This window comes from Giraffa tippelskirchi, chromosome 10, assembly GCF_054371585.1.
Source record: "Giraffa tippelskirchi isolate mGirTip1 chromosome 10, T2T-mGirTip1v1.2.pri, whole genome shotgun sequence".
Lineage (NCBI taxonomy): Eukaryota > Metazoa > Chordata > Mammalia > Artiodactyla > Giraffidae > Giraffa > Giraffa tippelskirchi.
The window spans coordinates 55439441-55550261 of NC_137284.1; the positions used below are offsets into that span (position 1 = coordinate 55439441).

The window sequence follows — 110821 nt, forward strand, 5'->3', positions numbered from 1 at the left end:
TCTGTATTTTCTATCTTTTGGCAAAAGCCCTTTGCTTCAAAATAATTGGATGGAATGTGCAAAACTTCTGTTTTCATAAAGTCTGTTATTACCAAGCAGAAAGTTAACTGCAGGGTTGTTTTTCACCAGTAACAGACACCAGAGACCCTGCATGGAACCAAGATCTGGTCACAGGTCCCTGCCCCAAACTCTGTCCTCTCCCTAAACCACAGGTTTCTCTACTCTAACACCCTCAAAAGAGAATTAAGTAGTCATAAGCTACTGTACGGGGCTTACCTGGTGGCTCAGACGGTAAAGAGTCTGCCTGCAATGCAGGATACCTGGGTTCAATCCCTGGATGGGGAAGATCCCCTGGAGAAGGGAATGGCAACCCACTCCAGTATTCCTGCCTGGAGAATCCCCATGGAGCCTGGTGAGCAGTGTCCATTGGGTCACAAAGAGTTGGACACGACTGAGCAACTAATACTAACTAAGCTACTGTATGTGTTCCTGATGATTTTTTCTTGGGGAGGGAAGGGTGAGGATGGGGTAGGTTTTAAAGAAGAGGAAGGAAAAGGTGACAAAGGAAAGAAAGTTGGCACCTTCCCCTAAAGCAAACTCTCTCTGTTCAGTGCACACACCACTCACAATCTCCCTATGGCTGATTCAAGGATACAGATCCATGTGCTCAACTCAGTATCTTTAAGTGAAGAATTAACTGAAAACTTCAATTTGAGGTGAGCAAGTACATAATAAGTTTATTCTGGGAAAGAAGCTAAAATATCTCTGATTCTACTTGGCTGTCTGAAAATCTTCCAGCAGAACATTATTATTTTATTAATGAATTAAATGTACAAAATATAAAACTACATTTTATGCTAATTACTTACATTTAAATGGAAATGAAATTTATAAAATGAGAGAACTGTCTCTGTATTAAAACGTTTTTGTTAAGCTACTAAATTAAGTATTTAAACATTTTTACTTAATGCAAAACAATAAATGTTTGCTATTATGAATTTGTTTATGCAAGAAATTTTATCAAACATTTAAAACTAGAAAATGCTGCATTGTTTTTATATTAAATGTTTAAAACTTCAAGGTATAACAAATCAATCTTTTCCTTAATATAAACTGTATCACAATATTCTGGAATTAAATGCTGTTTTGTAACAGAAAAATTATTTCTACAAAAATTTCAGGACCAAACAGTGAAAAAGCTTTTGGGTGAGTTTTTTCCAGTTAAGCACCTAAACCAGCGATTTCAGTAGAAGTGGTGCCCACAGAAGCTCACACAGCAGGAAGTGACGTGATATCTGCTGAGGCCGAGGCGGAAGTGGCCCTGCGACATCCCAGGCCAGCAAGGCGCAGCGGACCAAAGGCTACTTGCCCACCATCCCAGAGACATGCAAGAAGCAAAACCCAACACCAGCACCCCCATGCAGCAGGGAGTTCAAATCTGTTCTAAGACGGATCACTCGGCAAAAATCTGTGTTAATAAACTGTAACGGGGACTGGTAACTGTAGCCATAACATAGATCCAGGACGCCCTTTATATCCATGTTTATTTGAGCTCCACGGGCGTTGAGTCAGGCGGAGGTGGTGCTGAACCTGCAATGTAAAACAAAGAGTTGATGAGTAAAGGTATTAAGATGGGCTGTTTCGTAAATTTAAACATCTAACCTATTTTTTTTTTTGCAAGGTAATTTTTTTTAATGTGTACCATCTTTTTTTTTGATAGGTACTGCTGCTGCTGCTGCTAAGTCGCTTCAGTCGTGTCCGACTCTGTGCGACCCCATAGACGGCAGCCCACCAGGCTCCGCCGTCTCTGGGATTCTCCAGGCAAGAATAATGGAGTGGGTTGCCATTTCCTTCTCCAGTGCATGAAAGGGAAAAGTAAAAGTGAAGTTGCTCAGTCGTGTCCAACTCTTAGCGACCTCATGGACTGTAGCCTACCAGGCTCCTCCGTCCATGGGATTTTCCAGGCAAGAGTACTGGAGTGGGGTGCCATTGCCTTCTCCATTTGATAGGTAAGAAGTGGGTTTATTTAGAGAGAAACAGGCTCCCCAGACAGAGTGTGGGCCATCTCAGAAGGTTGAGAGGCCCATGTGTACCATTTTTAAAGTCTTTACTGAATTTGTTACAATATTCTGTTTTGGTTTTTTTTGGCCAGGAGGCATGTGTGATCTTAGCTCCCTGATGAGAGATCAAACTTGCAACCCCTGCATTGGAAGGGGAAGTCGACCACTGGACTGTCAGGGAAGTCCCTAACCTATTAATTTATTTTAAATAAAAGAAAAGAAATGTCTCTGTACTGATTTACTAAAGTAGTAATCCTATTTACTGGATTATAACTGTAGTCTACACAAAATTCTAGTGTACTATCCTACCCACAAGGCACTAATCACATGTCAGAGACAACAGCTTCCAACTCGCAGGCAGCTGGTGGTCCCCGAGTCAGTCCCGCATGTGCTGAGAACACTCTGCTGACCAAAAAATGCTGAACACAGTGCCACTCATCTAAAGGCAGCTGTCTGGCAGTGTCGGAAACACCTAGAGTGGCTGCAAAAATTGCCGTGAAAAACAATAATTCTGTGTCTAGTTGAAGGAAAACACATTCAGGAAGCCTTGATAAGGTCTAGGCTTGCAGCAGCTGGCTGGGGTGGAGGGCCGGTGGTGCTTTCCATGGGAAGAAAAGGCATGCTCTGGGTGGGCAATTGCTGTTTATCAAGTGAAAAGCCGGGATGGACAGGAGGAGAACCAGGAGACCCTGGGCAGAGTGTGGCCGAGGTCAGCCACAGCACCTGGCAGATCAGAAGCCTCGGTGAGGGAGGGTCGAAACCAGGTAGGGACACTCAGCGACCCAGAAAATGCGCAGAGGCCGGTTGGCACAACTGCATGGTGATTCTGCCAAGTTACAGGGACTTGCCTGCCTACGTGGTCTTCCACTAATTTTGAACTGTGAAAAATTTCCTCTGAGGTTCAGAGGGTCTTGCTGCAAATTCAAACACATGGATATTATATAACACGTGCAATGATTTATTTCCCAGTAGAAAGTATATAACCTTAGACTAATGTCCAGTAATAGTTCTTTAACCAGATAAGATATTTTGGTGGTGGTGAAGTAAATTGTATCTACTTAAGACCATGCAGAAAAACAATGCTAAAACCCCTTGGAGACCCTCTGTAGGTGGGCCTTGGTGCCTGCCACATCTGTATTTAAATTGGGGTCCTCTTGTGGCCTTTCATTCTTTGTGCTCAGTTGCTAAGTCGTATCTGACTCTTTTGCAACCCCATGGACTGTAGCCTGCCAGGCTCCTCTGTCCATGGGATTTTCCAGACAAGAATACTGGAGTGGGTTGCCATTCCCTTCTCTAGGGGATCTTCCTGACCCAGAGGTTGAATCTGTGTCTCCCAACTGGCAGGAGGATTCTTTACCACTGAGTCATCTTGGAAGCCCCTTTCACTTCTTTACCATTATTTAAACCCACATCTCTCACACGGTGCCTAATAAAATGTACGTCTCTAAAGTGAACTGAAATATGCTCTATCTTGTCTGATATGCATAAAAGATTAATCTTATTGTAGTAATGTAAGTGGCCCTTCTTTTGCTGTCCCCAGACTGTGTTGCTAGAACTCGACTTTTTAAAGGGGTCAATGTCACCAGCTTTTGTAGTTAGGACAGCAGCAGTTTGGAAAGGGATCTCACGGCTTCTGAGATATGTCAGCTTCAGGTTCAAGAACCATGTCCATCAACTATTTTGCGTGTCTGAGACACGTTTTATATTTGGACGCAGGTCAGTTTCTCTAAAAATACTCACTCGGAGGAGAAGACTCTGGAATAAAGAAAAAGTACATAGTTTTTCAATTCAATAAAACAGGCTAATTTTAAAAGAATTACTTTTAATAATTACTTAAAAATTAGTAAAAGGTTGTATGAGTTAAGACGGCATCATGGTGACAGAGGGGAAAGGGTCATTAAGACAGTGGCTGGGGCAGCGAGGTGCTCACTGGATGGGAAGGTACACAGAGATCACACTTGTAAAACATCACATAAAACACTTGAGATGCTTGAAGGGACACAACACAGTTCCTTCCTCCTCAATCAGAGAACTGAAGCCTCAGGGTGAACATAAGTTTCCTAGAGGTAAAGGGTCAATAATTCCTAGAGCTACATACTCTGGGAGAGAGTGAAGGACAGGCCAGCCTCGCCTGCTGCAGTCCATGGAGTCGCAGAGTTGGATGTGACTTGGCGCCGGAGCAACAAACTAAACTACTCGATAGACTTGATGACGGACGTGGCCAAAAATAAGACCGATTGTCCCTGTGACTGTGATTGTTAAACATCAAATAGAGTTTCTGAATAGCAAATTTCAGGGCAAGGACTAAACTATTAATATTTGAAGTTTAATGACAAAGCTTAAGAAGTGCTGACAATGGCACAACTTCAACTTGAACTTTGCTTTTCAGAAACTGTGGCTCTTTCTGAAGCTGCCTCAGAGAAGACCAGTCACTGCATGGGTCAGAATCTTTTGGATCCAGGAGACTAAAATCGATATTCTGTGTGTGGTACAACACAAGAAGCATCGGAATTTTCAACAACTAAAAGAAAATGTAAAGCTACAGAAATAATGACTTTTGCTATTCATCCAAATAAAGAGGGAAAAAACAAAATACATATTATCTTCATGTGTATCTGTAACCTCAGTACTTCTGTAGGTTTTTCATGTGGCTTTTGGATCTCTCATTATGACACAGCTAATGAGACAAGGGGTCTGGGTGGCCGTGCTCCTCACCTGGGTCTTCCTTGGCGCCTCCGGGAGCCTCTGGGTCTGGGGGCGGCTCGGCGTCCAGTGGGGACGGAGATGAGACAGAGCACCGAGGGGTCTGCGGGGTCCTCTTGTCTGAGTCCTCCTGCTGCTGTAACCACTCATCCTTATATCCATTGCTAATAAGTTTGGAAAAGTTTGTAGGTGAACTGGGCCTTTGACCAGGTCTCAAAAAGAGAAAAATTAAGTACTTAAGTACAAAGGTGAATGAAAATTCAGAAGCAAACATATTCATGGTAAATTACATGTGTTATTGTTCCTAAAGACATAATAGAGATGGTTCTCTTCTCTCCCTGCCTCTCTCTACCTCTTTCTCAATCTCTCTCCACTTTTAAGCATAAAGAAGTGACCACCAAGCATCACCTGGACACTAATACTTAGTTCAGCTTCCAAAAGCCTTTCTTCAGAACAGCCAATGAGAAGAAGCCGAATTCCAGCATTCTCCAGAGAGCTTTCTCCTGAAAGCACTGCCCTGTCCCTGGGGAGGGATGAATGACTCAGACTCTACCACTTAGCAACAAATTATTATTTTCTTATGAGTTCTTCCCAGTTCACATTACAGATTATCTCCTGCTTCTTTGCACAGCTTTGCCTTCTCTCCATTTACCTCTCTGGCTGTATCTTTACAGACCTTATCACAACCTACGTTTGGAGAGGCAAGGAGCTCGACATGGCCAAAGCAACACGTACTTGGGTGTCAAACAGGGTACGTACATCACCTGTTCCCTCTGAGCCTCAGGTTTCTTACTTGTGAATCACTCTATTGTTATTAGGGATCTTCCTAATGGCTGTGAATGGCTCTCCCTGTTTGTGTGTATAGACAGAGAGATAGACATAGAAATATAGATATAGATAGATGATAGACAGATAGATGGGGGTATGGATGGGTAGAGAGGACAGAGAGATGGATGATAGATAGGGGGATAGACAGAAGGACGAATGGATAGACAGATGAATAGTTAGGCAGATGACAGAATTTTTTTGCCCTCATAGGCTGAGTGCAGTGCTCTCATGACATTTGTCACACATAATATAACTGATTGATTACTCCCCTTCCCCTCCACCCACTAGGGAAGAAGCAATTTGAAGAATCAGTCAGACAATTAACGGCATTAGTTCTAGCACTAAAATGGGGTTCTGGGAAAGTGAAGAGAAACAGAAGGCATCAGGGGCCCTCTCTCCAGCTGGGCAACCACCCAAATGTCAGGGCAGCTGATGGATGCTCCAGCGGAATGCAGAGTCAGGTGCTCACTTGGCACAGACCCCGGGGCCAGGGACAGAAGATGGCAGGACTGAGCAGCACACACACACATTAGGACGAGTGGGCGCAGGCTGACAGGGTGAGCCTGGGTGAGGGGATCCCGAGAAGGGGAAGGCAGGACTCAGGCTGACGGAGGAGAGAACTCAGCCCGGCGCTCACAGGCACATGAGACGAGAAGGGGAGAGGTGGGGCCACAGGGCCAGGGAGCGTCAGGAGGGAAGGAGAGATGGGAGGAGAGGCCAGCAGACAGGCCAGCCCGCAGGAGGTTGTGCAACTGCAGTGACACCACTGAAGCCTGCTGCTGGGAGGAGAATATCCCAGGCGGCATCCGCCTCGGGTGTGGGAGCACAGCTGTCACCTGGACCAAAGACCAAACCCACACCGAATCCAGACTGCTCTGCCCGGCACCTGCACTTACATGGGTGGAAAGGACAGTGTGCTTCCTGCAGGGTCTCTGTGGCCAAGAGGGGTCCCCACTGTGCTTGGATACTTGGACTTGATGGCTGGCAGCCTCACCTGTGGAGAAGGACATGGCAAACCACTTCAGTATTCTTGCCTTGAGAACCCCATGAACAGTATGAAAAGGCAAAAAGATAGGACAGTGAAAGATGAACGCCCCAGGTGGGTAGGTGCCCAATATGCTACGGGGGAAGAGTGGAGAAATAACTCCTGAAAGAATGAAGAGATGGAGCCAAAGCAAAAACAACGCCCAGCTGAGGATGTGACTGGTGAATTAGAAGGTGGTTAAACAAGAGAGGGCAAGAGTGAACATTGACATTTTAGGAATCAGTGAACTAAAATAGACTGGAATGGGCGAATTTAATTCAGATGACCGTTATATTTACTACTGTGGGCAAGTAATCCTTAGAAGAAATGGAGTAGCCAGCATAGCCAGAAAAGAATCCAAAATGCAGTACTTGGATGCAATCTCAAAAATGACAGAATGATCTCTGTTTGTTTCCAAGGCAAACCAATATCACAGTAATCAAAGTCTATGCCCCCAACCAGTAATGCTGAAGAAGCTGAAGTTGAATGGTTCTAAGAAGACCTACAAGACATTCTAGAACTAACACCCAAAAAAGATGTCCTTTTCATCATAAGGGGACTGGAATGCAAAACTAGGAAGTCAAGAGATACCTGGAGTAACAGGCAAATTTGGCCTTGGAGTATAGAATAAAGCAGGTCATAGGCTAACAGAGTTTTGCCAAGAGAACACACTAGTCATAGCAAACACCCTCTTCCAACAACACAAGAGAAGACTCTACACATGGACGTTCACCAGATGGTCAATACCGAAATCAGATTGATTATATTCTTTGCAGCCAAAGATGGAGAAGCTATACAGTCTACAAAAACAAGACTGGGAACTGACTGTGGCTCAGATCATGAAATCCGTATTGCCAAATTCAGACTTAAATTGAAGAAAGTAGGGAAAACCACTAGACCACTCAGGTATGACCTAAATCAAATCTTTTGTGATTGTACAGTGGAAGTGACAAATAGACTCAAGAGATTAGATCTGATAGGCAGGGTGCCTGAAGATCTATGGACAGAGGTTTGTGACATTGTACAGGAGGCAGGGATCAAGACCATCCCCAAGAAAAAGAAATGGAAAAGGGCAAAAAGGTTGTCTGAGGAGGCCTTAGAATAGCTGAGAAAAAAAGAGAAGCTAAAGGCAAAGGAGAAAAGGAAAGTTATACCTATTTGAATGCAGAGTTCCAAAGTATAGCAAGGAGAAACAAGAAAGCCTTCCTCAGTGATCCATGCAAAAAAAAAAAAAATAGAGGAAAACAATACAATGGGAAAGACTAGAGATCTTTTCCAGAGCATCAGATATACCAAGAGAACATTTCATACAAAGATGGGCACAATAAAGGACAGAAATGGTATGGAACTAACTAAAGAAGAGTATATTAAGAAGAGGTGGCAAGGATACACAGAAGAACTGTACAAAAAAGATCTTCACAACCCAGATAATCACGATGGTATAATCACTCATCTAGAGCCACACATCCTGGAACGCAAAGTCAAGTGGGCCTTAGAAGCATCACTACGAACAAAGCTAGTGGAGGTGATGGAATTCCAGTTGAGCTATTTCAAATCCTGCAAGATGATGCTGTGAAAGTGCTGCACTCAATATGCCAGCAAATTTGGAAAACTCAGCAGTGGCCACAGGACTGGAAAAGGTCAGTTTTCATTCCAATTCCAAGGAAGGGCAATGCCAAAGAATGCTCAACTACCGCACAATTGCACTCAATTCACATGCCAGTAATGCTCAAAATTCTCCAAGTGAGGCTTCAACAGTATGTGAACCGTGAACTTCCAGATGTTCGAGCTGGATTTAGAAAAAGCACAGGAAACAGAGATCAAATTGCCAACATCTGTTGGATCATAGAAAAAGCAAAAGAGTTCCAGAAAAACATCTACTTCTGACTTATTAACTATACCAAGGCCTTTGACTGTGTAGATCACCATAAACTGGAAAATTCTTAAAGAGATGGGAATACCAGACCACCTGACCTGCCTCCTAAGAAACCTGTATGCAGGTCAAGAAGCAACAGTTAGAACTGGACATGGAACAACAGCCCAGTTCCAAATTGGGAAAGGAGTACATCAAGGCTGTATGTTGTCACCCTGCTTATTTAACTTATATGCAGAGTACATCCTGTGAAATGCTGGGCTGGATGAAGCACAAGCTGGAATCAAGATTGCAGGAAGAAATATCAATAATCTCAGATACGAAGATGACACCATCCTATGGCAAAAAGTGAAGAGGAACGAAAGAGCCTCCTGATGAAAGTGAAAGAGGATTGAAAAAGCTGACTTAAAACTCAACATTCAGAAAACTAAGATCATGGGATCCAGTCCCATCACTCCATGGCAAACGGAGAAACAATGGAAACAGTCAGAGACTTTGTTTTCTTGGGCTCCAAAACCACTACAGATAGTGACTGAAGCCATGAAATTAAAAGACACTTGCTCCTTGGAAGAAAAGCTATGACCAACCTAGACAGCATATCAAAAAGCAGAGACATTACTTTGCCGACAAAGGTACGTCCAGTCAAAGCCATCATTTTTCCAGTGGTCATGTATGGATGTTGGACTATAAAGAAAGCTGAGCGCCAAAGAATTGATGCTTTTGAACTGTAGTGTTGGTGAAGACTCTTGAGAGTCCCTTGGACTGCAAGGAGATCAAACCAGTCAGTCCTAAAGGAAATCAACCCTGAATATTCATCGGAAGGACTGATGCTGAAGCTGAAACTCCAATACTTTAGCCACCTGATGTGAAGAACTGACTCATTGGAAAAGACCCTGATGCTGGGAAAGATTGAAGGCAAGAGGAGAAGGGGACGACAGAAGATGAGATGGTTGGATGACATCATCGAGGGACATGAGTTTGAGCAAGCTTCAGGAGTTGGTGATGGACATGGAAGCCTGGTGTGCTGTAGTCCATGGGGTCGCAAAGAGCTGGACATGACTGAGCAGCTGAACTGAACTGAGTCTCACCTGTGCAGAGAGACACAGGATAGAACGGGCTTGCTCCCCACACTTTCTCAGCCCCTGCATGACTGTCCATGGTTTGGGGGCAATGCAGTGTTTCAGCCTTTAACAGGGCATGTGCACCAACTCTGATTACCATCTGAAAGCTCTGGGTATTGCTGGGAGGTGTTGCCAGGAACATGCGTGTTTCTGAGAGCAGCTCATTCAGTGATGGTGCAAACGCCAAGACCCAGGTTCAGGGCTGGGATGGGGTGTCCTGAGGGCAAACATTCAGAAAACTAAATTGCCAGCTAAATACAGGCAGCTAACCCTGAACATGGGGCTCAATTTTCCGAGCCCCAAAATAAACTTCCAAGGTTTCTCCTCCAACTAGACACTGGGAAGTGAGCCTCAAGGCTACTCCCTGACAAGGCAGGGTTAGTGTGTGTGTGTGTGTGTGTGTGTGTGTGTGTGTGTGTGTGTGTGTGTGTGTGTGTGTGTGTGTGTGTGTGTGTGTGTGTGTGTGTGTGTGTGTGTGTGTGTGTGTGTGTGTGTGTGAGTGTGAGGGGGGCAAGGCTTGCTTATCGCCCCAACTCGGCTGCTAATTTTAACATGAACATCACCAGCTCACCCACAGATCCCCACGTCTCAGGAGCCACGCCAGCCGTGACCAATGGCCTCTGCACTGAGACACCACCATAAAGCCACCAAGCAGAGATGGCCTTCCAGGGCTCCCTTGAAACAGAAATGCCTTGAAAGTGTGTCACTCTGGAGGCAGCACTCCTTTAAGGTCAAATACACCTGCGAGGTTTGTGCAGGAGCGAAGCACTGTCTCCTCTTCCCTTCCTGTCCACACAGAGTATTCTAGGGAGTTTTACCTTAAACCCTCCAACAGAATGGGCTCATTCAGAAACTGGATAATGTCCTTCCTATCTGGGCAGATGAGAAGTGGTGGCCAACTTTCCCAGGGTCAGCTCCTTGAACAAAAGGCAGTCTCACCTCACAGGTTTGATATTCATAAGGAGAAAAGGAAGCTAATTTATTTTGGCCCCTGGCCTTTGGATTTTCCAATACTTTGGCCATCTGATGCGAAGAGCCAACTCATTGGAAAAGACTCTGATGCTGGGAAAGCTTGAAGGCAAGAGGAGAAGGGGGCAACAGAGGATCAGATGGTTGGATGGCATCACTGACTCAATGGACATGAGTTTGAGCAAACTCAGGGAGATTGTGAAGGACAGGGAAGATTGGCGCACTGCAGTGGGACATGACTGAGCAACTGAACAACAACTGGCCTTTGAAAAAATCAAACTTAAAAGGCAGAATCTGGGGCCACGAAACACACACAGCTGACAAGCAACTCCATGCTATCTATCTGCTGCTCCTGTCACCTTTTTTTTCTCCTTTTCAAGTTCCTCAGCATCTCTTTGCCAAACGGTCTTCATGTCAAAGTCGAAGGGGCCCATTCTGGACTCGAAGTTGCCAGTGGCCTGATCGGGGTTAAACTCTTCATAAACCATGTAATCGGGTATGGACACAGCAGGGACCCTGCAGAAACAGAGGGAAGGGCCCCGGTCAGCCGCTTAGGGCCACTTCCGGATTCCCCCCTCCCCCGCCCGAGCACCTGGTACTGACCTTCTCCAGGCCCCGCCCCCCGCCCCTCCCACCCCGCCCTCATTTTCTTGGCTCCTCATTCAGCCAGGATAAAGTTCCAACTCTTAGCTGGGGGAAAGGAGGAAGGGGAGGGGAAGAGTTGAGAAGGGGAGGGAAGGGAAGGAAGAAGGGAGGGAAAAGAGAGCAGGGGACAGGGGAAGCCTCTGGGATGCAGGGCCCAGGAGAAGCTGGGCAGTCAGCCGAGCGTCAGGAAGAGTGGGAGAGAAAAGGGATCCAGGGGGCTGCAAGGAGGCTGCAGGCGGAGCGGGGGAGCGAAATCAGAGGCTGGGGGTGCCGGGCTGGGCGGTGGCTACAACGCGGGGGTCAGGACACTCACTGTCTCTGGTCTGCCGTCGGCGGCTTGCTGTGGTGGATGTACCAGTCTGGCAAGGAGTAGGCCACCGGGGAGCCCTTCGTGGTCCCGGGGGCAAAGTGCTTCAGCAGATCTCCAAGGCAAAGAGACGCGGCTGTGAGCGTCACTGCCCCCATCGAGCCTGAGCATCACCAGCCAGCAGGTCGCTGCTGACACGGGAACTGGGCTTCCTCCGCGGCTCTTTGACTGGGCTCGGAGGAGTTGGGGGTAGGGGGGGGACGTCGGGGTGTCCCTGGTTCTCACCTGCCAGTGCCCGTGCTGCCTGGTGCCCAGAGAACACCCCCTCCCTCTGCCCCCCGACCTCCTCCTCCCATCCAAGCATCCCTGGAAGGGGGGGGGGGCGTTGCTCCAGGCCAACGAGGAGACAAAACTCATCGGGCCGGGGGCGGCGAGCGGCTCTCCGCTCTCAGCCCAGGAGGGTCTGTTCTCTGTCCCTTCACACCCGGGGCATTTCTGGGGTAAGCCTCCAGGTTTCCGGTGGGAAGCGGGCACCGGCTCCTCTAAATCATGAGTAGGGATCCTGTTAACCGGCGTCCCCTTCAGAGCCAAGCTGAGAGGCACAGAGACTCACTCCAGCTCCCGACCCACCCACTTGCTGCCGGGTCTTCGTCCCCCTCCCCCAGGCTGGCGGCTTTTCACGGGGGGGGGGGGGGGGGGCGGCTCAGGCAGGGGGTCGACAGGCCCCGAGCTGGGAGTGACAGGTTTTGCCTGCCAAGCGGGACAGCGGCCAATACTATTAGCAGACATGTTAAACCTTTTTATTTTTCAAACTTCATTTTTTAAATATTTCACATGTAGACAAAAGTTCCCTCAAATGGTATGAATTCCGCTATACCCTTCACCCGGATTCCCCAACCACCATGCCTCATTTCCCATTCGCTCGTTCTTTCTCTCTCTCTCCCATTAGTATTGTCACTGTCTGTTGCTGTTTGGGGGACCACGTGGGGTTCTTCCAGTGACAGTTATGACATAATCACAGCGCAGTGATCAAAATCAGGAAGTCAGTGTGATGCAATCCTTTTATCCAGTTACAGATCTTATTCAGGTTTTGCCAGCTATCCCACTGATGTTCTTTTAGCTCCTGGCTCAGAGTGAGGAGGGGACCCTGTTTCTGAGCATCACATGCAATGAATCACAGTCTGTTCTGAGCTTTTTAGCATCAAAGCCCAGATGCCACCATCTGCCATGTAGCCCACCTTCTCCGTGACAACCTTCACGGAAGGAATGGCGGCCAGAAAGAGAAAGGTCAGCGTTTCTCAGGGTCGCTCTCCACAAAGGCCTGGCAGAAGGTGTTCTAGACGTGACTCCTAACCTGAGCAGCAACTTGAATTAGCACAGCTGAGCAAGACTTTCTCAGTGAAATCACGGATAAAAGTTGGATGTCTGTCAGCATCACCACTGACACTCATCCCGGACTCTATCATGCAGAAGACACTAATATACACCTGAGGGATGAGGAGACTGAGCAACAGGAAACAAAGATGCTTCACGGGCAAGTGCAGAAGGGGTAATCCCTTCTTACCCCCCAGAAAGATGACTGCAATGCAGAGGCAGCGACTCTGCAGTTAGACAGTGAGGCTGGCGTGGGAGTCACCCCAGGGTGTTGCTCAGGAGAAATCCAAATAAAATCCCAATCTGGTGAATGCACAGTCTAGTCGATCTTTCCCATAAATGGCAGCACGTCCCTGAAGAGTCTGCACCCTGGACTGTATCAGGCAACCTGGACGTCCTATGACCTTGGGCAAAATTCCTACACTTGACAGTAACATGTGTCCAGATCCCAGATGGCATCTGAACGTCCAGATGACAAGGTCTCACCCCCCCCCAAAAGCACTGCTCACCAGGGCGGCCACCTTGCTTGGCCAGCTTCACGTACTCCGAGTCCGTTTCCTTCACCCAGTACCTCCGCACCCCGAGCGTGTGCCTGCTGGGGGCTTCCCTCGGGTCGCTGAGGCCAGGAATCTGCGATGCTGGTGGGGCATCCACGGCCTTCTCTGACTGCTTCACAGGAAGGTGGTAATACCAGTCTAGGGAAGAGGAGGCCCAGGGTCGGGATGTTACTCATCTGAGTAACATCAGCCTCGTCTGAGCCCAGGCTGGCTTGGTCCCCTGCCCAGGAGATAGCAAGGAGGGCGTCGCACCCTCCACAGGACACCAGCAAAGCAGAAACTGCCCTATTCTGAACACCTGCCACCTGAAGCGTCTCCCTGCCAGTCGTGTAGTCGGCAGTTCCTGAAGGCCAGCAGCAGCAGCCACAGTGCCCAGCAGGAGAACACCCTCAAGGAGGCTGGCTGGCCTCTGCGCCCAGCTCCTCGCTGTCCCCAGGCAGTGAGACCAGACCCTTCCCCGGGGGTCTTAGCCTCCCAGTGAGGTTTCCAAATTCCCTACACGTCTATCTCTCTTCTCCTTCAATCTTCTCTGAATTGGGACTTGACTGCATTTCTGGATATGTCGGGGAGTACACATTCCTGATGGAGCAAGAAATGACAGCCCACTACAGTATTCTCGCCTGTAAATCCCATGGACCAGAGGAGCCTGGCGGGCTATACAGTCTATGGGATCACAAAGAGTCAGACATGACTGAGCATGCATCGTGCACCCACACATTCCTGAAAGATCCAAAATCACTTAAAACATGGGCAAGTCTCTGGACTATGTGGCCAAAAGTTGGCCAAGATTTGATCGACTTAGACTTTTACAACACTGAGATTTCATGATAAAAACTCTCACCAAAGTGGGCATAGAGGGACCTATTTCAACGTAATAAAAAGCTACCATGACAAACCCCCAGCCAGCATAATACTCAATGGAAAAAAGCTGAAAGCCTCCCCACTAAACTCTGCAACAAGACAGTGATGTCCATTCTTACCCTTCTATTCAACATAGTATTGGAATCCTAGGAAGAGCAGTCAAAAAAGAAAAGTAAATAAAAAGTATTCAAATTGGAATAGGGAAAGAGGTAAAATTGTTATTATACACAGGTGGCATGATACTATATATAGAAAACCCCAAAGACTCCACACAAAAACTACTAAAAATGATAAATGAATTTAACCACATAGCAAGATACAATATTAACATACAGAAATCTGTTGCATTTCTTTATACTAATAATGAAATATCACAAAGGAAAAGTAAAAAAAAAAATCCCTTTTAAAATAGCATCAAAATAAATAAATAAAATAAAATACTTAGGAATAAATCTGATTGAGGAGGCAAAAGACACATATGCTGCTAACTGTAAGGGAAATTGAAGATGATTTGAAGAAATGGAAAGATATCCCATGCTCCTAGGTTGGAAGAATTAATATTGTTAAAAAGACCATACTACCCAAAGCAATTTACAGCTGTAACATGATCCCTATCAAATTACCCATGACATTTTTCACAAATTACCCATGACATTTTTCACAGAACTAGAACAAATAATCCTAAAATTTATATGGAATATTGAAAGATCCAGAATTTTCAACCAATCTTGAGGAAAAAGAAAAAGTTGGAGACGTAATTCTTCCAGACTTCACACAATACTACAAATCTACAGTAATCAAAACAGTGTGGTACCGGCACAAAAACAGACAAACCAATCAATGGGCTAGAATAAAGAGCCCTGAAATAAACCCACACACCTGTGGTCAACTAACCTTTGACAAAGGAGACAAGACTATACAATGGGGAAAAGACAATCTCTTCAGTCACATTTAAATCAATGAAGCTAGAACATACTTTCTTACCATACACAAAAATAAACTTAGAATGGCTGAAAGAAAAATATGACATGATGCCATAAAGCTCCTAGAAGACGGCTCAGGCAAAACATTCTCTGACATAAATCATAACAATGTTTTCTTAGGTCAGTTTCCAAGGGCAATAGAAAGAAAAAGAAAAAGAAACAAAGGGGGCTAATCAAACTTACAAGCTTCTGCACAGCAAAGGAAACCTAAGCAAAATGAAAAGACAAACTATGGACTGGGAGAAAATATTTGCAAACTATGTGATGGACAAAGGTTTATGCCCAAAATACACAAACAGCTCATATAATGCAATAACAACAAAAAAACCCCCAAACAACCCAATCAAAAAATGGTCAGAAAAGCTAGATAGACATTTCTTCAAAGGAGATATAGATGGCCAATAGGCATATGAAAATATGCTCAACATCACTAATTATTATTGTTGTTATTGTTCAGTCACTAAGCCATGTCCAACTCTTTGCGACCCCATGGACTGCAGCATGTCATGCTCCCCTGTCCTTCACTGTCTCCCAGAGTTTGCTCAATTTCATGTTCATTGAGTTGGTGATGCCATCCAACCACCTCATCCTCTGTTACCCCCTTCTCCTCCTGCCTTCAATCTTTCCCAGCATCAGCGTCTTTTCCAGTGAGTCAGCTCTTTGAATCAAGTAGCCAAAGTATTGAAGCTTTAGCTTCAGCACTAGTCCTTCCAATAAATACCTAGGGTTGATTTCCTTTAGGACTGACTGGTTTGATCTCCTTGCTGTCCAAGGGACTCTCAAGAGTCTCCTCCAGCACCAGTTTGAAAGCATCAATTCTTTGGTGTTCAGCCTTCTTTATGGCCCAGCTCTCACATCTGTACATGACTCCTGGAAACACCATAGCTTTGACTATTTTGGACTTTGTCACCAAAGTAATGTCTCTGCTTTTGAATATGCTCTCTAGGTCTGTCATAGCTTTCTTTCCAAGCATCAAGCATCTTTGAATTTCATGGCTGCAGTCACTATCTGCAGTGATTTTGGAGCCCAAGAAAATAAAACCTGTCACTACTTCCACTTTTTCTCCTTCTCTTGCCATGAAGTGATGGGACTGGATCCCAGGATTTTAGTTTTTTGAATGTTGAGTTTTAAGCCAGCTTTTTCACCTTCATCAAGAGGCTCTTTAGTTCCTCTTCACTTTCTGCCATTACAGTGGTGTTATCTGAGGTTATTGATATTTCTTCCGGCAATCTTGATTCCAGCTTGAGCTTCATCCAGCCTGGCAATTCACATGATGTACTCTGCACATAAATTAAATAAGCAGAGTGACAATATACAGCCTGACGTACTCCTTTCTCAACTTTGAACCAGTCTGCTGTTCAATGTCCAGTTCCAACTGTTGCTTCTGGACCTGAATACAGGTTTCTCAGGAGGCAGGTCAGGTGGTCTGGTATTCCCATCTCTTTAAGAATTTTCCAGTTTGTTGTGATCCACACAGTCAAAGCCGTTAACGTAGTCAATGAAGCAGAAGTAGATGTTTTTTTGAATTCTCTTGCTTTTTCTATGATCCAATGAATCATTTGATATCTGGATCTTTTGCCTTTTCTAAATCCAGCTTGTGCATCTGGAAGTTCATGTATTGCTGAAGCCTAGCTTGAAGGATTTTCAGCATAACCTTTCTAGCAGGTAAAATGAGCACAACTGTACCGCAGTTTGAACATTCTTTGGCATTGCCTTTCTTTGGGATTGGAATGAAAATTGACCTTTTCCAGTTTTGTGGCCACTGCTGAGTTTTCCAAATTTGCTGACATATTGAGTGCAGCATACAGATGTACATCAAAACTACAATGAGGTCATTGTAGTTTTTGTAGAATGGTCATCATCAAAAAGTCTACAAACAAAAAATGTTGTGGGTGGGGAGGAAAGGGAACCCTCCTACACTACTGGTGGGAATGTAAATTGGCACAACCATTATGGAGAACACTATGGTGCTTTCTTATGAAACTAAAATAGAACTACCATCAGTTCAGTTCAGTCACTCAGTCGTGCCCGACTCTTTGTGGCCCCATGAATTGCAGCACGCCAGGCCACCATGTCCATCACCAACTCCCGGAGTTTACCCAAATCCATGTCCATCGAGTTTACCCAAACCCATGTCCATCGAGTCAGTGATGCCATCCAACCATCTCATCCTCTGTCGTCCCCTTCTCCTCCTGCCCCCATCCTACCAAGCATTAGGGTCTTTTCCAATGAGTCAACTCTTCGCATGAGGTGCCCAAAGTATTGGAGTTTCAGCTTCAACATCAGACCTTCCAATGAACACCCAGGATTGATCTCCTTTAGGATGGATTGATTGGATCTCCTTGCAGTCCAAGGGACTCTCAAGAGTCTTCTCCAACACCACAGTTCAAAAGCATCAATTCTTCGGCGCTCAGCTTTCTTCACCGTCCAACTCTCACATCCATACATGACCACTGGAAAAACCATAGCCTTGACCAGACGGACTTTCGTTGGCAAAGTAATGTCTCTGCTTTTAAACATGCTATCTAGGTTGGCCATAACCTTCCTTCCAAGGAGTAAGCGTCTTTTAATTTCATGGCTGCAGTCAACATCAGCAGTAATTCTGGAGCCCAAAAAAATTACGTCTGACACTGTTTCCACTGTTTCCCCATCTATTTCCCATGGAGTGATGGGACCAGATGCCATGATCTTAGTTTTCTGAACGTTGAGCTTTAAGCCAACTTTTTCACTCTCCTCTTTCACCTTCATCAAGAGGCTCTTTAGTTCTTCTTCACTTTCTGCCATAAGGGTGGTGTCATCCGCATATCTGAGGTTATTGATATTTCTCTCGGCAATCTTGATTCCAGCTTGTGTTTCTTCCAGCCCAGCATTTCTCATGATGTACTCTGCATATAAGTTAAATAAGCAGGGTGACAATATACAGCCTTGATGTACTCCTTTTCCTATTTGGAACCAGTCTGTTGTTCCATGTCCAGTTCTAACTGTTGCTTCCTGACCTGCATACAGGTTTCTCAAGAGACAGGTCAGATGGTCTGGTATTCCCATCTCTTTCAGAATTTCCCACAGTTTATTGTGATCCACACAGTCAAAGGCTTTGGCATAGTCAATAAAGCAGAAATAGATGTTTTTCTGGAACTCTCTTGCTTTTTCGATGATCCAACAGATATTGGCAATTTGATCTCTGGTTCCTTTGCCTTTTCTAAAACCAGCTTGAACATCTGGAAGTTCATGGTTCATGTATTGCTGAAGCCTGGCTTGGAGAATGTTGAGCATTACTTTACTAGCATGTGAGATGAGTGCAATTGTGCGGTAGTTTGAGCATTCTTTGGCATTGCCTTTCTTTGGGATTGGAATGAAAACTGACCTTTTCCAGTCCTGTGGCCACTGCTGAGTTTTCCAAATTTGCTGGCATATCGAGTGCAGCACTTTCACAGCATCGCCTTTGAGGATTTGAAATAGCTCAACTGGAATTCCATCACCTCCACTAGCTTTGTTCGTAGTGATGCTTTCTAAGGCCCACTTGACTTCACATTCCAGGATGTCTGGCTCTAGGTGAGTGATCACACCATCGTGATTATCTGGGTCGTGAAGATCTTTTTTGTACAGTTCTTCTGTGTATTCTTGCCACCTCTTCTTAATATCTTCTGCTTCTGTTAGGTCCATACCATTTCTGTCCTTTATCGAGCCTATTTTTGCATGAAATGTTCCTTTGGTATCTCTAATTTTCTTGAAGAGATCTCTAGTCTTTCCCAATCTGTTGTTTTCCTCTATTTCTTTGCACTGATCGCAAGGAAGGCTTTCTTATCTCTCCTTGCTATTCTTTGGAACTCTGCATTCAGATGGGAATATCTTTCCTTTTCTCCTTTGCTTTTCGCTTCTCTTCTCTTCCCAGCTATCTGTAAGGCCTCCTCAGACAGCCATTTTGCTTTTTTGCATTTCTTTTCCATGGGGATTTTCTTGATCCCTGTCTCCTGTACAATGTCATGAACCTCTGTCCATAGTTCATCAGGCACTCTGTCTATCAGATCTAGTCCCTTAAATCTATTTGTCACTTCCACTGTATACTCATAAGGGATTTGATCTAGGTCATACATTTAGTATCTTGTAATAACCTATAATGGGAAGAATTTGAAAAAGAATGTGTATATATGTATGTGTAACTGAATAACTTTGCTGTACATCTGAAACTAACACAAACCACACTGTAAATCACCTATACACTCTAAGTAAAACAAACATACTGAGACAGAAGTAACAGCTCTAGTGAACAGGTTTGCTAATTTGACAGGAGCAGAACCGAGTGCCACTTCAGGAAGGCTGGATGGTGAACAACCTGACACCCACCCCTCGGGGGGGCATCCTGGCTCCTCCCAGATGCTGGCTGCACCCTCTCCACACAAGCCCCTCAGCTTTCCTTTTGTTGGAGGCGGGAAGCAGGACATCCCGAGAGGTCAGACGGGAAAGGGGAGAAGCACCCTGAAGGGTTGCTGAACAGAGGCAGGGGCTTTGGCCTGGGCAACCTCGTGCTCTGGCAACCCTGTCAGGCTGCAGACTGGTTGGGGGCTGAATGTGGCTCCCTTGGAAACATCCAGTTGGGTCCCACAAAACTGAAATGTGGTGAATATAGATAAAGGGTGTGCCCAGTGGTTAAACATCCATCTGCCAATGCAGGGGACATGAGTTTGATCCCTGGTCTGGAAAGATCCCTCATGCAGTCTTGGAGCAACTAAGACCATGTGCCACACTACTTGGGCCACATGCTGCGACTCCTGAAGCCCATGTGCCCTAGAGCCTGCGCTCTGCCAACAAGAGAAGCCACGGCAGTGAGACGCCTGCACGCCACAACAAGGAGTAGCCCCTGCTCACCACAACTGGGGAAAGTCCGTGCAAGCAGCGAAGAGACGATGCAGTCAAAATAAATAAATACATTTTAAACAGTGTATGAGATTTCTAGGAGATGAAATCTGATAAAGAGGAGGGCGGGAGGGCAAAGGGGGATAAGTGAAGGCCAGCTTACTCTCTCACCTCCCTCCCCATTGATCTGTTGACCCCTACCTCCCCCAGAGAGTGGTCATGGGTGGTGAGCTGAATGGGCCTTGGCAGAGCCCTGAGGCCCCTCAGTGGGAACCCAGGACAGAGCCCTGCAGGCGGCTTTGGTGACCACCTGTGAGGGTCCCTGCCAGGAGCAAGAGGTGTCAGCAGAAGCCCAGGGACCTGTAGTTATCAGGTCTACTCATAATCCCACAGAGAGAAGACATGTGGGCTGTTGGTGTTCCGGTGACACTTTGCATCTGAAACTGATGAACCCACATGTCCAAATATAAGAACAGACATCACAGCTGACTGAGAACTATGGGAACAAAATCTAGGAGGGATGTGAAATAAAAAAGATGCCACTATCATGGCACAAGTGTCTCTAGAATTTAAGAGCTTACTGGAACCAGCTGTCCAAAATGCATGGCAGTCAGGGACTAACACAGGACCAGCTCCTGGCAGGTACGATGGGTGATTTCCTGCGTCCACTTGGCTAGGCCACAGTTTCCAGACTGAGTTCTTCTGAGAAGGAAGGAATTCTGCCCCCAGATGGCCTTCCAACTCAGGACTGTAGCACCAGCTCTTTCCCGGCCTGCTCCACAACTGTGTGAGCCAGTTCCTTAAAATAAATCGAGGTCTCAGTCAATCTGTCTACACACACACACACACATACACACACACACAAGCACAAATGTTGTTGGGCTCTGGAGAATTCTGAGTGATACAGCAGGATCACAGGAAAACAGTGCTGCCAGGAGCCAGCCCACGAGATCCCACCCATGACAGAGTCATGAGGAGAAGATCTGACGAGCAGAGCTACTCAGGCCTCAGGGATTCTCAGAAGGCTGCCTCAGCGCTCACCTTAAAGACGATATCTGTCTTTCTGATGTTTGCTATAATAAACCTCTTCTTATTTTCTGTGACTTAGGCCAAAGGCTTTTCCTGATTCTCTTCTAAAATAGATCATTCTGAAACCTCAATCGATAAGACCCCTGAACGGTAGCACCTTAATAAAATTATCTAGGATATAGAGTATGCTAATCTAAATTCCTCTTGCTAGCATATTGGTTTGTTTAATAAATGTACCTGTGCCTTTGGAGCTAATGTGCATGGCTGCTCCTTAACAACAAAACAGCGTTGAGAGCTTCCACACAAAAAGCCCCAATGGGTACAGAGCCCTTCGTAAGAAAAAGGGCTCATTAAAAAATATAAAAAGCATTACTTTAAAAAACTGTTACTTAGTCTACATTTACTCACTGTGTTTTTGCTCTTAACATATTTAGCCTATATAATGAAAGCATAATAGTTAGGGGTTTATATAAATAAAAGTTTAGCTTTAATACAAATAATAAGACGATTGTTAATTCAGCTGGTGATTTTGCTAAGCACTGACCTTGGTGCTTTCAGCTTGCTGTGCCATGACTTTATGGGATCACATTCTTCTCTGTTAGGCTCAAGACATAAGATAGAGTACAGAAAACAGGTTTTACCTTGAAACTCTGAGTTTGTGAATTCTTTCTTTGTCATAATCTGCTGTGCCTGTATTCTTTAAAAAATTGTAACCCTGGTGCTTTCTGTGCCTGATGCAAAAATGTCCTGGCTGATCAACCCTTATCAATAAAGGAGTCACTGAATGTTAGCAGGCCTCCAGGCCAGAAGATGATGTAAATAACTTTAAACTTTTTGTAACTAAAAAACACAAACAGTGTCCTGGTTCCGATAAAGGTCAAAAACTGCTGACCCATTGATCTGGTTTGGCATGACTCTACACTTTACATTTGTTTCTATGTACTACTAAAAATATAAAAAGCTGTCTTGAAAGCAATAAAGTCAGAAGACACTTGGAAACACTAGGACTCGCTGTGTCTTCTCATTCTTATCGCCGACGCCGTCCATCCTGAGGGAACCCTGACCAGCTGGAGCAGGTCTCCGGCACAGTGCTGAATAGATGGCTTTACACAAACACACACGGATCCCAGGAACAAGAAGTCACCTTCCTCCACAGCTAAAAGTTAGCCACGCAATTTCTACTTAGAACTAAAGCTGAGTTCACTGTGTAAAAAATGAATGTTCATGGAAAAATCTTTAAAATATCTAAACAACAGTAATGAGATAACAATATAGTGAAAACACAATAGAGGGAAAAGGAGAAAAGAAAAAGAGGAGTGGGAGGAAAACCCTACAGGAAAGCTTTAAAGAAGTTTGCCTGAGCTCAGAAAGAGTTAATTTTAGAACCAGGAGGAAGGGCTTAGGAGCATCATATCTGATCATCTTCAGCTCAAATATTTTCTTTCAGAGGGAAGGCATTCGGTTCTTGCTTTATTTTTCCTCTCTGTGTTTTGGTTACTAATTAATCCACAGAGAACAAAGCAGTTTGTACATCTCATTACTGGAAGCTTCGGGCAGGAACTGAGCTCTAAACTGGTTGGCTGTTTATGATGGCATGCCCTGCTCAGAGAGTCAGCACATGAGTTACTGTGAGCAACCTGTCTCACAGACACACGCACGCGCACGCCTGTGTGCGCACGCACACATACACACACACAAACACACACACTCACACATGGTTGAAGGGGTGAGAATTATCTTGTCCTCAACCATGATTAGTACTTGTCTGGCACAAGATCACTCACGACCATGTAGATTTCTTTACTCGCTCCCCTGTCTCCTCCTGGCTTGCTTTATCTACAAGGAGCCCAGCTCAGAGATGACTGTAGGGTAACTCAAATCCTGCAGTTCTCTGGTCTTTGAGCCATGAGAGGCAACCCAAAGGCAGGATCCTGGCAACCAGCCTCAGCCTTGGAGAGCAGGGCAGCTTTCTGAAACTCTAAGCCTCAGCTTTCTCATCTGCAAACCAGGGCTAACAACCCCTCAGCAGGTTGTCCTGAAGTTCAATGTTAGTGTGACAGTGTTTGGCACACACAGGGGAGGCTACGCAGTAGGGCACCGAGAGACGCCAGAAAACCAGGCAGAGAGCCCACAGTGGAGACTGGGACCCAGGCCTCCTGTGCCCCCTCCCCTCCATTCCAGCACAGCCACAGTCTCATCAATAGCGGTCACAGCAGAGCTCTGGGCAAGAAGCACGGGGAGACCGTGAAGGCCACACTCAGTCCCACTAACGGCAGTCCACTTGCCAACCCCTACCCTGCCTCTTCCAACAGAGCTTCAGGACCCTCTTCTCCATCCTCCTACTCCAGCCCTTCACGAGATGGTGAAGAATAAAAACAAAGTCAAAATCAGACCCGCAGCTAGGTCTTCTTCTTTCCCTTCTTCCAACTTCACAATGAGAAGCCCACTGCAGTGCCTATACCAGAGGCTTACATCCTGTGTTCAGCCGCTTAAAGCAGGAGACACAGTTACCCTGGTTGGAATCTAAATTAGGAGCAAGCGATAGGTGATCAATGAAATACACAAAGATACAGCTGAAAATCAAAGTGTCCAAGTCAACACAGGGTTACTGTTACAGAGAAATTTTCAGAGATGCTATTGTTCCAAGAACTGAGTAGCTCTAACAGCAGTGGGGTAGCCTGACTTTCTTTTGTTGAAAATAGGGAAACAAACAAATGAAAAAATCCCAGAAGCCAAGTTCCTCTCTACCCCTAGTTCCTCACCTTACTTTTAAGCCTTACTTCCACCTTGGGGCACAGGGGTAGTGTGTAGCATTCTTTGATGGTACGCCGTGTTAGTCCTGTCCCCTCCCCACCGCCTTCTCCACACACGCATGCAGGATACAGGTGAGCCTGTCCAGTAGCAGAGCAAAGGCAGATCTCCTCTCCTCTGGTCACTCACCGCAGGGAGCGTAGCGGCTCGCGGCCCCATGCAGCTCCTTGCTGGTATTCCTCATGCCCCGAGACACGCTAGGCCGGATGTTCAAGGGCGAGCCAAGAACCGTTGCAGGAGCTGAGCTGCAGAGGCTGCGTCCGCACCCCGACTCGGTCCGTCCTCCTCCACCTGACAGGTATGCAGGAGTCTCACCATTCAGGTAGTGCGTGCACGCCCAGGCAAGGCATCAGCAGGGGCGCGTCCAGCCAGGGTATATGCATCAGGGGCACACACGCAGAGTAGCCAGCAGGAGACAGCAGGTTCCCAAGTCCCGCCCCGGCCCGGTGCTCCTCCGTTTCAGGAGACCGGGGTCCCTCCCGCTCCCGACCCCACTGGCCGTCCGACCCCGCTCACCTGCCGACCTAGGGTCTGGGTGGGCGCCACCTGCAGCGTCCGAGACCAGTCTGTTCCCGCTGGCGGCTGAGATCAATCCCAAACTCCCAGAGAGGCGCGGAACTACAGCAACCTGCGTCGCCAGGGCAACGGCTTGGCCCACCGGTGGCGGCGGAAGGAGCACAGGCAGCCAATCGGAGCAGCGTGCGGGCAGCCGGCTAATCGGGTCAGGGGGCGTGGCTTGGGCTCCTACAGTCAACTCCCCGGGGCTTGGGCGTGGTCTAGGTGGTGGCGCCGGGGTGGCTGCGCGGCTGCTGGGGCGTGCCCAGCCTCAGAGTTCTCCTGGTGAGACCTCTGCCCTCCTGACGTCCTGGAAAACTCAACAGGTTTTCTTGTCCATCTCCGGTTTATTTAATACATTTTTAAGAAGAGGACTAATAAGTACCCGGGAAAACTCAAAACAGCCATTTCTGCCAGTTGTGTATTAGTAGTAAAATTACTACGTACACGTCTTTCCTCATACATTATTTTTTCAGTATTTCTGGTTTGGAAACGTGATTTGTAGTCATCCTGTGATTCCACCAGCCCAGGCAGCAGTTGGAGCTAAGGTTGTCTTTTGCTAAAAAAGAAAACTCACGATGTCTTAACGGTGGCCATTTGGCAACTTTTAACAAAGCGTTGCTTTTGCTACTACACAAGTTCAGTTCAGTTCAGCCGCTCAGTCGTGTCCGACTCTTTGCAACCCCATGAACCGCAGCACGCCAGGCCTCCCTGTCCATCACCAACTCCCGGAGTCCACCCAAACCCATGTCCATCGATTCGGTGACGCCATCCAGCCATCTCATCCTCTGTCGACCCCTTCTCCTCCCGCCCCTAATCCTTCCCAGCATCAGGGTCTTTTCCAATGAGCTAACTCTTCGCATCAGGTGGCCAAAGTATTGGAGCTTCAGCTTCAACATCAGTCCTTCCATTGAACACCCAGGACTGATCTCCTTTAGGATGGATTGCTTGGATCTCCTTGCAGTCCAAGGGACTCTCAAGAGTCTTCTCCAACACCACAGTTCAAAAGCATCAATTCTTCTGCACTCAGCTTTCTTCCCAGTCCAACTCTCCCATCCATACATGACCACTGGAAAAACCATAGCCTTGACTAGACAGACCTTTGGCAAAGTAATATCTCTGCTTTTTAATATGCTGTCTAGGTTGGTCATCACTTTCCTTTCAAGGAGTAAGCATCTTTTAATTTCATGGCTAGGCCACCATCTGCAGTGATTTTGGAGCCCCCCAAAATAAAGTCTCACTGTTTCCACTGTTTCCCCATCTATTGGCCATGAAGTGATGGAACCGGATGCCATGATCTTAGTTTTCTGAATGTTGAGCTTTAAGCCAACTTTTTCACTCTCCTCTTTCACTTTCATCAAGAGACTTTTTAGTTCTTCTTCATTTTCTGCCATAAGGGTAGTGTCATCTGCATATCTGCGGTTATTGATATTTCTCCCAGCAATCTTGATTCCAGCTTGTGCTTCTTCCAGCCCAGTGTTTCTCATGATGTACTCTGCATATAAGTTAAATAAGCAGGGTGACAATATACAGCCTTGATGGACTCCTTTTCCTATTTGGAACCAGTCCTTTTTTCCATGTCCAGTTCTAACTGTTACTTCCTGACCTGCATCCAGATTTCTCAAGAGGCAGGTCAAGTGGGCTGGTATTCCCATCCTTTCAGAATTTTCCACAGTTTATTGTGATCCACACAGTCAAAGGCTTTGGCATAGTCGATAAAGCAGAAATAGATGTTTTTCTGGAACTCTCTTGCTTTTTTGATGATCCAGAGGATGTTGGCAATTTGATCTCTGGTTCCTCTGCCTTTTCTAAAACCAGCTTGAAAGCATTAGAAATCTAGCAGAAGAGAGGTGATGTAACCATTTGGTAGGGAGAAGAGAATTCTTGTGATGGGAATTTACTCTCACTATGGGTTATCCAGCTCTCATATAATATTGTCAGGATCCTCAGCTGACCCAGTTTTGAAAGTAATCAAGACGTCACTTTTCAATGTCAAATGTTTATCCCATCGCAGGTAGGCACGTAGACTCTCACTAAGTATAACAAGATTTCCTGTTGCATAAGTCAGGGCATTGTTTGCCCAGGGGACTGTATGCCAAGAGAAGGTGATTTTTTAAAATAGTGTATCCTACTGATTGAAGCCATCCTGACTAAAGAATATCTTTCTCTATTTCTGAGCTTGGTTAACAGAAGAGAAGAGAACTTACTCAAGTTGACAACCCTCTTTACTAGTTGAAATCATCATTTGAGTTATAATGAAGAGTGATCATTCTTCAGAATAAAGTTCTGACTTTTGGAATGTGACTGAAATCACAAGTATTTGCAGATGCCAAATCAAATAAGAACGTGAGTGAGATGCTATACAAATGAAAACATGGCACAAGAAAAATCTATCATGAAGATTTCTCAGTGTTTACTTCCTATACTTTAACACATATGATCTTTCTTTCATATAATAGCCCGGAGTTTTTAGAAAGATCCAGCCTTTCCCCATATACAATCTCACTTCATGTAAAGATTAGTCAGCAGTTTATGGAAAGAAAATGAATTATTCAATTATTTGTAGGTGTTTGTTTAAAGTATATCTGTATTTTATATGTGGATTAATTCTTAGAGATTTATATCTTATATAGATATTGTATATGATTATCTCCTGTTTATGAGTTTTGGGGGAAGAGGAAAACATGTATTTGAGTATAAATTCCGATTTTTTAAAGCCCTCAGACCCTTCCTTCTTGCCTGATATCTCTTGGTTTGCTCATGTTGTTGACTGAAGCTAATATTTCTAAACTCCTGAGACATATTTTCAAGCTCAAGCCCATCCTTGTTTCATCTTCCAACCCAGTAGATACATTCCTTTCCCTAAACATCACTCCCAGGAGACTCAATCCTCCGTAATATGCAGCATATTCCTTAGACTAGGGTTTCATAAAATGGGGGGATTTCCAAATTTGTTGTTTTCTGTTTGATGATAATCTAATCATTTCAAGACAAATCCTTCCTTTTCGACACATTTATGTATATCAGTATTACGTAGCAGTTTGGGTTTTCAGTCCAGTTGAAAAACAAGATTATCATCTGTGGTTGGCACAGAATGAGACAGGATTTCTTTGTGTCCTTACCAGCATCTGCCCTCCATTATATGTTAAAGTGATAATGAGCTTTCTCTTCGGTAGAAAAACTTCACATTTTACAATAAATTTAAACAGATTACCTTTCTTAAGATGTAACAGTGAAAAGTTTTGGAAAAGTGACAGAGTAAAAACAAATATACATAAGTAACAGAGCAGTTTAAATCATTTTAATTTAAATTCCTAGAATGCAACAATTTATATATAATGCTAAGGTAATTGTATTAGCTTTGAAGAAATACAAAATAAATACTTGGTATTTGAAAAATAATAAAACCATCTATCGTGTATGATTTATTATTTAAAAAGCTAAGTTGTTACAGGCTATCAGAAACCAATGTTTTTTTAATTTGTTTGGCCATACCACTAGGCTTTCAGGGGGAACTCCCCGACCAGGGGTCGAACCCACAGCCCGTGCAGTGAAAGTGCAGAGTCTTAATCACTGGACCATTAGGGAAGTCCTGGACATCTATCTCTGTGTGCTGCCTGCATTCACTGCCAGCCCTGCTGTATGAGACAACTCCCAATTTTTTCTGCCAGTCACAATGGGTTTGATCACCCCGAGGTGGGGGAACTAAGATCACAAGTGGAGCAACTGAGCCTGCATGCTGCAACTGCTGAGCCTGTAGACCTGCACGATGTGATGAGGGTCCTGCATGCTGTGACCAAGATCAGCCAAATAGATAAGTAAATAAATATATATATATATATTTTTTAATGGAACGCTTCACGAATTTGCGTATCATCCTTGCACAGGGGCCATGCTAATCTTCTCTGTATCGTTCCAATTTTAGTATATGTGCTGCCAAAGCGAGCACATAAATATTTTTAAAGATAAATAATTACAAATAGGTTGGGGTCTTCTGCCAAATATAAGCTTTGGGGTTGTGGTCTCAAGTACCTCCTATTTCCAAACTTATAATGGCAGTAGATGAAATGCAAATAGAAAATAATTTACAACTCTGGAAGTCATGGGATGCCAATAAACACAGAGGATCAGAGATGAACAAGAATGAAAATAGGAAACTCTTCACTCAAAATAAGTCTGCCGTGCACAACCCTAAGTCACCGTGGAAACAGGCCATGGAAAGATGGTGACTCTTCAGGAAATAAGTAGTCTCCAGACAGATTTTATTTTTAATTCAGTTGCTTGAAAAGGGTTTTTAAAATAAGTACATACTTAAAGAAATAAGTATGCACTTAAAGACATAAATGAGGCTTTGCCTGGTGGTTCAGTGGTTGGGCGACCACCTACCAACGCAGGAGACATGGGTTTGACCCCTCGTCTGGGAGTATCCCACATGTAGCGAAGCAACTGAACTTGTGCGCCACAACTGCTGATCCTGAGTGCCACAGCTGCTGGGGTCCATGAGCCTTGCAGCCCATGTTCTGCAGCAGGAGAAGCCACCACAATGAGAGTCCCACACACTGCACCTGGAGAGTGGCCACCCCCACCTCGGCTCCTGGCAATGAGAGAAAGCCCACGCACACCAACGAAGACCCAGCACAGCCAAAAATAAAATAAATAAAAATTAAAAAAATAAAGACCTAAATGAAAGAATGATAATGATTTTAAAAATAAATTTCCAAGCAAAAGAAACAAAGCAAAAACAGGTAAACAAGAAAAGCAGAACCCAGGAGAATGTGGGTCTTAACCATGTGGAGAAAAAAAAAGCTCAAATGCATTCATCAGAATGAAAAAAGAAACTCTCCTGAGGTACAGTTTTTAAAAAGCTATTCAATTGGCAAAGATTAAAAGGTTGATAATACACCATGTTGGTGAATAGGAGGAAAATATCATAAATTCCGGTGGAAACTTAGCTGGTAGAGTCTCTGGAGAGGACAAAGGCAGCATTTATCAAAATGACAGACACAAAGAGATGTGGACCCAGCAGTTCTTCCTCTGGCTGTGCATCCTTACAGATATACTCAAACACTCAGAATAACTTTAGCATGTGGCTATTATTGCACACTGTTCTCAATATAAAAAAAGCTCATCAGGGTAAACAGATTGGTGCACATTCGTACAATGAAACCCTAGGCAGCCATGAAAGAATGAAAAAGATCAACTCAAAGTGAGTCAGAAAAACTTCCAAGGAACTTGTTTGGGGGCCCAGTAGCTAGGGCTCCATGCTTCCAATGCAGGGGACCCAGGTTCGCTCCTTGGTCAGGGAACTAGATTCCACTTGCTGAAACTAAAGATCCGTGTCTATGCCACAACAAAGACCTAGTACAGCCAAACAAAGCAGAAAAAAACCCAAGATATATTTTTTCCGAGTATGAATTAATTTATTATGCTTGGCAGATTTTACAATATATTTTTAAAAGATTAAAAACTCTTTGGAACTTTCATAAAACATTTACTGAGAGAGAAAAGTTACTACCCTAAAATCAAAGCTAAATAGCTTTGATAATCAAATTATTTAAAATTTCTTTTTTTCATCACCACCACCACCATCTTGGTCACCAAGATATATTTCTACCTGAAAAAAGCAAGGTATGGAACATGGTTTCTAGCAAGTTAACTTTTACTTTCAACAAAGTGAAGAGATGGATATATAAAGATAGATAGATGCACACATATATTTGTACGTAAGTATATGTATTTTACATAAATATATATATATATGTATGTATTTGTACATATGTGTCTGTATAGTCAAAGCTATGGTTTTTTCTAGTAGTCATGTATGGATGTGAAAGTTGGACCATAAAGAAGGCTGAGCACTGAAGAATTGATTCTTTTGAATTATGGAGCTGGAGAAGACTCTTGAGAGTCCCTTGGACTACAAGGAGATGAAACCAGTCAATCCTAAAGGAAATCAACCCTGAATAGTCAATGGAAGAACCGATGATGAAGCTGAAGCTCCAATACTTTGGCCACCTGATGTGAAGAGCCGACTCATTGGAAAAGACCCTGATGTGGGGAAAGATTGAGAGCAAGAGGAGAAGGGGGCTACAGAGGGTGAAATGATTGGATGACATCATCCTCTTAATGAACTTCACTTTGAGCACACTCTGGGAGGCAGTGAAGGACAGGGAAGCCTGCAGTCCAAAGAATCAGACACAACTTAGCAACTATACAACAAAAATGACAAATCATATCTTTGAAAGAAAATAAAAGAAAATGGTACCATGGATGCAAGGAGAGTGGAGAAGTGATAGCTACCAGGCAGAAGTGGGTAAGTACTTTGCTATGTATCACTTTGCATCTTTTGGATTTTGGATAATTAGGTAAAAAATCAGAAATCTCAGGATTTCTTGGGATAATCTAGACTTCACCAAGTTAAAAAGAAAATTAGTGTATTATAAAAATAGCTCCTACAAATTTACCCTGAAATCAGCATTAAAAAAAAAAAAGAAAGAAAAACACCAAAAACAAATTCAAAGGGGCAGTTTAGCACTGTCTTACAAATGTCAACAGGTGGGCCATCGTGTGAAAAGAATGACAGTGGCAGAGAAACAGCATTTAAACAACTGATGGCCAAAATAAAAATCCCAGAATTGAAGAAATATACGAGCATGAAATATCTTATGCTTTTCTTCCTCCAAAAAAGAGAAAAGATTAAAAACCATGGTCACGAGGTACATTGCTAAAACTAAAGAACATCAAAGATGAACAGAAACCCTTGAAAATGACCAAAGGGAAAAGGAAAACCAAGTTGCCACACAGGCTGTCACACAAGAAAAGAATAAGGAGAAATGAAGATTAGGCAGAATTTTTACCCCCAACAGCCAAGTCCAAGACTATGGAATAGCATCTCCAAAGGAATCAGAGGAAAATAACTGTCAGCCTGCAATTTTATGCCCCAAATAAGCATGCTCATCATTCCCAGCAGTTCCCTTCCGGAGGTTCACCCAGGGAAGCCCTTGTGGTGTGCATGAGACAAACGCAGGCACTGAACTTTCACCGTGTTGCTAAAAAACCAGAAGCAACTGAACCTTACACTCATAAAAGAATGGGAGACTGAATTGTGATGTGTTGCCTGCCATTCCAATAAAGAAGGAATGTTGCCCCACCATCGGGCCATCGGTCACTGCCGACAGGACTCACAATGGAGAAAAGCAGGATGCTAGCCCTAGAGAGTTTAAGTCTATATCAAAGGCATGATTTCAATGAGACCAGACTCTTGCATCTTCCCATTAATGGAAAAGCATTAATCCATTAATTCAGATGTGTGATTAGCAGTCATCTTTTGATGTTCTACTACATGTTAGTATGTTTGGTTTTCAGCAAAATCCCCTATATATCCTAGCTCCTCCCTTACCTCTTTAGGACAGTTCCTCAGAGCTATTTCCTCAGAGAAATTTTGTGCTGGTCTAGTCCTCAGGGCATTTGTGCTCAGTTGCTTCAGTCGTGTGTGATTCTTTGCAGTCCTATGGACTGTAGCCTGCCAGCCTCTTCTGTCCATGGCATCCTCCAGGCAAGAATCCTAGAGCAGGTTGCCATTCCCTCCTCCAGGGGAACTCCCAGACCCAGAGATTAAACCCATTTCTCCTGTGTCTCCAGCACTTCAGGCTGATTCTTTACCACTGAGCCACTGGGAAAACCCAGTCCTCAATAAGGCCACCAAAAAACCTTAATTTTCAGGTTGTGCATTTGTCTGTCATCGACAGATGTATATGTAATAAAATACTATACAGCAGTTAAAATGAGTAAGCTGAAGTCAGTATTTCTCAAGACCAATAATCTAAGAAAGCTGAGAGTGGCTTATCATTTGAATTCACAGCATGAAAACATTTATGGATACATATTTATGTGGTAAAATATCAAAAAAGTTATGAGAATTTTGTATATCAATTTTCAATTTTCTGTGGGAAAGAAAGGAGGGGAGTGGTGTTCTGCGGTCTTCCATTATGTTCGTGATATTTAAGTTTTTGAAAAAGTACTGAAGCAAGCACAGTGAACGAGAGACTTCTTGTGGCAGAAGAGCGGGGTCTGGGGGACCCTGGCGTTTTGCAGTGTGTCTGGGAGCTCTGCCATGAAGCCTTGGGTTACACGCTCGGGCTGTGTGCTGGCTGAGGAGGGGGCCTCATGCACCGCTGACTGGGCGTTCGGCCATTGTGATGTGTCACAGAAGGTGATGCAACAGAAGAGCTGGGGTGCCTCCTCCAGATTTAGTTCACTCACTGTTTCCCCCTTGAAGGAGAAACACCCGAGAAGGAAGAAGGCAGAACCCCAAGCCGATCCCAAACCACCTCATGTTTTCCATCAAGTAGCAAAGAGGCCGCCAGCAATCAGCTACTCGGCTGGGGGAGATGAATGGGAGACCCAAGTCGAGGGGGAGCACCAGATTCTTCAGGGCTCCCTCTGAGGACGCCAGTAGCAGCTCTAGTGGGAGTGCTGTGCTCCCACAGCAGGAAAACCCCGACACCAGCGGGTACGTAACTGCAGGGTGATCTCCTTAAGATTTGATAGTGTGCATGTCATGTATCATATGTGCTCTGTCCCCTGGAAAATAACCTTCCCTGGAGGCTCAGACAGTAAAGCGTCTGCCTACAATGCAGGAGACCCAGGTTCAATCCCTGGGTTGGGAAGATCTCCTGGAGAAGGAAATGGCAATCCACTCCAGTATTCTTGCCTGGAAAATCCCATGGACGGAGGAAACCTGGTAGGCTACAGTCCATGGGGTCACAAAGAGTCGGACACGACTGAGTGACTTCACTTCACTTCACTTATAGAGAGAACCTCTGAAGATTTCTCTGGATCCCAGTACTTTCTGATCTGTTGTCCCCTTTCTATGGTAGGAGTTAAGGTTAATTACAGAAAGTGGGATGGGAAGATCCCCTGGAGGAGGGCATGGCAACCCATTCTAGTATTCTTGCCTGGAAAATCCCATGGACAGAGGAGCCTGGCGGGCTACAGTCCACGGGATCGCCAAGAGTCGGACATGACTGAGCAACTAAGCACAGCACACACAGCAGTGGGGGACAGGTTTATGAAAGAGAAGACGTTCTTTTTTAAGGAAGGCGTTTCATCAGCAGTGTGAAGTTATGATTGCAACCTGCAGCCTCACAGGTCGATCATTTGTCAGTGGCCTCTTGCTCAGTCTCTGCCATGTGCGGGGTCCAGCACCATGCTTTATGAGTCTGTACACAGAGGGTGCTTGTTACATCCCTGGCTGAGAACTGATTACAGGGGCTGTTAGTGGGTGTACATTTTGAGCTAATAACTGTGTCTCCTCTGATTGGAAGAAGTGGGGAGACAGCAGGAAATCTTGGACCACTTGGATGGCCCAAAAACCCAAGCCTCATCAACTGTGCCCTTGGCACTGCCTGCTGGTAAAACAAAACAGAGAATAGTGAAATAACCACCCCATGGATAACAGCTAAGGTTTAACAACAAAGCTTAGTTAACCTTTGGTTAATGTTCATTTAAGCCAGCCCTTGGGAGGGTCTTATGACCTTTGAGTAACCCTCTTTAGACAGTGGATCTCTCACGTGACCAGTGAGATGTAAAGGATGGTGGTTTCAAGATTTCATGCCCCTTCAGAGGAGACTTTTGGGAAGACCTTCTTCTCTGTTGCTTTTAGCACATTTCTATGACAAACCGAGACAGTGGATTAAAAAGCAGAGCTATCATTTTACCGACGAAGTCCATATAGTCAAAGCTATGTGTTGAAGCAGTCCGAGCTGGAATTGGAAAAGGACTTCCAGACAGAGTATTGCAGAAAGGAGAGTTTATTAAGAACAAAGGACAGAACTAGAGTGGGCCCTGCAAGCACAGCGGCCCTCCTGACAGACCAGGGAAAGTAGACAGTATTGTGGGTTAATAGCCAATTTTTATAGCCTCAAGGCAAAGAAAATTCCTGCAGGAAGGCTGATGCTAGTTGATTGGTTGGGCATCTTCGCCTAATTGTGAATCAGGAAGCTTCTTAGTGATTATTAGGGGGCTTTTGACAACGGTTACAAAGGGGCTCGTTCACCCTCAGAGGTGACCTTGATTCTGGACTCTGCTTCTGTGGTCTTGGTGCAAAGCCTCCCACCTGTGGCCTGGGGGACAGGACTCAACACTATGGTTTTTCCAGTAGTCATGTACAGATGTGAGAGTTGGACCATAAAAAGGCCAAGTACCGAAGAATTGGTGCTTTCGAACTGTGGTGTTGCAGAAGACTCTTTAGAGCCCCTTGGACTGCAAGGAGATCAAACTAGTCGATCCTAAAGGAAATCAACCTTGAATATTCATTGGAGGGACTGATGCTGAAGCTGAAGCTCCAATACCTTGCCCACCTGATATGAAGAGCCAACTCATTGGAAAAGATCCTGATGTTGGGAAAGATTGAAGGCAGGAGAAGAAGGGGACGACAGAGGATGAGATGGTTGGATGGCATCACTGACTCAATGGACATGAATTTGAGCAAACTCAGGGAGATGGAGAAGGATAGGAAATCCTGGGGTGCTGCAGTTCATGGGGTCACAAAGAGTCAGACACGACTTAGTGACTGAACAACAATAACACCTTGGACAGACAATGGACACTATTGCTTTTTGTAGGTGGATGAGCTACTTAAAGATTCTGTACTGGGTGGATTTAGGTGGCTCATGCTGCAGAGGAACAAAATTTGCCCCCCACCATGTGTCTCTTTGGCCTGAGGGTTAATTTAGGCTGATATTTTTTTTCTGGTTTTTGGCCACACCTCATGGCATGCGGGATCTTAGTTCTCAAGGGATAGAAAGCTAGCCCCCTGCAGTGGAAGTTCAGAGTCCTAGTCACTGGACTACCCAGGAAGCCCTTAGGCTGATAATTTTGAAAAAATGGAAGATTCAGGAGGTCCTCTTTTTTTCTCCCTCTTAGCTGCCTAAAGAACTGGGATAAAGGGATTGTCTCTGGATCTGAGTGGAGTGGGGGAACCAGCAGGGCCCAGATATCAGAGTCCACTCTGTGTCCCTCTGTCTTTACTTTTATTTACCACGCACTTGATTTCCATCCCCATGTGAATTACCTTCCTCCCCTTTGAAGTCCCAACTCCTGCACCCTCTCTTGTCTTTAGCTGAAGATGGTACTTGAAGTGAGGGTTTCGGCCATCTTGGAGAGTGACTTAGTTTTTCCTGGCCTGTCTCATCATACCTCATAAAACTTGTGTTTGGTTAAGCTGTGTCCTGTCGCTTAAATTCTTAGACCAGCCAGAGGAACCAAGAAGGAGAGAGAAAAACACTTTCCACCCAACAGTCCTGAGTTGGTCTCTACTTCCAGGGTGTTGAGCCACTTCCCAGCTGCGGGGTTAAAAGCCAGTTTGACAGCACAGCTCAAGAGCAGGTCACTGAGGGAGTCATCTGTCCATTTGCTCAACCAACTCAAACAAATCGATGCAGGAAATGTTTCTTGTCACATGCACATAATGTTACACAGCAAAATATAAAGAAACACACATATGTAAACATGATTGAAGCAGCTTCCAGACCTGAGGTCACTTTCTTAGCCATTCTGCATGTACCTGGAGCAGGGACTTCTGCCTTCCCACTGATGGACACTAGTTCATAAACAACAGGTCAAAACTCCAAACTCAAATTGATCAAGTGACTTACTGAAACTGTGTTTTTCAGTTGATCAGTCATGTCTGATTCTCTGCAACTGCATGGACTGCAGCACCCCATGGACTGCAGGAAGCCAGGCTTCCCTGTCCTTCACCATCTCCTGGAGCTTGCTCAAACTCATGTCCGTTGAGTTGGTGATGCCATCCAACCATCTCGTCCTCTGTCGTCCCCTTCTCCTCCTGCCTTCAATCTGTTAGGTAGTTAGAATAGGAAACAGGAGTCCAAAATGGCGGTGGCTAAAAGACAAGGAAGGGAAAAGCCCGCAAAAATAGAACAAAGGAAGGTCAAAGGAAGGTCTGAGGACCTGAGTGAGAACTTCAGGTAGAACAGCACTCCTGGCTAAGCCCAGTTTGCATAGGGCAGGCCCAGGGGAAGGAAAAAAACGTAGAGGAGCCAAAGCGTTCTCTCTCTCTCTCTCTACCCTCCGTGCACTGGGACGATCTTCTCTTCGTGTCTTTGGGTCGACAGTCGGCATGCCTTCATGCTTCAAGGATGGATTTTCCTGCTATTATCTAAATAAAAGAGCTGTAACACTGAGCTGTAACACTGATTCGTCTAAGAGCTATAACACGGTCTGTTCAAGACCTGAGAGCTATAATATGGTCTGTCCAAGACCTGAGAACTGTGACTCGCCTAGGGCTCTAATGTCCGTCACTCCAAATCTTTGTTGTGATGAGACAGAACCGAGGAGCATACACTCGCCTGACAAATCTTTCCCAGCTTCAGGGTCTTTTCTAATAAGTCAGTTCTTCAAATCAGGTGTCTGAAGTACTGGAGCTTCAGCTTGGCCCAGCTTTGTCATAGGCAGGCTCAAGGCCATTATCACAAGACTATGAGTGTGAGTCTCCAAGAGACTGACCCCTGTTTGTGTGGCCTTGTGGAGCCTGAGGGCCAGTTGGGTGTTGGACATCTAGCTCCTTCAGTGATGACAGCTTTGCATGGTCTGGGTACCTGGCCCTGAGGGTATCACCAGCTGAGATCTTCCTCCTCAACCTGTCCTGGGCACTGGCCAGAGGTCCCAGACTGGTGCTGGATGATAGATCCTGGGCAGGGTGACAGGCCTGCACAGGAACCCCATCCCCTTGTTAGCCAGGGCCTGGACCTCAGAGTACAAAAGTCAAGCCTTGGGATCTTGAATAAATAACACGAGAGGTGACATCGTTTTGCTTATAGATTTGTTAAAAGCCGCAAGTAGGCTTGGAGACAGAATTTAATGCCTCCCCTTCCCTTTCTTGTCCATGACCTTTAAGAGTATTATACCTTTATATAAAAAGTTGCAGGACAGAGAATAACGTTTGTTTTGATGGAGGTTTAAAGGAACTTGTGACTTGACTATTCTGACCCTTGTGGAGAGCTGCACAAAGGACCCAACACCAAGAAGTTTGTAACAACTATCCATGCCCCTCCTCCCCTTTGCCATGAAAAGGCTTTGCTGAAAGCCTTAGAAAAGCTCAGAGTTTTTTAAAGATATAAGCCACCTGTCTCCTTGCATGACCCTGCAATAAAACTTTCTCTGCTCCAAACTCCACATTTCTGTATTGTCTGGCCTCTCTGTGTGACCAGCACAGTTGGTGACAGCTTCACCCCCTTTTCTGAGATGTGACCCAGTGCTTCTGCTGCTACATCAAGGTGCCTTCTGCAATTAATGAGTGATTCGTCATCACCTGGTTTTTGTATGTTTTAAATAGAAATTTCAATTTGCATCTTAGAGTACTTTGTCCCAAAGCTCCTAGCCTTCTGTTTCTGTGAGATTAGTCTATTTTAGCCATTTCTTTTTTTTTCCTTCTTTAAAAAAAAAAATCCTGAAAGTTGGATGTGGAAAAGTCACTGTGCTCACTTTATAAAACTCTTTGAAAAGATCTGCTGAGACCGGGTATGCACAAGCCCAGCAATTTCTCTCCTGGTGAAACAGAGCAGGACCGCATGATGCTTGTCCCAGTGCCTCTTGTCCTCTGCCTGCCTTTTGTCTGTGGAAAACCTTAGTCAAAGAATAGGTTTAATCAGGGAAACGAGAAATACAGAAACAAGGGAAAACGAAGGAGACCAAATAATAATAATGTAGTCATTAAGCATAGTCAAGGACCTTTTAGTTCCTAATATTCTGAGCCATATCCTGTGAGCTGTCTTATAGATAATGAAACCTCAGATAGAAGAAGTTAACTGCATAATGACCAGGCTGACTTTCCAAGGTGAATCCACAACTTAAACTTCAGAAATTCTGAGAACTGACCTCAAAGATGTGGGAAAAAATGGACGCTGAAACTGAAGATTAACTGTACCTAAAACAATCAAGATGATGCTGGTCAGACACCCATGATCAATTTGAAGACAACGGTCAGAGCTGACTGTGCTGTTTCTGCATGGAGCTGCCTCCTTCCGTCTACAAAAGCTCTTGTCCCACTGGTTGCCAGTGGGAGGGTGGAGTAGGCCTTTGGATCCACTGAGCTGTGCAATGATCTGTGCTTTTTTCTTTATGTATGTTGTATTTCAATAAAAAGTGAGGGAAAGGGTTAGGATTGCTTTAGAGAATTTTATCAGATAGTTGTTCATTGTCGTAGTTCTTTGGACTTCCCAGATGGCTCAGCAGTAAAGAATCAACCTGCCAAAGCAGGAGACACAGGTTTGATCCCTGGGTGGGGAAGATCCCCTGGAGTAGGAAATAGCAACCTATTTCAGTATTCTGGCCTGGAGAATTCCATAGACAGAGGAGCCTGGTGGGCTCAGTCCAGACTCTGACTTTTTTCTTTTTTCTTCCGGGCTGATGATGATACATGCAGACCTCTAGGATAACCTCTTTTGCTTTCTTCTTCATAAGCATTTATAGGCATAAAAACATGCAGCAGTAATGTGTGTGAAAGAGAGGGGTGTGTATGGTGTATGTATGTGTGAATACGTATATATATCACTCTGAATACTGTTTTCCCTCAGTTTCACAGATCGTGGATTAGGAACTAAATTAACTTACATGCTCAGCCTAGTCATGTCTGTAGACTTGGCTGTAGAGGTTAAAGTTCAAATTGAAGGTTAAGAGTGGTGTATTGTTAAATTCTTTTTGCTGTTATTTTTCTTCTTTTTAGGTTAACTCGATCATGGAAGACTGCCATGGGTATGGTGTTTATACTGACTTTTCTTCTTCTAGGTGAGTCTTACTAAGTAATGATCCTTTAAGCCATTTCACAGGGTGTGTGTATGATGAGAGAGATGGCAGGGGAATGACTCACATTTGCAATAAATGCCCCAGAAACCTGGAAGTGACTGTATGTTCTTGAACCATTCCTTCCCCCCCCCAATCAATATTTATTTATTAATTTGTTTGGCTGCATCAGATCTTAGTTGCAGCACGAGGAATCTTTGTTGCATCATGCAGGATCTTCCTTGTGGCTTGTGAGCTCAGTAGTTGCAGCACTCAGGTTCTCTTGTAAAAGTAATATGGCTTTCTTTGTTGAAAACTCAGTGAGAACTTTATTGCTCTTAGAATTATTACCAGGTCTAAGCTCGTTCTGTTTGACACAGGACAGGTCAATAAATCGGGAGGCAAGGTGTCAAGGCAAGAAATAGACAATTTATTCAGAAAGCTGGGCATCCGAGAAGACGGTGGATGAAAGTCCTGGAGTACTATATTATGGGGTCTGGATGCCAGTTTCTTTTACAGAACAGAGAGGAGGAGGAGGAAAGAAAGTAAAGTAAAAAGACCATGAAGGGAAAGTGTTAGTCACTCGGTTAGTCAGTCCTGCAATGCCGGAGTAGTAACAGTGGTAGTGTTAGTCGCTCAGTCGTGTTCGACTCTTTGAGACCCCATGGACCCTCCAGGCTCCTCTGTCCATAGAATTCTCCAGGCAAGAATACTGGAATGGACTGCCATTCCCTTCTTTCTCCAGGTGATCTTCCCAACCCAGGGACTGAACCCAGGTCTCCTGCATTGCGATCTACTCCAGTGTTCTTGCCTGGAGAATCCCATGGACAGAGGAGCCTGGCGGGCCACAGTCCATGGGGTCACAAAGAGTCGAACACGACTGAGCGACTACCACTACCACTACTACTACTCCTGCACTGCAGGCAAACTCTTTACCGTTTGAGCCATCTGGGAAATCAAAAGGCCATAAGTGTTGCAAAATATCTCCTGGTTTGGCCATCCTCAGGGAAGGGATGCACTCATTTCTTTTTCCTGCTGTCATTCACAAGTGGGCAGGGTCAGAATGTCTCCCAGTGAGCTGAACAAAGACACTTTAGTTTAACATTCATGCAGAAGGGAAGGGTTCCCCAAGGCAAGCCATTATGTATAGACTGTATCTTTTTAATGGACAAAAGCCATGGGGAGCAATGATTAAAGTAAAAGAAACAGATCCAATATGGAGTCAGATTTTTTTCTTCCCTGTTACAGAATCACGGTTCAAAATGAGAGAAGTTGCTTTGAAGTTAGGAATCCTTTATGTTTTTATTGCAAACACATACAATTGATCTTTTCTATATCTGGGTGACTCATCTTGAAGGATTTTGACAACTAGAGACTGACTCATCATGGGATTCTTGAAGAAATGCTGGTACACATGGTTTGCCATTTTCTGGCTGTAAATATCACACACCATGAATCCTAGTACAATGGGAAATTGTTCTATAGTATGTGGACACCTTGAATTGCAGAGTGTACAGGGAAGTCAGAGTTTCACCCAGTTATCGCCACAAAATGCCATTTTACACAACAACGGGGGCTGTTTAGTTGGGCTTGCCCATGAATACCTGGACTGACAGCTCTCTGAAGTCTGTACCAGCCTTCCTTCAGCTGCTTCTTAGTGCCCTGAGCACCCATCCCATCCCAGCAGACCTCTAAAACTTCATCTTGAAGATTCCAGTTCTACTGAGAACTACACGCTGTCTGGCTCTGTTGCTTCCAGCTGTCTGGTCTTCACCTCTGCTGATTTCAGCTTGTGAACCTCAGCAGCCCTCCCCCGACCCCCTCGCTGCTGCCCACTCCTGACTCATGAGCCCTCTGCCCTTGAGATTTCCCGCAGCTCTACCCCAACCCTGTGTCTGGTGATCCATGCCTGGTCTTCTTTTTTTTTTTTTTTTTGGTCAGTTAATAGTTTTATTCATCAAAATGAACTAAAACCAAACTCACCTAAGCAGCAAGGAATAGCAGCTCTATGGATGCAGGCAAGGTTTCCTCAGGCTTTCCGTCTAGTCTGCCAACTCCTTTTTTTTTTATTTTTTTATTTTTTTAATTTTTTTAATTTTTTTTATTTTTTATAAATTTATTTATTTTAGTTGGGGGCCAATCACTTCACAACATTGCAATAGTTTTTGCCATACATTGACATGAATCAGCCATGGGTTTACATGTGTTCCCCCTCCTGGACCCCCCACCCACCTCCCTCCCCATCCCATCCTTCTGGATCATCCCATTGCCCCGGCCCTGAGCCCTTGTCTCATGCATCGAACATGGAATGGTGTTCTGTTTCACATATGATAATATACATGTTTCAATGCTATTCTCCCAGAACGTCCCACCCTCACCTTCTCCCTCAGAGTCCATAAAATTGTTCCATGCATCTGTGTCTCTTATTCTGTCTCGCATATAGGGTTATCGTTACCATCTTTCAAATTCCATATATATGCATTAGTATACTGTATTGTTGTTTTTCTTTCTGGCTTACTTCACTCTGTATAATGGGCTCCAGTTTCATCCATCTCAGTAGAACCGATTCAAATGTATTTTTTTTAATGGCTGAGTAATATTCCATTGTGTATATGTACCACAGCTTCCTTATCCATTCGTCTGCTGATGGACATCTAGGTTGCTTCCATGTCCTGGCTATTGTAAACAGTGCTGCGATGAACATTGGGGTACACGCGTCTCTTTCAATTCTGGTTTCCTCGGTGTATATGCCCAGCAGTGGGATTGCTGGGTCATATGGCAGTTCTATTCCCAGTTTTTTAAGGAATCTCCACACTGTTCTCCATAGTGGCTGTACTAGTTTGCATTCCCACCAACAGTGTAAGAGGGTTCCCTTTTCTCCACACCCTCTCCAGCATTTATTGCTTGTAGACTTCTGGATAGCAGCCATTCTGACTGGTGTGAAATGATACCTCATTGTGGTTTTGATTTGCATTTCTCTAATAATGAGTGATGTTGAGCATCTTTTCATGTATTTGTTAGCCATCTGTATGTCTTCTTTGGAGAAATGTCTGTTTAGTTCTTTGGCCCATTTTTTGATTGGGTCGTTTATTTTTCGGGAATTCAGCTGCAGAAGTTGCTTGTATATTTTTGATATTGTTTGTCTGTTGCTTCATTTGCTATTATTTTCTCCCATTCTGAAGGCTGTCTTTTCACCTTGTTTATAGTTTCCTTTGTTGTGCAAAAGCTTTTAATTTTAATTAGGTCCCATTTGTTTATTTTTGCTTTTATTTCCAATATTCTAGGAGGTGGGTCATGGAGGATCCTGCTGTGATTTATGTCGGAGAGTGTTTTGCCTATGTTTTCCTCTAGGAGTTTTATTGTTTCTGGTCTTACATTTAGATCTTTAATCCATTTTGAGTTTATTTTTGTGTACGGTGTTAGGAAATGTTCTAGTTTCATTCTTTTACAAGTGGTTGACCAGTTTTCCCAGCACCACTTGTTAAAGAGATTGTCTTTTCTCCATTGAATATTCTTGCCTCCTTTGTCGAAGATAAGGTGTCCATAGGTGCGTGGGTTTATCTCTGGGCTTTCTATTTTGTTCCATTGATCTATATTTCTATCTTTGTGCCAGTACCATACTGTCTTGATGACTGTGGCTTTGTAGTAGAGCCTGAAGTCAGGCAGGTTGATTCCTCCAGTTCCATTCTTCTTCCTCAAGATTGCTTTGGCTATTCGAGGTTTCTTATATTTCCATACAAATTGTGAGATGATTTGTTCTAGTTCTGTGAAAAATACCATTGGTAGCTTGATAGGGATTGCATTGAATCTATAGATTGCTTTGGGTAGTATACTCATTTTCACTATATTAATTCTTCCAATCCATGAACACGGTATATTTCTCCATCTGTTTGTGTCCTCTTTGATTTCTTTCATCAGTGTTTTATAGTTTTCTATATATAAGTCTTTTGTTTCTTTAGGTAGATATATTCCTAAGTATTTTATTCTTTTTGATGCAATGGTGAATGGTATTGTTTCCTTAATTTCTCTTTCTGTTTTCTCAATATTGGAGTATAGGAATGCAAGGGATTTCTGTGTGTTAATTTTATATCCTGCAACTTTACTATATTCATTGATCAACTCTAGTAATTTTCTAGTAGAGTCTTTAGGGTTTTCTATGTAGAGGATCATGTCGTCTGCAAACAGTGAGAGTTTTACTTCTTTTCCTATCTGTATTCCTTTTATTTCTTTTTCAGCTCTGATTGCTGTGGCCAAAACTTCCAAAACTATGTTGAATAGTAGTGGTGAAAGTGGGCATCCTTGCCTTGTTCCTGACTTTAGGGGAAATGCTTTCAATTTTTCACCATTGAGGATAATGTTTGCTGTGGGTTTGTCATGTATAGCTTTTATTATGTTGAGATATGTTCCTTCTATTCCTGCTTTCTGGAGGGTTTTAATCATAAATGGATGCTGAATTTTGTCAAAGGCTTTTTCTGCATCTATTGAGATAACCATATGGTTTTTTTCTTTCAATTTGTTAATGTGGTGTATTACATTGATTGATTTGCGGATGTTAAAAAAACCTTGTTTTCCTGGGATAAAGCGCACTTGGTCATGATGTATGATCTTTTTAATATGATGTTGGATTCTGTTTGCTAGAATTTTATTAAGGATTTTTGCATCTATGTTCATCAGTGATATTGGCCTGTAGTTTTCCTTTTTTGTGACATCTTTGTCTGGTTTTGGAATTAGGGTGATGGTGGCCTCATAGAATGAGTTTGGAAGTTTACGATCTTCTGCAATTTTCTGGAAGAGTTTGAGTAGGATAGGTGTTAGCTCTTCTCTAAATTTTTGGTAGAATTCCGCTGTGAAGCCGTCTGGTCCTGGGCTTTTGTTTGCTGGAAGATTTCTGATTACAGTTTCGATTTCCGTGCTTGTGGTGGGTCTGTTAAGATCTTCTATTTCTTCCTGGTTCAGTTTTGGAAAGTTATACTTTTCTAAGAATTTGTCCATTTCTTCCAAGTTGTCCATTTTATTGGCATATAGCTGTTGGTAGTAGTCTCTTATGATCCTTTGTATTTCTGTGGAGTCTGTTGTGATCTCTCCATTTTCATTTCTAATTTTGTTGATCTGATTCTTCTCCCTTTGTTTCTTGATGAGTCTGGCTAATGGCTTATCAATTTTATTTATCTTCTCGAAAAACCAGCTTTTAGTTTTGTTGATTTTTGCTATGGTCTCTTTTGTTTCTTTTGCATTTATTTCTGCCTTAATTTTTAAGATTTCTTTCCTTCTACTGACCCTGGGGTTTTTCATTTCTTCCTTCTCTAGTTGCTTTAGGTGTAGAGTTAGTTGATTTATTTGATTTTTTTCTTGTTTCTTGAGGTACGCCTGTATTGCTATGAACCTTCCCCTTAGTATTGCTTTTACAGTGTCCCATAGGTTTTGGGTTGTTGTGTTTTCATTTTCATTCGTTTCCATGCATAATTTTATTTCTTTTTTGATTTCTTCTGTGATTTGTTGGTTATTCAGAAGCGTGTTGTTTAGCCTCCATATGTTGGAATTTTTAATAGTTTTTTTCCTGTAATTGAGGTCTAGTCTTACTGCATTGTGGTCAGAGAAGATGGCTGGGATGATTTCAATTTTTTTGAATTTACCAAGGCTAGATTTATGGCCCAGGATGTGATCTATCCTGGAGAAAGTTCCATGTGCACTTGAGAAAAAGGTAAAATTGATTGTTTTGGGGTGGAAACTCCTGTAAATATCAATTAAATCTAATTTGTCTATTGTATCATTTAAAGTTTGTGTTTCCTTGTTAATTTTCTGTTTAGTTGATCTATCCATATGCGTGAGTGGAGTATTAAAGTCTCCCACTATTATTGTGTTATTGTTAATTTCCCCTTTCATACTTGTTAGTATTTGCCTTATATATTGTGGTGCTCCTATGTTGGGTGCATATATATTTATGATTGTTACGTCTTCTTCTTGAATTGATCCTTTGATCTTTATGTAGTGTCCTTCTTTGTCCCTTTTCACATCCTTTATTTTAAAGTCTATTTTATCTGAAATGAGTATTGCGACTCCTGCTTTCTTTTGGTCTCCGTTTGCATGGAATATGTTTTTCCATCCTTTCACTTTCAGCCTGTGTGTGTCTCTAGTTTTGAGGTGGGTCTCTTGTAGACAGCATATATAGGGGTCTTGTTTTTGTATCCATTCAGCAACCCTTTGTCTTTTGGTTGGGGCATTCAACCCATTTACATTTAAGGTAATTATTGATAAGTATGATCCCGTTGCCATTTACTTTGTTGTTTTGAGTTCGTGTTGAAACATCCTTTCTGTGTTTCCTGTTTAGAGAAGATCCTTTAGCATTTGCTGGAGAGCTGGTTTGGTGGTGCTGAATTCCCTCAGCTCTTGCTTGTCTGTAAAGCTTTTGAATTCTCCTTCATATCTGAATGAAATCCTTGCTGGGTACAGTAATCTGGGTTGTAGATTATTCTCTTTCATTACTTTAAGTATGTCCTGCCATTCCCTTCTAGCCTGAAGGGTTTCTATTGAAAGATCAGCTGTTATCCTTATGGGGATCCCCTTGTGTGTTATTTGTTGTTTTTCCCTTGCTGCTTTTAATATTTGTTCTTTGTGTTTGATCTTTGTTAATTTGATTAATATGTGTCTTGGGGTGTTTCGCCTTGGGTTTATCCTGTTTGGAACTCTCTGGGTTTCTTGGACTTCTGTGACTATTTCTTTCCTCAATTTAGGGAAATTCTCAACTATTATGTCCTCGAGTATTTTTTCATGGCCTTTCCTTTTATCTTCTTCTTCTGGGACTCCTATGATTCGAATGTTGGGGCGTTTCATATTGTCCCAGAGGTCCCGGAGGTTTTCCTCATTTCTTTTTATTCTTTTTTCTTTTTTCCTCTCTGCTTCGTTTATTTCCATCATTCTATCTTCTACCTCACTTATCCTATCTTCTGCCTCTGTTATTCTACTGTTGGTTCCCTCTAGAGTGTCTTTTATCTCCTTTATTTCATTATTCATTATATGTTGACTCCTTTTTATTTCTTCTAAGTCTTTGATAAGCATTTCTTGCATCTTCTCAATCCTTGTCTCCAGGCTATTTATCTGTAACTCCATTTTGCTTTCAAGATTTTGGATCATTTTTATTATCCTTATTCTAAATTCTTTTTCAGATAGATTCCCTATCTCCTCCTCTTTTGTTTGGCTTTGTGGGCATTTCTCATTGTCCTTTACTTGCTGAGTATTTCTCTGTCTTTTCATCTTGTTTAGATTGCTGTGTTAGGCGTGGCCCTTCTGTATTCTGGTAGTATGAAGTTCCTCTTTGTTGTGGAGGTTCCTCACTGCGGTTGGGGTTGGACAGGTGGCTTGTCAAGGCTTCCTGGTTGGGGGAGCTTGTGTTGGTGTTCTGGTGGGTGGAGCTGGATTTCTGCTCTCTAGAGTGTAATGGAGTGACCAGTATTAATTTTTGAGATGTCTATGGATTTGGTGTGCCTCTGGGCAACCTGTATATTGATGCTCAGGTCTATGTTCCTGCGTTGCTGGAGAATTTGCGTGGTATGTCTTGCTCTGGAACTTATTGTCTCTTGGGTGGAGCTTGGTTTCAGTGAATTTATGGAGGCTATTGGATGGTCTCTTATTAATTAATGTTTCCCCTGGCTTTCAGTCTTATTCTTGCAGTAGCCTCAAGACTTCTCCTTCCATACAGCCTCAATAATAAAACTTTTAGGTTAATGGTGAAAAGATTCTCCACAGTGAGGGATACCCAGAAAGGTTCACTGAGTTACATGGAGAGATGAGGTGGGGGGGGGGGGTTGAGGTGACCAGGAGGGGAAGAGGGGAATTCAAATGTGGAGAGAGCAATCTAGCCAGTAAGCACTTCCCTCTGTGCTTTCCACAGTTTGGAACCCTCAGAGTGATTCACAGAGATACATAGAGAGGGGGGAGGAAGGTAACAGAGGTGAGCATGAGTAGAAAGGGAGGAATTAAGAGGGGAGAGAGAGATCTGGGCAGTATCCTGTTCCTGAAGTGTTCTCCGGTACCCAGAACACCCTCAGAGATTCACAGAATTGGGTTGAGAAGAGAAGGAGGAGGGTGGGAGATAGAGGTTCCCTGAGGGAGAAGAAAGAGCATCAATAGGGGGAGAGAGTGATCAGGCCAGTGATCACACTCCTGAGTAAAAGTGGGTCCTAAAGATTGGGTTCTTAAATGTACAAAGTTGATATCAAATATGTAAAACAAAGATTAAAAATCTAGAGTAGAGGTTAGACTCTTATAAAACTTACAATCTAAAAAAAAAAAAAAAAGAAAAAAGGAAACAGTGTAAAAAGAAAAAAAACAGTAAAACAGTAAAAAAAGAAACAGTAAAAAAATGTAGAACAGGAAAAAAACATTAAAAAAAGAAAACACAAAAGGTATAAGATATATGTATGTAGTTTGCTTCAAAAATAGGTGTTTTTTTTTTTTGCAAGTTAATAGTAGGTTATGAAAATGAAAGTTAAAGGTGTAATAGAGGACTTGAAGAAAAAGGAAAGAAGAGAAAAAAAAAATTTTTTTTTTAATTAAAAAAAAATTTAAAAAAAAAAAAAAAAAGTAAAAAATATATATATCCCGGACTTTCTCTGGAGCTGTTGTGAGCAGTGTGGGATCTGCTCAGTTTTAGATAGATCCTTATTCCTGCTTATACTTTTCAAGATCTATAGGTCCTTTTCAATGCAGTCGGTATTAACTACAGGGATCTTAATCTGTTGGCCTGTCCCTTCCAAAGCGCTTCCCTCTGTTTATTTGGCTTCTGTTTGGAGATCTCTTCAGTATCTAATTTCCGCCCTGCAACAAAGCGGTGGAGGTGATCTCTTTAGGTTCGCTTGTTCAATCGTGCTGTGGGGAGGAAGGAACACTGCAATTCTGGCGTGCGTGTGGTAAGCTCGCAGTGTCTCGGCCGCACTGGGTTCGCCTGCGCTCACGGCGTGTGTGCTTTCCTCGTCTACCCTGCTCAGGCTTCAGGTTACTCGGCCGGGGAGCGGGCCCTGAGCTGCGTGCACTTCCCAGGTCTAAGCCGCTCAGGTTCAGGCTCCCGGTTACTCCACAAAGGCGCAGACTCGGTTTCGCCCGCGGCTTGTGCCGTTCCCGTTCGGAGCTGCCCAGGCGGCCAGGAGTTTGGCGAGGGCGCTCTCCCCTGTTGGGGCGGTGCGGCTTATCACCTCCCTGGTCCCCGCCTCGGTTTACGGGCGCGCCCGGCTCCGGTGTGCTTTGTGTCGGTTCTGGGGAGCTGGTCTCTGGCTGCGACCCTCCCGGCGGTTGTCGACCCTCCGGGATCTCAGGCAGTCTTTGCTTAGAAACTGGGAGCCTGTTTGCAGTTTGGTAGGGGGTGCCCTCTCTGGAGCCGAGTTTGCCCCTTTCCGGCTCTGGCGGGCCCCGCCTGCCCGCTGTGTCCGGCGGGGGATGGGGCGGTCCGCAGCCGGCTAGCTCTCCTCTGGTATCGCTCAGTCCTTTGTTCTGTGAGCGGGCCGGCAGTGCCTTAGAGTTGGGCTTTTCGCGGGATAGTTCTTTCTCTCTAGCTGTCCCACAGTTTAGGTTACTATCTCACGTTAGCTCCCTCAGATTGCCCTCGGGGCACTCGGGCCCGGTCCTTACCCTAGGCAATGCCGCCCGCTCCTCTCCGTTCAGCCCCCACTTGCTGGTGGCGGATGATGCGAGCGTCTGGGGTTCTTTGCTGGGAGTTGCTTTAGGCACGTAATCTGTGGATTTTATTTATTTTTTCCTCCCAGTTACGTTGCCCTCCGAGATAAAAAATCCTCCCCCACACCCGCCGGTGAGAGGGTTTCCTGGTGCTTGGAAATTCCTCCTCTTTTACGACTCCCTCCCCGGGACGGGTCTCCGTCCCTAACTCTTTTGTCTCTCTTTTTATCTTTTATAATTTCTCCTACCTCTTTTGAAGATAATGCGCAGTTTTTGTGGAAGCCTGAAGTCCTCAGCCAGCCTTCAGAAGTAGTTTTGTGAAGTTTGGTCAGCGTTTAGATGTTCTTTCGATACATTTGTGGAGGAGAGAGTGGTCTCCCCGTCCTATTCCTCCGCCATCTTATCCCCGCTCCATGCCTGGTCTTCTTAAGCTCCGCCTCCCTGCCTGTGTCAGGAACATGCGGTGTGAACAGTAAAACTGTGTGTGCTCAGAATTTTCCTTGTTTTGGAAATGAATGCCCTATATTCCTTAGACATTTTTTAATGATTTTTTTTTAATGTGGACCATTTTGAAAGTCTTTATTGAATTTGTTGCAATATTGCTTCTGTTTTACTTTTTTTTTTTTTGGTTGAGAGACATGTGGGATCTTCTTTTCCAACCAGGGACTGAACCTGCAATCCCTTCATTGGAAGGGGAAGTTTTAACCACTGGACTGCCAGCGAAGTCTCTCCTTTGACATCTTTTAAGATTGAATATATACATCTTCTTAGTGCGTGCAAACTGCTCTTTGTCTTTCCCCACTGTAAGGTTACCCATTTGCCCACAAAAGCGCCAGATCCTTTTTAGCCACCACTGATGTGTTAATGATTTCAATGGAATTAAACTGAACTTGGATCCATTTTTATTTGCTAGGGTGAAATCCACATAATGTAAAACTAACCATTTTGACATGAACAACTCAGTGGCATTTAGTGCATTCACAATGTTGTGCAACTACTACTTCTATTTCCAAAATATTGTCATCAACCCCAAAAGAAACCCCACACTCCTTAGTCACTCCCCAGTCCCCCCTCCCTCACCCTCTGGCAACAGCCACCAGTATGCTTTCTAAGGACACACATGTTCTGAATGTGTCATATAAATGGAATCATACAATGTATGGCCACTTTCGCCCAGCTTCTTTCACTAAGCTCATGTTTTTGAGGCTCATCCCTCTTGTAGATGAATCATTCCTTTTTGCAGATGAATAATATTGCAACGTATGGATAGACTACAGTTTGTTTATCCATTCAGCTATGGGTGAACATCCACTGTGTCCACCCTTTGGGTGTTGTGGATAGTGCTGCTATGAACATGTGTATACATGTATTTGTTTGAATACCTGTTTTCAGTTCTGTGGGTTATACACCTACACTTGTGAATTGCCACTGTTTTCCAGAGAAACTGCACCATGTCATTTTCCCACTAGCAGTGTGTGATGGTCCCAGTTTTCCCACATCCTCACCAACACTTGCTATTCTTTTTTTTACAACTGTAGCCATCCTGGTGGATATGAAGTGCTGTCTCACTGTGACTTTGATTTGTATTTCCCTAGTGACTGGTATCTCGAGAAGGACATAGCAACCCACTCTAGTATTCTTGCCAGGGAAATTCCGTGGACAGAGGAGCCTGGCAGGCTGCAGTCCATGGGGTTGCAAGAGTCGGACACGAGTTAGTGACTAAACCACCACCACCACCACCAATGAATGATATCAACTAATATTGAGCAAATTTTTATGTACTTGTTTCCCATTTATACCTCTTCTTTGGAGAAAATTTCTTCTAGTTCTTTGTCCATTTAATTGGGTTTTTGTCTTTTTGTTGTTGACTTGTAAGAGTTTTTTTTAAATATATTCTGGATACTAGACTCTTCTCAGATATATAATATTTCCTTTAATTCATTAGATTGTCCTTTCACTTTTTAAGTAATGTCCTTTGATGCATAAAAGGTTTTAATTTTAATGATATCATATCTAAGAAACCATTACTAAATTCTAGGTCATGACAGCTCACCTCTGTGTTTTTTCTGAGAACTTTATGATTTTCACTCTTATGTTTAGCTAATTGATCCATTTTGAGTTATTTTTTATATATAATATGAATTTTTAAATTTCATATTCATTTTTTAGCAAATGAATTAAAAATGAACTCAATTCATTTTTTAGCAAATGGATATCTTGTCTCAGCATCATTTGTTGAAAATATATTTTTCCCCATTGAATGGTCTTGTTACCCTTGTCAAAAAATTCAGTCAGCCGTAGATGTATAGGCTTAGTTCTGGATTTGCAATTCTCCTCTTTCTCATCACACTTGATAATCTCAGTTGTTCTATTTTTAAGTTCACTGAATCTCTCCTTAGCCCACTAACATCTGCTGCTGAGCCCATTTAGTGAATTTTTTCATTTCAGCTATTGTACTTTACATCTCCAGAATTTGTACTTATTTCCTTTTATAATTTCTCAACTGATATTCTCATTTCATTCATACTTCATTTCTTTAGTTTTATTTAGTCTTTGTCTATGGTTTCCTTTAGTTTTTGAGCCTATCTAAGACAGTTGATTTGTAAAGTTTTTGTCCAGTCAGTTCAAAGTTTGAGCTTCCTCAGAGATGTCAGTCAAATTTTTTTCCCTTTAATGAGCTGTACTTTCCTGTTTCTTTGTATGCTGTGTAATTTTGTGTCGTAAACCAGACATTTCAGTTTTATAATGCAGTAACTCTGGGAATTGGCTTTTCCCCTTTTCCAAAGGTTGCTTTATTGCTTGTTGAGGGCTGTAGTCATTGTTTGTTTAGTGATGGTCACTTTTCTGATATCACAGTAGTCACCAGTGACCTGACAGATTTCCTAGAATCAGTGAATAAGAAAGAGAGAGCAAGGATGTGAGAACCGCTCTCCCAGTGCAGGCTGTCTGGCTCTAAGCTGGGACACTATTTCAAGGCCAAACTGGGCCACCCACAACTCTGTCATAGTCTTCACCTCTTGTTTGCGTGCAGCCCACAGATCCACCCAAGGCACAAGCCTGGGGTCTTCTCTGGGATCTTTCTTGAGCATGCGTCCAGCCCTGGACACTCATACCACACTCTCCCTTCCCTTCCAAGCCCTTGTTCCTGCATGAGCCTTCATCCTCTGCCTTCTCTCTGCTATGGTGTCAGATCTGTCTGCCACTTTCTCCATTCACAGTCCCTTGCCCAGGTGATCATGGCCAGTTTATGTCTTTGATTCTTTCAACAGTCATTATACCCTCCCAGAAAATTTTTCTAGTGCATGGGAGTGGATAGAAACAAAGATTGGCCTCTGCACTAGATGATCAGGGCAATACCAGGCAGATGAACACATAGAGTCAAAGTGGGTGAAGAACAAGGTCTGTGTTAGATCCCTGGCACAAGCAAGCTGTGCCAGCAATATTGGCTGCCACCCACACAGCCACTGCCTCCATTCTGGGAGACAGCGTGAAAGTGAGTGATAATGCCACACTGCTCTCTTGCCAAAAATTATCTGCCCTTTCCTTCAGCCCTCTGGTTGATGCAAGGTTGTGATTAGATTTTGGAATTCCAATAAAATTGATCTTGTTAGTCTTTGCCATCTGATGATTGTTTCAATGGAGGAACAATTTTTTGAGCACCTTTTGCTGTCATTGAAAATTATTGTCACTCAAGAACCTGATATAGGACTTCCCTGATGGTTCAGTGATAAACAGTCTGCCTGCCCATGCAGGGGACATGGGTTTGATCCCTGGTCCAGGAAGATCCCACATGCCGAGGAGCAACTAAGCCTGTGAGCCTCAACTACTGAAGTGTGTGCACCGTAGAGCCTGTGCTCTGCAGCAACAGAAGTCACTGCAGTGAGAAGCCTGAGTGCTGCAGCTGGAGAGGAGCCCCCCTCCGTCTCAACTAGAGAAAATCCCACACAGCACCAAAGACCCAACACAATGAAAAATTAAAATAAAAAAAAAAAAGTAACTTGCTATAGCTTCCCTGCTTAGAGAAATTTCTATTAATATATGTTGTCAACAAAAATTCAATTAACAATCAAGTTAAGAAGAAAAAAGAGGAATTTTATTCAAGCTAAACTGAGGATTATATCCCACGAGACAGACTCTCAGAAGCTCTGAGAACTGTTCCATGTGTTAGAAGTTGAAGGCACAGTCATATACATTTTTGAGATAAAGGCTCATATATCAAAATGACGTACTGATATTTATATGAAGTTCATCCTCATCTTTGAGGAGCTCTGGTTAATGTGTAATGTGCATGCACACCACACATCAAGGAGGCCCAAATGGACACAGAGAAAGAACTTTTATTTTTTCTTGTGCTGTCTGAAAACATAAATTGTTTCATCAATGTAAAATATAAGTATTTCCAGATAAACTCTTTAATCAAAGTTGATCTTTTCTTTAACAGGATTTATAAATCACATGAAGCTTAAAGAGAAAGAGTTTCCTCAGAAGTCCAGACAAAGTTATGCTCTAATTGCAGAATATGGCTCACGGCTTTACAATTACCAGGTGATGTTTCCTTAAATCATTTTGTCAGTTACTTATTTAAAATCTAATGTGCTACAAAGAAAGTCCAACTAGACATGTATTATATTGGTTTTGCATGTGAATATCTAATAGAACATCAAATAGGTGTTCAAGCTGGATTTAGAAAAGGCAGAGGAACCAGAGATCAACTTGCCAACATCCACTGGATCATCAAAAAAGCAAGAGAGTTCCAGAAAAACATCTACTTCTGCTTTATTGACTATGCCAAAGCCTTTGACTGTATGGATCACAACAAACTAGAAAATTCTTCAATTGATGGGAATACCAGACCACCTCCTGAGAAACCTGTATGCAGGTCAAGAAGCAACAGTTAGAACTGGACATGGAACAACAGACTGGTTCCAAATCAGGAAACGAGTACATCAAGGCTGTATATTGTCACCCAGCTTATATGCAGAGGACATCATGAGAAATGTTGGGCTGGAGGAAGCACAAGCTGGAATCAAGATTGCCAGGAGAAATATCAATAACCTTAGATATGCATATGATACCACCCTTATGGTAGAAAGCAAAGAACTAAGGAGCCTCTTGATGAAAGTGAAAGAGGAGAGTGAAAAAGTTGACTTAAAACCCAACATTCAGAAAACTAAGATCATGCATCTGGTTCCATGACTTCATGGCAAATTCATGGGGAAACAATGGAAACAGTGAGAGACTTTATTTTTTTGGGCTCTAAAATCACTGCAGATGGTGACTGCAGCCATGAAATTAAAAGACGTTTGCTCCTTGGAAGAAAGTTATGACCAACTTAGACAGCATATTACAAAACAGAGACGTTGCTTTCCCAAGGAAGTTCCATCTAGTCAAAGCTATGGTTTTTCCAGTAGTCATGTATGGATCTGAGAGTTGGACTATAAAGAAAGCTGAGTTCCGAAGAACTGATGCTTTTGAACTGTGGTGTTGGAGAAGACTCTTGAGAGTCCCTTGGACTGTAAGGAAATCCAACCAGTCCATCCTAAATGAATCAGTCCTGAATATTCATTGGAAGAACTGATGCTGAAGCTGAAACTCCAAAACTTTGGCCCCCTGATGTGAAGAACTGACTCATTGGAAAAGACCCTGATGCTGGGAAAGCTTGAAGGCAGGAGGAGAAGGGGACGACAGGATGAGATTGTTGGATGGTATCACCGACTTGATGGACATGAGTTTGAGCCCACTCTGTAAGTTGGTGATGGACAGGGAAGGCTGGCGTGCTGCAGTCCACGGGGTTGCAAAGAGTCATACACAACTGAGCGACTGAACTGACTGAGTGGTAAAGAACCCACCTGCCAATGCAGGAGGTGTAAGAGATGCCGGTTCGATCCCTGGGTTGGGACGATCCCCTGGAGGAGGACATGGCAAACCACTCCAGTATTCTTGCCTGGAGAATCCTATGGACAGAAGAGCCTGGCAGGCTACAGTCCATAGGGTCTCAAGGAGTTCGCCACAACTGAAGTGACTTAGCACGCATGGGTGTGTATAACTGCTTCACTTTGCTGTACTCCAGAAACTAACACAGCATTGTAAATCATCTGTACTCCAATAATTTTTTTAAAAAAAGAAATAATGTTGGGACCGGAGATCTATTAAGTGGTTTTGTGACTAAGAGACCCTAAAAATTCTCCATAGTCTGCAATCCCTGCAGACTCCTGCCATGGACTGGACGTTTCTGATTCATCAAATTTTTCTTCTTCCCAGTTTCTCCCTTTTGCGATGGGAATGTCGATGGTATGCTGGTCCCACTACTGTATTTTGAAAGTGCACAATTTGTTTGATTTCACAGCATCTTAGCTGGAGGGGAGGTTGCTTTGGATGGATTATACCTGGGGTCTCATCTGTATCTGACTTGGATGATATTTAGTTGAGGCATTGAACTTTAGACATAAGTTGATGCTGGGATGAATGAAGGCTTTGTGATCTGTTGGGATAAAAGGATGTATTTTGCATGCAAGACCATTAATTTGGGGGGCCAGACTTAGAATGTCGTAGACTGATTGCTGTTCAGTTCAGTTCAGTTCAGTCGCTCAGTCGTGTCTGACTCTCTGCGACCCCATGAATTGCAGCACGCCAGGCCTCTCTGTCCATCACTGACTCCCGGAGTCTACCCAAACCCATGTCCATCGAGTTGGTGATGTCATCCAACCATCTCATCCTCTGTCGTCCCCTTCTCCTCCCACCCCCAATCCTACCCAGCATTAGGGTCTTCTCCAATGAGTCAACCCTTTGCATGAGGTGCCCAAAGTATTGGAGTTTCAGCTTCAACATCAGACCTTCCAATGTACACCCAGGATTGATCTCTTTTAGGATGGATTGATTGGATCTCCTTGCAGTCCAAGGGACTCTCAAGAGTCTTCTCCAACACCACAGTTCGAAAGCATCAATTCTTCGGCGCTCAGCCTTCTTCACCGTCCAACTCTCACATCCATACATGACCACTGGAAAAACCATAGTCTTGACTAGACGGACTTTTGTTGGCAAAGTAATGTCTCTGCTTTTAAATATGCTATCCAGGTTGGTCATAACCTTCCTTCCAAGGAGTAAGCGTCTTTTAATTTCATGGCTGCAGTCACCATCAGCAGTGATTCTGGAGCTCAAAAAAATTACGTCTGACACTATTTCCACTGTTTCCCCATCTATCTCCCAAGAAGTGATGGGACCAGATGCCTTGATCTTAGTTTTCTGAATGTTGAGCTTTAAGCCAACTTTTTCACTCTCCTCTTTCACCTTCATCAAGAGGCTCTTTAGTTCTTCTTCACTTTCTGCCATAAGGGTGGTGTCATCTGCATATCTGAGGTTATTGATATTTCTCCTGGCAATGTTGAGTCCAGCTTGTGTTTCTTCCAGCCCAGTGTTTTTCATGATGTACTCTGCATATAAGTTAAATAAGCAGGGTGACAATAGACAGCCTTGATGTACTCCTTTTCCTATTTGGAACCAGTCTGTTGTTCCATGTCCAGTTCTAACTGTTGCTTCCTGACTTGAATACGGGTTTCTCAAGAGACAGGTCAGATGGTCTGGTATTCCCATCTCTTTCAGAATTTTCCACAGTTTATTGTGATCCACACAGTCAAAGGCTTTGGTATAGTCAATAAACTGATTGCTGTGTCCCCTCCCAAATTCATGTGTTGAAACCTAATCCCAAGTATTGGGGCTTCCCTATTGGCTCAGTGGTAAAGAGTTCGCCTGCCAATGCAGGAGACTCAGGTTCAATCTTTGGGTCAGGAAGATCCCCTGAAAAGGAAGTGGCAACCCACTCTAGTCTAGTATTCTTGCCTGGAGAATTTCATGGACAGAGGAGCCTGGTGGGCTACAGTCTGTGGGGGTCAAAAAAGAGTTGGACACGACTTAGCAGGTAAACACCAACAACAAACCGCAGGTGTTAGGAGGTGGGTCCTTTGGGAAGTGACTAGGTCATGAGGGTGGAGCCCCCTGACTGGGATTAGTACTATTAAGAAAGAGACCCCAGGACTTCCCTGGTGGTCTGGTGGTTAAAAATCCACCTGCCAATGCAGGGGACAGGGGTTTGATCCCTGGTCTGGGAGGATTCCCCATGCCGAGGAGCAACTAAGCCCATGCCCCACAACTACTGAAGCCCGTGAGCCTAGGGCCTGTACTCCGAAACAAGAGAAGCCAGCGCAGTAAGAAGCCCACACACCACCATGCAGAGCAGCTCCCCTTCGCCACAACTAAGGAAGACCTGTGCGCAGTGCAGTCAAAATGAATGAATGAATGAATCAATCAATCAATAAAACTTAAAAAAGAGAGAGACCCTCGGGTCTCTCTCTGCCAGGTGAGGACACAGTGAGGAGACGCTGTGGACCAGGAAGTAGTTCTCATCAGACACCAACTCTGCTGGTGTCTTGATCATGAACTTGCAGCTCCAGAACTGTGAGAAATTAACTGTTCTTTACAAGCTGACCACTCTCTGGTGTTCTGGTGCAACCCAAACAAACTAAGCCGGCACCCCATGGAAGCTCCGGCAGACAAAACTTCAGTTAACCCCTGCCCGGAGCTCTGGACGGAATGGCTTCCCGTTGGCCCTGGAGCTGGTTACAGGAGAATGGACTAGACACTGGTGTTCTGTCTCTGGTGCATGCCCCTGGCTCTCCAGCGCTCCAGGTGGAGCCTTGTCCATCCCACACTTCGGCCTCTGAAGACGAGAGAGGGGAAGAATGACAGAGCTTCAATCAAGTCAATCACTGCTCTGTGGGAGGAAGGGACAGATTAACGAATTCATCCAGTCAGCGAACTTGACCTGAATTTGTGCCCTTTTCCCTCAGGGCTTCTGAAATCCTCTATTTCCCAGTTCATCCAGCAACTTCTGAATTTCAGTGTGCTTGTCATGAGGAGCCCCTAAAGGGGAAGATGGAGCTCGTGTGGTCCCTGCAGCTTTCCAGCCTACTGAGGATTGTTACACAAGGAGTTCACAGGTCACACAGGAATCACCCATAGGCTCAAGGATGCTGCTTATTTTGCCCACACTGAGAATCTGTGAGAATCAGGTCCCAGATGAAAGGGCATCCCTTTGTGGGTTTGTGAAAACCCAAGATAACTCCTATACCACGAGGTCCCCACATCAAAGCCCAGGACCTAGGCCCACAGGAGAGAGAGATCATCACCAGAAAAACAGATGCGAAGTGGACAACGGCGACCACCAATTATTGCCAAATTGTGATCAACTCTATTGTGATTCCTAATTTTATGGGCCACTTTTGCTAGGCTATGGTGCTCAGATGTTTGGTCAAACACTAGTCTAGATGTGACTCCAAAGGTATATTTAAAGTAAGTTTAACATTCAAACTAGTAGATTTTTGAGTAAAACAAATTATCTTCCATATAGTGGGTGGGCCTCGTCTAATCAGTCGAAGGTTTTAGGAGAAAAAGACCAAATTCTCCTAAAAAGGAGAACATTCCACCTCCAGATGCCTTCAGACTTGAGCTGCAACATCAGCTCTCCTCTGAGTCATGGGCCTGCTTGGCTGCCCCACGGATTTTAGACTCCCAGCCTCCACAATCACATGAGCCACTTCCTTAAAATAAATCTTTCTGTGTAAATACACACATCCTACCCTGTTTTTCTGAAGAACCCTGACTAATATACTCCCTCTGCCTATGATATTCTGCCCCAGATCTTTGCAGCAGTAACTCCTCTCTGACATTTCAGCCCAGCTCAAATGTCACCTGGGAGAGGCTTCTGTGACCAGCCACCCTCTGATGACAATCCCCGTACATCCAGGTGTTGCCTCTACTTCATCGTGGACTTGTTGAAATGAGCAGAGAGCTTGTCCAAGCCTAACACAGTTCCCAGAACACGGAGGCTCCACAGATACTGACATGAATGAATGAAGGAATGAATGAGAGTGTTGTCATTTTGAAAAGGCCTCCTTCCTCTCCACTTCTCAGCACACTCAACAGTGCCTTCTCCTTAAAAATTTCTAAGGCTGAGCATCTGAAGCCAGTATTTTTCACGTGGGTAGCGTTTTACTGGGTCTCCCTGGTGGCTCAATGGTATAGAATCCGCCTTCCAATACAGAAGACACAGGTTCCATCCTCTGCTGGGGAAGATCCCCTGGAGAAGGAAATGGCAACCCACTTCAGTATTCTTGCCTGGAAAATCCCATGGACAGAGGATACCTGACAGGCTTGGGGTTGCAAAACAGGCAGACTCGACTTTGCAACTAAACAACATCAGCATTTTACTATGATCAGTGACCAATGGTTAACCTATGTTTCACACAGAAGAGAGTTCTGTTAGAAACCATATGAATCTGTGACTTATTTCTATGTGACTTCTTTATAGATCCCAAGCTACATGCAATAGAAGCTGTTTCTTGGCCTTTTTAAAAATTCAACTAACAATAGATTTTTAAGATGTTCCCTTGTCTTTAGACATTATTATTATTTTAAAAAATATTTGTTTATTTATTTGGTTGTGCTGGGTCTTAGTTGTAGCATGCAAGATCTAGTTCCCTGACCAGAGATAGAACCAGGGCTCCCTCATTGGGAGCATTGAGTCTTGGCCACTAAGCCACCAGGGGAGTCCTTAGATATTTTTAACAGCATTTGATTGCTGACTAATATTTCAATGATTATATAGATAATGTATTCAACAAATACTTATTTCTCAACAATCGAATTGTTTTCAACTTTTCAATATTATAGACATCATTGTTGCTGAATCTTTTCAGTCATTCTTGATTTTTTACTTAGGATAAACTAAAAGAAGGATACAGGAAGGATATTCACAATTTTTAGATGACCTTTTAATAGTGAATCTTAATTAATCAATACTGCTTTTTTTTTTTTTTGGCCACAAGGCATATAGTATTTTAGTTCCCTGACAAGGGATCAAACGCATGGCCCCTGCAGTGGAAGCATGGAGTCCTAACCACTGAAGCCCCAGGAAAGTCCCAATATTGCTTTTCAGAAAGTTAGATGTGCCCCAACCCTCAGCCTCCCACTATGGAGAACGGGAGGATAATGCACCAGAAGTTATCGTAAGTACATTAAGTACATGTATCACTTTATCCTCCAATGGGAGCAAATCTATTTATAGATCAGGATGCAGGATCAGAACAATTAAGGGAATTTCTGTGTGTGCCTAAAGCAACACCACTATAAATTCCGGAGATGAAATACAAACTCCAGCTTTGCTGCGCATGGTCATTGGCCTTTCCTGTTTACTTACGCTAAGGACACAGTTCAGCTGTCACACACGGTACAGTCCCAGTGACCATATACTCACCATCACAATGAAGGGCTTAAGAACAATGATTGCAAATTACTTGCTCCAAATATTTAATTGGTTTAGATCTAAAACTCTGTGTAAAGCAGCAAGCGTAACGACCTAACCACAGGTGCAATCTGCAATCATTGTATTGGGTTAGCCAAAAAGTTCCTTTGATTTTTTAGGTAAGAATAAAAGACACGTTTTTCATTTTCACCAAGAACTTTATTGAACGTATTCATCGTTTTGTTCTACTATCTTTTTCCATTTTTCAGGCAACTTCATAATTCCATCTTCCCAAAATGTTTTATCTTTTTGAGCAAAGAACTGTTCCATGTACCTTTTACAGTTTTACAGGGAATTGAAATTTTTCCATTAAGAGAATTTTATAAAGACTGAAATAAATGGAAATCCAAAGATGCAATGTTTGGTGAATAGAGCAGATGAATCAGAACTTCCCAGCCAAGCTGCAAGTTTTTGCCTGGTTATCAAAGAAACATGCAGTCTTGCATTATCATGATGGAAGATTATGCGTTTTCTGTTGACTAATTCAGGACACTATTTATTGAGTACTAACTTCAGTTGGTCTAATTGAGAGCCGTACATATTCACTCGGTGTGACTGGTGGTGGGTCATTTCACTTGCCCCACAGTCTCAACTTTTCATTGCTCATCACAACTTGTTTTAAAAAGACCATTTTCATTATGTTTCAGTAGAGAATCACAGGTGGAAATACGGTCAAGAAGGCTTTTTGTCGCTTAAATTATGTGGAACCCAAACATCAAAGTGATTAACGTAACCAAGCTGGTGCAAATGATTTTCAACACTTGATTCGGATATTTTGAGCATGGTGGCTATCTCCCACGTGGTTTAACATCGAGTGATCTCACTTCTTGTCTCGATTTGTTCCCTATCAACTGCTCTACCTGAACATGCAGCATCATTCAGCCAGAAATCTCCAGCACAAAACTTCACAAACCACTTTTGACATGTTCGATCACTCACAGCAGCTTCTCCGCAAATCTTTGTGTTTCAGTTGCATTTTTATCTTTTTTGATATATTAAATATGCCAAAAATGGTATATGCATATTATGCCAAATATAATATGCCAGAAATTTCCTTTTTTCTTCTGTCTTCAATATTAAAATGGCTACACAAAAATTCACCAATTTGATAAGTTTTTTAAAAATGCACACTGCTAAGTCAGCAGTCACAATACAATCTAACAAAATTGTTTCAAACAAAGTTAAAGACAGCTAAGTGCTACTAGAGCCATTTTATAGGAAAAAAACTGAACGAAATTTTGGCCAATCAGATAGCTTCCAGGATTCATCTGGAAGTTACAGGGTTTAAAATTAGATAACTTGCATGCATGCTAAGTTGTTCAGTCCTGTCTGACTCTGCGACGTAAGGACTGTAGCCTGCCAGGCTTCTCGGTACATGGGATTCTCCAGAGAAGAATATTAGAGCGGGCTGCCATGTCCTCCTCCAGAGTATCTTCCCGATTCAGGGATCCAATCCGCGTCTCTTCTGTCTTCTGCATTGGCAGGTGGATTCACTGGCTGGCGAACTCTTTACCACTAGCGCCCCATGGGAAGCCCTAACTTGTGACAGTTTTGCTTAAAAAAAAGAAAGAAGAAAAGTACTGGCCACATGAGGCATTTGTGAACTCTTGTATCCAATCTGTCCCAGCTCGAAATATCGGAGCCACACTCTAAGACATAAAGCTTTGGATCTCAGTCAACCTTACCTGAAAAAACAGAACAGCGGTCACCTTGGCAGCACATATACAAAAACTGGAACAATGCAGAGATCAGCACAGCCCCCATACAAGGACGACTTGCAGATTTGTGAAGGCTTCCATATTTTTAAAAATATTTATTTATTTTTAATTGATAAGTTTTCCGTGTTTTTAAGGGTAAAACAATGAAACAACAAGAAGCGAGGCTGTGGCCCTGCCCACAGCTGTTTCTTTGCTTTCCCTCCTTCACCCTGCCATTTCTCAGGAGGCTGCCAATTCTATACCCATTCAACTGACTGCAGATGCCCACCAGTCCTCCTTTAATGGACATGTTTAGGGTTGGGCGGCAGGTGCCTTGTTGGAGTTGCTGCGAAGTCTTAATGAAGGCTTTGGACGGCTGTCCTAACCTTCCATGGGGCTCTGCCCACCTGCCAGGAAGGAAGCCCTGGGAAAGTTCTTAGGAGACCCAGCACGTTCTTATCACAGGAGCCTCATGGAAGGGATGGATTACCAGCCATATGCAAAGCAGCCTCTGCCACATCTTTGAGGTTTTCTTTTTTCCCTGTGGACCGCTGTCAATTCTTGTCTTCCCCATTCCCTCCCACCCACACCCAATTCCGCTGTTACAATGTTAGGAACAAATGTAGGGCCACAGCTCAGAACTCCAGGAATTGAAGTCACATCCATCTTTCACATGTTTTCGTCCTTTTCCAGTCCTTGTTTTCTATTCACTTTCATTGCCTCACTTTTTTGTTGAATGACTTTTTATACTATGTTTGTTCCTAAAGTGGAAGCCACCTGAAGTCTTTTGGGAATGAGGCAAATGCTTTTAAAAATTAGGAAAATGTTAGCTTTCAAAGAACTCTCAAATTCATTTATCAGCAAATTAGTGAAGGCATATTTTCTATATGTTCTTTTAAGAGTAAAAGAAAAAAGTAGCAGAAATGCAAAACACTACTTCTAGTGAGAGGAAACCTATTTAAATAGCGACTGAAACAATGGAAATAACAATTTCTCCCTACCAAAAAAAAGCTCCGGACTCCACATCTCTACAAAGAAAAATATTGAGGAGAGCTGTAATAAATTGCTCACTAATGAGAACCTACTGTGTAGAACAGGGAAGTCCACTTAATGCTCTGTGGGGACCTAAATGGGAAGGAAATCCAAAAAAGAGGAGATGCGTGTATACAGGTAGCTGATTCACTTTGCTGTACAGCAGAAACTAACACAACATCATAAAGCAACGATAGTCCAATAAAAATTTTAAAAATGAAATTAAAATGCTCAGCAGAAAAAAAAAAGTGAGGTAGTTGTCTTCTGCGTGGTGCAGAGTGGCGTGGATAAGATGCCCCTTGTGCTTTTGACCCATTTTGGCAGCAAACTGATGGGAAGCCAGAGTCTCTGAAACATGAAAGCAGACTTGTCGGCTGAGAGGATGGGCCTTGTTTGTCAGATAACACATGGATGGTCCCTGTGGGGAAAGTGACCCCCCAGAAGCTATTTCATGGCCCGACCCCCAGAACCTGCCCGTGGGACCTATATTTGGAGAAAGAGTCTCTGCAGACGTAACTGGGGATCCTGAGATGAAGTCTTCTGGCGTCTCCCAGACAGGCTCTCAACCGCACTGACATGTGTTCTCATGAGAGACACACAGAGGAAAAGCACCAAGGGAGAAGGAACTGCGGGGACGAGGCAGAGGCCTGGGTGGTGCGGCCCCAGCCAGGAAGCCCAGGGCCGCCAGAAGGTGGAAGGAGCAAGAAACAGACTCTCTCTGGAGCCTCAGAGGAAAGTACGGCCCTGCCGACACCCTGCCTTTGGACTTTCGGCCTTCAGGCCTGTGAGATAATTCACTTCTGTCAGTTTAAACTGCTAGCTTTTCAGCCATTTCTGGGGGATCCAGGAACCCAAGTGGTAGGTGGAGCCTCCCACACAGAGGAGCTGGTGGGAGGAACCGGGGTGAGGGCGGGGCGCCGCAGCCTGAGCAGACCCTCGGTCCAGTGTCCCTGTGTGGACCTCCTCCACCGAGGCCGTGCACATTCTTGACATCAGTAGCATCATCAGCCTGGCTGGGGCACCACTTGTTCAAACACAAGGTGGTCCTTCTAAGACACCCTATCAGGGTTAGATAAGCATCAGTCATCCTCCTGATGTCATGGCTAATGGAATCCAGCAATCAGCTTCCTCAAGTAGAAAGGGGATGCTCCTCACTGTTTACAGGGACAAGCCTCAGGGCTGGATGCTTCTGCATCTCCTCTAAATATAACTCTTTGCAGGAAGATGCAGGTGTCTTAGAGACTGTCAGTCCTACTGGCCAGGTGTGTCTATCAAGGGTGGTCATGTGATTTCCTTCCCCTCTACAAATTGGAAAAATAACTCCACCTGAGTAGGCAGGATTTGGAATGATTTGGCTTTGCTTTATTTTTCAGGCCAGGCTTCGAATGCCAAAAGAGCAACTGGAACTTTTAAAGTGAGTGAGATGTTCTCATGTGTGTGACTTTCTGGCGTGTGTCCGAACACTGAAATGCTTTTGTAAAATTATAAAACTAATTTCTACGTCTGTGGATCCTTCTTGAAGGGAGCATACACTGGGAGGTGCTTTCAGTATTATTTATTATTTTTTTTAAATGGGATAAAATTAGAAAAATAGACCAGGGTTTATAAATACTTGGAATGGAGAATTATGAAGCCATTAAAATAATTTAAAAATATATTTGGTTATCTGAGAGGTGTAGTGGGACACAAAATTATTTTGTTATTTAATACAACTTTTTTGCATGGAATAAAAACTTTTACAAAAACTATTAACAGTTTTTATTTCTTCAGCAGTTTTGCATTTTCCAAATTGTGAACATAGATTGATTCATAAGTTTTTGTTTTTTTGTTTGTTGTTTTTAGTCACTCAGTCGTGTCTGACTCTGTGCAACCCCAGGGACTATAGCCCGTCAGGCTCCTCTGTCCATGGGATTTCCCAGGTAAGAATGCTAGGAACGAGTTGTCTCTTCCTTCTCCAGGGGATCTTCCCGACCTAAGGATTGAATCTGCATCCCCTGCATTGGCAGGCAGATTCTTTACCACTGAGCCATGAGGGAAGTCCATTTCATAAACTGGGGGGAAAGAAGTGGCTTCCCTGGTAAAGGGAAAGCCGGCAGTAAAGAATCTGCCTGCTAACGCAGGAGACACGAGTTCAATCCCTGGATGGAGAAGATCCCCTGGAGGAGGAAAGGATAACCCACTCTAGTATTCTTGCCTGGAAACTCCCATGGACAGAAGAGCCTAGCGGGCTACAGTCCATGGTCATAAAGAGTCAGGCACGACTTAGTGACTAAACACACACACACATACAATAAGTATTAATAGTACTTACATTTTTTCAACATAAAGAAATACCCATTGGTTTGACATTTTTTTATTCTCTCTACCGGTAACTTTCAAACTGTACGAGTAGCAGAGCCAATTCTTGGGAAGTAAAATCTTGCACCCTTGAGCTGGTGAAAGGCAGCTTCCCCACCCCCACCCCACTCCCCTAAGCCCCCACCCCTGGCCCCCTGAATCTTTCAGTCACTCGTCTCTAAAGCCTGACTCACAGAATTTCAGGGCTTGGTTGGATCCCCCTGCTCCGTACCCCACTCAAAGTGCAAGGTGTCCCGACCCTAAGCCAGTGAGAGGGGGATTTAGGGCACTGTGAAGTTGCCCAGCTCAAGTCAGCATGGCCTCGATCCCCGAGGGAGGAATTGGATGAGTGAAGTCCTTTGAGCCCCTCTTCCCTGCACAGAGCACAGCTCACGCCTGCGATGCCCTCAGGAGTGCTTCCCGAAATGTCTTTGTTCTTCTACACAGCAAAGTGCAGTTCTCTAGAAAAGGGGGCATCGCCTGGGCACCCCTCACTCAGGGTTCTCTCTTCTGCAGTGTTAAGCACCCCTTGGTTTTGCTGGCCCTGAAGCCCAGCATGGGGCTGGCAGGGAGTCCACTGCTTCCTCCTTTCACAGTGAAGGTCTCCATTCACAGGAAGGAGAGCCAGACTTTGGAAAACAACTTCCGGGAAATTCTCTTTTTAATTGAACAAATAGATATTCTGAAGGCATTACTTAGAGACATGCGGGATGGTCTGCACAATTACAGCTGGAATGCCGACGTAGACCCGGCTGAAGGCTGGAACCACACCGAGGTCATTGACGAGGTAAGTGAGCCTGGGAGGGAGGCAGGGGCGTGTCCACTTCCAGAAGGTGGACAACTTATGTGATGAGGAAATGTAATGATGACTGGGATGTATGGTCTGTCTTCTTTCTTCTTGAAAATTCGTTTTCTACATTAGCTTATAAAGTGAAGTGTTAGGTGTTCAGTCATGTCTGACTCTTGCGACCCCTTGGACTGCAACCCGCCAAACTCCTCTGTCCTTGGAATTCTCCAGGCAAGAATACTGGAGTGGGTTGCCGTTCCCCTCACCACAGGATCTTCCCGACCCAGGGATCGAACCTGGGTCTCCTACATTGCAGGCAAACTCTTTACCATCTGAGCCACCAGGGAAGCCCCTACTTTACTTTTACTAAAGCTCCCCCATAGAAGCACACTTTTTCATAATTGCTGTGTCACAGGGAAGATTTTGCATTGCAGTAAGATTGACTTTCCACCCAAATAAGTAACTGACTCTGTTTTATTTTGCAGTGAAAAAAAAAAAGACTGCTTATTCACAAATGGCAGTCTCTGAAAGTTTATACACAAATACTTTAATAGTAAAATATTTTTATTCAGGGACCTAACGCTAGTGTATCTGACCTAATGAGCACCAGATCAGGCAATATTGTGATGAAAACCAAGAGCTTGGTTTTACTTCTTCTCCTTCTGTTAGCACTTGCTTCGTTTCTTTTTCCTGAGATTCTGTTTTTTGAAACACACATAATGCTGACACTGACCATCACTGCCTCCAAGACCCCATCCTCATGGCCCTGGGACAAAGTGCTTTATCATTTAGAACTCAAGCCGTTACATTCTCTCAGGATGCTTGCTTTCTTAGACTCAGAACATCCTTTATAACCCAATATTGATTTAAAAGATGAATAATTTCTAACACAAGCAATCGAATGCTCTGTGTAAACTGCCTCAATTCCCAAACACCCACAGAATGTTCTAGTCTTTATTACTAAGCAGGACGCTGAAAGGGGGACCCAGCAGGTTTCACACACAACCTCACTGGACTATTCCACTGTGTGAGCATTTTGGGGTGCTCGTCAGGCGACTGACATCCAGCCTTCCTCCATGACCTTGGAGAATGGCCCAACACCTCTCAGCTTCCTGATACCTCAGCTGCCTGTGAAACACGGATCCCACTGATCTGCGGAGGTGAGAGGAAGAACCTGTGTGTGTTTGGCAGGTTATCAAACGTAGGTCTGAATCAATATAGTAAATTGTCAAGACTCAAGAAGTTGATGGAGATTGTTAACAGGAAACTCTGTTTACAATTTGTATAGGAAATGTCCAACTTGGTGAATTACATACTGAAAAAGCTGAGAGAAGATCAAGTCCAGATGGCTGATTATGCCCTTAAGTCAGCAGGTGAGTAAAGAAATGTTAAGCTTGGTGTAAAAAGTCAGGACTTCAGAACTATTTCTGTTCACTAGCGTCTGTGAAGAGGACCACAGAGAAAGCCTGCCTGCCACAGCAAGTTTGGGTATGCATCACAAACTTCGTTACAGTTTGTCTTCTATATACAAAAATGACTACTGATGACTAGTCTCAATGCACCATTAGTGATTAAGTGATAGTGTCTCAAGACTGTATGTAATGTCCTTTTTTAAAAAAAAAATTTATTTTTTTGGTCTGCCTGGGTCTTTGCTGCTGTGCCAAGTTTTCTCTAATTGCGGTGAGCGGGGACTACTCTGTTGCGGTGTGTGGGCTTCTCATTCCGATGGCTTCTCTTGTTGAGGAGCACAGGCTCCAGGCCTGTGGGCTTCCGTAGTTGCAGCACGTGGGCTCAGTGATTGCAGCACGTGCACTTCTGTAGTTGCAGCAGGTGCGCTTCCGTAGTTGCAGCACATGCACTTCAGTGATTGCAGTACGTGGGCTCAGTAGTTGTGGGGTACAGGCTTAGTTGCTCCATGACTTGCTAACCTGGACCCCTGCCTTAGGAGTGCCACTGGACTGCCAGGGAAGTCCCCGATGGGGTTTTAATACATGTAGATGTGACAAGTCTTGAGGGAAGGTCAATAGGTGAGGTTAAAGTGACCTCTATGGTTATAAAATTTTGAATTTTACACAAATTGGTCAGATATTAACTGTAAATTGACTTTGAAAAGTTAGTTATGTGTATTAATATTGCCAGAGCAATCACTAAAAAGAACACAAAGTATCTATAGAGGGAACCTACCTCAAGATTATAGAGGCATCTATGACAAGCCCATAGCTAACAAAGTACTCAGTGTGAAAAGCTGAACGCTTTTCCTCTAAGATTGCAATCTGGACAAGGATGCCCACTCTCACCACTTTTGTTCAGCATCGTACTGGAAATCCCAGCCATAGCAATCAGAGAGCAAAAGGAGTAAAAGGCAGCCAAATGGGAGAAAAAGAAGTAAAACTATCACATTTGCAAATGACACTATACCATATATAGCCATAAAGACTCTGCCAAATAATTATTATTTACATAGAGATTTACATAGCGAATCATCAAAACTCTATTAGAACTAATAAGTAAAATTAGTAAGTTCAACTGTATATATTTCATTTTTAAATGCTCATGATCAGAAATGGGGAAAAGAAAATTTAAAAACAGTCCTATTCACAATGACAGTGAAAGACATGAAATTCTTGGGTATAAATTTAATAAAATTTTCATAGGATCTGTGTGCTAAAAACTCGACAGATGAACAAACAAAACCGACAAATGGAAGAAATAACAGAAGACCTAAATACTGGACAGATCTTCCATGTTTGTGGATTAAAAGTTTCAATACTTTTAAGATGGCAATTCTAACTAGTTGGTTGATTCAATACAATCCCAATCAAAATCCCAGCACAATTGTTTGTAGAAGTCTACGAACTCTTTCTAAAACAGTTTCTGAAGCAGTTTTGAAAGAAGAACAAATTTGGAGGACTCACTGATGTTAAGCTACAATATTATAAAGCTACAATGATGAGAGTGTGAAATCAATGGAACATAATAGAAAGTCCAGAAATAATCCCACACTAATTAACTTTTGACAGTGGGGAAAAAGCAAGTTGATGGTCCTCAAAGAGTTGGACATACAGTTCCAAAAGGAAAAGAATGGATAATTTGGGCTTCATCCAAATTTAAAACTTCTGCTTGGCAAGAAGACATTGAAAAGAATGAAAAGACAACTCATGGGCTGATAGACAGTATTACAAACCACATATAGGACAAAGGACTTTTATCCAGAATTTATAAACACTCTCAAACTTCACTATTGCAAATCCTGCCTTCTCATAAAAAGCACTGGTGATTTGATATTCACTCATACTTGTGTTTTTTTAATGCTGTATTTTAATACCCAGATGGAATTTAAGGAAGTGATTTGCATTTTATTTCTTATGTATAAAACATCTTTCACCTCTAAAATGAAGTAATTTGAAGGGATAATATTTGATGAGTATATTTTATATTTCTTTGATTAAAATTAAAGCTCAATGAATCTGAAGAAATGCTATTATAAATATAACTTGTTAGTATATTTATGACACTGTTGGTTTTTCTGCTTTTGTTTTTGAGTGAATCGGGCTTATTTATCACACAAGCTGTTAAAATGTGGGGATCCATATGTTTCTTTAGGTAATAAACACAATCCACCTAATAGTTCCATGTCTAAATCAATGGATCCAGATTTCATTTTTTTATCATAATGTCAGTTTCAGAAATTTTGTGAAACCATAGAACAAACATGATTTTCTCAAAGTGACAAGATTTCAGTGGTAATGAAAGCTGAAAATCATACTTTTACCACCAATTTCCTGGTATGAGTTTTACCTCATTTGTAAGTTGCCCAGTAATAGTTTTCCAACAACATTAAAATATAAATGGTGTTTTGAATTGTGTGATTTTTTTTTTATTTTAAAAATTATTTTATCATATCAGGAGCCTCTGTTATTGAAGCTGGGACCTCAGAAAGTTACAAAAATAATAAAGCAAAATTGTACTGGCATGGGATTGGCTTCTTAAATTATGAAATGCCTCCAGACATCATTCTCCAGGTAAAAGTTAGATTAAAAATAACCTGTTTATATTTTAGGATCTTGTTCCTATTATTTATAATGAAAATATTAATGTCTGAAAGAGACGCAGCTCTGAACTTGTCAGAGAACCTGAAACCATCTCCTTGCATTTTTATAGTGATCAAAATACATTATTTCTTATTTTATGGGCAGAAAACTATGATTAGCTAATTGATTATTATTTTAGGATCAGTGAACTAGACTATGTACTTCTCAAATAGGACACACATTCCATATCTTCTCTTAAAGCTGATTCAGTAGTCTTCCTTTCCACCAAAAACTTTAGTCACTTGACTAATATTTGTTGAAGGTGCATGACCCCTGAATGCAAGTACTGTACTTTGTGCTATTCAGGTCAACACATTTTTATAAAGTCCAATTTTAACAGCAGAAATTTCCAAGTAAGATTTTCACTAACATTTCAGTTCAATTCAAAAGGCACTTGATACCAACTGACAGTAGAGCTCATAACCATAATTACACACCTGAATTTATTTCTAATTTAGAAATACCTTCGGGGGCAAACCTATAAATCTCAGTCCAGAGTACAGTCTAGATCTAGAAAATGGTGGACATCATTTTTCTTCCTTAGCACCAGTGCCAGCATCACTGTCACCACCATTATCATCTCTGTTATCTCTATTATCATCATCACCCATCACCACCACCATCACCACTATTATCACCACTATCACCTACCATCACCAACCATCATCATCACCCATTACCACCACCATCACCACTACTATTATCACCACTATCACCTACCATCACCACCATCACCAACACCATCATCACCAACCATCACCATCACCATCATCACCCACCACCACCACCATCACCATCATCCACCATCACCACCACCATCACCACTATTATTATCACCACTATCACCTACCATCACCACCATCACCAGCACCATCATCACCAACCATCACCATCACCATCATCCACCATCACCACCACCATCACCACTATCATCTACCACCACCACCATCACCATCATCCACCATCACCACCAACATCACCACTACTATTATCACCACTATCACCTACCATCACCACCAGCACCAGCACCATCATCACCAACCATCACCATCACCATCATCCACCATCACCACCACCATCACCACTACTATTATCACCACTATTACCTACCATCACCACCATCACCAGCACCATCATCACCAACCATCACCATCACCATCATCACCCATCACCATCACCATCACCACTACTATTATCATCACTATCACCTACCATCACCACCATCACCAGCACCATTATTACCAACCACCACCATCATCATCATCACCCGTCACCACCACCATCACCATCACTAGTACCACCATCACCACCATCATCACCACCACCATCACCACCATCACAGTAACCATCATCACCATCACCTGCCGTCATTGCCACCACCATAATTGCCACCACCCTCTTCATTACCACCACCAGCACTATCTTCACCAGTGCTATCACCACTCATACCAACCAGCTGCATCTAGCAGCTTACAGTCTTAATTAGAGCAACAAAAGAAAACATACGCATGAAATAAAGGTTCTGATTGACATCAGCACACCCATGGGAATCTGGTAGCTTTCCTGTTTGATGCATCTCACATAGTGCCTTCATATTACAGGCATAAGCAAGATCTATAGTCAGTAGTGATTAGCTAGCCAACGTTGTAGGAGTGGATTTATATAAGCAAGTAAGGGATTAATGCAGTGCTTTCTTTCCAGCCGGATGTCTACCCTGGGAAGTGCTGGGCCTTTCCAGGTTCCCAGGGTCATGCCCTAATCAAGCTTGCCAGGAAGATCACACCAACTGCTGTTACCATGGAGCACATCTCAGAGAAGGTGTCCCCCTCAGGAAACATCTCCAGCGCACCCAAGGAATTTTCTGTCTATGTGAGAAGCTGTCTAAATCTTCCTTCAGAAGGGTTATAGGAGGTGATCAGCTAGGAATTGGGAGCCGAGGTCTCATCTGAACTGTGCAGCTAAATATTTCTATCACTGTGTATTACTTCCAATATCTCAGCTTTGTCATCTACAAAGTGACAGGGTTGGACCAGATGATTGCTATTACTTAATGCTATTTTTAAAAATTTTATCCAAGTTATATGTGTACAATTCCCATAGATGATAATAAAACATGATTTTCCCTTGTCCCACTTCTCCCACCAATTTTTACTCCCTGGAAGCTTTTACTTGCCAGAGTTTGAGCTGCTCATGTGGTTACTGCCTTCGTATTTGCTTTTACTGTTATTCCTTGATTTTTCAGTGTTGATTATTACTATTGACTTCCTTGAATGGAAAATAGAGATTAGTTCTCTTCCATGCCTCTCCCAATTCTCCCAAAATGTTTATGTCTTAACTTAAAATAAAAACAGGTTTATTGAGATATAATTCACACATCAGCAATTCAGTCAGGTAAAGTGTACACTTAGTAACTTTTGGTATAGTCACAGAGTTGTGTAACCATGATCATGATCAATTTTAGAGTATTTTTACTATTCTCCAGAGAAACCCTGCACCCCTTAGCTGTCACTTCTCATCCCTCACCTCACTGGCCCAGCCACTGACAACCACTAATGTATTTTGTATCTATAGATTTGCCTCTTGCAGCTGTTGTTGTTTAGTCACTAAGTCATGTCCAACCCTTTGCGACCCTTTGGACTACAGCCTGCCAGGCTTCTCTGTCCATTGGATTTTCCAGGCAAGAATACTGCTCCAATACGGGTTGCCATTTCCTTCTCCAGGGTATCTTCCCAATCCAGGGATAGATCCCACATTTTCTGCTTAGCAGGCAGATTCTTTACCACTGAGCCACCTGGGAAGCCCTATTTTGGATAGTTCCTATAAAATGGAATCATATTATATGTGAATGGTTTTTTGTGAATGGCTCATTTCACTCAGCATAATGTTTTCAAGGTCTATGTATGCTAAAATGTGTCAATGTTTCATTTTTAATTGCTGAGCAATATTTTATTATATGGATAGACCCCTTTTTATTTATCCATTCAGCAGTTGCTGGACATCTGAGTGGATCCCACTCTTTTGACTGTTGTGAAAGATGAATAATGCTGCTGCGAGGCCCTGTGTACAAAGTTTTCTGTGGACCTCAGTTTTCATTTCTCTTGGGTTTGTGCCTCAGAGCAGAGTTTCTAGATCACATGATAAATCCGTGTTTCATGTGTGAGACACTGCCAGGTGGTATATCTCAGCTTCAATACACATCCAATGTGTTCATTGTGACTCTGTAAACAATATTGCTCTTAACTGAGTCATACAATGCCCTTGAATACACTTTCTTTTTTAAAACCTTTTTATTTTTTTATTTTATTATTTTTTTAAAAACCTTTTTATTTTGTGTTGGGGTATAGCCTGTTAATAATGTAATAGTTTCAAGTGAGCAGCAAAGGGACTCAGCTGTTACATACACACGTATCCATTATCCTCATACTCCCCTCCCAACCAGGCTGCCACATAACAATGAGCAGAGTTCTATGTGCTCTACAGTAGATCCTTGTTAGTTATTCACTTTAAATATATCAGTGTGTACGTATCCATCCCAAACTCCATAACTATCCCTTCCCCGCATCCTTCCCAGGGATCAAACCCACGTCCCCTGCACTGCAACGCAAACTCTTCACCACTAGACCACCAGGGAAGTTCCTTTACTTTTTAAAGATATCCCTCGGGAGCACTCTGCTCACATCTCTTCCAACCTGGTGCCTGGTCAGGCCTGATGCACAACTGTTATCAGGGGATTTCAGCTCCACTCTGAGGATTTGACTTGTTTTAAATCTATTGTTTTAAAAATGTTTTTAATCTTATGTTTCTTCTTTGGTTTTCTGTTTTACTCTTTGGAATATCTAATCAACTTATATTTTAAACCTTATGCTGAATTTTTAAATTCTGCTGTCATGATTATTCTAAGATATTTTTTGCAAATGCTCCCTTTTCTAGAATCTAAATATCTTCCTCTGTGGTTGCAATACCTTCCCTCCAACCTCTGAAGATATGAGCAGATGTAATTTTGTCCCATGTTTTCAGCTCCTTCACATACTCCCAAGTACCTCCCTTGCTATTTATAATATGGGCTCCATCTTCCTTGTTAAGGGCTTTCCTCGTGTGTTTGGTGATGCTTGTCTGTCTCACTTAAGAGCTGAACAGTCAAAAGCTGGCTTTTTCTGCACACATTATGGGCAAGTTGACAGCGAGCTTCACAGCTCGATGGTCTGGTTGGAGACCCCAGAGTGTGGTTTCTAGGAGGTTGACCCCAGGAATCCTACAACCTTGTGCCCGGGGGTTTTCAGCTCAGCCGACACCTATCATTCATGATAAGATCTACCTTCCCCTCTTATTTCTGCAGGATGCTCTTGAGGTCAGTTGTCCTGGAGGTGGGAAGAAAAAGACAATTCTTTTCTGGACCAGGACAGGAGTGATGGCTAGGCTTTAACTGCTCCTTAAAAAGACCATCAGAGGAACTTCCCTGATAGTACAGTGGATGGGAATCTGCCTGCCAATGCTGAGGACACAGGTTCAATCTTCCCACTGGTCTGGGAAGATTCCACTTGCCGAGGGCAACTAAAGCCCACACACCACAGGTACTGAGCCCGCGCACTACAACTACTGAAGCCTGTGTGCCTAGAGTCTGTGCCCCGCAACCAGAGACGCCGCGGCCCTGAGCAGCCCGTGCGCAGAAACTCGCGAGTCGCTCCCGCTCACCGCAACGAGAGAAAGCTCGCACACAGCGAAGACCCAGTGCGATGAAAAATTAATTAATCAATTTAAAAAAAGATCGCCAGCCCACCCTCAGATGAAGGGACTCCGAGCTTCATGCTTGGCCTCCACACTGTGGCCCCACCTCTGGCCCTTTCTGAGCCCAGAGTCAGCAGCAGCACCAGCATACTGCCGGTTGCCCCCTGCAGCCGGAGTGACTTAAGTTTCCTCTAGGCCAGGGCACCAGCTACCATTTGGCCGTCTCCAGATGTTTCTCTCTTAGGGTCTGCTCCCGTGTTTTCCTCAGACACTTATGCCTTACTCCATCCCCTCGGCGTTCCTCTCTGAAGGGGGCTCAGAGTTAAACATGGTGCTCAGCCTGCCTTGTGTGTTGTTGGAACACCTTTAGATGCTGTGGTCCTAGAGTTATAAAACAGAGACTACTGTTGTTTGATGCGAGCCTGCTGCCACCCACAATCAGTGTCTACAGACAGTTATAGTTGAGTTATACTGGATTGGAGCAGATCAAACCCTGTCTCAGAAAAGTGCACACAATTGCTCATTGGAGATGAATTATGAGTGAATCCTTCAGGCAAGAATCCTTTAAGAAATAGACCATATTTTAAAAATGGAAAAAAATCCTTTTAGTAAGACAAAATACTTCTCATTATTTTTCTCAATATTAGCACACTTATGAACTAAGTGAAATTAAAACAGGATCATACAGAAGGTTCGAAATAAAACTAGCATGCCTCCCTGAACAGCCTAAAGGAACTATATGAGATGATATATATATATATGTCAAATAGGAAACATGTACGTTTATATATGTCAATATATAGATGAAAAGTATATATAACTGTGGGGGCATTATTTAATCCTGATGTATCCAATTCTTTTATTTATCCATTTATTTTTGACTGCGCTGGGTCGTCACGCGTGTGGGCTTTCTCTAGTTGCAATAAGCAGGAGCTACTCTCTGTTGCAGACAGTGGGCTCTAGGCTCGCGGGCTTGACTAGCTGTGCACATAGGCTTGGTAGTTGCGGCCCGCAAGCTCTAGAGCGAGGGCCCGATAGTTGTGGCCCACAGGCCTAGTTGCCCTGTGACATGTGGGGTCTTCTCAGATCAGGAATCAAACCCGCATCCCCTGCATTGGCAGGCAGGTTCTTAACCACTGGATAACGGGAAGTCCCAATTCTTTTACAAAATTGACTTATAGTTTAAACATTACGATTTTCATTACAAAATGATTGAACTCGTGAACCTTTATTTTTTGTTGTGGTGCTATGATACTAACCATAAACTTTAGATTTACAAGATAAATTAATTTCCACTGGTGTGCTCTCTCTCCTCAAAAATCTTCAGTTTTAAAGGGTAGAGAAGGAAGGTCAAAAGCACAAGGGAAATTGCATACACACATCAACAAAAGCTTACTTTTTGGATGGAGCTATTTATGTGATCAAAGTTCAGCAAATTGGTGAAGTTTGACACATTTTAGGTGGATGTGGGGGCTCAGTTTTTGGTTTATTTTACCCAAAGCATAGTAAATACAGTCAGGAGGTCAAAGTCAATGCTGACATGTGCTGTCATCTATCTCTTCATCCTGTCTGTCTCTGTCTCTCCATCTTAGTCTGTTCAGCCCTTTGATCAGACTGGTTTTTGCCTCACAACCCTCCCCCCATGCACACCCAGTCCTGACATACAGCACAGCAGTGTGTCCCTGGAGGACACCTAAAGATGTCTGGGGAATTGTTACTTAAACAGACAATTGACTCCGTTTATTTTAACTGAACGCACTTTCATTACAACCTCCGTGTCTGCTGCTTTCTTTACAGGGCATCTTGAAACAATGTGAAGGAGAAGAAATTTTTCTAGGTCAGTTTGTATATAACAAAACAGGAACCACCGTTCAAACATTTGCACTCCAGGTAATGAGAGCCTTGGGAAAAGGTGCGGTATCTGCAGCTCCATAGGAGAGATTTGTGGGGTTGCTTGATGTAAAGTGGTGTGTGAGAATAATTGTGACAAAAGTGTGAGATAAGCAAGCCTTCTCTGAATTCCAGTTCTTAGCTCCAATCATGTTCATAAGTTTTAATGCAAAAAAATAGGCAAATATAATACAAAAGTTGTTTCCAAGACAAATTTTTTTATTATTTGCTATTACTTTTATACACACACACACACACACACACACACACACACACACACCCATCCTCAGTCCTTATTTATCAGATTCCCTTGATAGTATTTAATCTGACAGTCACTATCTTCTTCCTCGGGTAGAGGGGGTGGGGATGATGGTACAAAAAGAGATGATTGGAGGCAGAGAGGAACTCAGAGAGAATAAATATTTGATACCAGATAATAAAAACTTCTTAGCCTGACTCAAAGGGGAAAGAATAGCAATTGGTAACTTATAAATCCCTAAAAGTCATTAAGGCATAAGAAATGAATTTCTTTAGTTCTCATTAGTCGCAGGAACTAATGAAAAGATGTAGAAAGCATCTCAAGCCATGTAAACACAAGTGTGTTACACTTCTTGGCCAATGGTGAGAAAATCTAAGCTGAAAACAATTTATGTGTCAGAAATGAATGCCCTTACAGAGTTTCACATTCAACTGTATATCCACGTCTCTCCCTCCCCCTCTCCCTGGAGCAGCCAATCAGGAGCACCAAGGAGGCACGAGAAGGCAGTGAGAGGTCCCTGGTGTCTAGACCACCATGCTATCTGCCTTCCCTGTGTTTGCCTTTTTATCAGCTCTTTCCTTACGGTAGACCAGGATGTCATTCATTAGACTGGTGCTTGAAAGTACTTGAGTTAAGAAGGAAAGAAAGTGTTCTAATTTTTTTTATTGTATCAGCATTACTTGAGATTCTTTGAGATAGTTCATTTGATAAGACATTAATTTTAATCTTTTCTATTTTTTTCAGCATGAAGTTCCTGAGTTCTTATTATGTGTGAAACTTAAAATTCTCAGCAATTGGGGACATCCAAATTATACTTGTTTATATAGATTCAGGGTTCATGGCACCCCACGAGATGACAGCTAAAAGAACTGGTGCAGACGGCCATGATCACAAGTTCAAAATACTCAAGTACTCCAATTCCCTTTGATTATATCACATCCATAGGAATCAAAAATCAGAAGTGGGAGAGAAACCTTAAAGTGGTTCTTACTGCAGTAAAAAGTGAATGAATTTTACTATTAAAAATATGACAATAAATTCAATCTCTGTATTAGTGTGGCTTCTGAGGATGTATCATGTTGTTGAAGCACTGAAAAATGAGTTCGCATTTAGAAGAAGATGGTAATTCTCAACACTCTTTCTCACAATAGCATATTTGCTTTCATTTATTAATTCATCCATACCAGGCATGGATATCTGCTGTTACCACTATTATTTAACACTGATCTGGACACACTCTGTAATTAGAGAAGCTAAAGAAATTAGAGGTAAAGTTTAGGAAGGCCAACCATAATTCATTTGCAGATGACTTGATGAATTCCTTCAAAAGCAATAAAATCAATGAAAAAATACATTATAAACAAAGATGGATACAAAATTATCATATATAAATCAAAATCACAAATATAAACCACAACCAGTAAGAGGATATAATTTACAAAAGCCTCAATGGAAATTTTAAAAAAATCAAATAAAAGAATTAAACTGTATGAACAGCCAATAAAACAGCAGTGGATAATGCAAAGACCTAAAAAAATGGAAAGACATAACCTGTCTATGGATACAAAACCTTCACTGTCAAGAAGTTGATTCTGTCTAAATTGATCCACAAATTCAGTTAAATCTTAATTAAAACCCAGAAAAAAAATTATGGTATTTTGGCCATATGTGAGGGCTTGTGGACTGCCTCAAATAGTGACAGGATTTCAGAGGCCTGTTTAATATCTTTATTGTTTGAGGTGAGAAGCCACTTTTCTTTCCAGATTACCTGGTGAACGTGCCCCACGGAGAATGCATAGCTGGAGCCTGTGTGTATATTGCCCAGGAGCTGCACTCTTGTCAGAGCAGTGATTTCTACCTTCTGAGCTGAGCTCCCTGGGTGCAGGGCTTTTGCTTTAATAATCCCTTTAAGTGTTACCACTGCATACCCAGGGGCTTCCCTGGTGGCTCAGCTGGTGAAGAATACGCCTGCAATGCAGGAGATCACAGTTCGATTCCTGGGTTGGGAAGATCCCCTGGAGGAAGACATGAGTTTGAATTAACTCCCCAAGGTTAATACCCTATCTCTCATGTACATACAGTTTGAAATGCTTTTTAAAGTCCGGTAGTGCCAAAGCTGGGGTTGAGACTAACTTTATTAACATTTTTATTGTTTCAAACACCGTTTGGCACTCTTTTTAGTCCCAAATCAGGGGTTCAAGATCATGTCCCTTCAGGCTGCACTATGACCCCATAGTTTGGGATCTAAATCCGACAGAACCTTGCCATTTCCAGAAACCCTCTCAGTTGTCTGTGGGTCTTAGGTGCTCCCAATTCTGCAATTGCTTGCTTCCTGTGAGGCCAAAGACCCCTGCTGTCCTTGAGAAAGAGCAAAGCCTAGATACTTGCTCTTTGCATATCTGGGCCTTTTTCTGGGAGGCCTTATATCCACATTGGCCAAATAGTTCAGGGTCCTGATAGTATTTTGTACACATTTGTCACTCGTAGGACTCGCTGTGAGCAAGTCATGCACATATTGGAGTAAGAGTTCTTCATCCAATCTTAAATTTCTAAAGTCTCTGGCTGGCATCTCCCCAAACAAGGTAGGGGAATTCTTAAATCCTTGAGGCAGGACTGTCCAACAATACTGTTGGACTACCTGTGTTTCTGGGTCCTGCTCTTCAAAAGTAAATAGATGGCTGTGATTTTTCTGTAATTGGAATGTAGAAGAAAGCATCTTTTAAGTCCAGGACTGAGAACTAGCCATATTCTCCTGGAATAGTTGTAAGCAAGGTATATAGGTCTTCCCTTGCAGCTCATTCAGTAAAGACTCTGTCTTCAGTGCAGGAGATCTGGGTTCAATTCCTGGGTTGGGAAGATCCCCTAGAGAAGAAAATGGCAACCCACTCCAGTATTCTTGCCTGGAGAATCCCATGGAGAGAGGAGCCTAGCAGGCTACAGTCCGTGGGGTCACAAGAGCCAGACATGACTTAGTGACTAGACCACCATGGATTAGGTCCCACAGGGTATAAGACTTCATTAACAGCCCTCAAGTCCTGGACAGACCGATACTCTGTCGAGTTTGGCTTCTTGACCAGGAAGATTAGGGGTGTTATATGCAGACCTGCAAGGTTTAATCAGTCTTATTTTCAAAAACTTTTCCAGAGTTGGCTGTATTCCCTTTTGGGCTTCTTGTCTCAGAGGATATTGTCTTAGATTAGGTGTCCCAGCATCCCTTTTTGATGGGATTTGTATTGGTCTTACTTTTTTGGCCTTCCCCAGAGGGCTATCAGTAGGTGAAGAATCTGCCTGCAATGCAGGAGACACAGAAGATGCAGGTTCAGTCTGTGAGTTGGGAAGATCTCCTGGGGAAGAAAATGGCAACCCACTCCAGTATTCTTGCCTGGAGAATCCCATGGAGAGAGGAGCCTGGCAGGATACAGTCTAAAAGGGTCACAAAGACTCAGAAACGACGGAGAGACTAAGCACACACACAAACAGAGTGCTATCAGCCCACACTTCTGGCCTTACCTTTTCATAGACCTCGGTGGGGAAGAACTCTGTCTCCTTCTCTGGGGTTTTCACGAGCATCATTTGTAGGCTCAGCACCTGCTCCAGTGGGACCCTGATGTCAAGCTGTTCTGGTTGGAAAAGTTACTTGAGCATTTAATTTACAAAGGAGATCTCGTTCCCAAGGTGGGGTAGGACACTGTGCATATAAGAAGATGTGTTTCAGGCTGAAGTCCCCTAATTGGCATTATAGAGGTTGTCAAAATGACTGGTTTAGTACTTGTCCAGAAACCCCCATGACTGGGGTAGACTGGGATGTTCTCTGTGCTGCCATGGTGTGTATTGCAGAATATGTGCCACCCATATCTATTAGAAAGTCCATCAATTTGTTCCCAATGGCAAAGTCACCCGGGGCTTCTGTGGGGAAATTAGAATCAGATGCCTCAAGTCTAAGGGAGCCTCTGGGACTTTTCATTCATTATCAGAGTATTCCCCTCTTTCTACCATATGAGAGGCTCCTGTCCTCCTGTTATACTTTAGGGCAATCATTTTTCCAACGCCCATCCTCCTTGCAGTAAGCACACTGTTCCTCCCGCAGTGGTGGTGGCTTACCTCCTTTTAGGCTATTTGGCTTCTGGGAATCGAATACTGTTGCCAGAAAAGCTGCCTTCTGTTTTTCATCTTTCTTGCTTCTGCTGCTGTACCCTGTGGTTGAATACTTGAAAAGCAACATCTACTAATTGAGAAGGGCTCATTCTAAATACATCATCTAATTGTTGTAATTTTCTTCTTATATCTGAGGCACTTTGCCCAATAAAGGTTATATTTACCATCCTTACATTCTCAGGGGCCTCAGGGTCTGTATCCAACCAACACCATGCACCTCTTGATATAATGCAATGAGAAGGTAAGATCATTGGTTTTGTGGTAGTTCCACTAAAAACATCACTTGAGACTCATCTTGAAGAAATGTGTAGCTTATCAGTCGTGCTTTTGTTTTTTGCTTCCTTCTCTACCTCTCCTGATCTTACACTTATAGTAATGCCTATAAATTTTTGATAAATCCTTTCTAGAAATTCTGAGGGATCCTCATTTGGTTTTTGTTTTACCTCCTGGATTTTGTTTAAGCTCCTTTGTCCAGGTATCCCCTTTTGAAGACCCACTAAGATACATCTCCTGCAGTGTTCTAAAAGTGGCTTGCTCCATTGTTAGGATCCCAGTAAGGCTCCGCAATAGGGACTGCCAGATTTTGCTTCTGGAGTTCCATTTGGATCCGCTAGATGGTACTGGTGCACTTTCTCTCCAGCCTTGTTAGTGACCATTCTCCTTTCATCCCTAGTAAGCATTATGTTTATAAAGGGGTCAGTGTCTGCCCAAGCGGAATTAGTTCAGTTCAGTCACTCAGTCATGTCCGAATCTGCGACCCCATAGACCGCAGCACGCCAGGCCTCCCTGTCCATCACCAACTCCAGGAGTTTACTCAAACTCATGCCCTTTGAGTCGGTGATGCCATCCAACCATCTCATCCTCTGTCATCCACTTCTCCTCCTGCCTTCAATCTTTCCCAGCATCAGGGTCTTTTCAAATGAGTCAGCTCTTCACATCAGGTGGCCAAAGTATTGGAGTTTCAACCTCAGCATCAGTTTTTCCAGTGAATATTCAGGACTGATTTCCTTTAGGATTGACTGGTTTGATCTTGCAGTCCAAGGGACTCTCAAGAATTTTCTCCAACACCATAGTTCAAAAGCATCAGTTCTTCAGTGTTCAGTTTTCTTTATAGTCCAACTCTCACATCCATACATGACCACTGGAAAAACCATAGCTTTGACTAGACGGACCTTTATTGACAAAGTAATGTCTCTGCTTTTTAATATGCTGTCTAGGTTGGTCATAACTTTTCTTCCAAGGAGTAAGCGTCTTTTAATTTCATGGTTGCAATCACCATCTGCAGTGATTTTGGAGCCCCCCAAAAATAAAGTCAGCCACTATTTCCACTGTTTCCTCATCTATTTGCCATGAAGTGATGGGACCAGACGCCATGATCTTAGTTTTCTGAATGTTGAGCTTTAAGCCAACTTTTTCACTCTCCTTTTTCACTTCTTCAAGAGGCTCTTTAGTTCTTCTCTGCTTTCTGCCATAAGGGTGGTGTCATCTGCATATCTGAGGTTATTGATATTTCTCCCGGCAGTCTTGATTCCAGCTTGTGCTTCCTCCAGCCCAGCGTTTCTCATGATGTACTGTGCATGTAAGTTAAATAAGCAGGGTGACAATATACAGCCTTAACGTACTCCTTTCCCAATTTGAAACCAATCTGTTTTTCCATGTCCTGCATACAGGTTCCATGTCCTCCTAACTGTTGCTTCCTGACCTGCATACAGGTTTCTCAAGAGGCAGGTCAGGTGGTCTGGTATTCCCAAGTGGGACGGTGGCTGGCAAATATGGAGGTGAAGAGTTCAGTCATACGGAGAGGGTCTTCTTGGCAAGCAGGGCTATGGTTTTCCCCTGGGTTTCCTTTCAGATGGTTGCACCACAAGGTGGCAGTCCTCTGATTCCTTTTCCTCCTGATGTAAGAGCATAAACGCTTCTGCATATGAAATCTTATCTCTTTTCCCTGCTCTTTTGCAAAACACTTCCAACTGCGAGATTGTATTGTAATTGAATGAGCCATTCAGGGGCCATCTGATCCTAATATACATTGTGTACAAATTCCATTATAATAGTATATCATGCCTTTCTTAGTCATAGGCTCATGGGTCTGTCTTGCCCATTTATCTAATATACACCCCAAAAGACTCTCCTTCAGGACAGATGGAGTATTTACTACTTTTATGTTTGATAGCACCAAACAGATCCGACATGGAATCAGGTCTTCTATGTAATAGAAGGATCAATATAAAAGATTGGCCACCAAATGATCACTGAATTTAGGTACTGGTTTATAAGGTTTCACTTAATACTATTCTGTGTACATTTATATATGTTTAACATTTTCAATTTTAGGAAGTTTTTAAAAGATTAAAACACATATACATAGAAAACCAAAGGGATGTGTTTTCAACCAAATTGACTCTAAAATTTCAATGGAAATACAAACTTAGTGGGAAGCTGGAGAAGGTGTCACCAGAGAATGAGACAGTTAGATGTTAATAGCATCACTGACTCAATGGACATGAATTTGAGCAAACTCTAGGAGATAGTGGAGGACAGAGGAGCCTGGCGTGCTGCAGTCCATGGGGTCACGAACAGTTGGGCAGACATAATGACTGAACACCAACAAAAATAAACCTTGAAAAAAATGACAATCAACAAAGGGAAATAGCTGTATGACTATTATACTATGATTTACAGTAAGAAATATACATTTGGTTTTCTTCCCAGTTTATGGGCTTCCCTTGTGGCTCAGTTGGTGGTGAAGAATCCACCTGCAATGCAGGAGACCTGGGTTAGATTCCTGGGTTGGGAAGATCCTCTGCAGAAGGGAAAGGCTACCCACTCCAGTGTTATGGCCTGAAAAATTCCATGGAATGTATAGTCCATTGGGTCACAAAGAGTCAGATATGATTGAGTGACTTTCACTTTCACTTCACTATGGTGCAGAGCTCCGAAAATCCTTGGAGTTTCCAGAGCCATAAGAGTGATCAAGGTGTCTTTTATTGTGTCAATGAGGTAACTTTGGAAAGGATGGGGTATGGTTGCCAAGAGAAGCAACCACTGATTAGAGGATTGGAACTTTCAATCTCAGCCCCCAATGTCTGGGGACTGGAGAGGAGATGGAGGCTAAATCGAATGCCAACGGCCAGTGATTGAATCATACCGATCACACTTAGGCCCCTTCATGAAAATCCGAAAGGCTGAGGTTTGGAGAGCTTCCTCACTTTGGGAATTAGGGAATACGGGCCAGTTCTGAGGCATAATGGAAGGATGGAGCCCCTTCATCACACCTCACTCTAACCATCTCTCACATGTGGCTGTTGCTGAGTTACTTCCTCTTAAAGTAAGTAAAATGTTTCTCTTGAGTTCTGTGAGCAGCTCTGGCAAAATATGCAAATGTAAAGAGGGGATCATGGTACCCCAATTTACAGCCCATTGATCAGAAGGATAGGACTGTGACTAGTGGGAGCTGAATGAGGGGGTAGTCTTGTGGGACCTGTGGGGTCTGACACAATATCCAGGTAGATAGTGTCAGACTTGATTCATAGGACACCCGGCTGGGTTTGGAGTATTTCTTCTAGGTGGGAGGAAAAAAACCCACACCTTGGACTGGTTTCCCAGAATTATTAGTGACATCGATATAAATAATTTAAGTTGTATGGCACTGGAACACCAACAGATCAATGGAACAAACAAAAAATTCTATTTCTGATATTCAGAAATAAACTAATGTCTACATCAAAACATAATATTTACATGATAAACGTGGCATTTTAAAAAGGATAGGGAAGAACAAATGGCTTGGAACAATTACCTTGTCATTAAAAAAAGAACATTCCATTCATACTTCTCAGTTGGTGAAAGAAAAGAAAGAAAATGAAAGTGTAGTCTCTCAGTCATGTCTGACTCTTCTCGATCCTATGGACTGTAGCCCTCTATGCTTCTCTGTCCATGGGATTTCCCAGGCAAGAATACTGGAGTGGGTTGCCATTTCCTTCTCCAGGGGATCTTCCGGATCCAGGGATTGAACTCAGTTCTCCCAAATTACAGGCAGACTCTTTACCCTCTGAGCCACCAGGGAATCCAGTTGGTAACATGTTGAATTCCCAATATGGTAAAAGATTTACAGGTGTAACAGAATCAAAACATACTATAAAATTATAACAGGAAAACTTGGAATAATTCTTGTATGGCGTTGGATAGAGGAAGATCTTTCTAAATATGACTCAGACTTCAGAAGTCACAAAAAGGGGGAAAAAAAGTTCTAATACATCAAAATGAAACACAGCAGGCACCCAACAAGGCTTCCCTGGTGGCTTAGTGGTAGAGAATCTGCCTGCCAAGACAGGAGATGGGGGGTTGATCTCTTGGTCAGGAAGATCCGCTGGAGAAGGATATGCCAACCCACTCTAATATTCTTGCCTGGGCAATCCCATGAACAGAAGAGCCTGGTGGGCTACAGTTCATGGGGTTGCAAAGACTCAGACACAACTTAGCGACTGAACAACAACAGGCACCCAACGAACATTGGACTTCAGTCCTCCTGGATGGAGGAGCTCCTTCCTCAGAGCCCCAACCCCCAGCACTGTACCTAACACTTCTAATGGGTCCCACAGATGTTAATTTTCTAAAAAATTATGTAATTTATTGATGTATTTTTCCTTTAACATCTAAAAGATGAAGAAGAATTTCTGAAGAGTTGTTTAAGCAAAACCCATCATTAAAGTAGTAAAAAAGTAAAGAGGCAGAAGATATTAAGAAGAGGTGGCAAGAATACACAGGAGAACTACACAGAAAAGATCTTCATGTCCCAGATAACCATGATGGTTTAATCATTTACCTAGAGCCAGACATCCTGGAATGTGAAGTCAAGTGGGCCTTAGAAAGCATCACTACCAACAAAGCTAGTGGAGGTGATGGAATTCCAGTTGAGCTATTTCAAATCCTAGAAGATGATGCTGTGAAATTGCTGCACTCAATATGCCAGCAAATTTGGACAACTCAGCAGTGGCCACAGGACTGGAAAAGGTCAGTTTTCATTCCAATCCCAAAGAAAGGCAATAGCAAAGAATGTTCAAACTACCACACAATTGCACTCATCTCACAGGCTAGCAAAGTAATGCTCAAAATTCTCCAAACCAGGCTTCAGCAATACGTGAACGATGAACTTCCAGATGTTAAAGCTAGATTTAGAAAAGGCAGAGGAACCAGAGATCACTTGCCAACGTCCACTGGATCATCAAAAAAGCAAAAGAGTTCCAGAAAAACATCTACTTCTGCTTTATTGACTATGCCAAAGCTTTTGACTGTGTGGATCATAACAGACTGTGGAAAATTCTTCAAGAGATGGGAATACCAGACTACCTTATCTGCCTCCTGAGAAATCTGTATGCAGGTCAAGAAGCAACAGTTAGAACTGGACATGGGAACAACAGACTGGTTCCAAATTGGGAAAAGAGTCCGTCAAGGATGTATATTGTCACCCTGCTTATTTAACTTACATGCAGAGTACATCATGAGAAATGTTGGACTAGATAAAGCACAAGCTGGAATCAAGATTGCTACGAGAAATATCAATAACCTCAGATACACAGATATGACACCACCCTTATGGCAGAGAGCAAAGAACTTAAGAGCCTCTTGATGAAAGTGAAAGAGGAGAGTGAAAAAGTTGGCTTAAAGCTCAACATTCAGAAAACAAAGATCATGGCATCCGGTCACATCACTTCATGGCAAATAGATAGGGAAACAGTGGAAACAGTGACAGACTTTATTTTGAGGGGCTCCAAAATCACTGCAGATGGTGACTGCAGCCATGAAATTAAAAAATGCTCACTCCTTGGAAAGAAAGCTATGAGCAACCTAGATAGCATATTGAAAAGCAGAGATATTACCTTGACGACAAAGGTCCATCTAGTCAAAGCTATGGTTTTTTCAGTGGTAATGTATGGATATGAGAGTTGGACGATAAAGAAAGATGAGTGCCAAAGAATTGATGCTTTTGAATTGTGATGTTGGAGAAGACTCTTGAGAGGCCCTTGGACTGCAAGGAGATCAAGCCAGTCAGTCCTAAAGGAAATCAGTCCTGAATATTCATTGGAAGGACTGATGCTGAAACTCCAATACTTTGGCCACCTGATGCGACTGAGTCACTGGAAAAGACCCTGATGCTGGGAAAGATTGAAAGCAGGAGGAGAAGGGGACAACAGAGGATGAGATGGTTGGATGGCATCGCCGACTCGATGGACTTGACTTTGCGCGAGCTCTGGGAGTTGGTGATGGACGGGGAGGCCTGGCGTGCTGCAGTCCATGGGGTGGCAAAGAGTCGGACATGACTGAGTGACTGAACTGAACTGAACTAAAAGCAGTATAATTCTCAAAAGACGTTCACTCATGCCACCTCTGCAGTATGCTTTTCCTCATTTTACAGTTTTCTCATGTAATAGGAAAAAAAAAAGACAAATAGTGCCCATCAGGATTGCCACAGTACCTCTGAGCTATGCCAGTCTTTCCCCTTGGGTAATTTTTCTGACATTAACTGGTAACTACAGGACTGCAAATAACATTCCTCGGGAGACTGGGGACTGAAGTGGGGAAGCAGGGGCCTGACAGACACTGGCAGACACAGCTTTGGGTAAGAGCTAATAAATACATGGGCTTCCCTGGTGGCTCAGATGGTAAAGAATCCACCTTCAACGCAGGAGACCCAGGTTTGATCCCTGAGTCGGGAAGATCCCTTGGAGAAGGGAATGACAACCCAATCCAGTATTCTTTCCTGGAGAATTCCAAGGACAGATGAGCCTGGTGGGCCACAGTCCATGGGTCTCAAAGAGTCGGATGCAACTGAGCACAAAGCACGCACATAGTAAATAGTTATCTAGGCAGAGTTTACCATCTCTGCAGTCATAAAAAGGTTAGTTCCTTACTTCCAACTCCACACCCTGACTGATGTTTTGTATGCTTCACTCTAATTGCATTTCCGATGAGGGTATTTCCTTGCACAATAAACAAACATAATGAATAGCATCCACGCTGCTCCCCAGGTCATTTAATCATATACACTAGAAGACTATGTATTAGATAGACCAGCAACAATGTGAATATGTTGTAGGAAGGGGGCCCCTTCCAGGGCCTGAGAGTGGGTTCTTGTCTAACACTCAGAAATGAATTGTCTGAGGAGACACATGTGCTGACAAAGCAGGAGACTTTATTGGAAAGGGGTGCCAGGGCAGAGAGTGCCAGGGCAAGGGAACCCAGAGGAACTGCTCTGCCACATGGCTCCCAGTCTCGGGTTTTACAGCGGGTGATGGGATTAGTTTCTGGGCTGTCTCTGGCCAATGATTCTGACTCAGGATCCATCCTGTGCTACATGCATTGCTCAGCCAGGATGGATTTCAGCAAGGAGGATTCTGGGAGGGGGTAGGACACGTGGAATCTCCTTTCATCCTTTCCCTAATTCTTCCGGTTGATGCTGGCTTGTTAGTTCTGTATTCCTTACCAGGACCTCCTGTCGTAAAATAACTTATGCAAATATTCACTATAGTGCCTAGTCAGTGTGTTTCCCATAACACTCAGGCATGTAAGTATTTCATCTTTTCTGTACCAAAGGCAAGCTAACCATAGACCTGAATTTGATTAATAAGTCTAGAAACAGAGTTGTCTTCCCTTCTGCTTGTAGCTTTAAAAAAATTGTTATCAGCTACATATACATCCCAGCTAAAATCTGCTAACCAGATTTAACTAATCATCAATGATTGGGAAAAAAATACAAAATGATTTTGTACACAGTTATCTGATCCAATTCCATTTTATACACTAGAGAACTGAAGTTCAGAGCAAAGAATCCTGTGTCGTATTGTTTTCGCCCGTCTGCTATTACCAGAGCTGGCCTGCAGCCCAGAGACTTTCTGTTCCCAGAGTTTCTTTACTACCCAATGCTGCCCTCTTTCTCACTGTTACATCTCTTGGCCTGGCTTTGGGATCAGATTGCTTCTGGCTTTAAATTATCTCACATTCTCTGAAGCAGTGTGGCAGATGAGAAAGTGGTAGCAGTGCACAGATAGTAGCTTTTTCCATAACTAATAAATAGTCCTGTTGTTACTAAAGCAACAGAAAAATGTCAGATGGTAATAGCAAATAGCAAATATGTACAGTCCTTATTGTGTGTTAGACACTATTGCAAACTTTTCTGTGTGTAGCAACTCATTTAATCCTCACTGTAGTTTTTTAATATAAATACATTATTATTACAGATGAGATCCTGAGGTACAAAGAGGTTCCTTACTTTGCCCAAGGTCATACAGCAGCAAAGTGGGATAGGAATGGGTGCCATCCTTTACTTTCATTTACAACTATGATGCTTTTTCTCAAACTTCTTATTTTGAAAATTTTCAAAAGTACAGAGAACTTTAATAGTACAACGAACACCCACATACGTAACTCTCTCTAGATTTAACAGTTACCAACATTTGCCACACTTACTCTATCTGCATTTATGTGTGTGATCATGCCACTTCAGCATCTGCCGTGGGCAGGTCACTCTCAAATATGCCTCAATGGCATACACATTGTTTTGAAGTAAGGTTACTTGAGAAACAGCAGGTGGGAAAAAAATGATACCCTTGGGATGGACATGTACACACTGCCATAATTAAAACTAATAATCAACAAGAACCTACTCTATAGTACATGGAACTCTGCTTAATGTTATGTGGCGGCCCGGATGGGAGGGAAGTTTGGGGGAGAATGGATCTATGTATATGTATGGCTGAGTCCCTTGCTGTTCACCTGAAACTATCACAACATTGTTAATGGGCTATGAAAGTGGAAGTGTTAGTGCTCAGTCCAGTGGGACTCTTTGTGACCCCATAGACTTGTGGCCCCTGCCAAGATCCTCTGTCCGTGGGATTTCCCAGGCAAGAACACTGGAATGGGTTGCCATTCTCTTCTCCAGGGGATCTTCCCAACCCAGGGATCGCACCCAGGACTTCTGCGTTGCAGGTGGATTCTTTACCATCTCAGCCACCAGGGAAGCCCAATAATGGGCTGTATGAAAATAAGAAATAAAAAGTTTAAAAGCAAATAAAAAACACTCCGACCACCCCACCCCACCCTCACTGAACATGGTAAATAAATCACTTAGTGGGAAATATTTATTTGAGTATCCAACTCAAAATTATTTTTAGCTTTGTTTCCTCTGTTTTGTAGACCTATAACCCAAATCTGAACGGAGGTTAAGGTGTTAAAGGAATGGGAGTGATGGGAAGGAGAGCAGAAAGGCAGGAGGTGGTCGCAGGATTTTGCTTGGGACTGCCAGCTCAGTGGATTTTGGGAATTGTAGTCTGTCAGTCATCCAGGGCATTCCTGTTTCGGGAACCTGACTACGAGTCCCAGAAGCCTTCGGAGTGGCTCTCTGGGAACGCACTTCCTGGGACGCCGAGAGGGAGACGCTCCGAGAGGCTCCTCAGTGTGGGCGAGTGAAAATGCCCTGGATGTGAGAAACAGGTAGGTATGGGCAAGAATGTTCTGGTTTCTGGGTCTTTTGCATAAGTCGTTGAGGATTTTGTGTAAGGTTGCTTAAACGAGGAGAGTCACTCAGCATTGGAAAGTGCTGACCACCTTTGTGGACGTGAACACTGAATGAGGAGGTATTTGATGAAGCTCTTAAAATTACTTTGGACCCAGTAGTATGAAACGGAGAAGGCAACGGCAGCCCACTCCAGTGCTCTTGCCTGGAAAATCCCATGGACGGAGGAGCCTGGCAGGCTTCAGTCCATGGGGTCGCTGGGAGTCGGGGTCGCTGGGAGTCGGGCACGACTGAGCGACTTCACTTTCACTTTTTACTTTCGTGCATTGGAGAAGGAAATGGCAACCCACTCCAGTGTTCTTGCCTGGAGAATCCCAGGGACGGGGGCGCCTGGTGGGCGGCCGTCTCTGGGGTCGCACAGAGTCGGACACGACTGAAGCGACTTAGCAGCAGCAGCATGAAAATGTCGAGCTGTCTGGCCAGGGCTAGGGGCTCGGCTGGCTAGGTGTATGCTGTGGAGGTGCAGGTTGCTATTTCTGAGTCCCTAGCTCATGCTGGTTGTGTAATGATGACCTGCTCTCTGTTCAAACCCACTTAGTTGCAGGGATGAGCTTGTTCTGAGAGCGTTCATAGTCACTGTTGTGGTCTCTTCCCATTGGCTCTAACGAGGAAAGCTCTCTGTCTTTTTTTTTTTTTACCTCCTCTGTCTTTCTACCAACTCTGACGCTCCTGAGGACACAGCTCAAAGGGAGTGCAGAGAGGGCCCGGGGAGGCGGGCTTCTCTGGAAGCCTGCTTTGCTTTTCTCTGAAGCCCGAGTTCTGTGTTACAGGCTTTGCAAGGGGCCAGTTGTGTCGTTAGAAGGCCAGACTTGGTGACCTGACTTTAAAAGGATTGCTCAGAGATCCTATTGTGTGTTTTATATTGTGAAAACTTAACTTTGGAGTAAGTAAGCAACTGTGATTGAAACCAACCAGACAAATATTTACAAAAGAAAAAAAAATCTTGTTGAAATCCCTTTCCTGCAGACTGTTGGGAACATCATTCTACTTTATGATCATTGTAGGGATAGCAGTTTATATGTATATATACACAAACCAGGAAGTTCTTAGGCGTTACAAATTTTCCTTCTCATCCTTCTACTTGAGATAAGTAGTGTTTGAATAGGAAGTTGTTGATGCTTAAGAAAGATATATGAAAACATTTAAATGGTGGGTTGAGCTGTTGGTAGAACTATAAACTGAGAAGAAATTCTAGTTGCAGGTTTTAGGGGGCATGGTACAAAGCAACTTCGACTAGTTTTGTTGTCAGTATCCTTTTAAAAGGAATAAAAGAAACCTCAGGAATCTGTTTTCTGCCAAGACAACTAATTACATAGTGTTTCATCAGCCCTCCTTATTCTTTCACTGTAGTTATGAAAAGATTCCCAAAACAGTGAAGTGATTTTCATCCTTATTTTCCCTATCTCTTAAGTCACAAAATGAGAGTTAATTTTTTCTTCTGTAGCTCACTAATAGATATTGTGTGAATTTAAGAATAAACTACTTTTTTTTTTAACCTACTGCCCACCTTTTTTAGCTTAAGATTTCTTTGGTTTTAGATGGTTGGTAATTATTTTTCCTAAGTCCATATGAATTCAAATTGAGTTTTTAAAGAAGTACTATATTAATTTGGAGTACTTTTCCTGTCCTTTAGGTCCAGGTCATCTTGGCTGTGTTCAGATGTGCATATATTTCTTCTAAGCTGATTAAAGTTGTTTTGGAACTATCAAGTACCTCAAAGAGTAAGTACATCCCTTGATTTTATTTCTTCCTTTTACTTCCATATATATGACTCTTTTTTCTCTTAACAAAATTAAGTTATAGGACAGACCGCCATTCCAGGTGCTATGTTGATGATCTACAGTTTCTAAGAAAACCCTTCTAAGTGAGACGGTACCTTCTAAGGTAGAAGGGACTGCTAGTGTTACTACCGAGGATTAATGTAACTGCTATTACAGATGTGTTCTCAAGTAGCTATCCCTTAGCATTGTCCCTGAAAAAAAATACAGTAATGGATCTAGGAATTCTTAAAGCTCTTAGCCAGTATTCCTGCTCCAAACTTCTTTGAACCCTATTCAAAACCACAGGAAAGATATTCTTTTGAAAAATATTTTTATTTGAAATATCTTTGATAACCTTTAATTGTGTACCATCTCCTTCTCTGCAAGTCATTGTGGAACAGTCAAATGTGAAGTGGGTGTTTCGAACAGAGGCCTAATCTGATTTGGTTAGTAGCTTTTCTCAAAGAGAATGCTCACAAATAAACCTACAAATAATCGTCACAGACTTAAATTTCTCACCCTATTCTGTTTTACGAAGGGTTTTACTGTTTATGATCTCACAACTATCGTGGGGGATGTTTGAGAAATTTGAGATGCAGAAGGCATAGGTGACTTGCCTAGTTTGCAAACGGTAGTTTATGACTGGCGTTTGAGTCTTGGGTTGCCTGGGCTACAATACCACACTGCCTCCCAGATGGAAACAAGAAGCCCACACATCTGTATATACAACTCAGCTCAAGACTTGTTGCCCAGCTAGTGTTCGTGGCTGCTCCTCATATTATTAAAGTGTATTCTTAGCCTTGCACATCTTCTACAGTCGCTAATGAAGGGCTTTCATATGGCAAAAAGATGTTTATTTTTTTTCCTCATTGGGAGAAATATTTTAAAAAGGAAATAGAAATACAAGTATAAAAAATTGTTTAACTTTGATAAGTAAACATTAATTCGATATATGAACCAGTCTTAATGGCAAGAGGCACATCCTGTATGTAACATACCTATTAAGTTGAAGACACGAGAATCAACTGTCATAATTGATTGTCTAACCATGGTGGGAATTAACCAGTGTCGCTAAACTTATATATGTGTTTCTAGAAGCAGAGGCTGCATATAAATAACCTGGGAATGGCCTCATCTTTCTTGGGAAATTTCTGGGGGAAGAAAATGAACTTCATTTTTAAAAATGAGAGAGACTTTGGCCAGTAAAGAGTGGAAAGCAGGGGCACATTCTAGAAGTAGTTTGGAGGCTTCAAAACACAAAATATGAATGAATGTAATGAATGGAACTGATCCTAGAGCAAATTTATAACTCTGTGTCCTCACCATACTCATATGAACCTTCCATTTGTTTTTTTGTTCATTCATTAAGCAAATAATTGAGTGCCTTCTATGTGCCAGTGTTGGACACAGTGAATAAAACAGAAGGCTCTCTGTCCTCCTGGAATTTACAGTCTGGTGAGAAGGATAAACACTGAACAGAGAATATAAGCACATTCACTGCTATCAAAGAAAAATCACAAAGGTGCAACCGGAGCGTGTAACTAGGGATGGGGGAAGGGGAAGGGTCGGAGAGGAGAGGGGAGGTTTAGGTCCAGCTTCCCTGGAAACTAGAAAGATAAGTACATGTCAGCTAAGCAAAGAATAGGATGGGATTAAGAAAGTTCTAGGAGGAAAAACAGCATGAGAAAAAGCTCACATTGAAAAATAATAAAATTTGAAAAGTTAAAAGCATGATAGCTACATAGACTAATATGTAAGGTAGGAAACTGACTCAATAAGGAGACTAAGAATCTGGCAGGAACCAGATGGTGGGAAGTAAAGCTTTGGAAATTATGGCAAAGATTTGAAACTTTGGAAACTTTATTCTGAGGAAACTATTGAATAGAAAGCTATTGAATGGTAAGAAATGTAGTGAAATGATCAGGTTTGGATTTGAAAAAATGATGCATGGTTTCAAATTAATTGGTAGAGCTCCAAGAGGCGGCATATCTTTCAGTTTTAAAACACTGAACATATTACTTCTTTCACTGTCTCTGTAAGACGTTACTTCATCCCTCTAGTGGGACATACTACTTTCTATCAAATCATACATATGTAGAGTTAAGAGCAGGGTATAAAATGTAAACCAGCCAAAGAAAGTTACAAAGAGTGAGGACATTAATCCCAGCACTGAGATTGAAATTCAGTTAAATTGGGGTTCATAATATTTCCCTTCTGAAAAATGCCATGGTATACTTGTTCTGTTCAGTCACTCAGTCATGTCTGACTCTGTGACCCCATGGACTGCAGCACACCAGGCCTCCCTGTCCATCACCAACTCCCAGAATTTACCCAAACTCATGTCCATTGAGTCGGTGATGCCATCCAATCATCTCATCCTCTGCTGTCCCCTTCTCCTCCTGCCTTCAATCTTTCCCAGCATCGGGGTCTTTTCCAATGAGTCAGCTCTTGCCTTCAGGTGGCCAAAGTATTGGAGTTTCAGCTTCAACATCAGTCCTTCCAATGAACACTCAGGACTGATCTCTTTTAGGATGGACTGGTTTGATCTCCTTGCAGTCCAAGGGACTCTCAAGAGTCTTCTCCAACACCACAGTCCAAAACCATCAATTCGTCGGTGCTCAGCTTTCTTTACAGTCTAACTCTCATATCCATACATGACTACTGAAAAAACCATAGCCTTGACTAGACAGACCTTTGTTGACAAAGTAATGTCTCTGCTTTTTAATATGCTGTCTAGGTTGGTCATAACTTTTCCTTCCAAGGAGTAAGCGTCTTTTAATTTCATGGCTGCAGTCACCATCTGCAGTGATTTTGGAGCCCCCCAAAATAAAGTCAGCCACTGTTTCCATTGTTTCCCCACCTATTTGCCATGAAGTGACGGGACCGGATGCCATGATCTTAGTTTTTTGAATGTTGAGCTTTAAGCCAACTTTTCCACTTTCCTCTTTCACTTTCATCAAGAGGCTCTTTAGTTCTTCTTCACTTTCTGCCATAAGGGTGGTGTCATCTGCATATCTGAGGTTATTGATATTTCTCCCAGCAGTCTTGATTCCAGCTTGTGCTTCTTCCAGCCCAATGTTTCTCATGATGTACTCTGCATATAAGTTAAATAAGCAGGGTGACAATATACAGCCTTGACGTACTCCTTTTCCTATTTGAAACCAGTCTGTTGTTCCATGTCCAGTTCTAACTGTTGCTTCTTGACCTGCATACAGGTTTCTCAAGAAGCAGGTCAGGTGGTATGGTATTCCCATCTCTTTCAGAATTTTCCACAGTTTATTGTGATCCACACAGTCAAAGGCTTTGGCATAGTCAATAAAGCAGAAATAGTTGTTTTTCTGGTACTCCTTGCTTTTTCGATGATCCATCGGATATTGGCAATTTGATCTGTCTTTCCTTTGCCTTTTCTGAAACCAACATGAACATCTGGAAGTTCACAGTTCACGTATTGCTGAAGCCTGGCTTGGAGAATTTTGAGCATTACTTTGCTAGCCTGTGAGATGAATGCAATTGTGCTGTAGTTTGAACATTCTTTGGCATTTCCTTTCTTTGGGATTGGAATGAAAACTGACCTTTTCCAGTCCTGTGGCCACTTCTGAGTTTTCCAAATTTTCTGGCATATTGAGTGCGGCACTTTCACAGCATCATCTTTTAGGATTTGAAATAGCTCAACTGAAATTCCATCGTCTCCACTCGCTTTGTTTGTAGTGATGCTTCCTAAGGCCCACTTGATTTCACATTCCAGGATGTCTGGCTCTAGGTGAGTGATCACACCATCGTGATTATCTGGGTCATGAAGATCTTTTTTGTGCAGTTCTTCTGTGTATTCTGCCACCTCTTCTTAATATCTTCTGCTTCTGTTAGGTCCCTACCATTTCTGTCCTTTATTGAGCCCATCTTTGCATGAACTGTTCCCTTGGTATCTCTAATTTTCTTGAAGATATCTCTAGTCTTTCCCATTCTATTGTTTTCCTCTATTCGTTTGCATTGATCACTGAGGAAGGCTTTATCTCTCCTTGCTCTTTGGAGCTCTGCATTCAAATGGGTATATCTTTCCTTTTCTCCTTTGCTTTTTGCTTCTCTTCTTTTCACAGCTATTCGTAAGGCCTCCTCAGACAGCCATTTTGCTTTTTTGCATTTCTTTTTCTTGGGGATGGTCTTGATTCCTGTCTCCTGTACAATGTCATGAACCTCCATCCATAATTCATCAGGCCCTCTGTCTATCAGATAGGTCTAGTCCCTTAAATCTATTTCTCACTTCCACTGTATAATTGTAAAGGATTTGATTTAGGTCATACCTGAATGATCTAGTGGTTTTCCCTACTTTCTTCAATTTCAGTCTGAATTTGGCAGTAAGGAGTTCATGATCTGAGCCAATCAGCTCCCGGTCTTGCTTTTGCTGACTGTATAGAGCTTCTCCATCTTTGGCTGCAAAGAATATAATCTGGTTTTGGTGTTGGCCATCTGGTGATGTCCATGTGCAGTCTTCTCTTGTGTTGTTGGAAGAGGTTGTTTGCTATGACCAGTGCGTTCTCTTGGCAAAACTCTGTTAGACTTTGCCCTGCTTCATTTTATACTCCAAGGCCAAATTTGCCTGTTACTCCAGATGTTTCTTGACTTCCTACTTTTGCACTCCAGTCCCGTATAATGAAAAGGACATCTTTTTTGTGTGTTAGTTCTAAAAGGTCTTGTAGGTCTTCATAGAACCGTTCAACTTCAGTTTCTTCAGCATTACTGGTCAGGGCATAGTCTTGGATTACCGTGATATTGAACAGTTTGTCTTGGAGGTGAACAGAGATCATTCTGTCATTTTTCAGATTGTATCCAAGTACTGCATTTCAGACTCTCTTGTTGACCATGATGGCTACTCCATTTCTTCTAAGCGATTCTTGCCCACAGTAGTAGATATAATGGTCATCTGAGTTAAATTCACCCATTCCAGTCCATTTTAGTTTGCTGATTCCTAAAGTGTCGATGTTCACTCTTGCCATCTCCTGTTTGACCACTTCCAATTTGCCTTGATTCATGGACCTAACATTCCAGGTTCCTATGCAATATTGCTCTTGCTTCTATCACCAGTCACATCCACAACTGGGTGTTGTTTTTGCTTTGGCTCCATCCCTTCATTCTTTCTGGAGTTATTTCTCCACTGATCTCCATTAGCATATTGGGCACCTACTGACCTGGGGAGTTCATCTTTCAGTGTCCTATCTTTTTGCCTTTTCATACTGCTCATGGGGTTCTCAAGGCAAGAATACTGAAGTGGTTTGCCATTCCCTTCTCCAGTGGACCGCATTCTGTCAGACATCTCCACCATGACCTGTCCGTCTTGGGTGGCCCCATACGGCATGTCTTAGTTTCACTGAGTTAGACAAGGCTGTGGTCCATGTGATCAGATTGGTTAGTTTTCTCTGACTGTGGTTTTAGTCTGTCTACCCTCTGATGCCCTCTCTCACCACCTACTGTCTTACTGGGGTTTCTCTTACCTTGGACGTGGGGTATCTCTTCACGGCTGCTCCAGCAAAGTGCAGCTGCTGCTCCTTACCTTGGACGTGGGGTATCTCCTCATGGCCGCCGCTACTGACCTTGGATGTGTGGTATTTCTTCTCGGCTGCTTGTTGCTCCAGGTATACTTGTTGGCTCTCTAAAGATAGGACTTTTAGTTAGGTTCTGGGATCTGAGCTAAGTATACTTGAGCAGAAGCAAATTCAGGGGACTGATACAACACCTGGATTGATTTGATGCAGGATAAATTTGAACACACTTAAAACTGAAATAGATAGTAAATATTGATCCAGCTCTGTTTATTAGTGTCATTTGATAGTCTATAGGCTAAGAACTATAGAAATTTATTTATTAGTAATAAAATTCATTCTGATCTTGTTTCTCATTTCATTTGTAGGGATCAGGGGTACAGGGGAGCTTGAATGAAGAAAACTCAATTATACTGATACTCCAAGTATTTGTCCCCTACCTCTGAAAGCAGGAAGGAATTGTGATTGGGTTAGGACTTAGCGGTGGTGATCTGAAGGCATTCTGAAGCTTTGAAAGGAATTGAGGGAAACTTTTTTTTTACATCTTCACAACGTTGATTAAATCTTCTTTCTTTTCATTGCTCAGTTTTTCTCTAACCCTGAATTATTCATTTTTATGAACTGGTATATCTTATTGAGTCACTTTGGTTGATACCTAACAATGATCACTTGATATGTAGTAATCAGACACCTTTTTCATTATCAGCACTTTGAGTTTTGATAAAACAGCATATTCTTTCCCTCAGTCTGATGGTTAACATATTGGGGCAAAGTCCAGATCTTAATAGCCTTGGTGTGCCTCTAGGACCTAACAGAGTGTTTTGCATGTGCTAAATAGTAAATACCTGCTGAATGAATAATTGCTTAGTAATGGCTCCTTCCTTGTTCAGTTCTATATCATTAAGAGCCTACCTTTTAAGCTACTGTGGTCTTGGGTCAGAGCCTAGTATTTATTTATTCAAATATTCCTAAAATGACTTGTGTGCCAGACACTGTGCAAGTTGCTCTCAGTATACTGGGGAGAAGGTAAATGAACAGAAACCAACAGGAAGCTGGATTCTAGAGACTGACATAACTAGTGGCATTTTCTAGTGTAAACGTCCTGAAACCTGTACCAGAGTTTCCATTGTTGGACTCAGGTGGTTGGTTGGTTGCTAAAATCAGGCATTTAAAATTTGCAGGAAAAAAAAATAAATTATGACCATAATACCTCTAAGTATTTTCATCCATAACACTTTTTTTTAAAACAATTACTACTTTTGGTAATATTGACAGGAGACAACATGATAAACAAATAGTAAACTAAGAACAGAAACTTAACAGCTAGTTATTCTTAACTTGAGGACTTTAAAAAGTAGTCACTTTTATATTTTACAATATAAAAATCACTTAAACTGATTTTTATATTGTACACTTACGTGCGTGTATAAGTATGTACACATACATATATGTTTTCTGCTACTAAAATTATTCCCAGTTTTTGTGGTTGGACTAAATATATAGTAAGTTAAAGCAGTCTGTTCTGTTGCCTTGCAGGAGACATGATAGAAATTAGAAAAAATACATTTGAGTGGTGTTTGGAGAGTGAGTTTCAAACGCCTGAAGAAACAAAGCTGAATAACATACTGGTTTTTATAATATGTCATATACAGATAAAGAACCCAGCCTTTTAATTTGAGATGAAGGTTCTTGCTAGCATTAATAGAGATAGGTTTTCATTTCAGAAATCTTTGCATTCATCTTATATGAGCAGTAATAGTAGACTAACCAATAGTAGTATGTCAGTATTATAACCAATAACCAATAGTTTAATCTGAAAAGCATGCCAGTCATCATGAATCAGTGAGGAAGTGGTGAAGCAGAATAATGTTAGGGACCTTTTTTCTGTCTTTTTGGTTTGACTAACTCATTGGAGAGAAGTCTATTTACATTTTGTGTTTTCCGGTATGCCTAGTACATAGGAATGAGCTCTCTGCTTTTTCTTATTTAACGTTTACTCCACAAATGTTCTTTGGACTGTTCCATGATGCCAAGCACTGCGCTCATCACTGAGTGCTTAGAGTAGTTGACACTCACATCACACTTGCAAGCCGCCAGGTATAATTTTAAGCACTTGATGTCATGTTCATTCATTGAATACTTAGAAAACCTGTGAGTTAGTCACTGTTACTTTCCCTGTTTTGCAGATGAGGAAAATGAGGTGCACAGAAGTAGTGTTGCTGATCCAAAGTCACTTGGCTAGTAATTGAGGAAGTAGGGATTTGAATTCAAGCTGGCTAGCTCAGCGTCTGCCTTCAACTACTCGGCTGCCCTGTAGCGCCTCTTTCCCTACACCGTTGCCTGTTTTGCTAGTCTCCTTTTACATCTGCGTGAGCATTGGAGGCCGAATTTGTGTTTGGAGTTTATGGTTTGCGGATGGTGCTGTGACCCTGCATATTTGAGTGTCTGACACATCCAAGTGCTTGATACGCAGATGTTGAATGAGTGATTTTTGAAAACTGAGAGAATTTCAGATGTGATGTTAAGAGAATTTGGAATTATGGTGGTTGTTCTTCTGGTTCACTGGGTAGAAAAATGCTCATGTGTGAAGACTTTGGTTGCTGTATGACCCAGTCAGTGGTAAGCAAGGGTGTGCATGTATACCTGTGCTCACGGGCACGTGTGCTTATACCCGTTCATACTGCACATGGAGACAAGGGACAGAATTCCCCTGTTTGATTGGCCGTCCCTGGTTGTGTTTCCAGACAGCCCCACCCTTCCTGCTCTGCTCTCCCGCTGTCGCCTCATGATCTGTCCTCTTCTGTGTCCCCCCAGCCTGACTGGCAGTCCTGCACACGCCTGCCTGCCTGCCATGGGCTGTCGGGATGTCCACGCGGCCACCGTCCTCTCCTTCCTGTGTGGAATCGCCTCGGTAGCAGGCCTTTTTGCGGGCACGCTGCTTCCCAACTGGAGGAAGTTACGACTGATCACGTTCAACAGAAACGAGAAGAACCTGACCGTCTACACAGGCCTGTGGGTGAAGTGCGCCCGCTATGATGGGGGCAATGACTGCCTGATGTACGACGCTACCTGGTACTCCTCCGTGGACCAGCTGGACCTACGGGTCCTCCAGTTTGCCCTGCCCCTCAGCATCCTGATCGCGATGGGCGCCCTGCTGCTCTGCCTGATCGGAATGTGTAACACGGCCTTCAGGTCCTCCGTGCCCAACGTCAAACTGGCCAAGTGCCTGGTCAACAGCGCGGGCTGCCATCTGGTGGCCGGGCTGCTCTTTTTCCTGGCAGGTACCGTGAGCCTCTCCCCGTCCATCTGGGTCATCTTCTATAACACCCACCTGAACAGGAAGTTCGAGCCGGTCTTTGCGTTTGACTACGCTGTGTATGTCACCGTGGCTAGCGCTGGGGGCTTGTTTCTGACCGCCCTTCTACTACTTATCTGGTACTGTGCATGCAAGTCCCTGCCGTCTCCTTTCTGGCAGCCACTGTACTCCCATCCTCCCGGTGTGCATACATACTCACAGCCCTACTCTGCACGTTCCCGCCTCTCAGCCATTGAGATCGACATTCCAGTAGTTTCCCACACCACCTAATGGGGAAATCGTTGTTAAAGAAAACGTGTAGCCTCACATTTCCCTCGTGAAGGAGCTGTTTTGGACCTATATCCATTTGCCTCTGTACCTGATCAGTCAATGAAGCCAAATCTGTATGTCTTGGTAGGATGAAGTGCTGCTAGTTTTTATGAAAAGTACAATATTTTAAATGTGAATCATTCCTTTTATCTTGCTTCTTGTGCTCAAAGCATTTTTAACCTTCATATTGATATCTGATCAGTTATTTAGGTAGAAAGGACCTGTGTCTCAACTGAGGTGATTTAGAGCCACATAGTAAAAAATGATTTGTGTGCGATCCTTAGAAATATTTCAGAATGTCAGAATGTGTATTGCCCTTTTTCTATAATACCTTAAATTGGTGGGAAAAAAGGGACAATTTCAAATTAAGCTTTTTTTTTTTCAGATAAGGGTAAATAGTTTATCAGTAGCCAGTCTACCAGCTTAGACTGTAACTTTTCTTCTTTCTCGGGGCTAATTGTATTGAATAGAGTTTGGTATTTTGAAGATGACTTTCTTTTGTGAGTTCTTATCTTCTACCTCATGCCTATGTTTAAAAATAAAATGTATTTTAAGTGATATCAGAGAGAATAAGCCTAACCTTTCAAATATCTATTAGTATGGATAACATTTAACCTAATTATAAAAGTTAATGGTTCTATAAGTTGTATTATTAGAGTTAAACTGTGCCATGTGATGGATTGGTGCTTCCTTTGAGGCAAAAAAACCTTTTTTTTCCCAGATATCATCCACCAAGTGGCACTCAGGCCCACGTGGAATCTCTTAGTGACCAAGAGAAAGAAAGGAGGAGGCCCGAGTGGTTAGTTCTCCTTCAGATAGTGGCAGGGACAAGCATCTGTTCTTCGGAGACGCCGGCAGAGGTTCACTGGGGTGACTGCCTTTTGGGTGACGGGTGGAGTGAGGCGTGGCCTCCCCTGACCGTGCTCACTTTTGATTCAGTCCCCTCGTCACTGACTAGTTCCGTTTGGGTGATGGGCGGAGTGAGGCGTGGCCCCCCCTGACCGTGCTCACTTTTGATTCAGTCCCCCCGTCACTGACTCGTTCCGGGAGCGTGTGTCTTTGCCCAGCGCGTTACGAGGTGCAGTAGAGAATACATGGGGAGGATGAGGTCTCGTCCCTTCTACTGAGAAATTTCACTTCAAGACAGAAGGTCAAACTTAACTGACCTCAGTGGCAGCTGGTCTTCACTTCTCAGTCATTGTTCCTGGAGTACATTTCACCCAAAGACATGGCTTTCTGGCAGACAGGCTTATTGTAAACACCAGCAATATTTGGAACCAGAAATTCAGTTTGTCGGATCCTTTAGAGCACCTACCTTGATGCTGTGATAACACACAGCCTTGATGCTGTGGTAACAGGGTATCAGATTCATGAGAATTGGATGGACCACAGTGGTTAAAACAAAACAAACAAACCACCAATTTTTCCCTTTTCACCTCTAAAAATATGATGACATATCAAAGAGGGAGAGATGAATGCTTAGAGATTCAGGGATATTGGGTCTTTACCCTTAGGAATTTGAGCTGCTTACTTATTTGATGTAATTTGCTCCACATCAGTACTGTGTTCATGGGGAATTTGTTCTATTACCCATTACAAATTTCACATTCAACTAGTTGCATGATTAACTGGTTATTGTGCCTCTTTTGCATATCTGAGTATGCTTCTGGTACTTCTGTGTATAAAGCAGTACTTTTCATTTCTAATTCCAAACACTGGTTTCTGTAAATAGCAAGTAAATCCAGTTGTATAATTTTTAAATGCCTTCAGCTGAAAGCATGCAAAACTCTGGTTTTTAAGTGATAGCTTCTGATTTCCTTCAGTTCTTTATACCTTTCTTGGATGTAGCTGAGTTTTGATCATTCCAAGACAACAGCAGGTAGAATTTTGAGATTAATATTCCTTTTCTCCTTTACTAATTAATTTCTGTCCCCATTCTCACTGACTTTGTCCAGAAGTGTCAAGAATTCCACCATTCTTTGTATAAACAATGTTAAAAGCAGACCCAGCCATTAATATTCTAGACAGTTTTTAGTCCATGGGACCATATATATAAAATGTTGAACTTTCACTAAAAGCATTTTTTGGATTCTTTTCATAAACTGTAGCCTCAAATTAGTGTTTATTATGGATTCACTTGGCAAAAGAAACAGCTGTTCCCCTTATTGTCATTAATATTTCAGATTTGCTATCAGAAACTATTCTTATTCTTCAAAGCCATCAAAGGAATCCCTTTATTTATAATTTTTTAAAATAACTTTTGAGCATTCATCAGGCTATCATTGTGATGGGGGATATCTTTCGTTTATTGTTACAAGTCTCTTCATGTTAAAGGCCTTTTATAGAAGCTTGGGAAGCAGTTTGGAAGACCTTAAATGTAGTATGATGCACCAGTTTGGGTTTTATCCAACCATGGGAGGAAAAAACGCCTGAGTTTACTTTACTTGTAAATAAATATACACTATAATAGATAATATGTTTGCTGTAAACTGCAGTGTAAAAGTTCGATAAAACTGCACTGTTTTATCTGATGTTTATTGATGCACTGCAACATTCTCTGCACTGTTTTCTTGATGTTTATTAAAAGATGTATTTTTACAAGTTTCTGTTTCTTCCCTAATTTTCATCAGTGCTTTAAGGTGAAATATTTTGAGAAATGTTTCTCAAATACGTGCAAATTGTAAAAGACACAGCCCCTTTTAAAGCCCTGTAGAATAGCAATTGGAATCAGAAAACTTGGCATTATTGTTTCAGAAGCATCAGGACCCTTCATTTCTAAGAATGGTCTTAGGAGTTCACTGGACTATTTCAACATTCCATAGAAAAACAACAAATAAAGTCAAATGGGCCAGACTTGCCTCATCAATGGAGTTTTCCAGTCACCTATGCTCTTGGAGATTGAGGATTCTCAAATGGTTAAGTGGGAGGACCTTTCTTCATTCTTCAGAACTCAAGGTTACCAGGAAAAGTGGTCCTAATAGGTAAGTCACCTCAAAATTTCTGGGACCTGGAATGAGCTTTTAGTTTTTGGCCTCCCAGTGATAGTGTTCACAAACACCCCACACTGAACCCATGGCTCTGATGGGACATTAGATGCCAGAGCTGTATGTTGTACTAGAAGTGTGAAGCCATTTCAGGCTGGCCACCCCCATAGCTGATTATACTAACACACTACAATCTGGAGTCTGCCCCCAAGTTGCACAAGCTCCCTGAGGGTGGCTGAAATGCTGGGGAAACTCTTCATGCTAACCAAATTCACAAGAGTGATTTACCAACCAGAAGTGAAAAATACAGATGGCTTGCAATCACTATCCAAGACCAATTTTTAAAAATATACCCTACACAGAGCTCTTTGGAGAAAAAGACTGATTCCAGTCCCGGGGTAGGAAAAGTGCAAGATGAGCCCAGCACATCGTCTTCTGCAAAAAGAAATGCTCGAAGAAGGATGGGGACTTAACAAATTACACAGGAGCCGGCTTACAGAGGTTCCCACTGGTTGAATCTGGGACAATCTAAGCCTCAAAATAACATGGAATCTATTGAATAAAGCAAAAAGCCATGCATCCCTACTGCTAGAATTAGGAAGAAAGAAAAGTTGCTTCTTCCAGTAAAATACCAAATGATCAGTATAGAAAAATAGATGGAGTTGGGAAAACATCAACGGAATTAAAACTGATTGGTGAAAGTTTGACAAAAAACAGGATATTTACATAGTCTCAAAATACTGTTCCACAAATTACTTACTAATTTCAGAGGGGAAAATAGTAACAATGGATCAACTTGGCAGTTGCAGCTTTAATCAGGTGAATAAATTTATCACCAATGTTAAAACAAACCAACGCCATGCACCTCTTGATATGATGCAATGAGAAGGTCAGATCACTGCTTTTGTGGTAGTTCCACAAAGAACATCACTTAAGACTCATCTTGAGGAAACATGTAACTTGTCAGTTCCGCTTTTGCTTTTTGCTTCCTTCTCTACCTCTCCTGATCTCACACGCCTTCATTTTTATAAAAAAGTATAAAAATTTACAGTTTAAATTATCTCTAAAATATTTCATGTTTAGGAGAGAATTTGAAGAGCTTGCATCAGGTTTCTCTGGAAAAAATAAAAAGGAAAGGTCCTTGCAGAAGAGATATAAATCAAAGTGACAGAACCACAGGACTCAAGGGATCTGAATTAGCTGTCCCATTTCATTGATTAGCAATATCTTCAATCCTGAAGCATACTGACAGGTTAGCCTAAGGACTGTCTCCTTTCCTTCCCCTCCCCCACACTGGAGAACCTTTCTAGGAGAAAGTCATTCTCTCTGTCCCTGCTGGGTGTCTCACCACCCTCTAGCCAGGAAGCTTCTGTGTCAGTGCCATTGCGTGCCAGAGCCCTTTAAAACCTCATGGTAGGACTGTGGATCTCTGCGAAATAAAGCACAACTATGGCCTGCCTAGTATTCATATACAAATCTGCTGTTAATGGGGGATTTACTTTGTTTGGAAATGTGCCAGCTTTCCACACTGTTCTGTGAAACAAATGCTTCAGCAAATTTTGATGAAGACAATGAGATGGTGGATGAGGAAAGAAATTTTTTCTTATTTTCACATTGTGAAAAACCCAGTGTGACTGGGTCCTATTAGTAATAATGTAGTAATCATGGTTTCGAGTGGTCTTGTTCACTTAAATCCTCTATAGAAAAAAATATATATGTAGATTCATGTCTCCAGGGTTATGCTTTATAGAAAAAGAGAAAAGGCATAGTAATACTTTAACTGCATTATGTATCTAGTGGCCTTGCTCCATAATTCACTCTTAATAGTTTGAAAGGGTGTGTGTGCTGTGCTTAGTTGCTCAGTCATGTCTGACTCTTTGTGACCACATGGATTGTATAGCCTGCCAGGCTCAATCTGTCCATGGGGATTCTCCAGGCAAGAATACTGGCATGGGTTACCATGCCCTCCTCCAGGGGATCTTCCCAACCCAGGGATTGAACCCAGGTCTCCTGCATTGCAGGCAGATTCTTTCCCATCTGAGCCACCAGGGAAGACCATGAATACTGGAGTGGGTAGACTATCCCTTCTGCAGGGGATCTTCCTGACCCAGGAATCGAACTGGGGTCTCCTGCATTGCAGGCAGATTCTTTACCAGCTGAGCCACCAGTAAATGAATACAGATAATTCACTTAAATTTAAAAATTCTTTTTGCCCCTATGCCCATGTCCTTTTTCTTGTCCTTACGCCTAAGCTAACTCTGTGGTCTGGATAGTCCAGGTTGGAAGTTGAGTACTAGGATGTTTCTGCAGAGAGTGAGGACCCTGGCTCCTGGCTGATCCCCTCTGGGGTGAGCAGGTGCCTAAGAAGTCTGTCTTCCCCCTTGCTGGCCATGTGAGTGAGGATTTTGGGTCATGTTCTGACCTGCTAGTCTGCTCCTGGCTGCTTCTGCTTAAAGAGCTTGAAGGTAGCAGTGAATGCTGGAGCCTGGTGGTACTAGCCAGTTGTACACATCTCTTCCCAGCTCCTTGTCCAGTGAGATCATGATTGTAGTTTGAAATTGGCCATGGTCAAAGTATTGATGCCACAGAAATGAGCAAATGCTAGAGTTTTTTCTTTTCCCTTTTTTTCCTTCTTTCCTCCCCTCCCTTCCTTCTTTCCTTCTTCTCATTCCCCACCCGCCTCAGCTGTTTTTAAACACTAAATCAGCACATACCATTGCTCAGGTGATATTAATTTGCTGAGCTTCAAATTAGTTCATGAAGGAACTGGGAATTATAACAAGTGTAAAACTTTATCTGTGATAAAGGGACTCTCTGAAATAGACTTTTAATGGGCCTATCTCCAGTATTGCTCTTTCTCCCTCCCCACCACCAACCCATCCTGTATACTGACAACAGAAGGAACCTAATAAAATCCAAATATGACCCTGTCTTCTCAGCTTTATTTGGCAGTTAGTTACCTCTCAGAACAGAATCTAAATTCTTGCTCTAAGTGGACTTGAGTGGACTTGTGCAGTAGTAAACAGAGGAGTACATCAAAGAATATGGAGCCAGGAAAAGCAAACTGCCTGGCATAGCACAGCCACACAAATTATCTAGAGATTTTTTTTTTCATTGTGCTCATCATTGATCAGACTTTTAGCAATTATTGACACTAACAATATCTTTTACACGTTAATGTGTAACAGAGTGCAAATTCAATAATAAATAATAGGGAATATCCCTTCTCAAGGACCTTTGGATTGGTCACATACCAATCCAAATTAGTCACAAGAGAGAGAGGCCTCACTCTCTCGAATCACTTCCTCTGGGGCGAAGCCAGCTGCCATGTTGTAAGGACATACACAGCCCTATAGTTAATTTAGGAAGAACTGAGGCCCCCTACCAATTTTCCAACCATGTAGGAAACATGTTCCAACCACGCTGGAAACAAGGAATTTGTTTCCTATATGATGGACAGAGTGGCATGATGAATGTGATAGCTAGCCTTTAAGATGGCCTACAATGATCCTTGCCTCCTGGGATTCATATCCTTATGCAGTCCTATTCCCATACTGAATACATTAGAGTCCAAGCTCTCTCTGCTCGCAGCATGACAGGCCAATAAACTTGGAGATGAGGTGTTGAAGCAAGGAATACGACTTCATTCAGAAAACCAACTGACGGAGAAGATGGCAGACTAATATCTCAAAATAACCATCTTATCTGAATCTAGATACTAGAACGAAGAAGGCAATGGCAACCCACTCCAGTACTCTTGCCTGGAAAATCCCATGGACGAAGGAGTCTGGTAGGCTGCAGTCCATGGGGTCACTAGGAGTCAGACACGACTGAAGCGACTTAGCAGCAGCAGCAGCAGCAGATGCTAGGAGGTGAGGAAGTAAAGTAAAAAGGCCATTTATCTTGCAACATAGGAGCTGTTGCTGCTGCTGCTAAGTCGCTTCAGTCATGTCCGACTCTGTGCGACCCCATAGATGGCAGCCCACCAGGCTCTGCCGTCCCTGGGATTTTCCAGGCAAGAACACTGGAGTGGGTTGCCATTTCCTTCTCCAGTGCATGAAAGTAAAAAGTGAAAGTGAAGTTGCTCAGTCTTGTCTGACTCTTAGCGACCCCATGGACTGTAGCCTACCAGGCGCCTCCGTCCATGGGATTTTCCAGGCAAGAGTACTGGAGTGGGGTGCCATCGCCTTCTCCACAACATAGGAGGGGATGTGTTAATTTCTTTCCTGCAGCCATCCACAGGTGAGCTGGGTCAAGTTATCTCTCTGTGAGCTGAACAAAGGCACTTATAGTCAGGCAGAGGGGCAGGGGTCCCCAAGGTAGGCCATTATGTATGATTATAATAATAAAGTAATGAAAAGCAAATCAAAGAAACAGATCCAACTAGGAGTCACAATTGGCTCTTCCCTGCAGCAGGGCTGACATGTGTTACCAATAAGATTTTGCAGAAATCATAGCTTGTGACTTCTGAGGTTATAGGTCGTAAAAGATGTAGCTTCTGCCTCTCTCTCTTGGATCACTTCCTCTGGGGTGAAGCCAGCTTCCATGTTGTAAGGACATACACAGCCCCTACAGTTAATTTAGGAAGAACTGAGGCCCCCTACCAATTTGCCAGCCATGTTGGACACAGATATCAGATTACTGCAGCCTTGGCCAATATCTCAATCACAGCCTGACTGAAACATCCCAAGCCAGAATCTCCTGGCTAAGCTGCCTCAAGTTCCTGACCCACACACCTTGTGTGAAATAGTGCTTATTGTTGTTTCAACAACATGTTGGAGCTGTCAACTTAAAAAATAATCACAACCTAAAAGTTGCAAGTTGTGTTTTATTCAATGGGAATTTTTAAGACTTCAAGCCCGGGAGGCAGCATCTCAAGTAACCCTGAGAGAACTGCTCCGAGGAGGTAGGGGGAGGAGGCAGGTTATATAGAAGTTTGCAACGAAGGGCAGGTAGTCTGAACATCATAGGTATCTTGTGAATTAAAGAAAACCAGACATCTCAAGTTAAGGAATTTAGTGCTTTTCTATATATGGGAAGATTCAGGAGTCTGAGCTCATGGGCATCTTTGATATGCACCTCAGCTATCTGGGGCCAGTATCCTGCTTTTTTCACATCCTTAGTTCTCATCGATCACTGTAGGGAGTGGCTGCAACCTGGTGGCTGCCAGATGATACAGGTATCCTTCTACCTCCTGAGTGCTTCTAGAGCTCAGGAATTCACATTTGGAGAGCCAGAATCACTGATGACTCTGACATCCTTGTTTACCGATATGGCAGGAAATACTACATTTCTCAGGGACAGTTTGTTATATGTCAGTAGATGACTGATACAAAGAGCATAAAGCAAACAGCGGGGCAACCTTGAGGAATATTTGTCTTTATGCTATGAAGAGGTACTGTGAGCTTTCCTGGCTCCGTATCAGAAAAAAAATCTCTCTCATGATCCCAGATTCCCTTGGAAAATGCTGAATATTTATTGCCAAAATGTGGTAAAACAGCTTATCTGAGTGGGAGGTGAGAAATTCTGTGTTTAGGTTGGGAGCAGAGTTCTCCCTAATTCTAGTTAGGTTATAAGTGACTGCCTCTGTTACCAGGGAAATAAACCGAAGAATAAACACTCATGGGGTTTGGAATAGATGTTAAATCATGCATTTATAGTCAAACTACTATGATACATAAGAAGTGGAATATTTCCTGCCATGTCAGTAAACAAAGGATGTCATAGTCATCAACAGTTGCAGCCACCACAGTGGAGAGCTGGTGAGCCCTGAGGGAACTCAAGAAGGAAGGAATACCTGCCCTCTATCATAGCAGCCATCAGACTACAGTCATTTCCTATGGTGAGCCCTGAGGAAACACAGGATACAGGCCCCAGATAGCTGAGGTACATGCCAAAGGAATGATTTCAGTGAGCCTGGACTCTTTTATCTACTCATACCCCCACCTAGTGCAAACCACCACCAGGGCTCACTGGTGGCGCACTGGTTTGTCAGTGGT

The 110821-nt window shown here is 43.0% G+C and overlaps 3 protein-coding genes, 1 long non-coding RNA gene and 2 other non-coding genes across 17 annotated transcripts; 3 read left to right on the forward strand and 3 right to left on the reverse strand.

Annotated features, from left to right (window-relative positions):
- Nucleotides 1-710: 710 nt before the first annotated feature.
- C10H7orf57 (chromosome 10 C7orf57 homolog) lies at nt 711-24655 on the reverse strand. Of its 6 annotated transcripts, none has more exons than XM_081536371.1 (9): nt 24524-24655; nt 24129-24290; nt 13414-13599; nt 11537-11645; nt 10938-11094; nt 6488-6585; nt 4776-4975; nt 3801-3815; nt 711-1590 (listed from the first exon to the last, which is right to left on the reverse strand). In XM_081536371.1, the coding sequence occupies exons 2-9, from the start codon at nt 24181-24183 to the stop codon at nt 1544-1546; spliced, it is 867 nt and encodes a 288-aa protein (XP_081392497.1). In that variant the 5' UTR covers nt 24184-24290; nt 24524-24655; the 3' UTR covers nt 711-1543. The 6 variants fall into 6 exon arrangements, with proteins under 6 accessions (XP_081392497.1, XP_081392496.1, XP_081392501.1 ...); XM_081536370.1 differs by having other exon boundaries at nt 24516-24655; XM_081536375.1 differs by lacking the exon at nt 3801-3815 and having other exon boundaries at nt 4776-4927.
- On the forward strand, nt 24194-78244 carry SUN3 (Sad1 and UNC84 domain containing 3). 5 transcript variants are annotated; one of them, XR_014067410.1, is made up of 11 exons: nt 32829-33066; nt 39298-39359; nt 53461-53564; nt 64478-64518; nt 66057-66228; nt 67517-67601; nt 70135-70250; nt 72021-72188; nt 74656-74890; nt 76842-76934; nt 77938-78244. XR_014067410.1 is itself a non-coding variant. In XM_081536368.1 (10 exons), the coding sequence occupies exons 1-10, from the start codon at nt 24206-24208 to the stop codon at nt 78055-78057; spliced, it is 1053 nt and encodes a 350-aa protein (XP_081392494.1). In that variant the 5' UTR covers nt 24194-24205; the 3' UTR covers nt 78058-78244. The 5 variants fall into 5 exon arrangements, 3 of the variants coding, with proteins under 3 accessions (XP_081392494.1, XP_081392493.1, XP_081392495.1); XM_081536368.1 differs by lacking the exons at nt 32829-33066; nt 74656-74890 and adding an exon at nt 24194-24297; XR_014067411.1 differs by lacking the exon at nt 39298-39359.
- Nucleotides 28397-28503, reverse strand: LOC145525001 (U6 spliceosomal RNA). Its single transcript, XR_014068022.1, has one exon. It is a non-coding gene; the product is annotated as a U6 spliceosomal RNA (small nuclear RNA).
- Nucleotides 40249-47758, reverse strand: LOC145524341 (uncharacterized). Its single transcript, XR_014067413.1, has 2 exons — nt 45837-47758; nt 40249-41395 (listed from the first exon to the last, which is right to left on the reverse strand). It is a non-coding gene; the product is annotated as an uncharacterized LOC145524341 (long non-coding RNA).
- Nucleotides 62077-62180, forward strand: LOC145524919 (U6 spliceosomal RNA). The gene has a single exon (XR_014067950.1). It is a non-coding gene; the product is annotated as a U6 spliceosomal RNA (small nuclear RNA).
- A 6028-nt stretch (nt 78245-84272) lies between the features above and the next one.
- CLDN12 (claudin 12) lies at nt 84273-104439 on the forward strand. 3 transcript variants are annotated; one of them, XM_081536378.1, is made up of 3 exons: nt 84273-84676; nt 92553-92640; nt 101028-104439. In XM_081536378.1, the coding sequence occupies exon 3, from the start codon at nt 101065-101067 to the stop codon at nt 101797-101799; it is 735 nt and encodes a 244-aa protein (XP_081392504.1). In that variant the 5' UTR covers nt 84273-84676; nt 92553-92640; nt 101028-101064; the 3' UTR covers nt 101800-104439. The 3 variants fall into 3 exon arrangements, with proteins under 3 accessions (XP_081392504.1, XP_081392503.1, XP_081392502.1); XM_081536377.1 differs by lacking the exon at nt 84273-84676 and adding an exon at nt 90748-90837; XM_081536376.1 differs by lacking the exons at nt 84273-84676; nt 92553-92640 and adding an exon at nt 100400-100832 and having other exon boundaries at nt 100958-104439.
- Nucleotides 104440-110821: the final 6382 nt, after the last annotated feature.

Bases quoted from the DNA above. Each gene is read 5' to 3' on its own strand.
- CLDN12 (XM_081536376.1), top strand. From the start codon at position 100,999: ATGATCTGTCCTCTTCTGTGTCCCCCCAGCCTGACTGGCAGTCCTGCA.
- C10H7orf57 (XM_081536371.1), bottom strand. From the start codon at position 24,183: ATGAGGAATACCAGCAAGGAGCTGCATGGGGCCGCGAGCCGCTACGCT. The intron at 13,600-24,128 runs GTGAGTGACCAG...CCTCTTCCCTAG, and splicing joins GAGCCGCTACGCTCCCTGCG to ACTGGTATTACCACCTTCCT. The intron at 4,976-6,487 runs GTAAGTGCAGGT...TCTCTTTTTGAG, and splicing joins ACACTGTCCTTTCCACCCAT to ACCTGGTCAAAGGCCCAGTT.
- SUN3 (XM_081536367.1), top strand. From the start codon at position 32,945: ATGAATGGGAGACCCAAGTCGAGGGGGAGCACCAGATTCTTCAGGGCT. The intron at 39,360-53,460 runs GTGAGTCTTACT...TTTCTTTAACAG, and splicing joins ACTGACTTTTCTTCTTCTAG to GATTTATAAATCACATGAAG. The intron at 66,229-67,516 runs GTAAGTGAGCCT...CAATTTGTATAG, and splicing joins ACACCGAGGTCATTGACGAG to GAAATGTCCAACTTGGTGAA.